The sequence below is a fragment of the Leucoraja erinacea genome, chromosome 13 (genome assembly GCF_028641065.1).
Source record: "Leucoraja erinacea ecotype New England chromosome 13, Leri_hhj_1, whole genome shotgun sequence".
Classification (NCBI taxonomy): domain Eukaryota; kingdom Metazoa; phylum Chordata; class Chondrichthyes; order Rajiformes; family Rajidae; genus Leucoraja; species Leucoraja erinaceus.
The window spans coordinates 22,186,579-22,330,757 of NC_073389.1; the positions used below are offsets into that span (position 1 = coordinate 22,186,579).

Sequence of the window (144,179 nt, forward strand, 5' to 3'; positions counted from 1 at the left end):
GAATTAAATAAATAAATTATGTTAAAACCCCCTTACTATGGTGGAAACCAGACTGAGTGGGGGAACAAAAAAACAGGGGGACTTAAATTGTTGGAAAAATGCATTTTGCAGCCCAAGAGGATGTTTTGCATTTTTTTTTTTTTTCTACGGTTTTGGGGCAGGGGTTTGTGTTTTCACTTGCGTTTTCCTTTGTTTTATATTTAGTTCTTTTTTTTTGATTTATAATATAAAGTTCTCTTTAAAACACTTAAAACTATTATTTACGAGGAGGGGGGTGGTGACGGCGAGGGGGGAGGTCTATTATATCCATGTGTATGTTTGGGAACCCCACACTGGTGACAATATGTTTAGGGTCCTATAACCTGTTATTAATGTTAAATTCCTGATCCCTATGTCATCATATATCATTTCGTTATGTTTAGCAATTTTTTGTGGTTGGTTTTTGAAAAAAAAAAAAAAAAAAAAAAAAAACTAATTTACAACAAAAGGGACTTTTTAAAAAATGTGATAGGAATGTTGGATAAAAATCCGTTTCAAGTTGGGGGGAATTACCATGTGCCAGGTACGGCCAAACACGAGTATTCAAAAAGAAGAAACAAATGACACCAAATAGAAGATTAAAACATGAACATCCAACCCCACGTTGTGAACAACAATTTCTCCCACTGTCCCGGTGGAAAAGTTCAATAACACGTTAGAGGGGGTTTCAGGTACTCATCCTTTTGTAATCCGGTGGTCGTGGGCCATGAAATGACCACTCCGCATAGTCGCCGCTACGGGACGGGGCACCGGATGTTACAGGGGAACCCTTCTTCTGTAGGGCCCTATGCCTCAAAAAACTTGAACGTTCAGGGCGTGATGGTCGACTTCTGCGGTGTTCTTGGAGTTTCGATACGGCCCGCCTCAATGGGGCCGCTTGTACCAACCCGTGGACCTGTATCCGCCACGCTTCCCACGATGCTTCATAGGGGGCCGAAAAAGGGAATCTTTTGGCGCCGGTCGGTTTAGCTCTTCTCCGTGCGATTATTACCGGCAAAAGATACCAAGCGCAGGGGACTCCACGGATGGAAAGTTTACTCTATTGCCGCGCCCGCAGCTAGAACGCTCGTTTAGATTTTTCCGCACAGACTGCCCCGGCTTCAGTTCAAGGATGTCGTAGCTGTAGTCTTACACCGCGGGTTTTGTTACAGCGATTCGGAGCTCTTCACTTCGGCGACGATCCCGGGCTCAGTGATGAAATTTAGGATCAAAATGCGGCTCACTGCGCCCGAATGCTGAACGTGCGCTCGGGGGCTGCAGTTCTGGACATGACGGGAAAGGCCCAAAAACCCAAAGCTGTTTAGGGAGGGTGGGAAGAAAAAGTGCAACCATAGGAGAACAAGTCTTCACTCCACCTAGGTTAAGTGGGACTAAAAAAACCCCCAAAAAAAAAAAATTAAACAGTTTCCCCCCTTATTTCCCCCTGACCCTGGAACCCCTCCCACACGAACAAAAACACAACACCACCTTTTATTAGGGACATGTACTACAACTGTAAACAAAACAATAAAAAGTTAAAAAAAAAAAAAAAGTCGGAAGTAAAAGGGGGACAGAAAAACTGGCTGGGTCTTCGGCGGGCGCCAACCCGATGGGGGACCCCGACAGTTGGAATGGTAATCGTTGTTTCGGGGAGGCTTATGACTTCCAGGGAGGGGCGAAAGGTGATTCATGGTTTTTCCCTCACATTGTTGATTCTCTAAACTAAACTACAGTACCATCCACCAAAAAAAATCTTTTTTTTTACAGACAGTTCTCTTATCATAACACTTCGTCTTCCATAGCCCAAAAACCCGTTGTAAAGTCGCCCTCTGGACATCATTTTGGTCTGTTGGCTCCTTTGCCCGTCTGATCTGGTCTGTATTTATCTTATCATATCCAGGGAATTGTGACAGTTTGTTTGTATATGTTTCACTGGCTGATTTGTCCACCAACCCTTCCTCGTTTCTGGGATGGGGATGCCGAAAAATAAGGTACAATTACATTCTATTTCACACCAGGGGGGGACCCTTAACCAAAAATCATGTGAAACCCTCGTGTTATGGAAATTTTTGCTCCCCTCACAGTTTGCCAAAATGGTTTGCTCGTTGTAATGTGCCCAAAAACGGGCCCACACATATTTTGGTGCCTCTGTTGGAAACAACAACCATGCCAACACAGGTTGTTTACTCAGCTAGTGGTGAGAAAGTAATTCTGAAAAAATGAAATTTTGATTGGTTAAAATAAACCCTTTTTTATAAAGGGAGTTATTAAGGTCTCCACATGTCCGTGGCTCTTGGCACTAAAAGCATTTTGGTTCACGCTTATTGTTGACATGGAAATGGAAAATTAAAAATTATGCGTGAAATTAAAATGCCCCAATGTTGTCATTTCCACCAGGAAAATGGGGGGGGGGCACCTCTCGTTGGCTGGTTGCGTTTTTGGGATAATAATTCCGGGAAAAACACAACCCAGGCCAACTCTAAAAAAGGGAAATTTGGGAGGTAAAGGGGAAATTTTCTGAAAGTAACCAGTGGGGAATTATTAAATCTCTGGGACTTCTGCTTGTAGATGGTGTTGTAAAAAACATTATAGTTGACTCAAGTTTTGTCCCTAGAAAAAATACCTCGTTTTTGCTTCAAATACTCAGAATTTTGAAAACACAAAATTGCTCCGGAACAAGGGGACGCAGGAGGTGATAAATATTTTAACTTAAGCAAATCAAATGATTGAAAATAAAAATCTGCGTCTTAGAAACCCCCAACAAACAAAACAAAGGCGGTAAGGACCAATCTAGAACAAAAAAAACAGGGCACTTCTCCTGGCATTTTTGTTAACTTTTTTTCAACTTTTTTTTTTCTTTTTTGCATTTTATATTGTCAAATCAAAATTGTGTCCCATACCCCATCTCTGCACACTCTCTAACCGTTCATGTCGTTTTCTTATTGATCTCATCTTCCTCACTCCGTGGACTTTCAGTCCTGGAATGAGGGTCTCCGACCCAAAAATCTGCGTTTACCCAAGCATTTGTGCCTTATATCCCCCCCAAAATTAAGGTCTATGTTTTCATTTCAATCCTTTGGCACCAGGAAAACAAATCTTTGCCAAATTCCCCCAAGCAAACAGATGTGGGAAGTTTTTATTTAGTATAGGTTATTAATGTTGTGAAAGATATACAAAACAAAAAAAAAAAGCCTTGGATATTTGATCCAAACAGATCAGATCTATTGGTACACTCAAAAAACCAAAAATCTATCCAATTTGCACGCAATAACCATAGTCAAAGGGAGGGGAAGGGATTTACAAAAAGTGTAGGGTTTTTTAAAAGGCCCAGCACGTGGGGGTTTGTTGGGCAAGCAAAATAAAGATTCACATTATAGAACGTCCATTGATTTTGTTTGTATTTTTGTATTTTGGGGGGGGGAGCCCGTAAGAGGTAAGTGGACAAACGGGATAGGATATCGCCATGGAATTCTATCACAGCTCTGTCCACTGCTTGTAAAGTTCTGCAGTTGCTTTGTTTTATTTTTCCGGTGGTTTGCTAGTTTTATGGGAGGGAGGCAAAACAAAGAATGGGGATATTTCATTTACACCGCATCGATAATAATCTAATACCATCATCCTTAAGCTTTCTCGTGTGTACTTCTTTGCCTAAGGTTCTTTTGGGGACCAGGACGAGGCTGTGGTAATCATCTATATTGGGGGAAGACCTAAATTCATTAGGATCCCCTTATGGGGCACACAACCTTAACCGGTCTAAAAAAGGACTAAAACCGATTCTGTTTTAATTTTGAACTTCATGGTCTTGTCACTTCGGAAAAACCCCCCCCCCCCCCCCCCCCCCCCTTGTAACAACATGGAGTGATGGGAAGCTTGCTGCCCGGAACTAGTTATCTCCAGCTTTCCTCCTTGTTGTTCCCTATTCTATACCCAACAGACTCTTTACTATATCTCTGTTTGAAGGGGGGAATTGTATCACATTATGAGCACAATTATTCAGATTTCAGGGGAAAAATATTCATCCCTTTTGACACAAAGTCTGGAGACATTTGGCTTGTTGGTTATTTATAAAGACTTCATTTAGGGGAACCTGCTTGGACCGCAATTATTCATTCTTTATTATAACTCAATTACCCTTCACTGGGGCTTTTTTCACTTTCTTGTGCACATTCAATTTTGTTGCTTCTGCTCCCTTTATTCATCCTACTCTTTTTCGTAAAACTAAGTTGACCCATCAAACAGACATTTTTCTAGTTCTTTTGTACAGTGCTTTCAATATTAGCACTATAAACCATACAACGAGGCTTTTTATTGTGGTTTTGCTTATTCAAAACCAAAAAAAAATAAAAGCCAATAAAAGCTGCTAGATTGTATTGAAAAATTTTTATTAAATGGTGGAATGAACGACCCACTTAGTGTTGGGATTAACTTTTCCAAACGGCATGTTTCTCGCAAGTACAGAGGAAATACAGGGGCTTCTTAAAGATATCCCAATTCCATGCCCACCCCCCCCAGGATTCTTACCACCAGATTTACCTTGGCCACCTGACACCTGGAGCAATATAAAGTGACAAGCGGTTAATTATCTAAACCTTACCCACTCCTATGTTGGGGTGTGGGAGGTAAATTCCAGACAAGCATTAACTTATTGTTCATTTTATCCTCAGGTGTACTGCCTGTTTTCTTAACAATATTCTGTCCTTTTTATGGTTTTGTTGTTAAAATTTTGTGGTAATATTAGGTATTTGGGATTGGAATTGCATTTTTTTTTTTTTTTTTTTTTTTTTTTTTTGGAGATATCCTACCCCCTAGATATCACAGGAAAACCCTACCAAAGTGAGGTTGTTTCAAGAGCTGCTGTAAAGATGAAAGGGGAAGAAACATATGACCTAGCACCATTCTTTGACGTTGGGGGAGGTGGGGAAACAACCATTGCAGAAAGCTTTGGAAGAGGGCTATTTATGCCAGACGCCCCTTTGGAATTATTTTTGTTGTGGACTCCCGTAGTGGACCATTCGGAGGAATGCAAAGGCAGAAGTTAAAAAAACGGGTGGTGGCGCCTGGAAGTAGGTAAATGATCCTAGGATTGCTGGGCACAGGCCACCATCACCTAGTTTGTACAGTTATCTTGTCCTGATTAGACCGGTTAGCTGATTTATCCTGCCAGGCTAAACCTAACTGGCGAATTATATTTCGCTTGTTGTGGAAAATATCCAGGGATTTCAAGAAACACCAAAGATTTTTGTAGTTCACTGGTAGATTAACATCTTAATCTTGGGAGGTTATTCCACAGTCCAGTCCTAACTGTATCTGAATCATGTTATTATGATTCCGTACCAGGATACTTTAAATTGTCGCTTACCCATTTCTTTTGAGCGTTGCCACCTAGTCGCGATCCTCCTTTATCTTTCATCCAACAGTTGGAACTATGTTGAACCCTTACAACCACTACTGTATTTAACAGGACTTTAGGTCCCAACAAGTGTACTGGCATTTCACTTTTTATGCAGGGCAACAATTATGCTGTGTCGAAACCAACAAACACCCCAGCATAGAGTTGTTTGAAGGGCGTGTGTCCCTGACCTGACTGACAACACGGCAAAAAAAACCTCTTCTTTTTTTTCTCCTTCGACCGAATTGATGCCTGAACGCCGTGGGAAACCCTGCTGTGAGTTGTCGGCTTGGGCCACGCCTTTTTGTTCATCTTTGGTTATAAACCCGCTTATCTTTGCAGTTCTTTATCACCTTTCTGTTTATTATGTTGCATTTGCAACATCTACTTTTGACAAACAGCAAAAACTTGTGCCACCCACCTTAAAAAACTTTGTCCTAATAATTCGTTCTTTGATATGGCATTAATGATCGGTTGAAAATATCTACTAAATTCCAAGATTAGTACCCAATTATTAGTCTTATTGTCCGCCTTTAGTTATTTTTTTTAGTAACATGGTTATATTGTTGGCCCCCCCCTGGTGGAAATGTGATGGGGACAAGATCTGCCGAATACTAGAATATACCTCCTGCCAAAGTGGTGAAGTGAGGTGGCATTGTGTTTTTAAGAGTCCATTGACAAGGGTTGTTAGGGGACTCTTTAGAAAATGGAGGAAAACAATTGTATTGCTCAAATTCTTTCTGCTTTCAGGGTTAGGGGATATGGGCTGGTTTTAAATTGGATTTTTTATTTTCCCTTATCTTTCCCAGCCATTCTGTGGAAGAAATGGACAGGCAGCGTTGTTTTGGTTCGGGGACCCTTCTTCAGAAAAGAGAAACTGAGGTGAGGTTCTCTGACAAGTTAGGGCCAACCCAAAAATGTCGCATTGTCCATTTTCTTCCAACAAGATTCTACCTGGGTCGATCGCTGAGGCCTCCAAACACTTCCATTTTGAATCAGGGATTCTAGTCAGGAAGCATCTGACAGTTTCCTTGTGAACTCTGCCTCGCTTGAGCTTTTCTAACTATATTGATTATTTTTACAACAACTTGGGCTGAATTTGACTCCACTTACTACATTTAAAAACTGAAATTAGATTTCTAGTGACCTTTTTTATGGTTTCAATGTGATGGAGCTTTCAAACATCTCGGATACAGAATAAAGGCACTAAAATGTAAAAACTATTCAATTCCTCATTCGATCTAGCAAATAGTTTAATCATTAAAAATTTTAAAAAGGGAAAAATTTATTGCCTTTTCCTGCCTTTCCTGGGCAATTTTTTTCCCCTAAATCCATTTCTTTCCCATCCACTATTTTTCTGCTTGCCGTTCAGCTTCACTTGTTACTTAAATGTTCCTCGTCTGTTTTATTATATTCTTTTTAAGCAAATCTTTTTTTTTGAGATATGCGAGATGGGGCAAACATGGGTTATGCACTCTTCCTGAATTTGCCCCTTTGGCTGCTTAGGATATTAGCATCCAGCTGCCATTTTCAAGGCCCTAAATTCACAGGGGCCTTTTGTTTTAGGGTGGTGAAGAAGGAAGAGAAACGCCCACCCACCCCGCATAAAATAATAGCTCAGCGACACAAGTGGAGAATTTTACACTCACACAGGGCAGCCATTGTTCTGCATTGGCTTTTGCTTTTCTGTTTTTGCTGCTTTGGTGATTTATTCTCCTTGCCTCTTCACAATATATTCTTTTGTGTTCATTGTTGTTCTTGTTCCTTGCACATGTTGTGACCGAACGTTCCTTCGAGGCTTCTTGCACACATTAAATGAAAATCTGCACAAACAGATAGTTGCAACTCCTTTGGTCTGGTTTGTCGAAGGCTGATCCGCTATTTAGGCGGAATCAAAAATGAGTAGCTTTTTTTTCCCACAGTGCACGTAAATAAAAGCTTCCTTTCCCTTCGAATGTTCACTTGGGAGAGAGTTTTCTCAGGGAAGAATGTGCCTTTATGGGGCTTGGGCCATGTGCGCCAGTCTTCCTCCCCTGGTATTTTTCTGGGGCTCTTATCTTTTTTGATCCCTTCCCCCCCTTTCTCCCCCCCCCCAACGTTGTGACTTTTCCCAGGTACTCCTCACCGTTGCCCCGAAATTTTTGGAAGCCCTAATATGTTAGAGCATGAATTTTCCGCTGCTTTTTTGCAAATACATATCTGGTTGCATTTTCTCCGTGTGAGTTTCCCTAATCTTGATGGGGGTGCTGATGCAGCACCCAGCTTCCCCTGTGGTGTCTCTATTCCGAGTGATGGGGGGTATTGCTGCCTTCGTTCCACATACTTCCTGCCTTGCCCCATTCCACCTATGATGTTGCAGTCAGCTTAGAATACGTGTCCCGAGCCTGAATGATTCAAACTGATGCAATGTGCATGACGCATTCTTTGTGGCATTATTGAGGTTTGTTAATTCGAACAGTGTGTGATTTTCTCACTTTTATGGCCAACCGCGTCCGTTGGCTTTAAAATCATGGCCTAATGGTTGCCAGTACTGATATTTATTGTGCTCTCTTGAGGGATTAACTCTTGAAACTGCATGCTTCGTTCTCGCAAACCTTGTTCTTCTTTCCTTCCTGCTGGGCGCTGTTGTGTGCAATCAAAGTGTTGACTGGTTTCATGAAGTCCCAACTGTTTATGGAACTATTGTGAGTGGCAGCAGGCAGCGGGATTTGTTTGCATTTCTTTATTGAGGTAGTGTTGTCAGCTGTCCTTGTTTTTGATAATGTGGCTTATCGATGGCGTTCGGTTTCTTTATGGCGTGGGCGGCGGAGCTAGGTGCTTGTGATGGCGAGGGCCCAAGTCATTGTTGGCTCCGTTCTGGATTCTATTTTCACTCTAGTTTTAACACATTTCACCCCTGTCTTCCTCATCTGGATTAGACCCTTCCTGTGTTTATGGAAGGCTCAAGAATCATTACGAGGCTGCTTACACCCCCTTCCTACATTCTGAGTTCGAAATAGATGGAGGGACACTCGGTTTTTTAGTCTAGCCAAAAATGGGGTGGCGCGGCAAACTGTGTGTGTAAACATCATTTTGTTTGCGGCGGCTTTCATGTGAGTTGTGTCTTCAACTCCGAGTTCACTCTCTTTTGCTGTTTGTTGTCCTTACTGGTTTAGTTGGTCAAATGAAACATTCTTAAGTTAAAATGTAAACCATTTGAATATTTCCATTGCAACTTCCTTATAATGTATTTTTTTTCCTTCAGAAGAGTAACTAATTTGAAATTGTTCCTGTAATATTAATTTTCAAATTTCTGTGAGTAAAACGTTCCTCGTCAACTTGCATTAACTGGTGAACTTGCCAATGTACAGATGAGGGAGGAAGTGGGAAAGGGGCCAACATAAACCTTTTGTAAAAGACTCCTGCTTAAAGTAAAGATTAACTGTGGGAAAGATGACAGAATTATAGATTTTTGTTTCTCTTAATTGATTAATCAAAAAAATAGTTGCAATAATTCTGTCAGAGACACTACTATGGACTTTTTAATGAAAACGGTTAAGAATGCAATTGGTAAATTTTTAATTTTTTGTTGTATCTGGCATGGACTTTTTCTCGTATCTTTTATATTTAAGAGCAAACCCTCTCTTGCCATTTATTTACATTTAAAATGCTTTACCAAAAGTATATTTTCTGTGTATATTTATTTTCAATAGTATTTCCCAGTATTGTTTGGCTCCTTTAAAATCCCTATAGCTAAATATTATCACTTTTACTTTCCACCATTCACATTTTGTTCCAGTTCATAATTTCACCATATCTGTTACCAAAGTATTCTCTCATTCCGAGCTGTTCTACTATTGGCACTCTTAGGGGAAATCAGCTATGCACGAGAATCAAAGCAAAAAAATTCAAAGTGTACCAAGGGTCTCAGCTAAATAAGTCCTCTACCTGCTAATTTTGACACAGAATAAAGAATATTAAATGCTTTAAATTTACAAAGTAATTCATAATGCAATGTTTAACAGTTATGATCTTTAGCTCTCAGTGCAACAGTTGTCCAAAATCAATCAGACTGTCTTTCATTATTCACCATAAGCATATTCTATCACTGATATAGTCCATAAAATACCATTAAAATTGTTTATACCATACCTCGTGTGACCTGGATAGTTGTTAGTAACACTGTTTAAAATCTTAGCTGGAACTCTAGCAGCATAGATGTAAAAATGTTGTTTGTATGAGCCGCAGCTATGATGGTGTGCTTCAAGTCTCATAGAAAGCTGCAGTTCACAATCTCTGGCTTTTATTCAGTAATACTCCAACGTTTTCAAAAAAAAAACAACTAGTTTCTCAGAATAGATAACTTGACAAGCTTCCAAAAGAAATCAAACAACTTGACCTTCCTAATGACGTCAAAATTGGGAATTGTTTTTTGGTCTGGGAATCTAGTTCTGTCTACTGGGAATTGAATTTGTCTTTTTCTGCAGAGGAATGCACTCCTTGTCGGCTACCATATCCCCTAAAGCTTTTTGAAACAATTCAATAAATATTGCAGAAAGAAGCAGTGCCATGTAAATTAATTGATTATAGATTTCAAATGATTAAAATGAGAAAACAGTCATTATGGATAATGTAAGGTAGACAAAAATGCTGGAAAAACTCAGCGGGTACGGCAGCATCTATGGAGCGACGGAATAGGCGACGTTTTTGGTCGAGGCCCTTCAGACTGATGTCGGGGGGGGGGGGGAAAGAAAGGAAGAGGCGGAAAAACAGTAGGCTGGGAAGGGGAGGGGAAGGAGGGAGAAAGCAAGGACTACCTGAAATTGGAGAAGTCAATGTTCATACCGCTGGGGTGTAAACTGTCAAAGCGAAATATGAGGTGCTGCTCCTCCAATTTGCAGTGGGACTCACGCTGGCCATGGAGGAGGCGCAAGACAGAAAGGTTGGATTCGGAATGGGAGGGGGAGTTGAAGTGCTGAGCCATCGGGAGATCAGGTTGGTTATTGCGAACTGAGCGGAGGTGTTAGGCGAAGCATTTGCCAAGCCTGCGCTTGGACTCACCGATGTTGATATCTGGAGCAGTGGATGCAATAGATGAGGTTGGAGGAGGTGCAGGTGAACCTCTGCCTCACCTGGAAAGACTGCTTGGGTCCTTGGATGGAGTTGAGGGGGGAGGTAAAGCGACAAGTGTAGCATTTCCTGCGGTTGCAAGGGAAAGTACCAGGGGAGGGGGTGGTTTGGGTGGGAAGGTACGAATTGACCAATAAATACATTAAATTAATGTAATGGTTTTAAAACTAAAATATTGAAGACTAATCTGCCATGTTATATTCCCCTTGAGTAGCCATTTCATTGAACTGGTTCTGGTAAGGACATTTGAGAACCAATTCATTATTTGTATTAAGTTACTAGTTTCAAGGTTGAAAGAAATGATTTCATAGATAGATTTCATCATTATAAATACATTAATCTTTGTTTTGAATCAGTATATTTAAACATCTGTTTTTGTAATATAGTAAATGCAACTTCGTATCTTCAAGTTATAGTCATAAATATTTAAATATGGGGATCATAGTAACTCTAAAGTAAGGAAAATTAAACTAGCATCCTTATTTTGTAAATCAAATTCTGAATTGTCTTTTTTTTTTAAACAATATTGCGTTTAATCATAAAGATATAAGTCGTAGAATTGATTAGTATGCTCAAACATAAGGCAAAGGAATTAAATTATATAACAGATAAGGTAAAGATGCTGGGATATCCTCTGATGAATGGATGACAGTCTAATTTAATCGTGTTTATATTTTAAAGAAATGTGAGAAAATAAAGTCCACACAAAGGCATCTTAGGAAGTTCATTTGTCAATGCTCAACATAAAATGTGTCCCATTTAATAACTGACTAATTTCACCAATTATGTGATTACTTTTCATAAATAGTTGATGTGAAATATCATTAATTTATTTACTTTAGACTGGCAAACAAACAAGATTGTAAAGAAGCTTTAGGGGATGGTGAGATCATCGAATACCTTTCATTGAATAAAGTGGTCAATAAGAATAAATGCTACACCCATATTGTAAGTAACTATCTTCAATTACTTCAATTTAAAAGTATCTTTCTTTCCTTTACATTATTAAAGCCTTTGTGAAATTACAATGAATCGCTCCTGTTCCCACTATCGTCTTGACATCTCTCCTAGACTAAGATACCACATAGAGAATATGATATTGTTAGTCTAATAAATATATTTTATATGTTTACCATTACTTATTTATCTTCTCTTTACTAGTTTACAAACATAGATCCTGCTCTCAAACTGTTCTTGTACTTGGCAGTTTGTCTGAGACCATGATTGCTACTGCTGCTATATTTAAATCTTTACAGTTAATGTTTGTTCCCATTCTTGCTTTTCTTTGCAAAAATTGGTACCTTGCATTCAGAGGAAGGCAGTACTTTTGAAGGATAGAAAGCAACCAACACTGACAGTACACCAGAACAACTTTGGAATTTATTTTTGTATAGCTGTTCACTATATCATTTAACATTGTGGATAATGGTATATACATCAACAATAATGTAGTAATGGTGGTCATCAACTTATTAGCTAAGGTACTTCCATCCAATGCACATTGCTATGTATGTTGAGTAAATTAAGTAGTTGATTTATGCAACAAAAAAAAACCTACTCCTTTCTGATGAGCTGTAAAATCAAGATGTGCAACTGGCTGATATTAAGCTATACTCTGCAGAATTTCTTGAAGGTTGAATGAAAACCACTTCATTTTAAGAGAAAATATATTATTGGTTGTTTTACTTTGTAGAATATATTTGCCCATCAATCTTCGACATCTGTTGCTTCTCTGAATTACGGCATTAATAGACCTCCTGATATTCTTGTCAGTTTTCAGTCCGCCTGTTTGCAAACATCATCGCTATTGCTATGCCATCTAACAGTAAATGCATAGTGTCAATTTTTGGTTACTAATCAGCACATTGGTTAACTTGGCTAACCTCAACCCTGGAACCCATCTTGCCTTATTTTATACCAATAGGAACAATGTTGTGCCATTGTGGGAGACCAAATACGTATGGACGAAGGTGTTAGGAAAGGTCTTTCTTGGCTTTTGAACAACATAGTAAAGAACTATGATAGCCTAGTAGAACGGGTTACAAAAGACGTAAATGAGCGGACTGTATCGGAAGAAGCAGAGAGACGAGAACGTGCAGTGAGAGTACAAAAAATACGCGATGAGAGGTAAAAAACACAAGTCACACGCCTGTTTTTAAAATAAATAATAATGATTTCTAATTAATTGATTGTATACAGATGGGCCCCATTGGCATGCCGACTATCAAACAGCTTTTTGTGCATTTCAATGTTATTCCACCTTTGCATCCACTCCTTACACACCAGGGACAATTTGTAGGGGCCAATTAACCTACAAACTCACACTTTGGGACATGGTTGGCTAACAACCAGACAGAAGACAGAACCCGAGGTCAGGGTCGAACTAGTGTCTCAGGTGCTGTGTGACATTGTAAAACATTCTAAGCTGTTGCATGGTAAAATTATCAAAGAAAATTAGATTCTACATCACAAAGACTAATTAAGGCAGATGCAAGAGAAATTATGGTCAGAATTTCAGAACTTGGTGCCACTGCAAATCAGGATGAAATTTTTAATTTGCCTGGATGAGGATTGCTATAGCTTCCTGGGTCCTCTGCTGTCTTCCCGCTACCATTCCCAACTGCTCCACGAGTCCTTGGTTTTATGTTTTGCATGATTCATCCGTAAAATGATGCTTTATGTCATGAGTGAGCTTTCTCCCACCAGTGAAGAAAGTGATATCCCTAAAGGCCTTTAGAGTACCTAGGATGTCATCCGATGAGAGGTCAGCAAATCCTGGACCAGTCTTGTTTCATCTGTAGTCCACATTCTGCCTCTATTGTTTTGTGTAGTCAAATCTAGAATCCCTCCAATATCAAGTGTGCAATAGGCTTTTGATATTGGAGTTGAAATTGAGCCGTGCGTGTTGTCACTATACCCATTCAATCTGATTTGACAGAAAATTGGGGGGGGGGGGGGGGGGGGATTGTTTTGCTGTGGTTGCCTTGAAAGCCACTCTGCTAATCACTCTGTAGCATATTTTAGGTGTCACTGGCAGTACCCTCCTTTGCTCCAAGAGTGTTAAGAAGTTAAAATTTAACCTTTACATGGTGTTTAAAAAAAAAAATACAGATAGGTTCCATTAATATGCGTAAATTATATGTATGCCTTGAGTAATATTTAAAGATAAACTAACAACATTTATTAGTGTAAGCATTGAAATGTTCAAAAACAAATCAGGGTCACATTTACACATCCCTTCAGATTTTTTTAGTCAATCCTCAATTGAATGCTTCTCATACATGACGTTGTCATTATATAAGGCATCATTTTGTCCGTGTGTGAGCACTAGTGCTGGGGTACCACTGTACCAATAATCCTGTGAGCAAGAGTTTGGGTTGTTACAAGTATGCTAGCATAAGTATTGACAGCATAAATATTGACTAGGAATTAATTATTTAAAATGTTTAAAACAAATTATTAAAAATATGTATATTTTTGTCTTTGTAGAGAAAAGGAAGAATGTAAATATCTGGGAGATTCTGCAAATCAGGAAGATAGTGATGAATCCGATCAAAACAAAAACCCCTTTCAACCCATATCCAAAGTCATTAACTTGGTGGGTAGTGATATATATGCACAAACTGTTTTAACATCATGCCATTGGAATAACATTCATATCAATTTCTAAGGTGAAGCTTTCAGTTAATGTTAATGTAATTAATTAATTCTGAACTAATGATTTCTATAATATAACGCAGGTAAAGTTCACAAGTTATAGGAGTAGAATTGGACCATTCGGCCCATCGGATCCACTACCATTCAAACATGGATGATCTCCGCCTCCTAATCCCACTTTCCTGCCATCTCCCCATAATCCTTGACACTTGTTCAAATCAAGAATTTGTTTATCTCTGCCTTAAAAATATCAACTGACTTGGCCTCCACAACCCTCTGTGGCAATGGGTTCCACAGATTAAATACTATTTAGTCTTTAAATAAAAGACTAAAGAAGTTCCTCCTCACTTCTACCTCCTCTTTCTAAAGAGCGCCCTTTAATTCTGAGGCTTTTACCTCTGGTCCTAGACTCTCCCAGCAGGGGAAACATCCTTTCCACGTTCACTCTATCTATGCCTTTCATTATTCTGTAAGTTTCAATGTAATCCCCCCTCAACCATCTAAACTACAGCAGGTAGAGGCCCTGTGCTCTCAAATGCTTATCCTGTGCTTACCGACTCATTCCCGATTTATTCCTGTAAACCTCCTCTGGACCCTCTTCAGAGCCAGTACATCCTTTCTCAGATATGGGGCCCATATTTGCTCACACTACTACAAATGTGGGTTGACCAGCGCCTTATAGAGCCTCAGCATTGCATCTCTCCTTATAGAGCCTCAGCATTATATCTCTTGAGTAAAGGATTATAGTAAACATAGAAAATAGGTGCAGGAGGAGGCCATTCAGCCCTTCAAGCCAGCACCGCCATTCATTGTGATCATGGCTGATCATCCCCTATCAATAACCCGTGCCTGCCTTCTCCCCATATCCCTTGACTCCACTCTAGAGCTCTATCTAACTCTCTCTTAAATCCATCCAGTGACTTGGCCTCCACTGCCCTCTGGCATGGAATTCCATAAATTCACAACTCTCTGGGTGAAAAAGCTTTTTTCTCACCTCAGTCTTAAATGACCTCCCCTTTATTTTAAGACTGTGGCCCCTGGTTCTGGAGTCTGCCGACTACTCTTTTTCATTTTTATTGATTAGTTCCTTCCATTTCTCATTCTCACTGGCTTTTTGTTCTCTCGTATACCTGTATTATTTCATTAAGACGAACTTAAAGGCATTATTTAAGTTATCTGCCATTCTCCATCTTTAATTTTCCTGTCTCTGCCTGTTAGGGGCCCACACCTGCCATTTTTTTTTAGCATTTTCCTCCTACAGCCCATTTTATGTTCACACCATTCGAGGCATGCAGTATGGAAACGGGCCTTTCGCCCACCTTATCCATGCCAACCGAGATTTATTCTAGTCCCATTTGCTCACATCTCTTCAAATCTTTCCTATCCACATGTGCCTGTCCAAGTGTGTTTTTAAATGCTGCTATAGTACCTGTTTTAACTATCTCCTCTGGCAGCTCCTATACACGCACCACCCTGTGTGTGGAAAAAGTTGACCCTCTGGTTCCTCGAATATTGCCTCTCACCTTAAATTTATGATTTATACTCTGGGTAAAATACTGTATTCATCCACTCTATTCCCCTCATGATTTTGCACAACTTGTCTTGTATTCCATCTGGTAATTCTTTATCAATTTCTTGGTTCTCCTAAATGCTCCCATTCTTCAGGTCAAAAACTATTTTTGACAACTTATTAGCTTTTTAACACTCCCTTTAATTTCTCATGCCAGCCATGGATAATTCACTTATTTTTGTTGGGTTTTTGGGCATTAAAATAATTGTCTTCATTGTTTTTGATGTCAGAATGAAGGGAAGATAGCGAAGCAAAAAAAGAAGCAAAAAGTAAAGTCTGCTGAAAATTATGTATCAGACAATGAAGCAGAAAAGGAATTGCCCAAGGACATTGAAATGCATACTGGGGATGGCTTACAAAACCTTCAGCAGATGAAATCAGACGTGTCAGAAGATGAAGAACAATTAACTGATGTGTTACGAGGAGATAAGAATCAAAAGAAATTAAAATTACATGGTAAGTATACAAAGTGAATTGCTTAAAGTATGAATACTGTATAGAATCCTTTTGCAGTGACAGTTGAAATGTGGGACATGCACTGTTTAAAAAATGTTAATTCAAAATGTTCATATTTTGTTGTACATTTAAAAGTCTGTATTTTCAACAATAACAGGGCTCAAAAAATTCAAGAAGAAGCACTTGAGGAGAAGGAATAAGGTAGAACCAGTCAAAGTAAATGATGAACCTGACGAATCAGTTTCACGCGTTGTGCATGGTAAATAAAAATCCTTTTGCTCCGACATATCCATAAGGAAACAGCAATTAAGTAGTCATCAAAAAGAACAAATGGATTTGAATAGTGTGCTCAAAGTAAATGATATAATACCTTGCAATTGGTGAATAAAATTATAGTTTTATGTATTAATAAGACTGGTCAATCCAGCTTTACCTCTTCCTTTCCCAACGCCCCTCTTTAAAAAAAAAACAAACAAAAAAAAACATTAACCTGACTTCAGTTTGTATCTATCGAGTAATGTTGGGTGGTTCAAATTTATGTAGACCATGAAGAACTCCAGTTGCTTTGTGTCTTTGGACCAATTAATAAGGGTGATAAGATAGGGAGGGGAAAAATTCATTCCAATTTCAAAATCCTATTTAATGATCTATACCGGAAAGTGTACGTCATGAATACATTCTCTACTGATACAATAGGAAGAATTTGAATGCGAGTGATTTATGTGTTTGCAAAGATTTATATATAACTGTAGCTTAGCAGAACTTTTATTTTAAGAAGCAAATTTGTTCTGGGGTAGGGGTTACGAAGGAATGTAGCACTCTACTGTCCAAATGAAAGCTCGAGAGCTTTTAATATTGAGAAGCATCATTTTGAAAGCCACTTTTCTATGTTTCTCACATTTAATGATTCAATGGTAATTTATTGTCTCATGTACCTAGGTAGAGTGAAATTGATTTTTTGCATACAGTTCAGTAACAATCTTGTTGCAAGTGGGGCACAATCATACTTCAGTACAATAGTGTGAGGTTAATAGATCACAGTGAGGCATTACACGAGAGTTGCCATGTTTCCAGCGACATCTTGTGCCCATCAAGTTCGGAGTTATTAAACATGTGAGAGTCTTAACTTGGCCATAAAGGCTCATTGTCCAGGTGGTGGCAGTGGGTTGGAGTTGCAGGGGTCAGCCTGACCAAGCGATTTGTCGATGCCCTCCACCGTTGCTCCGCCGCTCCGTGCCAATGCAGGCTGCATCTGATCCACACGCATGGCCATTTGGAGCGGCACCTGATCTAATTGAGCTCGGGCCTCCAGCAGCCCACTCTTGCCGACACATCGATCCGGAACACGTCGACCCGCGAACACGCCATCCCTCGCCTCACACGACCACCACATCTCAGCCTCCATGCCCAATGGCGCCTCCCAGGCAGCTGACCTTGGAACACCCGGAGCGCCTCCAAGTGCACGGGAGGTAAGACCCCAGCTGGATCACCGGCACTGTTGGGATTTTAAATTGTATTTTCACTTGCTTTTTGTAAAATGGTGAAAATTATTTAGATTAGAATGGGCACCAGTATCATTTATTTATGTTATCCCTTCATATTCACCTTTCTTTTTCTATACCCTCATTATACAATTATCAATGCATGCTAAATTTATTGGAGGTGGATAATAGTTGCTCAGTGTATTTTGAAATAGATATGCAAGGAATTCCATGAGCTACAGCAAAGGGACAGTCTGAACTTTAATTGAAATAAATTAATTAAAATATTTGTGCCTGGTCAGCTGGAAAATCAAAGAAGCAGCCTTATCAATGGCATCTATTCATGAAACTAAGTGTTTAAGTTTTATACCAAGCTTCGATTCTCCTATCCTTCTAGGTGCCTAGTTCCTGTAACTCGGTAATAACAAACAATAAATGAATTATCCCTATACGCTTGGACCATGGATAACATTTCTTTGATAAATGTAAAACTTGAAAAAAAGTGTCTTAATTTGTTAATTTGCTGAAAGTGCAGGGTATAATATTAATATTTAAGTGCAACATGTATAATAGATTTACGATAAAGGTTGTATTTTAATATATAATTATAGTTAATCTTCAGTTTGAGTTTTCCAGCTACTGAAGATAAAATATACAATATAATATTAGGGTCATACAGCAGGGAAACAGGCTTTTGACCCAAGATGCCCCATATCTACACTAGTCCTTGGTTTACTTTATTGTCATGTGTACCAAGGTACAGTGAAAAGCCTTTTTGTTGCATGCTATCCAGTGAGCAGAAATACATGATTACAAGCAAAAACTGCCTGTGATGTACAGATACATGATAAATGGAATAACTACATGCCTGTGTTGGCCCATAACCCTATAAATCTTTCCTATCCATTCTTTTAATACAATAAATTATAATGAATCTTCAGATTGAGTTCTGCAGTTGCTAAAGATAAAATAGATATTTCAGTAAAATAAATGGTGTACCACTATTTAAAAGGTTCTAAGTTAAGATCTGCACTTCCCCTTTTTTATAACTGTTATACGTTATCTCCTTGTAATTCAACTGCTTCCACATTAGCTTCCACATTAAAAACAAAATTGGCTCGTATTCTATCTGTTAAAATTATTTATTTGGAAGTGTGTATAAGTTTTGATCCTATGTGACTGGAAATGTTTAATACAAGAATAGTAAACAGAGTAGGGATATATATGTTGATGCTTGGTGTATAGATTACCATTACATTGAGAATTCCAGTTAGAAATTAAGGATCAGTATTTCTATAAGGGGTGATCTTCTGTCGAAGATTTCTTGAATCCAGTTTCAGTCATTGCTAGGAAACCACTACCAAATGGACAATGTATCTGTTAAAGTGATCTTGCAACTTCAGTCTTTTCCTAAATGAAACTATAAAAGATTCTGGATTACTTCGCTCTTTTGCTTTGAAATACTGCACATAGCCATTTAAAATAAACATTAGTTTCTCAATTTAAAATACATGGAGTGATTGCATGGATTATTTTTGTTCATGGATGTAGTATTTTTTTTTTTTTTTTTTTTTTTAATCTCACTTTATTGAGGTTTACCATCAAAATTGTAGAAATGATCTCTTAAGCCAGACTTGCATGTTTAATGGTTATTTTGTCTGTCTTCATTTAGGTAGACGAGTTACTTCCAAAATTCTCAGAGCTCCAAGACTTGAAGTTTGCTATGAATCTGAACTTGGTAAAAATAAATTCCCATTGATTGGTGTTGTTTGTGTGTCCTTTGTTTGAATGCTATTTAATTTTTGTAGCTTCAGCTTTCACATAAAGCTTACAGCATAAATATCTTAAAGCAATTATTCTTCAGACTGAGAGTCCGGGGAGAGGGAGACACAGAGAAAAGGAAGGGTAATTTGTGAAAACAAGACATCACGGAAAATGGAGAATAGATCATTGTTAGCTAGGAGAAGGTGACAATGAAGTATGCAGAGATAAAATTAAATAGGGGGATAGTCAGACTGGTCAGATAATTTGTATGGGGGAGGGGTGGAGGAGAGAGAGAGAGGGAAAGCAAGGGTTATTTGAAGTCGATATTCATACCGCTGGGGAGTAAGCTGCCCAAGCGAAATATGTGGTGCTGTTCCTCCAATTTGTGCTGGGCCTCACTCTGACAGTGGAGGAGGCCCAGGACAGAAAGGTCAGTATGGGAATGGGAGGGGGAGAGTGTTTAGCAATTGGAAGATCGGGTAGGTTTCGGTATACTGAGCGGAGTCAAGGATCGAACCGGGGTCCCTGGCGTTGTGGGGCAGCAACTTTACTATCTTTGCCACTGTGCCTCCCTTCTCTGCATGGAAACCCAATCACAGATTAGGCAACCGGTTTGCAGAGCCGTTACACTTGGTATCCCAAGGGTGAAACAGTGTGACTGTTCTCATGGGGCAGTTATGTTTTTTTTTAATGGAAAGTCATTCATTGTCTGAACTGTAACAAAATATATATTATTATCTAATGTTAATTAAATTAATATCATATTAAGAAATGGAATTAGAGTCCAAATAATGCCTAGAATAATACAATATGGTAAATGCCATTAGAGCTAAATGTACAAAAGATATTTTGCAAAATAGTTATACCCTACACTAAGATGTAAGTTGATTGGAAAAACTCAATGGCTTGTCTTCAGAAGAATTTAGATTTGTACAATTAGTTTGTACTTTTGGTGCTGATCAGAAAATGTTATTATTCTACTTTTAACTTGGTATATTTCTCATTTATCCTATTTTGCAGAACATTGCAATCCGCCATTGCCACCGTTGCAATCAAGCTCAAAATTAACCTCTGATACCTGGGTTACCATCTAACTGTATGGATGTGATAAGAATAATTTTAGATAAATGCACATAGAATTGATAAGAAAAAATCAAATTGGATAAGACTTTTTAGATCTACCATCAATTTGGACAAGAATTGACTAGTGCCCCAAAATACAAACTTCTGTATTCTGCATTGGAGGTCATTGTATCAAAACAGCATTGTGTACAGATATATTAGGTATCTGGCATATTTTACAATCTTGGTGAATGAAACAGATGTGATGATACACTATGGATACACATATGTGATGATACCTTCTACATATGCCTAGAACACCTTATATCATTTGAGTTTAAGGACACCCACTGAAACATTAGTAACATTTATTTTTTTTATATAGAACAAAGCGTTTTGAAGTCATTTGCGCAAAATGCCTTTTGACAAATCTTTACAGAAAATGCAATGTAGTCAGATTAATTTTGTTTTGAACTATAACTGTGTCGATTTGGTTAGGCAAGACACTCAAGTAGTCTTAAATTTATCTTTACTGGCTACTTTAAATTTAAAAAAAAAGCAACAATTATTTACTACCTAAAGCACAAAGTTTAAAAATAAAATATAAATAATTTGCATAATTCCCTTAAACTGTTGAACTGCCCCTATAAATGCGCAACTAATCTCAGTTGTTGATTGCTGTAACCCTTGTCTTCAAAGACTCTTCCCCGTCAATTTGAAAATGTATCACAGTAATGTTGATTAAAGTTAAAAGAATTAATAAGGATGCAGCTTTGACTTTCTGAGATGATAAACCTATTTTTCAGGCGGACTCCTAAAGTATTGTTTTAAACAACATTTGGTTAAATCATTTGTATAATCTATTCAGTCCCTTAAACTTGAACTACCTCCGAAAAACCTCTCAACTGCTGCAAAAGTTATCACAGTTTATGACCGCCGTAACATTGCAGAATTTACCCCAGTTTTTGATTTTTTGATAACACTGCCACAGTTATCCCAGTTTTGGATTACTGTAACACTGCAAAATTTGTCTCATTTTTTAAATTATGGTAACACTTGTCTTTAAAGATTATCAACCCCTTCAATCAGCTATATTGATTAATTTGAAGTAAGAATTAATATGGATGTAACACCGACTTTCAGATATGATTAATCTGTTTTTGCAGTGGACACCTTTATAATTTTGGTATGTCAGTAATCATTAATGGTATGTGTCATATTCAGGGTTTATTTTCATAATTAAACTGTCCATAATATTCCATTATTATTTTATTTTCTTGTTTGAAAAAATCATTACACATTTGTCAAAAGGATGTGCTGGAGGAACAGTCTCTGTCCCAAAAAACATTTGTAAAAAAAAATTGGCCCATGCATCTTAAACTTTGTCCCTTTCATTCGGAAATGTGTGCATCAATATTTAGCTAAATGGGAGCATTCAATGTTCATGCTGTTGGATTGTAAAACACCCAAGTGGAACATAAGGTGTTCTTCCAGTTTTGAGTGTGGCCTCACTATGGTTGATGAAGGTGGCCTCACTCGCTATGGTTGATGAAGTTGGCCTAGGATATGAGGGTCAATAAAGGAAGAGGGGGTTCAAACAGAGTAGCAGCCAGGACTTCTGACAGGCCTTGGTCGACTGAGTGCAAATGTTTGGCAGATCAATAGGTGCAGGAGTAGGCTCTTCGAGCCGCAATGTGATCATGGCTGATCATCCGAATCAGTACCCCGTTCCTGCCTTCGCCCCATATCCCCTGACCCCGCTATCTAGCTCTCTAGAAAGTGTCCAGAGAACCGACTTCCACGGCCTGATCAATCGCCTGATCTGCGCTTGTTCTTGCTGATATTAGGCTGGCTGTGGTGGATGGGGTAGAAGGACGTGTGAATGAGGCCCTTCCTCAACTGGAAGGGCATCCTGGGGTCCTTGGATGGATGTGAGTGAGGGGTATAGGGAGGGGTGTTGCACCAGGTGATTTGGGTGTCATCGCCTCAGACAATATCCCCTGCACATATTCCAACCTTGTAGTTCCTCTGCCCTATACTGCTTCTTTCTATCTCCTTCCCATAATCCCCCCTCTTCCCTGCCCCCTCCCTGCTCGCCAACATCTGAAATACGTCTCACACTCTTCAACACATCAATAACTTTTAATTCCTAGGCCCCCATTCCCTCATCTTTACCATGGACCTTCAGTTCCTTTTCAATTCTATTTCCCACCAGGAAGGTCTTGGAGCACTCTGCTTCCTCCTCCAGAGACCCATTCAGTTCCCCTCTGTTAATACTCTCTTCCACCTGGTTGGAACTTGTCCTCACTCTCTACATCTTTCCTTTTGACTCCTTTGTGAGGCGAAAGTCCCGAAATGAAGGCGAGGAGCCAGGTGCTTCGGGGGAGGTACATTTAATAATGTCCTTGTCATCAGAGAAGTCTGCAAGAGGAAGATGGCACCCAAACCCTTGCCTTTTATCCCTCTAGCTAAGGGCCGGCTCTGGACTCAACCATTCCTGTGCCGAGGGGCTTGATAGTTGGGATGGCCCGACCCTTGGGAGCCACCACAGGACCCCCCCCCCCCCCCCCCCCCCGCAACCGGAGGCACGAAATGCACCGGCGGGCGTACGACCCTCTCAGACCACGTACGCAAGTCACCCGACCATGGGGCTGGCGGAGGGATAGGCGGAAGGACAGGTGGAGTGACAGGCGGAGTGAGCCGTGAAGGGGGGCGCTCGCGGCGGAGGTTGGGCAACCAGCACCGGCTGGCCAATGTCCAGCCACCGTGTGAAGTGGTCCACCATCGTGAGGAGGTGGGTAATGCCCCGGGACGGCGGGGGTGGCCCCACAATGTCAACGTGGAGATGGTTGAAACACTGGTGAGGTAGGCCGACTCCTGGAGGGGCGCCCGGACATGGCGCTGGATCTTCACCATCTGGCACAGAATGCAGGTGCAAGCCCAGTGGCCAACCTGCTTGCGCAGACCGAGCCACATGAACTAAGTGGCCAGTAGTGCTGTCGTAGCCCGGTTGGATGGGTGAGCCAGCCCGTGGATAACGTTGAAAACCGCCAGGCGGCAGGGTCGATGGGGTGTGGCTGACCGGACACCCATTGCACAGGATCGTTGCCCCTCCAGGAACATCGTTGAGGCAAAGGCTGGAGATGGCAGTCCGGTAGGCGGGCATCTCGCATTCCGTGAGCTGCGCCTCCGCCAGGGCTGAATAGTCAATCCCGGGCGCCACCTCAAACGGCGTAGATGGCAGGGCGGGACAATGCGTCGGCCACCTGGATGTACGGCAACTGCCGCTGCTGTCGTGTGGACCAGGGGTCGGAAACCGCCAGGGCGAATGTGAGTGGTCTGTGTAGGCGGTAAATGGGCGGCCCTCCAGGTAGTAACGGAAGTGGCGCACTGCCAGGTACAGAGCCAAGAGCTCGCGATTGAAAGTGCTGTGCTTCGTCGGGATGCGGTTGAGGTGCCGGCTGAAGAAGGCCAGGGGCCGCCAACCCCCGTCCGTCAATTGTTCCAGCACGGCACCAACCGCCGACTCCGAGGCGTCCACCGTAAGGGCAGTCGGGACATCTTCCTGCGGGTGCACCAGCAGTACGGCCTCCTTCATGCCGTCAAATGTTAGTCCACTCGCCGACCTTGCGCCAACCTGCCAGAAGTTGTTGATACAGTGGCCGCATGATGTCGGCCGTGGATGGCACAAAACGATGATAAAATTCCACCATCCCGACAAACTCTTGCAGGCCGCGCACAGTGCATGGACGGGGAAACCTAAAGATGGCGTTGACCCTGCCCGGCAGGGGAACCGTGCCTTGCGAAGTCACGCGGTGGCCGAGGAAGTCGATGTCGGTTACCCCAAAACGGCACTTGCCGAGGTTGACAGCCAAGCCATGCTCACTGAGCTGCTGGAGGTGGGCACAATTCTCCTGCCGCGAGTGGCTGGCCACCAGGATGTCGTTGAGGTAGACAAAAACAAACTCTAGGCCGTCCATCAACCGTTGGATTGCCTGCGCAGCTTTCTTAAGGCCGAATGGCATCCGCACGAACTCGTACAGCCCGAACGGCGTGATGATTGTCGTCTTGGGTACATCCTTCGGGTGGACCGGGATCTGGTTATAACCTCGTACCAGATCCGCTTTGGAGCATATAGTAGCCCCGGCCAAATGGGCGTTGAAGTCCTGGATGTGGGGTACGGGGTATCTGTCTGCGGTTGTTGCGGCATTCAGCTGCCGATAATCCCCGCAAGGTCGCCAACCCCCGCTTGCCTTTGGGACCATGTGGATAGGAGACGTCCATAGGCTGTTTGAAGGGCAGACGAACCCCAAGGACTCCATCGTGCGGAACTCCTGCTGTGCCAAACATTGCTTATCCGGCAGCAGTCGGCATGCTCGTGTGTGGTTTGAAAGGTGGTCCGGTAGATTGTATGAAATGAACTACCCCATTACTGAGGGTCGATGACCGAAACTGTGGGGTCAAGATGTCCAGGAACAAGGCCAAGACTCGAGCAAAGCAGGAATCCACGGACGAAAGGGCATCCCACCGGCTCATCCAATCGCAGCATGATCGGCTCCATCGTGTAGGAAGTCGGCACGGAGCAACGGTTGGGAGATATCAGCGATAGGGAACCGCCAAGGGAAATGGCAGGAGCCCTGGCATTTCCCGGGAACGTGCACGGCTGACGGCATTGCCGTGCTGCAGCACCCCAGCGCTGTTGGTAAAAGCACCAGCGCTTCCTGCTGATGGCACTTGGAGCTTGCTGGTGCTGGACTGCAGGTGCAGTACCCGCCACGGCCATGGGGGGCGATCTTACAGGCCTCCGGGATGTCGCTGTCACTCCTTCCACAGCTCCCACGCCCACCGGAGGAAATCGGGAGCTGCCGGAGTGACTTCATCAGTACGCATCTGCCGATGGCCAGCGCATTGACGTAATCCGGGTGCGCCTTCGACAGCACGTCGGAGTACCTAACGAGGGCCCTGTTGTCGGCGAAGGAGGCGTCTGTGAGTTGTAAGCGGATGTAGGCTGGCAGCAGATGCAGGTAGGAGTATTCAAACATCAAACATGGCGTGTGCCCGTCCAGGAGCGCGGCCACCTCGTTCATGAGGCTTGATGGCTGCCGATCGCCTAGGCCCTCCATATGAAGGAGCCTGGCAGCACGCTCCATCCGGCTGAGCCCGTAAATCAGGAGCAGGAACTCCTTAAGGCTTAAGGCCGTGTCCTGGTCGAGGGCCCCCACCCTAGTAGTAGTAGCGCGTGTCATCTGCTGTAATGCCCCGCAGCTGGAATTGGGCCTCCGCCTGCTGAAACCAGATGTGCGGCCGGGCGGTCCAGAAGGTGGGTAACTTCACCGATAACTTGTCGAGAGACTGGGCCGGGTCGACTTTGGGGCGGAAGGACGGGCGGTTGTCTCCATCATGACGATAATGGAGCGTCGGGGTTCACCAATGTGGGACGAAAGTCGCGAAATGAAGGCGAGGAGCCAGGTGCTTCGGGAGGCGCCTTTAATAGTATTCTTCTTGTCATCAGAGAAGTCCGCAAGAGGAAAATGGCACCCAAACCTTTGCCTTTTATCTCTCTAGCTAAGGGCCGCCTCTGGACTCAACCATTCCCGTGCCGAGGGGTTTGATAGTTGGGATGGCCCGACCCTTGGGAGCCGCCACAGGACCCCCCCCCCCAGAACCGGAGGCACGAAACCTACCGGCGGGCATACAACCCAGCCAGACCGTGTACGGAAGTCAGCCGACCGAGGGACAGGCGGAGGAAGCCGTGAAGGGGGGGCCCTCGCGGATGAGGTTGGGCAACCAGCACTGGCTGGTCAATGTCCAGATGTGCTGGCTTCAACCGGTCAATCGACATGGCCTCCGGCCGGCCCCCCATGTCCAACACAAAGGTCGTCTGTCCATGCTCCAGCACCCGGAAAGGGCCCTCATACAGCCTCTGGAGTGTCGTCCGTTGGGCATCACAGCGCCGGAAAATGTAGGGGCAGTCCCGGAGGGCTGATGGCACGTGCGGGCGAAATGTCCCAAGGTTGGATGTTGGGATGGGCGTGAGCCTGCCAACTTGCTCGCGAAGGCGCTTCAGAGTGGATGAGGGCGTTCCCTGCTGCCCCGGCGCCGACGGCACAAACTCCCCGGGCACCGTGAGTGGAGACCCGTAAACGAGCTCCGCTGAGCATGAGGCCAAGTCCTCCTTAGGAGTAGTCTGGATGCCCAGCAAGACCCACGACAGCTCGTTCATCCAGTCCGGTCCGGAGAGTCGGGCCTTGAGCTGCTGGTGGAACCTCTCCACCAGGCCATTAGCTTTCGGGTGATGGGTCGTGGTGTGGTGCAGCCGCACACCCAACAAGTGAGCCATGGCCGACCACAGCTCGGAGGTGAACTGTGGCCTCCGGTCCGAGGAGATGTGCACCGGCACCCCTAAGCGAGCAATCCAGTGCACGGACAATGCACAAGTGAACTTAGCCATTGACGTGTCGGCCAGTGGTATCGCCTCCGGCCACCGCGTGAAGTGGTCCACCAGCGTGAAGAGGTGGGTAATGCTCCAGGACGGCAGGAGAGACCCCAAAATGTCCACGTGGAGATGGTCGAAACGCTGGTGAGGTAGGCCGACTCCTGGAGGGGCGCCTGGGCATGGCGCTTGATCTTCGCCGTCTGGCACGGAATGCAGATGCAAGCCCAGTGGCCAACCTGCTTGCGCAGACCGTGCCACATGAACTGAGGGGCCAGTAGTGCCGTCGTCGCCCGGATGGATGGGTGAGCCAGCCCATGGATAATGTTGAAAACCGTCCGGCGCAGGCAGCAGAGACGATGGGACGTGGTTGACCGGACGACACATCGCACAGGGTCGTTGCCCCTCCAGGACTGAGAGGGACATCGTCGAGGAATAGGCCGGAGATGGCAGTCCGGGAGGCGGGCATCTCACGTTCCGTGAGCTGCGCCTGCGCCAGGGCAGAATAGTCAATCCCGGGCGCCATCTCAATCACGGCGTCAATGGCGGGGCGGGACAATGCGTCGGCCACCCGGTTGTCTTTCCCCTCGATGTAGCGGATGGAGGTGGTGTATTCTGAGATGTACGCCAACTGCCACTGCTGTCGTGCATACCAGGGGTCGGAAACCTCCGCCAGGATGAATGTGAGCGGCTTGTGGTCTGTGTAGGCAGTGAACGGGCGGCCCTCCAGGAAGTAACGGAAGTGGTGCACTGCCAGGTACAGAGCCAGGAGCTCGCGATCGAAAGCGCTGTTCTTCGTCGGGGCGCGGTTGAGGTGCCGGCTGAAGATGGCCAGGGGCCGCCAACCCACGCCGTCAGTTGTTCCAGCATGGCACCAACCGCCGACTCCGAGGCGTCCACTGTAAGGGCAGTCGGGGCATCTTCCCGCGGGTGCACCAGCAGTGCGGCCCTAGCAAGGGCCTCCTTCGCGCCGTCAAATGCTGCCGCCACCTCGTTGGTCCACTCGGCGTCCTTACGCCAACCCGCCTCAGTTGATACAGCGGCCGCATGATGTGGGCCGCGGATGGCACAAAACCATGATAAAATGCCACCATTTGCCACACAAATGCCTTGCGAAGTCACGCGATGGCCAAAAATGTCGATTACCCCAAAACGGCACTTGCCAAGGTTGACCGCCAAGCCATGCCCACCGAGCCGCTGACAGAGCTGCCGGAGGTGGGCACAGTGCTCCTGGCCACCAGGATGTCGTTGAGGTAGACAAAAACAAACTCGAGACTGTGACACACCCCGTCCATCAACCGTTGGAATGCCTGCGGTCTTAAGGCCGAACGGCATCCGCACAAACTCGTACAGCCGGAACGGCGTGTTGATTGCCGTCTGAGGTACATCCTCCGGGTGGACCGGGATCTGGTAATTACCTCGTACCAGATCCACTTTGGAGAATATAGTAGCCCTGGCCAAATGGGCGTTGAAGTCCTGGATGTGGGGTATGGGGTATCGGTCTGCGGTTGTTGTGGCATTCAGCCTCCGACAATCCCTGCAAGGTCGCCAGCCCCCACTTGCCTTAGGGACCATGTGGAGTGGGGACGCCCATGGGCTGATTGAAGGGCGGACGATCCCCAAGGACTCCATCGTGCAGAACTCATGCCGTGCCAGACGTAGCTTATTCGGCGGCAGTTGGCGTACTCGTGTGTGGAGAGTTGGTCCGCTAGTCTGTAAGAAATGAATGACCCCGTGACTGGGGGTCGATGACCGAATCTGTGGGGTCAGGATGTCCGGGAACACGGCCAAGACCCGAGCAAATCGGGAATCCACGGACGACAGGGGGCGTTCCACCGGCTCATCCAATTGTAGCGTGATCGGCTCCATCGTGGCGGTGTGGACCAAGCGCTGACGCCTGACGTCCACCAGGAGGGAAATGTGGAGGAAGTGGGCACCGAGCAACGGCTGGGAGACATCGGCGAAAGTGAACTGCCACGAGAAATGACAGGAGTCGAACACGATCGGTACCATGCGAACCCCATACGTGCGGATGGGGCTGCCATTCGACGTGGTGAGGACGGGCCCCCGCTTACCGGAACGACTGTCTGCCAGCAAAGGGGGCAGGACGCTCAGCTCTGCCCCGGTATCGACGAGGAAGCAGCTCCCAGAGCGCCGATCCCAGGCGAAGAGGCGCTGAATCTGGCCAGCTGCCATGGGGACTATTGGCAGCCGGCCCCAGCGTTTCCCGGGAACATGCACGGCTGACGGCATTGCCGTGCTACTGCACCCCAGCGTAATAGCACCAGCGCCTCCTGCTGGTGGCGCTTGGTGCTTGCTGGTGCTGGACTGCAGGTGCAGTACCCGCCACAGCTACAGGCCTCTGGGATGACGCTGTCACTCCTTCCACAGCTCCCACACCCCACCGGAGGAAATCGGGAGCTGCCAGAAAGACGTCATCAGTGCCTGCCGATGGCCAGCGCATTGACGTCATTCGGGCGCGCCATCCACAGCGCGTCGGAGCGACTACCGAGGGCCCTTATGTCGGTGAAGGAGGGTCAATGACCGAAACTGTGAGTTGTAAGCGGATTTAGACCGGTAGGAGTATTCAAACATCAAACATGGCGTGTGCCCGTCCAGGAGCGCGGCCACCTCGTTCAGGAGGCTTGATGGCCGCCGGTCGCCTAGGCCCTCCATATGAAGGAGCCTGGCAGCACGCTCCATCCGGCTGAGCCCATAAATCTGGAGCAGGAGCTCCTTAAGGCTGAGGTATTTCGCTGTGGCCAGGGGGGCTGCCAGGAACTGTGTGACCTCTCGGGCCGTGTCCTGGTCGAGGGCCCCCACCAGGTAGTAGTAGCTGGTGTCATCTGCTGTAATGCCCGCAGCTCAAATTGGGCCTCCGCCTGCTGAAACCAGATGTGCGGCTGGGTGGTCCAGAAGGTGGGTAACTTCACCGAGACCGCGTTGAGAGATGGGGCCGGATCAGCCTTTGAGGTGGATGGACGGGCGGTTGTCTCCATCATGATGATAATGGAGCATCAGGGTTCACCAATGTGGGGCAAAAGTCCTGAAATGAAGGCGAGGAGCCAGGTGTTTCGGTAGGTACATTTAATAGTATTCTTCTTGTCATCAGAGAAGTCCGCAAGAGGAAGATGTCACCCAAACCCTTGCCTTTTATCCCTCTAGCAAATGGCCGCTTCTGGACTCAACCATTCCCGTGCCGAGGGGTTTGATAGTTGGGATGGCCCGACCCTTGGGAGCTGCCACACCTTTTACTTTCTTCAAGTTAAAGGTGTAACCATGGGCAGCGCCTTGGCCCCAGCAATGCATTTCTTTTTATTGGTTATAATCAAACAGATCTTATTCCAAGCATACACTAGCACAATGCTTTATTCTTTCTCAACTGCATCAGGACTGCTTCCTGCAACCATACATAACTTGCTGATTTCATTAACTTTATCAGTAACTTCCACACTGTCCTCAAATTCACTTGTAATACTTTTGACATCGTTCTCCCCTTCCTTGATCTCTCAGTATCCATTAGGGGACAGATAATCGACAGACATCAACTACAAGCACACTGACTCCCACCAACTTTACATCATCCCACCCTGCCCCTAGCAAAGACGCCATCCCCTATGCTCAATTTCACCATCTCTAGCATCTGCGCTCAAGATGAGGCTTTCCACTCGAGGACATCCTCTTTCTTTAACAAACATGGTTTTCCCACATCTGTCATTTCAACCACCTACATCACCACTACCAGTCGCCCCTTCCCATCCTTATTCACAGCGACTGCCTCCTCCACAACTCTTTGGTCCCCTCATCCCTTCCCACCCAAACTATCCCCTCCCAGGTACTTCCCCCTGCAAGAGATGGTCCTTGCGTATCACCCCTCCACATCCAGCACATCATTTTCCGAAACTTCCGCCATGCCTCTACCAGTCATATCTTCTCATCCCAACCCTTTTCCTCTTCCTGCAGAGACCACTCCCTCTACAATTTCTTGGTTCACACTTTGCTTCCCACCCAAACCAGCCCTTCCCCCAGATACTTTCCTCTAACCACAGGAGATGTATTATTTGCAAACTTAGTAATCATGCTTTTGTACATAGTTGAGAATGTACGGCATGAATTGTAAGCTTTCAAATGACACTGAAGTAGGTAGTATTGTAGGCAGTGAAGCTGGTTATCAAAAATTACAGCAGGTTCTTGATGGGTTACAACCAGGAAAGGGAGTGCAGGAATCCCTGGGGCCATTTCCCTCAATGACAGGTATTTTCCCTTTCGAATAAATATGCTGGAAGATTGTAGGCAGCTATAGATAGGAGGGGTTGTTAATTTTTCTAGTGTTGACTGGGACAGACAAAGCCATCCCACTTTCTGGACAAGGCTGAATGAGATGGAATTTATCAAATGTCTTTAGGAGTACATTTGGAGTACAGAGTACTGATTTGGAAAGAGCGCAGAAGATTTATGAAGATGTTGCCAGGACTCGAGGGCTGTGGTTGCAGAAAGATGCAATTGAGGTATTTGGAGATGTGTTCTGTGAGGTGGGAACGGACAGAAGCAATTAGAACTGCCGGCACTCCTGTTGTGGATTTTGGAAAGGAAATAGAAATGGGCAGTACAGGGCTGGGGAACTATACGATTGGAAGCATAGAGGTAAGATTTCAAGAGGTGATAACTCCACTCAAACAATCTCCTCCCAGGTACTTTTCCCCTGCAAACGCAGGAGATGTGGCACCCGTCTCTCTACCTCCTCCCGTGCCTCCCGTCTAGCGATGCCAGCAGTCTTTCTAAGTGAGACAGGGTTGCATTCTCTTCCTCCTTCCTAGTTTTCCAATGTAGCCTGCTGCATCGGTGAGAGCCAGTGTGGATTGGGTGGCTGTTTCGCTGAACACCTGTGCTCGATTTGTCAGGGTTTGTTGGGTCTTCCAGTTGCTGGCCTTTGTAGCCCCCCCCCCCCCCCCCCCCCCCCCATTCCCACATTTACCCTCCTGTCCAAAGCTGACTTCTATACTGGAGTGGGGCCACACGTAATAAGGTGAGACAGCACCTTGTCTTTCGCTTAGGTATATGATCTTTTTGGGTAACACCTGCCCACTTGGGTGTGCACACATTTCTCCCTTTCCCTTTGTTTCCATTTACGTAGCTCTACCTATAGATCCTACCTTCTTTGCTGTGGTATAAGGCATAACATCTACATGTCCCATCTACAATGCACTCTGTCTTGGTTTAGTTATGCCATTTACCTTCTCCAGATTAGTGTCGACTCAAAATGCGACCAGTTCCTCCATAGTTCCTCCAGCTCAAAATTCCGCCATCTGCAGTCTTACATCTCCAGACCAAAAAATCTTAATAAATAGTAGGTAAAATCTTTAATTAAATGCAGTAAGTGTGTTTCTACCTCTCATAAATGGAAAGGCTTTTTTTTAGATGTTATTGTTTCCCTAAACTGGAAAGTAAATGTATCCAAATCATTAAGAATTTTCCTCCACCAATAATCCATCTTGGTTTACCTGAAGTTTTGTTTTTGTATTTAGAGTATGAATGCCAGCCACTATCCAGTGTTGTGCTAATTAGGAACTTTATCTATAAACCTCAATTCATTTTTGACATTTTTAAAACTAAATCGGCGAGAATGAACAATTGCAGCTTAAACCAAATTTTCCAATATTTGCACATGCATATATCATGGATAGTTTTCAAATGATAACTTGCATCTTGTGCTTTTATCACCTGCTAAACCCAAATATTTGTCACAGCCCAGAACTAGACAAATCTCTTCATGTCAGGCAAAAATCTATGACTTCCTGATGCAGAATGCAATTAATTTATTCATTTTTGATAATTGTCAGATTTATAACATTAGATATTTATACTGTAGCATTTATATGAATACAGATTTGAATTTGTCTTATCTCAAACAATGAGAATATAATCTTTGTCAATGATTTTGATACAGGACTGCCAAATTATTTATAATGTACTTATTTCAAAGAAAAGTGTACTCATTGGTTTCCATCAGTTCTTGTAAAATGAAATCTTTATGGTCCAATCGTTCAAAAAATAATTATTACAAATTAAATAATTTATTATCATGTACTGTACTTTAATTGCAAACTTTATTAAAGATAATTGTTTCAAATATTTAGAATATTTTTTTTATAGCTATATATTTATCTAGTTATTTATCAAGGCTGAATGAGCTGGAATTTATCAAATGTCTTTAAAGATAGTTTCCTTAGGCAATATGTAAAGGGCCATATAAGGGAGAGGGCAAAGCTTGACTTACTCTTAGGAACTTTGTGGGCGAGCCTTTAACCATAATAAAACTATTAGCTTTGAAATAGTTATGGATGAGGACGGGGAGGGTGGCACCAGTTAAAATTCTGATTTGGGGCAAGGCCAACTGTGATAGATGAGAAATGAACTTGCTAAAGTTGATTGGAGTAGGATAAGGATGTCCAGAAAGTGGGATGGTTTTAAAAGTGACAGAGTTCAAAGCATACATGGCGGAAAACTAACACTGCACATCACCCTGAACACGCCATCCCCACTGTGAAACATGTATCATTTTCCTTCCGCTTCACAATTATGCACCACTTTGTGTTGGTCTATCACATAAAATCCCAATAAAATACATTTACGTTTGTGGTTGTAACGTGACAAAATGTGGAAATGTTCAAGGGGTATGAATACTTTTGCAAGCCAATGTAATCCCATTCCAAATTCTAGGCCTGTTTCATGCTATAACACATGGGGCGATCAATTTTGCTGATAACTAGAGTGTCAGCTTTAGCTCTGCAAGGCTCATCATTGCTTGTAGCAGCAGTTAATGGTGTGAATCATTCTGTTCATTAGATATAGAGCCTTAAAAAATCTTTGCAGCTATCTTCATTCAAGATCTTGTAGTTCCTGTTATTTTCCCTGCCTCCTGATTGACATGAATCATAGTGATGCATCACTTCAAATTTGTTTTAAGGGAGTTTTCCTTCTGATGTGAATGCAAACTTGTCTTTCCATAGTTCGACCACAGGTGCACAGTATAGAGTGGTGTGCAATATGCTCTAAACAGCGACATCTTCACCACATCTGTACACGCACCAAACTTACGCAAGAGAATATTTGCCTGTACATACCGCATATGTCGTTGCCTGTAAATATCCTCATCATCTGACATTTGTTCTGTAATAAAATGCCCCAGATATTTTACCTTATTACAAACACTAAGATTATTGTCAGACAATTTAAAATCAGGAAATTTTGGACATTTATCCTCTTTGGTTCTACAGATCATGACAGCATTCTTGCCAGCATTATATTCAATATCATGTTCCACACCATACACAGAACACCATAAGGATCTGCTGTAGACCAGCACTAGATGGACTAAAGACCACAAGATCATCTGCATACATAATATAGTTCACTAAAATATTACCAATTATGCATCCAGTATTACAGGCTTTCAATTGCTTGGACAGATCATCATAATAATCTTGTCTAACACCATTGCTAACCCCAAATGGTGCTGAGACCCTATTGCCCCATTTTATTTGCATAGTCAGGTGGCCAGTAAGCCAGAATTCTCACAATGTATTTAGGCACCCCTCTTTGACTCATTTTAACAAACAGCTTTCTATGATTAATACAGTCAAAGGCGTTGGAAACATCAATAAAGTACAAGGATTGAAGAGTTTTACCTATATATTTGTTTACAATCTCCTTTAGGGCATATATGCATGTCAGTGCCATGTTTAGCTTTAAAACCAAACTGGTTATCTGTGGAGTTAACAAAATAATTTACTCTATCCAGCAAAACTCTTTCTAAGGCTTTTGACAATATGCTGGCTAAAGCTATGGGCCTGTAATTATTTAGGCTGCCTACTTTACCAGCTTTGTCCTTAATGACTGGCACTAACAGAACAGACAACATTGAGTCTGGTAACAAGCCATGAACCATAAAGCCAGTAAAACAAATAGCAAGGTGAAGAGCTATCCTCGTACTCGCATACTTAAGATGTTCAGCAGAAATATGATTGAAGCCACTTGCTTTGTTGTTGGACAACTTGTTCATGGCATGATACACCTTGTGTGACATAATCACCATGGAATAATTACTCTCAATAGTCCACCCTATACACCTTGGACACAGTTGAATAAAGTACTATAATGTTGTCGCCATAACTCCGCGATGTAAGCTGTTCCAGAGATTCCATCTACAGTGCATGGTAGAGATGTTTTGCAACTGTTAAGAGCTCTCACTTCTTTCCAAAAATCAGTAGCATTGTTACTTAGAAGCTTCTTAGCCATGGAATCAGCCCTCATAGCTTGCTCATTTTTACAGATGAAGTGAATAGCATACTTATACCTTGCATTAGTGAGCTTATTGTACTCAATTCAGGCTCCTGTCTGGGTCTATCTGCCATAGCCCATGATTTAGTGGCTTCACGGGCTTCAGAATGATACTCAGCTACATACTGATTCCAGCCAGGCCTGATGTTATGTGTCTTATTTTGATGCTTGCAATAGGGCTTACTGCCTACATATAGAGCGCTTACTATACATGGAGCAAATATCTCTCCTATGCTTCATATCCTTACAATTAACATTACTACACATTATTGCATCCTTAGGTAGATGAATATTGCTTAAGGATGTATCTGTATGGGCATAATAGGCTAGGAGGTCTTTGTGAGACCAGTCCAGTTTTGCTGTTAAAGCTATTTCTATCTATGGATACCACAGGTAGATGTTTAACATTTATTGTCATAGCAACAGGTATATGATCAGTAATTGTTGCCCCATACAAAATGCTCATACACCCCAATGAGGCATGTGTATCAGCTGTACTAATACAGTGGTCCAGCCATGGCGTAGTGTGCCAGCCTCACTAATATAAGTTTAACTATCTGTAGGTAAAAGCACTTTGCTTGACAATATTGAATTATTATCTTGACAGAACTGAGCCATATGATTGGCAAATAATGAGTTCCTATCTGAGATATCTGCATTCATATCCCCAATGACATATACACAACAATAATTATTGTTTTGAATAAAAGAATAGATGAAAGCAAGCCTATTTAAATATTCTTCATTCTGATGGCATTCATACAGTGCACACATTCAGGATAACAAATTCCTTGTCGTTGTGAGCAAAGTGTATTGCAATACACCAGTCAGCATCAAGCCGAACCACATTTATTGATGAGTCAAGCTTCTTGTTCCATAGAATAGCCACACTCCCTAGTATCCTACCTCTGACTATTCCCATGCCAAGGTCAGTTGTAGACTCCCCAGCCCCATGAAAGTTGTCATTGAGAGAAGTGAGTTTGTCCAAGTCTTGTTTCGCTAAGAATGTCTCTTGCATACATAGTATGTCACAGTTCTCCAGAAGGTTGTCAACAACTGAGCGGGGAGCTTTATCCCCTGCGCTCTGACCCAAATGCAGGCCACGACAGTTGTACAATAGAACCTGAATGTTCATTTAGCGAGACTAGTGAGTACCCCTAGCACCAGCAGGCACACTCATTCCCCCCGCAGCAAGCGCAGTGCTTGATCCGATGACTCCAACCCTGTGCGGCTCGTAATAGGGTGATTTCACGAAAGGTCACTGGATCATAGATCCTCACCCATGTGACGTGCAGATATAAAGATTGAAAATATCGGGAATTATCGCGTTTGCTCACTGCATTTCATCAAAACATCAATAATGCCTTAGTTTTGATGAAATGCAGTGAGCAAACGTGATAATTCCCAATATTTTCGATCTTTATATCTGCACGGCCAACAACTTCCACTGTTATTTTCCCTTCAGCGCTCTCTTGTCTTTACCTTTGTTTTTCTTCATCTTCTGGACTCTAAAGTAAGAAAGCTGTGCCTCGCGGTCACCCCGACTAGCGCAGTTTTCGTGGTTTTTAACCGGTTTGAAAGTACGCGTTTCTAGCATCAATAACATGTACTGGAAGTGACGTTTGTACCCCAGTTAAATTTTGCGGTCACGTGGGTGAGGATCTATGATCCAGTGACCTTTCGTGAAATCACCCTATAGCGCTGGACAAATGCCCCTTCTGGCCAGAACTCCGGATTGTCATTACATTCCGCAGATACTTTAAATGAACAGAATCTACTGTGTACAGTCATTCTTTTGACAGGCAACCTCATTGCCAAGTGTTTTCTTTAAGATACACATATTTTAGCCATACTGAACGTTGCAATCTTTGTAGCTATCCTACATTCAAGAACGGAGCTCACTATCAAAACATGGAGGGGACGTGTCCCATCTGGCCCCCGGGTTTTCCGCCCCTGCCTACATTCAAGAAGTTGAATGATGAACTACCCTGAACATTACCTGTCCTTGCTCTCCAGAGATGCTGCCTGACCTGCTGAGTTACTCCAGCACTTTGTGTCTTTCATTATAAACCACATCTGCAGTTCGTAGAAGTAAAGAACCACAGATTCTGATTTTGTACCAAAGATAGACACAAAGTGCCTTTCTCCATTCAGCGGTTCTCCAGAGATTTTTCTCCAAAGATGCTGCCTGTCCCACTGAGTTACTCCAGTACTTTGTGCCTATCCTTAGCATCTGCTGTTCCATGCGTCTTCAAGATCTGGTTATTGGTGTTATACTCTTTGACTCTGCTGCTTTTACACGAATCACACAGGACCATCAGCCTAAGCTTTTTTTTTTAAAGAGAGTTACCCTTTGACTTGCGCGTTGCTCGTCTCCCGGGTGGATTGCAACCACCAGCAAGCACTTCAGGTGAAGCATGAAAGGTAGCGGGGACGTGCAGCGCGCGGCCGGTACAGACGGGGGAGCGCGCGCTCCTGGGCCCGGGGGCGCGTGGCCGTATCCGGGAAAGCGCGCGGCCGGTGCAGGGGGAGCGCGCGCACTAGGGCCAGCGGAGGCCGCAGGTCGTCGCCGCCGCCGCCGCCATCATGGTGCCAGGCGCCGGGTTCGCTTCACTCCTCAGGCGGCTGGGGGGCACCACGGGCGGCCTCGGCTCCGGGACACAGGCGCGGGTGAGAGTCGAGAGAGCGGCCGCTGGGCAACCGGCAGCCCGAGGCTCGATGCTGGCCCGGGGAGGGAGAGGAGGGGGAGGTCAGTGAGGTGGTGTGGAGGGTCTGAGATGATGGGGGTCTGAATGTGGTGTGGGGTCTATGGAGGGGATCAGTGGGGCAGTTTGCGGCCCTGGGGGAGGTGAGGGAGCTGAGGGAGCTGTGGAAGGTCTGAAGGTAATGGTCTGAGAATGTAGAGCACTGAATGCAGTAGATGAGGTTGGAAGGAGTGCACATGAACCTCTGTCTCGCCTGGAAGGGCTTTCTGGTCCCTAGATTAGATGGACTATGAAGAAGGAGTTATACAGAAAGAATCTAGGGAAGGGATGGATGAACTCACGAATTCCGGAGGGAATGGTTTCTGTAGAAATGGGTGGGGATGGGAAGAAGTGGTGGGGTGCTCATGGTATCAAACGGCAGATACTAGCATGGATATCAGGTTGGCTGGATGGTAAAAGGCAAATAGTGGCAATAAAAGGGGCTTTATCTGGTTGTCTGCCGGTGACTAGCCGAGTTCCACAGGGCGCGGTGCTGGGGCCGCTGTTCGTCACTTTGTATATTAATGATTTGGATGAGGGGATTGAAGGCTTTGTGGCTAGGTTTACAGATAATATGAAAATAGGTGGAGGGGCAGGTAGTGTCGAGACAGCAGGAACTCTACAGAAGGACTTGGATAGGTTAGGAGAGTGGGCAGAGAAGTAGCAGATGGAATATAGTGTAGCAAAGTGTGGAGTCATGCATTTTGATAGTAGGAATAAAGGCGTAGATTGGTTTCTAAATGGGGAGATAATCCAGAAATCGGAGGTACAAAGGGACTTGGGAGTGCTGGTGCAGGATTCTCAAAATGTTAATCTGCAAGTCGAATCGGTAGTAAGGAAAGCAAATGCAATGATTGCATCTATTTCGCGAGGGGTTATATATAAAAACAGGGATGTAATGCCGAGACTCTATAAGGTGCTGGTCAGGCCTCATTTGGAATATAGGGTGATTTCACGAAAGGTCACTGGAGCGTAGATCCGCACCCACGTGACCGAAATGTTAGTGAATGGGAAAACACGCACTTTCACACCTGTTAAAAACATCGCAAACGGCCAGTATTTGAGCTGCAATTTACTGTGCCAGTCGGTGATTTTGCAATTTTACTGAGGGATTTTTCACTTTTAAAACTTTTCATATAACAAATGAATAAAGATAAAAAAGTCAATAATGAAAGGCTTGGATAGAGTGGATGTGGAGATTATGTTTCTACTAGAAGGAGAGTCTAGGACTTAGGATTAAAGCATGTTCATTTAGGAAGGAGATGAGGAGGAATTTCTTTAGTCAGAGGGTGGTGGATCTGAGGAAATTGTTGCCACGGAAGCAAAGTCAGTCGATATATTTAAGGCAGAGTTGAATAGATTCTTGATTAGCACTGCTCTCAGAGGTCATGGGGAGAAGGCAAGAGAATTGTGGTTAGGGGGGAGAGATAAATCAGCCATGATTGAATTGCGGAGTAGACTTGATGGGCCGAATGGCCTAATTCTACTCCTATCATTTAGGATCTTATGACCTAAGTGACTGGCGGTGGGATCACATGTAGTGGAAATGTGAGGCAGGTGGGGTAAAGGTAAGGACCAGGGGAACTGTTTTGTCTTGTGGGGAAGGGGAGTGAGAGCTGAACTACAGGACACAAAGGGGACATGGGTGAGAGATTCATCTAAAACAGTAGGAAGGAAAATATGTTTACAAAAGAAAGACGACATCTTAGATGTTCTATAGTAATGCTTCAACTGGCAGCAGAGATGGAGAAGTTAAGAGTCGGGGATGGCGTCTTTGCAAGAGGCAGGGTGGGGGGTGTAGTCCAGACAATTGGGAGTTAGTTGGTTTATAGTAGACAACATTCGATAGTCTGTCCTTGTGATGGAGACCGAGAGATTGAGCGTGGTGTTAGTGCATTGTCACTTTGGCTGCATGGCTTTTTTTCTGGATCTTCTGGTGTCTCCCATATGCCATAGACGTTCGAGTTTGTCAGTTAATTGGCTTCTATAAATTGACCCTAGTGTATAGGGTTGCGAAGATGAGATAACATCGAGCTAGTGTGAACTTTGTTGGAATTGATTCGGGCTGAAGGGCCTTTTTCCATGCTGTATCTCAATCAATTCAATCAATCAGCAAGTACAGGTTGTCCCAGCTTTATCAATGGCTGACCTTTGGACAACACGTATTTAAAGAGGAACAATGGAGCGCTGGGTTGTGCTGAGCAGACCTGCTTGCTCGCTTAGTGAATCAATGAGAATGACTGGCTCACTCACTGAGTCACAGAGCTACTCTTCCCACATCTGCTCGCTCTCCCAACACAGCTCATTCTGTGATTCTCCTCCACACACTTTTTTTGTTCATTTCCAACTCAATAAAAATTTGAATTACAAGCAGTTCTCAGGAACGGAACCCTTTTGCAACCTGGGGTGAGCGCGTGAATCAAAACGGATGATGACAAGGCCGAACAAGCCACCAAACTAAAGGAATCATTTGCTGCTATGAATTTTGTTTTCATTCTTTTAGATCGATAAGAACAAAAAAACTCATATCAAATGGAAGCCACAGAAACAAATTTGCATACCAGTTTTGGAACATTTTGATAACAAATATAGACAAGAACATGGAGAGTTGTGGGACAAAGCAAGGTAATAATAGAGATTATTTCCTTCTCAGTAAATAGTGAAAGAAGGTATAACTATCATAATGCCCCTCAGTGTTCTGATTGTATACAAAATAATTGATCCTAGTTTCAATTTATCATACCACTCTATCGTATTTCTAAAATAGTATGTTTAATACAGCATTAAAATGTTGGCAAATGTTTTGCGCTGAAATTCATGAAAACGAGTCTTGGGTTCATAGTTATTTGACTGAAAAGATTGTGGTCTACAAATGAACTACCTTGATGTCGAAGATAGATTAAAAAAAATTGTGGACAGATTATTAAAATCAGTGTTATGGCACTGCTCACATACTAAAATTTGGACCCCATGCTGGAGTTGTTTCCTTTAAATTCATATTTTCTGTGGTTGGTAAAGCCACACAGAACGTAGATAGTTATTGCCTATCCCTAATTGTCCTGGAGAAGGTGGTGGTGAGCAGTCATCTTGCAATGCTGCAGTATTGTGAATGTCCTAACACTGCTTTTAGCCAGGACTAAGACTGATAATGAAGGACTGGCAAAATATTTCTAAGTCAGTGTGGTGTGTTACCTGATGGGAAACTACAAGTGGTGGTGGTCCCATGATATAGGTCATGAGTTAAGTTTAAAGATGCAGCGTGGGAACAGGCCCTTTGGCCCTCCAAGTCCTCACTGACCAGCGATCCCTGTACACTAGCACAATCCTACACACTTTACAATTTTTGCCGAAGCCAATTAACCTACCAACCTGTACATCTTTGGAGTGTGGGAGGAAATCTGGAGAAGCACCTGGAGAAAACTCATGCGGTCACAGGGAGAATGCACAAACTCGCACAGACAGCACCCATAGTCAGGATCAAACCCTGGTCTCGCGCTGCAAGGCAGCAACTCTAATGCTGCGCCAACATATCTCCTTGAAATGTTTTGAGAGTGTAATGATTGAGTAACTGCGGTGCATTTTGGAGATGGGACACACTGCTGTCGCTGTGCTCCATATAGTGGAGGGAATTAATATTTATTGTAGTCCATGGGACACCATTTAAGTGTGTTGCTGTGTCCTGGAATGGCATCGAGCTAAGAGTTATTGGTGCTACACTCAGACAAATGAAGATTATTGAGTGACGCTCCAGACTTGTGCCCTGCAGACAGTGCTTTGGGAAATGAGACAATTGCTGCAACATGCCCAGCCTTCTGCCTGTACTTGCAAGTGTGGTATATATTTTGCTGATCTAGTTAGGTTTCTGGTCAGCGATGATTCCCAGGATATTGATGGTGCAGAGCTCTGAAAATATTGACAATGGTAGATAGACTCATGTTGGAAATGGCTTTGACCGATTACATCTGCAGTTCCTTGTTTCTACCTCCTGGAGCAACAATTGATTTATATCCAGCTTCTTTATTCAATTAGGGAGAAGATATTTTTGCAAGGCAAGCCCCTAATAGTCAGGCTCTGACCCTGCAGCTATTTTCCTTGCATCATTTGCTTTTTTCAAACTTTATCACACACAGTGGCACCATCGCGAAAAAGGCTCCACTTGGAAAAGATCTGTGCTGTACTTGAATGAACATAGAACAGCACAGGAACAGGCCATTCATGTCGACATGATGCCAAGTTAAACGTCTCTGCTTCTATATGATCCATGCCCTGCATATCGATGGGCCTATTCAAAAGCCTCTCAAATGCCACAATGAATGTGTGAAGTATTGGTAATGAAGCAGAAAATTAAGAGTGCAATTCAATGTAAATGCACACAATGTAATGGCCAATTTCCTTCCCCCACGCGGAGGATCGGAAGGATCGTCAGACCAGGAGGGAGTTGCTGGAGACATTGGACGCGAGGAGCAAGAGCCGGTAGGAGGGAGACCCGGAGTAATTCTCCAACGCCTTCAAGATTGGCTGCAGGAAGCGCCCTCAAAAGATGGCCGGGCAAGGGGAGAGATGTCAGTTCATAGACTAATCCGGTCGAAGGTGCCAGAGGAAGGCACAGCAGGAACCTGGGATTTACCTGGTTCGGGAACTGCTCCAGTAGACAGAGCGTGCGGGTGGACCAGACTTTGGAAATGGTGCTAAAACATGGCGGCGGCTGCTGCATGTGTAAATATGCATACTTATTTCACTGTGACATATAAAGCACCATTGAGCCATTCACCATTCTAAATATTAATTATTTTATTCACTGCCGCACAAGCTGCAATGTGTACCACCTACAAAATACTCTTCAGTTACTTAGTCAGTTTATTCAAACAGCCCCTTGCAATCATAAACACAAAGAATGACAAGTGCAGCAGACATGGGATTGCCACCATCAGCATGCTGCCCTGCAGGTTGCCGACCTTCCTGATTAAATATATTACCGTTCCTTCATCATTTGGAGATTTGTGAATCTGGAATTCTCTGCCTCAGAAGGCAGTGGAGGCCGATTCTCTGGATGCTTTCAAGAGAGAGTTAGATAGAGCTCTTAAAGATAGCGGAGTCAAGCGATATGGGGAGAAGGCAGGAACGGGGTACTGATTGTGGACGATCAGCCATGATCATCCAGTGAATGGCGGTGCTGACTCAAAGGGCCAAATGGCCTACTCCTGCACCTATTGTCTAATGTCTATTGTTTATTAATGCAGGATCTGCAGATCCTGGAACTCGCTCTCCTATAGCTTCATCAGAGTGACTGCTGCAGTTCAAGCAGATGTCTTGCCATCATCTTCCTGAGGGCATTTAAGGATGTGTAGCAAATGTATACCAGCTTAATCCAAGAAATTAACAAATAAAGCCTTAGCAAATTATATGGTGCATTTTGTAAATGGTGCACACTTGAGCCACAAATAGCAGTCAGGGGATATGGGGAGGAACGGTGTACTGATTGGGGATGATCAGCCATGATCACATTGAATGGCGGTGCTGGCTCGAAGGGCCAAATGGCCTACTCCTGCACCTTTTGACTATTGTCTATTGATGCAAAAGAGGCAGAGAGAATGATAATTTAGTGTGGTGGAAAGGATGGCAGGCAAGTGGATTGTTTTATCCTAGATGACGTCCAGTTATTTGAGTGTTGTTGAAGCTACTCTCTTCGAGGCAATACATCAGGCTGGTGACAAGTGCCTTTTATAAAATGGAAGGGTTTTGGGTGAACGGAGGTGATTTATTCACTGCAGATTTTCCCAGCCTCTGAACTGTTTTTACTACCATAACATTTATGCGGTTGGCCCAGTTGTTTCTAGATAATGGTTTTGTCAGAATGGTGATGATGGAAGTCTCAGCAATGTTAATACTGTTGAAAGCATGTGTGGGTTTGTAATCTCTGCTGGAGACGTTCATTGCCTTTGTGTTTTAGGGTGCAAATGTTATGTGGTTTCATGGAAGTTAATGTGGTGCACAAACTTTTCGATAGTAGTGGTTGTATATTTTGGGGAGTACTGTTTTTTTATTCCATCTGCACATAATTAATGCTACATTTGGAACACCTGCAACTAATTAGTGCTGCAAAATTATTGGACCTGCATCTAATGAGCATCACAGGAGATGACCTACCTATGTCTAATTAGACATTGCAGCCATTCTGCAATCTGGAGGAGCTGAACTGGGTGATTACCATTGTGACTTGGACTCTCTTAAAAGGAATGAGTATTCATCATACCAGTCAGTGACCATTCAGGGGAAAAGCTCTGTCACAAGTTTTTGAAAGGCTCATTAATTAAGATGCAGGCATGGTCTTTTTATCCATTGCAATAAGTTTGCAATCAGCATAGTGAAACAATTCAACTTGGTTGAATGAAAACGGTATAATTTGCTGATGTGTGTTTATGCTTTACAATGTGTCGCCTGTGTATTCCAAGCTATTTGTTTGCATTTGATATATTTTCAGTGATGGGAAAAAATTAAGCAAAGTTGTGTATATGTAAATAGAAGGGTCTCAACCCAAAATGTCACATATTCCTTTTCTCCAGAGATGTTGCCTGACCTGCTGAGTTACTCCAGCGTTTTGTGTGTATCTTTGGTGTAAACCAACATCTGCAGTTTCTTCCTACACATTCTTTTGCAATATTGTCAAGTTCATCTTAAAACTTAGTTTTGAAGCAGCTCCGGATACAATGCTGGACTATTGGGAAAGTAAGTTTTGGAGTTTTTGTGTGTGCAGATATTCTATCTAAATTTGTGGTTTGTTGACAGATGATGGACTTTTTTTTTTTTTTACATGGATATGTTAATTTAACATGACATTGACCATGATGTAAAGTTAGTGCACAGTCCCACTTTTCGATTGAATTGGAAGTATTGATTCCTTGATACAGGCCAAAGAACAAGTCCACCAATCTGAGTGAAAAGTCCTCACAGACAAATACATTGAAAGATGACATGTCGATAGTGAAAGTGGTAGAGCTAGAGTTTCAATGAATTTGCCTTAAATTCTTACATTTTTTTAAAGCCATTCTAACGGACAATAAATTATGGACTTCCCCTATTTTTTTTGTATAGAATGATGATTTGGGGTAGTTCTATAGTCTAACAATTTGAAGAATGTTTGATAACAGGACTTGAGTCTGCAAGCAGTTGAAGTAATATCTATTGGTCTACTGTGAGGCTACACACAAATAGGAGGATTCACACCACATATTTCACTATGGCAGCTTACAACCCAGCGGTATGAATGTTGATTGCTCTAATTTCAAATAACCCCTGGATTCCCTGTCCCTCTGCCCCTCCCCCACCCTAATTGTCCTGCCAGTTCCACTTTTCGCATCCTTGTATCCCTTTGTTATAACCTCTTCCACAGCCAACAATGGACCATTGTGGGTTCCACCTTTCCATGGTCATCAGTGCAGGCTCTGATTTGTTTGGAACCTTTTCATACCTCTAGTTTCCCTCCCTCAGATTCTCAGTCTGAAGAAGGGTCAAACTCGAAACGTCATCTACTCCTTTTCTCCAGAGATGCTGCCTGACCTGCTGAGTTATCCCAGCATTTTGTATCTATCTTCAGTGCAAACCCGCATCTGCAGTTCCTTCCTATGCATCTTTTAAGTATTCATTGTTTACTGGTAGATTATGGTGAAGGTACACATTGTTGGGATGAGGCCCGTACAAGAATTCACTTTAAATTACTGAAATATTAAAAAAAATGTTTATTTATACAATTAAATGTAAATGAAATTAAACACACTTGAAAAGGAAATGAGATCATTAAATATTGTGGCTTAATATTTCAATGTTTTTGTCACTGGCCAGTAATTACATGGATCACTGGAAAAATAATACCATGTTTTCTGTTAAATATTTGAAATGCATAATAAAAATAATAATGTCTTTTCAATTCGGATGCCAATTATTGGAACATTTGATTTTTAAAACTTATGTCATTTTCCTTATCACTTTACGGTCTATCGATAAAGCAGAATCTAATAATAAAATCACAATATAATTCTGTGGGGAAGCAGTTATTTCATGAGAAGAAAGCATTAGAGTTGCAGCCTACCCTGTCATGAGTGCTTTACGGAGCTATTGATAAGGTTAGAATTGCTGAAAATACCAATAACATCTCTATAAATATGTCACCACCCTGTAGTCTCAGCTTGTCTCACTTAATGGCATCTTTCCCTATGGACCAGAAGTTGGATGATATACCAAATCTCCAATTTCTGGAGACAAGAGATGCTGGTGTATGGATTTGTACCTAATAAGGCTTCAAAGCCCCATGTACCATTCGTTCCGAAGAAGAGCTACTGGCTATCTACCTGGGGATGAGGAAAATGAATAGAGGAACATGAATTAAACCACATATGTGGCAGAGGAGTTGCAAAACTGTAAATTTTAATTGGCAAAATTAGTCATTGGGAAACAGCCAGTCATTGCTTCCACTTTAATTGATCAGTTGCTCTATCTCATTGGCACTGAAGGCTTGTACCTGTTAATGAAGGTGGTGTTTTTTTCCATGTCTCCAGATAACCCAGCAAACCAATGTCCAATGCAGAATGCAGCTAGGCCATGCTAATAAGCTACATCATTTCAGATTGCTCTGCAGCTCTTCTGAACAAAAATGCTATATTTCTGTCAGAGCATGATTTTTACTGTTGGTTTGCTTGTCTTTCAGAGAAGTATTGCTACTTCCATGCAGCTGGCAGTATGGTGTGCTTGTAAATAAGTTCAGCCACTGTGTACCACTTGAAGACCTGCTTCAATCACGGGGATATAGGAATTTTCTCCAAGATGTTTTGCCATTTTCCCAGCATTCCATACGATGTTACATCAGCAAGGACAAGAACCGGTTCCCCAGACTTTTGCATCATGCGGAAAGGTTGAAGGAATATTACCTGCTGAATGCAACCTCTTTGCTGCCTGTCCTTGCGTTGGACGCCCAAGATGGAGAAAGTGTGTTGGACATGTGTGCTGCTCCAGGAGGAAAATCTGTAGCAATACTGCAGAGTGCCACTCCACGTAAGTGCAATGCTGCTTATGTTGATTCCATGCGGGTCGCACTGTGGCGTAGTAGTAGAGCCAGCTGCTGCCACACAGTGCCAGAGACCCATGTTCAATCCTGGCAATAGGTGCTGTTTGGACAGAGTATTACGTCCTCCCTGTAACCACGTTAGTCGGCATGGACTCATTGCACAGTAGGGCCTGTTTCAAAGCTGTATCTCTAAACTAAACTATAGAATACAGCCATTGCTTATCGACCCTTGTGTGTATGGAGTGGATAAGAAAGCTCGTAAAATAGAACTAGTGGGAATGGATAACCGATGGTCGGCGTGGACTCGGAGGGCCGATGGGTTGTTGTATCTATAAATTAAACTAAACATGAATTAAGATGTAGAAACAAGGAACTGAAGATAGTGGTTTACACCAAAAGGACACAAAGTGCTAGAGTAACTCAGCAGGTTAGCTAACATCTGGAGAACGTGGATAGGTGATGTTTCCAGTTGGGACTCTTCTTCAGACCCTCCTTGCATAAACTAAACTGAAATTGCCATCATTTCTTATGGTTATCTTTATCTTAATAAAGCACAAATTTAAGATGACAGCATTTAAGTGGCGAGACATGTACCTAAATTGCCTGTGCACAGGAGGCTATGAGCCGCGAACTGAAAGGCGGGATTAATTATGGATGGGTCCCCACTGGTTAGCATGGATGTGACAGCCCGAATGTCCTGTTTCCATTCTGTGCAACTGATTGGCAGGAGGACCAGAGACGATATAAAGAAAGTTTGTTTTTAACTAGGTGGCATTAGGATCTGCAATGTTTTGAGGGGAGAGCAGATTGACTCAACTAGCAGAACATCAGTCCTATCGCTGCAGCAACCTGGCTTCAGTCCAAATCTCTGGTATTGTCTGCTTGGAGATTACACATTTCACCTGTGACCTGGTGAGTTTATTCCCTATGCCCCAATTTTGATGCAGATTACAAACCTGCACAGGTTAAAACACTTTGACAAAACAAATCTGATATTTAATGTCCATGTTCAGCTGTTTGTGTGTGACTCTTCCAAGATACTAGAAGTGCTTAATGTTCTCCAGCGTCACCTCTGAATCTGCATTGCTGGAACAAGAGATTGACCATTGAGAACACCCTGATGAAGGCTTTTAGACTTCTAAGTATTAAGAAACATTCCTATTTTCCCATAGTACATGCAGTGTAGATTTGTTGCTTGATACTGAAGTCAGGATATTCTTGGTTCCTGATTAGTTTCGGTGAGGTTAATGAGCTTTCTGTCCATCCAGTAGCTTGGTGGGAGACTAGTATGGGTTAATAAGTTATTGCAGTAGGAAATATTTTTACCCCCTTGTTTATTCATGTCTCATTCCTGATGAAATTTGTGTTTGAGCTGGTAGTATAGGTATATTAGTCGGTACTGTATGTGTTACTGTTGAGCTTGAGTAATATGGTGACATTTGGGGTGTGACCATACTTTAGAAAAAATATCCATAGCTTTTTGGTAGAGTTGAAGGCCTTTGTGAATCAAATAAAATTCTACAGAGAAAATTGTGCTGTCCTTGAATTCAGAAAAATGGATTTTCCTGTGGGTATCAGCTAAACAGCTCAATTAGAGCTCTCTTTCTTAAAGATTGTCAAGATCTAATGACATGAGATTTCCTCAACATTCTAGGCCCTCAAAGAAAGTGTACCTCAAGAAATCATATTCCACATAATCAATTTCATCAACTTCAGATATCTTGAATTTCCTCTGTTTGAAGGCATTTGCTTTTTATAAAAGGATTGGAGAGTTTCCAACCTTGTCGTCTTGGATACAACAGGATAGAGTTTAAAATAGTATTTTCAACACCTAGTGAAATTATTTTGGTGTGCAGCATGCCTTGGGTTTTACGAGTTGTGCAAGGAACCTTTGGATGAAATTATCAAAAAAAAATCAGCAGATGCTAGAAATCTGACATAAAATAGGCTTAAACTGCCAAAGTGTGTTCACGTAAGCACCGAGCAACTACTAATGACTGGCTATGTACTGACTGAATAGGGATCATAAATTACATTAATGCAGATATTAAGTGATCATTATTAATTAGGATAAATCAATTGGAGCACACTGAAGGAGGCAAAAGTGAGTTTTGCCCATCTGGTAGCAAAATAAATCCCTTAAAATATAATTTAACATGGGACTTGGGAATAAATGCAATAAACCATTAAGTTTGGACAATTTAATTGTGTAACTCTCTCTCGCTCTCGTCCTCCAAACAAACGGCTCATTCTGCAATGCGGATGGATCGTAGGTAATGACCAGACTTTAGGCCTGAGGCTTTTTCAAAGATGCTGCTGTTAAAGGTTTTTGTACTATTTTTAAAGTTCCAATTCATCTCAGTATTTCAGCAGATATGTTTACAACAATCATATAAAAATATATAAATAATGACAACACTTTGTTGAAATTAGCTTTAGGCTTATTATTGAGACATGTGCAAAGCTTTGTTTTGCATGCCATCTGATCAGATAATACTATATGAAATACATTCATCAAACTCGAGTCCAATAGGTAGAGCAACGGGTAAGGTAGAGTGCAGAATATTGTTCTCAGCAATGTAGTGCATCAGTTCCAAAGACAAAGTCCAATGTCCACAATGGGGTTGAGGTGAATAGGACAGTACCCTTGCTGATGGAATGATCATTCAGAAGCCTTATAACAGAGGGGCAGAATATCCAATTTGTATAATTTATTAACAATGTATTATATATGAAGTATAACTATCAGTACAGGTGCACAACCTTTAATCCGACGATCCAAATAACGAAAACCTCCGAATAGCGACATTTTTGGGTCCTTGAAGAAAGGTCCTTGAAGACGTTCACCGAGGGCGGCCCGCAGAGGTGACAGCGGAACCTCCGGTCGGTCCTCGAAGAATGGGGAACTAAATCCCCATTCATAAAAGAGAAGGTGAGGGTATATTGCGCGGGAGGGTTAATAATTGACAATATGCTGCTACCTGCCAGCTGAGTTAAAAAGTTCCCACGGTAGACTCACGATACACAGTGTGTCGTGAGTCTTGCGTGGGAACTTTTTAACTCAGCGTGCAGGCAGCAGTAGATTGTCGCTCCCTTCAGTTTCACCCCACCTACACCCCTCTGCTTCCCGTCCATGTGTGTGACCCCTTCCCTCCCCTCTCCAGCTCCCCGCTCATTGCACCGGCGCGGTGGCTTTGTACTGTCTTCATGTCGGCGATGGCAGCCAGCAGGTCAGTGCAGTCACCGGAGACGTCAGGACCAATTGGACGTCGACCACCAGGCCCACCGCAAGCACGGAGTACTCAGAGACCCACAGCCAGCAGCAGCCCAGCCCCGCTCCAACTACAGAGGAACCTGGGTTGCGGATGACGGGGCGCAGCTCGGGGCATCGTAGGGGCCCATCGAGGAGCGGGTTCCTGTTGGTCCTCATGTCTCCGGCCACCTGCTATCCTCCGGGAACTGTACCGCCCTTGCAGGAGAGTGGGGTTGTTTGCAGTTGCAGAGGGAAGGGGGCAAGGGCGGTACAGTTCCCAGTCTCAGCTCCAGTCCAGAGGGGTGGCCGGAGACGTCAGGCCCAATGGGACAGTGACCCCCAGGCCCACTGCAAGCACGGAGATCCCAGAGACCCGCAGCCAGCAGCGACTCCAGCCCAGCCCCGCTCCAACTCCAGAGGAACACGTAGGGGCAGAAGCTGATGGTGTGCAAGGTGTTCTTGGGGTGGCGCAGCTCGGGCTGTGGGCAAACTGCCACTTGTCGCCGTAGCGGCCCATCAGGGAACGGATTCCTCTGGAGTTGGAGGGGGAGGGGGGTATTGTGCTGTTTGATCGCCGCCTGCTATCCCAGGGACAGGGAGACACAGCGGCTTTTTAGACTGGTGGGCAATCACTTCCAAAGTTCTGCCCACACAGTCAGTACACCTCTCCTACACTGCATTTCATACAAACATTTATCCTGCAAGAAAAAACGACATTGAAGACTCAAACTCGTGACCGAGTAGCTGCCGGGATCAAGGCGCAAACTCGCGACCTTGCGGATATGAGCCGAACACTCTACCACTGAGCCAGCCATTAAAATCTACGCTAAATAATTTCCATTCCGAAGACCGACAAATTCTGAATTACGAAAAGTGTCTGGTCCCAAGGCTTTCGGATAAAAGGTTGTGCACCTGTATATTAATATCGTAGAATAATTTTTGGTCACATTTTTGAATGGAAAGTATGTAAGTATAATATCTGGGACCTGTGTAATATGGTAGAATTCACGTTTTTTTTTTTGAAAAAAAGAATACTTCCACATAATGTCAGATATTTTCTACTCGAGCAGTTAGCTTCAGATAGCATATGCAAATTTAGAATCCATTTAGATGGCTCCATTAATTTTCTAAAGAACATGACTGCAAATGACTCAAAAGCTCTTTCTTGTAAGTAGATTCAGATTTTTCCAGGTACAATGCTTTTGAACTTTCCATCCAATTTTAGCATCTTCCTACGTTAGCGAAACACGTAGTTGCAGAATCGGGGCTCTAGGAATTAAATAGAACAGTTTGGTTATTTAGTGGTGTAACATATCAAAACAGAATAATGTTACAACACTTTTAATTGAAATACATTTCATTTAGCTATGTTCAGTGAAGTTGATCATATCAATTTTGTAGCATTGTTACATTTGGAATATTGTTACAGTTCTAATTTTAGAAACATCATTCATCTTTATAACTCTTTTAAGCTCTATTTATTCCATATTATCTGTTCAACCCAGAAGTTGAACTTGACATATGGCCTGAAGGGATTAGTTATATGCTTAAGACATTTTTGCATTGCTATTGTTCCCATCACCCAGTACAATTAAAATGCTGTATCATGTAGCCTGACAATTAATGACTCAACAGCAAGAGAAGGGATTTAAAATTAAGTGCATCTCTCTTTGTGGAAAATGTCCCAATATCTTTAATTTAGTAGGATAGACATGCAGTGACTGCATCGCATAATTTATCCTTCAGTTCTTCACCACATACTATTGCTCTTATGATAGCTGCTCAACAGCAAGAGAAGGGATTTAAAATCAAGTGCATCTCTCTTTGTAGAAAATGTCCCAATATCTTTAATGGAGTGAAGTGAATGCTGAAGGAATGATGATAAGATAGTTTCATTTCTATTAAACCTCTAGGCTTTTGCATTTGTGGTATATTGGGCATCATTAAATCATTACAGCTCTTTCATTTTTTTCATTTATTTTACAGCAATATCAGATTTTCCTATTCCCGATTTTCCAATCCACCTCAATGTGGCCCGTGCACTTTATTAGCGGCACTTTTTGCTATAGCCGTAGCGCCATGTTCTGCTTTGTTTATTTTCCCATTTTGCACTACATGTTGTACCGAGTATGGTAATGTTTGCCTGCGTATCACACAAAGTCATTCAAATATCATGGAACATATGACAATAGTAAACGGCGGCACAGTGGCAGAGCAGTAGAACTGCAGCCTTATAGTGCCAGTGACTCGAGTTCGATCCTGACTACGGGTGCTGTCTGTACAGAATTTGTACGTTCTCGCTGTGACCACGTGGGATTTTTCCAGGTGCTCCAGTTTCCTCCCACACTCCAGAGACGTACAATTTTTCAGGTTAATTGGCTTTGGAAAATTGTCAATTATCCCTAGTGTGTATGAAGGTGTTAGTGTACGACGTGATCATTCATCAGCACAGACTTAGTGGGCCGAAGGGCCTGTTTTTGCGCTGTATCTCTAAAGTTTATAACAATATCAATATTCATTTGGTTTAATCACAGCAAAACTACATTAATTATCTGAACAGGAATGTATTTTCAGCACAAAGGTTAAGCATTTCCCAATCTAACCTACAGGATGTGAGAATATTGCAGGTAAATATTGAATCCAATGAATGGCAGCTCCCTGTGATAAAGATTCCCAAAGCGGGAGGTACCTCTCTGAGAAAGCACGTAACCAAGGCAGAGTGAAGAAAGACATAAATAATCAGAGAACATGCAGAGAATGAAAACAAACTTTGAATTCCTTTCCTTCTCTTGAACCTCAATTCAGAATGGATGGCAGGCGACCTTTCGGAAGATGTATTATAATTAACAATAAATATATAAAAGTTCAAAAGTTTTGCTGAGTCTCAGGCAAGGGTATTTATCAGCTAGGACATTAAGCAACATCTCACATCATTTATTAATAAACCATAGAATAGGTATGTTACAAAACCTACCTGAATCATCATTAGGAATCTGCCCTCAGCCATGTCGGCGATTTTGGCGCTGTTTGGAGGGGGCGGGTTTTAAACGCGATTTTTACTAGACTGTACTAATCGCACATGTTCAGCCTAGTAAATCATTAACGAAAAATCGCTGCAAGACCCGGTCGCGAAAGGTATTATTAGTTTTATAGGCCTCGATAATATAGTTCTAATAGTTTTAAAATTACTCTCTGATTCCGCAACCTCTCGCAGCCCCAGGGTTTTATAAAGCAAACAATTAAAGGTATGTACCTTATTTTTACATTAAATGGGGCATATATATAACCCTATATATCAAGTTATCTATAGCGAGTGGTTCATTTTGGGCTTTTTATATCCCGCAGTATTTTTCTCGGCATTTGAGGGCACTAATCCAGCGCTATGTCAACGTTCTAAACCAGCGCGTTCCACATGAACCCACTAGAAAGCCGATTTAAATGGGCATTTATTTACAGCAATTGAACACTAAATTCCTTCCATTTGGCCTATAAATTTATGTAAATTAGATATAAAAATCATGTTATATTGTGAATTATTTGTGAATAATCTTTGGACACTTAGGCTATTTAAAAATGTTAATCTTTCCTTAAGAAATGGGCGTTTGACTATCCAAGATCACAGCTTTTTTGTAATGTCCATTGAAAATCAATAGGGAACAAGATGCTAATTTCCGAGTATGAACATGGTCATAACTTTTTTAATACTTGAGATATGAAAGTGAATTTGGTGTCAAATTAAACTTATTGTTATGCTTTATCTGATGGGATAAATTGCAGACTTGATTTTTTAAATCTCAAAATTTTGTAACATTGCTACATAGAATATTTTGTATTTGCCTAAGAGCACAGATGGATCACTGGTTTAAAGTCTTTGAGAGTGCAGACCACAGTGAAGTGTCAGCCGGGATTAAGTATTGTGCCATTTGAGGAATAAGGAAGCCTTGGGACTATGTGATGTTTCTGCTGAAGTTCCAATCCTTCGTCGAGTGGAGTTTCAGAATTCACAACATTAATTCCATTGTCGGGGAAGTGGTTGACATGCTGGTTGATCTTGGACAAATTATAGTCATGACCATCTTGAAGAAGTGAAATCCAAGTGTGTGATTACAAATTGCTGCCTTTCACAAGAAGACTCATTGCCAGTGTCCACTTTCATCACCTGCAAAGGACAGATCACCACAGTAAATTCCACTCTATCCGATGCAAATAGACATGAGTGTTGCTCATCAACCGCAAGAGAAAATAACTGAGCAGCATCAACCACATAGACGTTTGACATATTTGCAGCTAAGAATGCTTAAGGGGTAACATGGAGGATGCCATTTTATTTCCAAATTTGGCCAGCCACAGAAATTGGTCTTCATGATGGTGTGCTGGGGGCAATCTAAACAACCGATGCAATTCAGAAGGTAGATACAAAATGCTGGAGTAACTCAATGGGTCAGGCAGCATCTCTGGAGAAAAGGAATAGGTGACATTTCGGGTCGAGACCATTCTTCAGACTCCTTTCTCCAGAGATGCTGCCTGACTCTTCATCCTGCATCGCCGTCACTCCACAACCAGTTAACCACAACCACCGGATGGCGCCAGCAATGGCTGCCTCGCCAACAGTCTGTCTGTCCCTTCCATCTGTTTGTTTGTATGTGTTAAATATATGTTTTTAGTGTTCTTTAGGTTGTTTTATGTGGGGGGGAGGGAGTGGTTGGGGGGAGGGGACCTTTTCTGATCTCTTCCCTCGACGGAAATTCGATTATTTTCCGTATGGTATCTCCGTCCGCACTGCGGCCTAACATCGAGGAGTTGGTTGCTGGAGACCGACTTTGAGAGCTCCACCGCGGGAGCCTGTGGCCTTTAACATTGTGGAGTCCGCGGTCTCTGGTTCGGGAGTTTCGACCGCCCCAACCCAGGGGCTTCGACTGCGGGAGAATAAGGAGGAAGAAGATTGGATTTTATTGCTTTCCATCACAATGACGAATGTGGGGAATCTGCTGTGGTTAGATGTTTATGTTAACTTTTATGTTATGTGTCTTGTTGCTTTTTTTTTTAGTATGGCTGTATGGTAATTTGAATTGCACTGTACCTTAATTGGTACATGTGACAATAAACTGACATTGAAACCTCAACTTCAATCGTTGAGCTGCAGTGCACGAATGACGTTTACTTACATTCAGCTGTGGAGTTCACGTCACTGTCGACACAGTCACTGAATTATACCACAGAATGGGCCTTGTACTTAATATCACAACACACAACTTGTGTGTTTATATAATGTTGCCCTTCAGGATAAGATGCTGGAAAAACTGAACCTCGCCCATATCTCAAGACCTCGCATCTCAATTAAGGCGAACATCGGTAATGAAATTCACCTTCTGTGGGGCAGCACAGACTTTGACCATCTGAGGAAAAGGGTTTGTGCAAGGCCTTGGATAGTCAGCCGGACAGCAGTGATCCCTGCCTTGCTGAGTGATTAAAATACATGGACTCTCTGCAGCAGTCACCTCGAAGGACTGGAAAATGCCATCAGTATGAAATTCTCCAAACCCATTGGCAGGATAAGCAGGCCAACATCCCCAGTAATGAAGTCCAAATAACACATCTTTGGCTTTGATGGAAAGGCCACTTTGTTCACATAATCGGCATCTTACCCCCTGAAACATGAGACTGGAGGCTGGAACCTTGAGAAAAACAAACCACTGGAGGAACTTAGCACGTCAAACAACAACTGTGCTGGGAAATGGACGTCTGAACTGTCATTTGTCCATTTCCCTGCACAGATGCTTCCTGACTCACTGAGTTCCTCCAGCACTTTTATTTGCACACACTACTTCAGGCTCTGTTAATGTAAGAGATTACCAAGTAGATAGACAAAATAATTCAAGGATGTTCTTAAAGCTACATTGAAGAATATGGAGACTAAGCGGAGGTTGGGCGATTGTTTCGCCGAACACCTCCGCTCAGTCCGCAACTCCCGGTGGCTCAGCACTTCAACTCCCCCTCCCATTCTCAATCCGACCTCTCTGTCCTGGGTCTCCTCCATTGCCAGAGTGAGCAACACCGGAAATTGGAGGAACAGCACCTCATATTCCGCCTGGGCAGCTTGCGTCCTGATGGCATGATTGTTGAATTCTCCCAATTTTGCTAGTCCTTGCTGTCTCCTCCCCTTCCTTAACTTCCTCCCCCCCGAGCTGGGCTCCTCCCCCTCCCCCCGCCTTCCGGGCTCCTCCCCCCCCCATCAGTCTGAAGAAGGGTTTCGGCCCGAAACGTTTTGTAAAAAAAAAAAAAATGAAATGATTCAATTTATTGTCATTGTCAGTGTACAGTACAGAGACAACAAAATGCATTTTTAGCATCTCCCTTGAAAGGGAGACACAGGGGCGTCGCGGTGTGCCCGCGCCTGCCGCCGTAACATTCCATTACAGGCAAAGGTGGGTGAAGTGTCTTGCCCAAGGACACAACGACAGTATGGACTCCAAGCGGGATTTGAACCGGCTACCTTCCGGTCGCCAGCCGAACTCTTAGCCCATTGTGCTATCTGTTGTCGGGATAATAGTCCTTCGCTCCATAGATGCTGCTACACCTGCTGAGTTTCTCCAGCAATTTTGTGTACCTTTGAAGAATATGTAACCTCTCAACACTGACTCCCAAGTACCACCATCCATTTCCCCACTTCTGTCTTCCCCTACCTGTCGAGTACCTTTTATCGGCCCTGGCAGACTCCTACATTTGCCTTATCAAAACCTGACGAAATAGAGTGGATGCGAGTTATCCTTGATCCTAAGGAAGTGTTTAAGGGGAAGAAGAAGGTACTGTTTCGAGTGTAGTGCACAAATTCCCAAATTTTGACGGAGGTACGACAGGATAATATCCTTGCAATGATGAGAGGCAAAAGTCTTGTGTATCTATCTTCTATCAATACATAACTAAAACTCTGATCTTGTTATCTTCCAGTATGGCGATCTTTCGATTTGCACAAAAACGGTTCCCGATAGCGCTACAATTTTTTGCCAGTCCACACACCGTTCTCCTGTGCTGCGAGTTCACCAAGTTTCATTCCGATCAGTTGAATGTCGTAAAAGTTAGCGAGGTTTAAAAATCTTATAAAACGCGCGTGCGCAGACAGATCTCTTCTGCCAGTCAGCGCCCGCGTGGATTAGTCTCTTCCCCTGTCACTCACTGGGACTGTTCGCCCCTTCCCAAGCGGACGCCCTCCCCCCCCCCCCCCCCCCCTCCCCCCCCAAAGCGGCCGCCCGGCGTCGGAGACTCGACCCAGCCCAGTCCGGAGTCGAAGATGTTGCCAAACGGAAAGTGGAGACTATTATCCCGGCGAAGGAGCATGACTAGCGCCCGCTGTGAGACCCTGCGTTGGGGGGACCAGGCCTCCTGTGTGACCCAACGGGTACCACTTAGTCTAGTTTAAAAAATTGTGATTTTAACTCTAGTTATGACTTTTAATTTTTATTATTTGTAAGAGAAAACATTTTAGAAATGCTTTTTCTTACTGTATTTCTCTAAAGTCAATGTCTTTTCAGTAAACTGAGTAGAAAACAAATGTGGTAATCTACTGGAAATCTTTTCCTTGGCACACAGGGAGACACATAAGTGACTCGAAGTGAAGCATATGAGCCTGCGCGGCAGTCTCGCCAGCAGTTTGTCAGTCATTTCGACTTTTTTTGTTTTTTTTAGTATGTCTAAATGTATGTGTTAATGTCTCTCGGTGCGTTTTTATGTGGGGGTGGTGGGGGGGAACCGTTTCCAGTCACTTACGACCTTTCTCCTAGTCGCATTTTCACCCTTCCTCGTGGCCTAACAACTTGGATTGGTGCGGCCTTTCCACAAAACCGGCCCAGAGCTTCAGCAGCAGGTGCAGCGTGGACTTTAACATCGCGGAGCCAGAAGAAAGGCTCCGACCGCCGGCCTGCTGACTTTAACATCGTGAAGCCGTGATCTGCGGAGCTTCTAGCAGCAGGCGTAGGGCGGACTTTACCATCCCGGAGCCAGGCATCCCTTGCCGGGGAGAGGTGGGGGAGAGCTTGACCGCTGGCCTGCCTCCGGCCTATAACATTGAGAAGCCGCGGTTTCCGGTAAGAAAGTGGCTGATTCGGGCACTCCAAACTGCGGAGTGGGTTCCATCGTCCCGACGTCGGAGCTTCGATCATCCTGACAAGAGGGCCTGCAGATCGGGCCGTCCGTAGCAGCGACTGGGGAGGGTCAAGGCCCCAAACACGGGTGAACAAAAGGAGGGAGACTGATTTAACTTTATTGCCTTCCATCGCAGTGGTGGATGTTTATATTAAGTTCAATCGTTCTTTTAAATTTTGTTGTGTTCTTCTAATTGTATGGCTGCATGGTAACTCAAATATCACTGTACCTTAAATGGTGCATGTGACAATAAATGTGAATCTGACTACATTCTCATATTTGTGTCACTATTTCAAAAGGTCATTTTGTCTGCAATGAACACGACAGTTTGCGTTTTAAATGGCTGAAGCAAACACTCGAGTCTTTTGTACCCGAAGACTTAAGAGGGGTAATTTCTGTGACCAATCTGGATGGAAGAGACATTGGTCCACAAAAGCCACAAATATTTGACAAGGTGAGTTTGTATTTTGATCATGCTTTGCTATAGTGAATGCTCTTTCGTTTCGCTCCGCGTCTCTTCTCCCCACCCCTTCTGTGTCATTTACACCTACCCTCTCTTTGAGCCCTTTTTCTTAACCACCTCCTCCGGTTCTGTGTTCCCTTCCGTCCACCATTTCACTCCTCGCCTCCCTTTCTTAAAAGATTCCACCATCCGCAGCCTTTGTTTTCTCCACTTGTTACCTCCAGCCTCTGTGACCACCTCCACCCTTCTCACTCACACCTCACTCATCTGCCTATTAACCCCCTCCTTACCTGGATTCACTTATTGTGTCAACTGTTGCCCCTTCCCTTCCGTCTTTCCACTAGCTATGTCCCTTCTCCTCCAGCCTTAAAGAGTCCCAACCTGATATATAATTTGTCCATCTCCCTCCACAGATGCTGCCTGGACCACTCTGTTCCTCCAGCAGTTTTTTTTTTCATGGTGAAATTGCTACATTTAGCAAGAAGGAGATGTAGGGAACTGCTGAATCTTGTTTACAAAAAAAAAGGCACAAATTGCTGGAGTAACTCAGCAGATCAGACAGCAACTCTGGAAAACATGGGTAGGTGACGTTTTTGATTGGGACCCTTCAGACTGAGGAACATTTAATAGCATTCCTGTGCAATTGAGACACTCATTTGTGCCTAACGACCACATAGTGCTAGCTTAACTTTTCTGTTTTACTTTAGAGTATAGGGCAGATGATGCAAAGGCAATAAAAAGTATAAAGTAATACGGTCAAGTGTGAATATGGAAAGAAAAGGGGGCGGTCAGATAACCTAATTCTGTTTCTTTCGTGCTCTAATTTTCATGCCTCCATGTAGTACTGACATAGCCACATGGGGGTGCTAAGTTGTCAGTTTTCAGTAAGCATTTATGTTCAGGTGAAATCAGTCTATTTTAGTCTGCAAATATATTGTTTTATTCCTTTGTACCGTGCACAAGGACACTCATTCCAAGTGTGAATATAATGCAATTGGATTGTCCTTGGAGTTTCACTGAAAATAACAGTAATTTATGTTCAATAATTATTGACCATTTGAGTTTCAAATAATTTCTTCAGTTACTTATTTATAAATTACAAGGAATTTAAATTATATCCTTAAAACTACATGTCCTCAGTATTGATTACTTGGGAGCATCTACATCTTTCTACTCCTATGTCTTTGTCATTAACTGCTACATAATCAGACTAGACTTTATAGACTGGACTTCATTGATTAATTGAACCTGACACTATCTGAAATTGTGCTTGGCCATACATACGTAAACCACACATTGAAATGGTACTGTTAAATATTGGGTTCTGTTTCCAATCCCTGATGTTATTTCCAGGAGAATATAATTTCCATAATTTTCCCCAAAAACCAACCTATCAATACTAGTGAGACAAAGATGTAATTGACTCAGCTAATAAGCAGTTCTTAACATTCACCAAATGTCACATTGACTGTGAGGCTTTTTGTTTTCCTTTGGTGGTAAGCTTTGCTTACAAATTCACTTCCTGATTAGATTAGTGTTCAGTTTATGACAAATTTCCATCCTGGGACATCTTGGAGCACAAAATTGAGGACCTCGCTGTTAATTCATTTAGCCCTTTTCAGCACATGTTGAAATGGTTATTTGATCAACAGCTCTTATTGTAATTTTTTGAGGGTTGTGCACTGGAATGATGATGCCAATTCCACAGTATACAGTACTATTATTTTGCGACGGGTAACAAAGAAGTTTCGTATCACATTTTTAGTTGTCCTTTAAAGCTTTAAATTACCAGTGCAGGCAATCTTTTGACTGCAAAATTGCACAAACAGTAAATGAATAATAGGTAATTTAAATTTGGAGCTTTTGTTAAAGGGAGATTACTAGATATATTGAAGATCTATAGGTGATGTTTTGGGTCGAGAAGGGTCTCCTATTCCTTTTCTCCAGAGATGTCTGACCCACTGAGTTACTTCAGCTTTTTGTGTCTATCTTCGGTTTAAACCAGCATCTGCAGTTCCTTCCTATACATTACTAGATAGGTCACCTTCCTGTTCCTTGGAGTGGGAAAGAGTGGCATTTTGAGTCCACCTGGACGTACACTTTTTTTGCACAAATTTATTTATTGTTTTCTCAGGTGCTGGTGGATGCTCCTTGTTCAAATGACAGAAGTTGGTTGTACTCTTCTGATGTCCTTAAGGCTCGCATAAGGATTGCACATGCGTCTAATCTACCTGTTTTACAGGAGCAATTATTGAGGTATGGCAAGAAAAATCATGAAGCTCATCTGTTCATTTTTTGACATTTGAAATTGAATAATTGTCCGATACTTCAATAAGCAAATGGTCAGTCTATGGAACATAATCTCCTGAGATGAGTATTGATTTGTTCAAACGTAAATTGGATAGATTTCCTTCAGAAAATTACATTTGAGATGTGATTTCTGGTAAGAATAGCATCCAAGGAAAGGAACGTGACCTTGGACTTATGGCTCCCCAAACTCACTGCCACTTGGATTGCCCTTTCATCATTTCAGGGCCTGATGCAGACATTTTGATAGATTGATCATTAATTGGGTGACATCTTTACATTCACATACCATGCAACTGCCAAGGTAGGTTAACGACATGGATTGTGCTCTTTCTTCTGGCAAATCTTACGGTAAATCAGAATTTGATCTTAACCTTATAGCTCACTTCTCGAGGTTGTGTTCTTTATTTTTGCTTTAAGTTCATGAACTATTTTGTGCATGAACTGGTGTTTATTATTTAACAACGTGATGCCTTGTCTTAAAAACGGAAAATGCTGAAAACAGTCAGAGGTCAACAGCAACTTTGGGGAGAGTTAATGTTTCAGGTACAGAAGCCCTCATCGGAACTGGGAATTGGAGATAAACTTGTTTTCAGTAGAAGGGAAGATGAGGCAATGATGAGTAGATCAAGTGGAATGTATCTGATAGATTGAATCCATAGATGATAAAGCATTCAGTTATAAACATATAATGCTTCATTGTTTAATATGTTGTCAACAATGAGACTTGCACATCTGGACAGGCTATATCAATCGAGTAAGAAAAGCTGAGTCAGAATGATGACATGCAGATACACCCATTTCTGAAGGATAGAGTGAAACTTACCAAATGGTTAAAGGCCTGGATGGAGTGGGTATGGAAAGAGTGTTTCCACTAGTGGGAGTGTCAAGAACTGGAGGTCATAGCCTCAGAATAAAGGGACGTACCTTTAGATGAGGAGGAATTTCTTTAGTCAGAGGGTGGCGAATGTCTGGAATTCATTACCATAGACGGCTGTGGAGGCCGTTGGATTGGAGATTGACAGATACTCGATTAGCAAGGGTGTCAAGGGATATGGGGAGAAGGCAATGATGGGGTTGAGAGATCAGCCATGAGTGAATGACGGAGTAGACTCGCTGGGCCGAATGGCCTAATTCTACTCCAATGACTTAGGAATTCATGAGTGAGTTACTTAAAAGATGGAGAATTCAGAATTCAAAAGATTGTTCTGTGATAGTTGTTGTACGCGAATCTCCGAAGAAGTATTCACCTCAAAACAATGCAGCTTTTATCAGATGCATTTACATGAATTTTCCATGTTTTTAATCTTAAAAACTACCATTTTAAGGCTTGATTTTTATATTGATTTTAGTTCAAATAATTGTGTGGTTTAAAAAACATCTGCCAAAATGTCTGATTATTAATAAGAATCCATTTGATTGCCACTGCGTAATTATGGATGCTGTGTAATGATACAGCCAGTTTAATTTTAGTATGCTCTTTCCTGTGCAATGGGGAATATTATTCCAAGTAGGTATATCTCTTTGAGGTGATTTTATTATTGTCTTTCCTTTTTGTACTGTGTGCCTTGTCTTTTAATAGGTTAATATATACAAAAAAAAAACCCATGGGAAATGACCATACAGTACTCATACATTTTGCAAGGCAATATCACCACATCCACCTTAAGCCATACAATTTCCAGGGAGAAGCAGATTTTAAATAATTCTCACCTTAATTACAGCATCTACCTTGTTCAGTTATTAATTATAAAACAAGCATAATGTGAAATTTAAATTCTGTAATTAAAATTGGGTGAAATAGGAAAAGACCTAGCAGCAATATGTAAAACAATTTGTAATGTCTTTAGCAACAAGAAATATGAATGGGCTGAATTTTATGATAAATAATGAGGCTAAACAGATTTTACAGCATCTTTAACAGAGTTCTGAAATTTGCAGTTAATTACTCAGTTCAGAATATTGCTATCCAAAATCTGGATTGTTAAACACTGGGTTAAACATTTGGTTTTATAAATACAGCATGAATGTACTTGAACCCAAGGGATGTGAGCTGTATGTGCCAAAATAGGTTTGGGCCTCTGAATCAGAAGAACCATTGTTTTAAGTATTCTTGTTTTCATGCTACCACTTAACTATTGTGATATTTTTTGGTTTATTTTCAACCTGATTGGAGAATGAATTTAGGCGCTGCCTTTGTGTTGCCCCTAAATTCATTCTCAAATCAGGTGCCATTGTGGTACAGCCGCTGTCTCAAAGCGCTGGAGGCCCTGGATTGATCCTGACCTCGGGTACTGTTTATATGTCAGGGCTCTCACTTTTTTTCCCCCTGTTGCCAGCGGGCAACTTAGGCAGCTTTTTAGGTTGCTAAATGACAGTTTAGGTGGTCAATTTAAGACGGCTTGCATGACATGTGCGATAATGTGCTCGAACGAAGTGCGTAGTTATTTGCATATTATTTCTGCTTTAAATAAAGTCACATACTAAACATATTCACCAATCAAGACATGATATATACCACAATGACATCCGGTGGGCGGCGCGACTCTCGTCAGCAGCAGCCTCTGCAGTCTGTCCGCGTTTTATTATTTTTTGTCTATGTTTTTATGTAGTTTTTGTTTATTTTTGTTGGTTGGGTGTGTGTGTGTGGGGGGGGGTGGGGGTGGGAGGGGGGGGGGGGGGGGAAACTTTTTAAAATCTCTCCCTGCACGGGAGACCCGACCTTTTCTCGTCGGGTTTCCGTTATCGTTGGGGCTGCAACGAGGAGCGGCCTCCAACAGGAAGAGACCGGGGACTCTGGTGCCGACGACTCACCGTCGCCGTCGCGGGGCTGGCCGAGTCCGGAGCGGGTGGAGCGGTGGAGGAGCGCTGCTGCTGCTGCTGCTGCGGCCCGACCGGAGAGTCGGAGGCTTCAACGGCAGGTCTGTGGACGGCGGCACCGGGAGCCCGCGGGTCCCTGGAGGGAGACCGCTTTTCAGGGCTCTCGCAACGGCGACTTCCCCCGCCCGAGTTGCGGGGTTGAAGAGCTCCTGGAGCGGGGCCTACATCACTGCCCCGCGCGGCTTGGAATGGCCGCGGGACTCTGCGAGCGCACGCCGGGGGCTCTAACAGCAAGACCCGGTGTGCGACCTCGCACCACCCGGCGTGGCTTTAATGGCCGCGGGACAATCGCCATCGCCAGCCGGGGGCTTTGACTTTGACTCTGACATCGGGGGGGGGGAGAGTGCAGTGGAGAGATAAGTTTATTTGGCCTTCCATCACAGCAATGTGATGGATGTTTATGTTAATTATGTTGTGTCTTGGGTCTATTTGTTTGTAATGTATGGCTGCTGAAACGGCATTTCGTTTGGACCTCAAGGGGTCCAAATGACAATTAAATGTATCTTGTATCTTGTATCTTGACATGGAGCAAAATTATAATACAGTATCTCAACTCTTTTTTTACACATTGCAATTACTGCAATTTCTATTATTTCTTTCCACTTTACAACAAAAATATGGTTGGATTATTCAGCGTATGATCAACCTGTGTCAATAAATCCTGACGCATGGTAACATATATGCTTAACCATGCGCACTACAGATTGATGCAAGCAGGTTTTCTGTGATGGACAGAAAATTATCATGACATGGTCATAGCATGGGTCTTTATTGCTATTGATACAGAAACACTCACTTCCCACATAATTTAGCCACAACAAAATATACAGGTTGCAAGGAAATTTCTAAAGGCATTTTATGAAAATAGCTGTTAAAACTGACTATACCCATCTGACAGGTTAAACATTACACTCACTGACAAGAGATGGCCAAAGGAATAACTGCAGCAAATGTTCTTTTGGTAATATGTTTAAAGGTGTCAAAACGCCACATTACCAGACATTCAGATTAAATGTATGTGTTGTGAACAGCAATGAAGATACCCAGTTTGTATGCACCAGATTAAAAAAAAATTATTGATAGACGCTGTTTTCATCATTCCCACTTCAAAATTAACGTTAAAATTTCAACTGAAATATCTCCTAACCAAATTTGTGATGTAAATGACCGACTGTAGAAGTAAAACCTGGGGGGGGAGGGGGGTTGAGATGGCAAGGTGCGGGATGGGGTGGGATGTGGGAGGAGGAGGAGCTATTAGGGTGGGTGGGGTGTGGGAGGAGGAGGAGCTGCTATCAGGGTGGGTGGGGTATGCGAGGAGGAGGAGGAGGAGGAGCTGCTATCAGGGTGGGTGGGGTATGCGAGGAGGAGGAGGAGGAGGAGGAGCTGCTATCAGGGTGGGTGGGGTGTGCGAGGAGGAGGAGCCGCTGTAGCTTCCAAAGATAGGATCTTTGGCCATTGCTGTGCGGGGCCCGTCATTCGCTCCGACCCTTTGACACCGTGCACCTAATATCTTTGCTCCGCACGACGTTGTCGGCGCCGGCACGAAAAGTCACGTTCCTTTTCTCAAGAGATGCTGCCTGACCCGCTGAGTTACTCCAGTTTTTTGTGTCTATCTTCGGTATAAACCAGTATCTGCAGTGCCATGCCGGGCAAAATGACTCGGCATTTAGGTTGCCCGGCGGCACTTTAGGTGGTCATTGCCACCCGGACAACTGCTAATTTCGAGCCCTGACTTTGTATGGTCTCCCTGTGACTGCGTGGACTCCCCTCCCCACATCCCAAAGACGTGCGGTTTGGTAGGTTAGTGTGTGTGAGTGGTAGAATCTATAACGATGTGGAGGGAATAAAATTTAGATGAGTGTAGGTGTAATGTAAATGGGTGGGTTGATGGTCAGTGGGACTTGGTGGGCCAAAGACCCTGTTTACATGCTGTCTCTCATCTCTTTTTTTAAAAAAAATCCTGAATTGGACAATGCACTCTTTAATAATTCTCTCATAAATTTATTGAGAAAATAAATTGTTAAACCATCTCCAAGTTCCAGATGCAGAGCAGAGGCTGTTAATTTACAGCAAGTTTCAATGCAAAACCTATGAGAAACTGCAGGCAAATATAAATGTAACACATACATGCCAATGAGAACAATACATGCCCAGCCAATATTTTTAATGTAATGAAAAATGCGGATTCTTTCAACTTGGAGGATATTGGTTTCAGGGAAGTATTTTCCCCAGAGGGATCCACAGCTACATTTTTATTATAGACAAGACTCAGAGAGGCCAATACCATCTATTGTTGAATGTTTCAACTACTTTTCCTATCTGTGTGCCGCCATTATTGTCCAAACTATTTTTAAATAAAAATATTATAGAAGCAATAACCTATGCCCTTATGATTATTTGCAATACTGTGAGCAAATTTATCAAAGTAATTTACAACTACCAATTTTTAATGTTTAGAAAGTGTAACCATTTTTGATTTTAAAGATATAGTGCAGATAATTATAGTATGTTAAAGAAAGAATTAGATATTTAAGATGTTTTATCTTTGGAACATCGGAGGCTGAGGAATGTCCTTATTAAAGTATACAAAATCATGTGGGCCATGGAAAAAAATAAATGTTCCAGTCTCTTTGTCAGAGTAGGGTAGTGGGCATCGGCTTAAGATGAGAGAGGGAGATTGAAGAGGGATCTTGTGCAACTTTTACACTCTGAGGATAGTCCACATCTGTATCCACTATTTTTGCTTCCCCAGGCGAATCGTTCCTCCACATCTGGAATGATCTGCCAGGGGAAGCTTTAGTAGTGGATACAATTACAACTTTGAAAAGACATTTGGACAGGAAGGCTTTCGAGGGATATGGGTCCAATCGCAGGCTAGCCTTGAATACCAATAGTCGGCATGTATAAGTTGGGCTAAAGACAGTTTCCAAGCTGCACATCTCTATGATAGGGTATGGATATATTGGATTTTGTTGCACAAACTCAAACATGACACTATTCAGTTATTTATAATGTGACTAATATATTAATTGGCATTATTCATAATTGGGTGATATATTACACATTTAGATTTCTTTATGGTTTAGGTAGTGATGCTACTTTTTACAATTGTTTTTCCATCAATAAATTAGACTTCATTTTGAGTGGACGTAACCCTTTTTACAAAGTAGATAAAATCCACTATTGGTTAATAACTCAGAAATGTAGTTGCTTTTGCATCATTTTGGATTGAACATGCCCCACTCTGAGCCCTGTTATCCACACCAATTAGATAAGATGCACAGCTTTCATCAACGTACATTCTATCGTTTCATCTCCAACAGTGGCTTGGATTCTGTAACTTTTGGATGCTGTAACTTTTAAATAAAGAACCTTTTAAATGAAAGGAGGTCCAAGTTTCCACATGGCAACCAAAGCCCTAACCCCCTGCTTTGAAAGTAGTTTTTCCATGTCAAGCTGGTAATTTTACATCCCCAACAGTATATGCCCTCTTTCAGCAGTGGTTTCACAATCCCATTACGCCATATCTTTTTGCAAATGTCCCATTAGCTTGTTCCATGGTCCAATCTAGTTTCCATTATGTGCTGATTACTTCTTTCTCATCATCTTATGCTGATTATCTTACTTTTCTAATGCCATGTGTTTTTAGTTTCTAGTTCTATGAACATTTCTTTCTTTCCTGACATGCACCCAACCCTTTGGATTGAACTAATATGACTTTCTTTTGCATTCTATAAATACAAAATCATTGCTATTTTAGTACCAGGATAAATAATACCTATTATGCTTCTGCAGTAAAATTGCAATAATCCAACACAGAACTCTGCTCAACCATCGGGATTTCTGGCCAGTCATGTAGCAAATATTTAGTTTTTACTGCAAACTAATGCGCTTCAAGATCTTGCCAAGTTATCTAATTGCCTTCAATTTCCTCATCCATATCTTTTTTCTGGAAGACATGCTTACTTTTTACTTCAACCCTATACTATCCTTAATCCAAATTAAAGATAACCTAGTGATGTTGATGCTGGCAGTTTTATATTGTGCAAAATAAATATATTTTATTTTTTCTTACAATATATTAAGCAAAATATAGTTGTTAGACATATTGTTCCTGCCTACATATGTTTATAATGAGTCAGAATTGAACAACCGCTGTGCTAGAGTCTGACCCTGGGGTAAAACATTGTCATTATATTCGAGTGTGATCTACCTATACTTGGGGTTATGAGATTACAATGTGATGACTGCCACTGGGATTCGCTCTCCTGCACGTTACGTGCAAAGATTGACAAAATGGATCTGGAGCTGCCAATGTGGAGCGACTGGTGTGAATTCACCATTTCAATTTTTTTCATTGAAGTTAGATCCATCCTGTAGATGAATTGAAAACCTCTTGGCAAAATGTAACGTTTGAATTATGTTAGCAGCTTAATTCTGTTGAGTAAATGTATCGACATTTCATGTAATGTAATTGGAGAAGAGTGAATAGAGGGTTCCAGGGACCCAGTTTTAACTTTTGCGATTTGTGTATCCAAGTTCTGCACATCTCCATTAGGTGGCACTGTTGATATTGTTCATAAATGTTCTGGCCAAATAATTTGTAACGGTGAAAATAGCCAAAACTGTCTTAAGTTTATTGTTGAAGCAAATCATGAACCATTTTGTAGGTGATGAAAAAATAAATGATATTAGCTTTTGCAGAAAATATGAAGAATTGGGATAATAACTTACTGCTCAGTGAAGGAATGTATATCTAACTTTATTTTTGGTAAACTGGATGTTTATTGTCAGTTACAGTTATATTCAGAAATCTGTCATGAAAAATTAAGACGGTTGACTGGTCCACTGCAGCGATATTGACTGAAGCTAATCATCAAAAGTAGGGTATTTTCCCCACTTCTGCATAAGTAATAATGGTTAGATGCATTCGGCAAAGATAATGAAAACAGAGAATCTTGAACGCTAGGGCAGCCACTAATTACTTGACCATTGAAAAGTGGCAACTTCAAGTATAAATTAATTCAATTTTTGCTTTTATAAACAAAACATTGCCTTGACTATTCAATTATATTGAGTTGGCACAACAGTGGTGCTACTTGGTGTACTGTGGGATCCCATCTATCCTGATACCACGCACTGCTTTAGAAAACATTTTTTCTAACACCTCATAAGCTTTATCTTTGTTCCCAACAAGAACTTGGGAGGATAAAATGTAATAGTTATGCATATATCAATCCTTCTTTGAATAAAATTATTTTTGCAATCAATGAAAATATAATTACAGGAACCGAAGTAAAACAAGTCCTGTCTTTCCTAATAAGATATCTTATAGGACCACATGTAAAGTACAAGCTTTCACAACAGGAATGGTCATGCTTTATAAATATATTGTGCAAAATTAGCACTTTTACAGTGAAATTTTGTTACGGATTTTGAAATGCAATAATTTGTGTTTAAAAAGAGGAGACAGTATTGGTAAACGTGTTGAATAGTTTGTCCTGGTAAAATTATCAAGATTATCAAAGTGAACGTGATTTATTGCATTGCATTTTTTTTTAATTGGTGTTTTGCTGCTTGTATGTATTTGTTCACTTTGTTAACTGGAAATATGACCTAAAACAGAACTATTACACCCTATTAAATGCTTAACAGTGATGCTGACGCAGTCACCCTTTTAATGGAAACTAGTTTTCAATCCATAATGTCATTTTTTTTATTGAATCAGCTCTTTTTTGTTAATTGGTTGATTTTCAGGAACTCACAATTCCAGTAACCCATTTAGCAGAAGCTAACCGTACTTTAGAATTACATTAAAGTGCATTTAGTGGAGAGGTGCTTAGTACAAAATACCAAATGCCAAAGTCTCTTGTAGCATCGTCAACTTTAATAATTATTTCAGTCGATTGCCATTTTATTTTTAATGTTACGCATTTAATGGAATTAATTGAGTGAGTTATTTGGAAAGCTTTTTTCATTGGCTGATATTTTACATACCGTCATGTATCTTTAGCATGCTGCATTACTTCCATCGTAATTAATTTTGTTTTTTAAATGGATGTAGATCTAATGGTGCTTTGGTTTAAAAAATGTAACAATATTTAAATATTGTTTTATTTACAATGATGATGCAAGCTGTGCAATTAGAAGGCTAAAACTGAGATGTAAAAAAGCATTGCCAAGCTCATGCATGTTTTATTGAAAGGTTGACCTAAAATTGTAGTACAAGTGCATTTTATATTTGTGTAAATATTATATTTGTGAATTGTATGAATATCAATTGATTTGATTGTCTCCTGTGCCATTTAACACTTTCCTGCATTTCCTTAAATCTACATTTTTTCATACTGGTCAGCAACTCGTACTAACCTATTTATTTGAAATGATTTATTAAAGTCCCTGTATTAAAAAGGATATTCTAAGCAATTTGCAAAGGAATGAAACGTTGGATCCACATTGATAGCAAAAGAGTTGTGATTTGTATTCTAATATTAATTTTTTGCAAAATTTTTTTTAAGCGAGGAAAATGTCTTCCGAAAACCTGATAAAAATTTAAAGATCACTTTTTGGATGACAAATTTTAAAAATTTAACAAATAGCAAAAATATCCAGAGGGCCATTGCAACGCCCAGAGGATTGTGAAATTTTGTACGTGACATGGGCATTAAAGGACATTTCCCAATATTAACTGTTGCCGTTTTACAAGGGGAACAGAAATTTTTTTAAAAAGTGAGCCGTAAAGGGGCGATGTCTTCCGAATTTCCTAGTTGGATGTTTACTGCTGATAAAAAATAAATTTAAGAAATGAATCACTTACATAAATTTGTTAAAAAAAAGAAACATTTGACCTCAATCTTGATTCAGAAAGTCTTCCTGTGGTTTAATATTGTAGGCACATGGACATGCAGGGAATGATGGGAAATGGATCAAGTGCGGGCCAATGAGATTAGTTTACCTCGACATTATGTACGGCACAGACATTGTGGGCTGAAGTGCCTGTTTCTGTGCTGTACTGTTCCGTTTTATGTTCCAGAGAACTCCAGAATGATTGTGATACACTGTGGCATGACTTTAAACACTTTTAGAATATACTGTCTGTAGAGAGAAGTTTTAAAGAAAAGATTGGGTATGTTTGTGATTGGACAATACGGTTACTTATGATTTGGCGTTGACCTCTGTTGTGCATTTAATACAAATGACTTAACTTTCTCTCTACTGTTGACTTGCAGGTCTGCTCTTGAGGCATTGCGCCCTGGAGGGACATTGGTTTATTCTACATGCACACTGTCACGAGCAGAAAATGATGATGTTGTGGCCTCTCTCCTGAATTCGTATGACAACATTCAGACTGTGAATTTAGCAGACTTGGCACGCTCCCTTTCTCATAACTTCACATTTGCTAAAGGTGTACAGCATGGACAATTAATTGTGCCAGTGAAGGGTAAAACCTGGGGACCTATGTATGTCAGCAAACTATGGAAGGTGCACTGACTTGAAATCAAGTTATAGGTTTAAAATATGGATGTGTACAGTAATCATGGCAGGCTGAGCTTGTTCAAAGTTTTTAAATAAATTGACTGGCAGAAATGAAATTTTTACCTCATTGAATAGTTGTATACATTTTATAAATTTCAAATATGAGAAAGGTTTTCAAGACCTAGTCATTAATAACTTTAAACATTTAAATGTTAGTAATTAAATGTTATATCTTGTAAATAGTCAGGCAATGTTATAATGTCAAAAGTGAAAGATGGAAATTCTTTGTGTAACCAAATAAGATAACATTAACCACTCACAAAACAGGGGTGCAAATTTCTGTGGCTTGAATGCTTCTAGTCGTATTTTGGTGAAAATAGTGATAGCATGTGTATGGGATTACCAGAGCCATAGTTTGCGGCTCAGGTGATGCCAGGTCATGTAAAGAGCAGCAAAAAACCCAAACAATGCCAGTCGGGTACTTAAAGACGTGGCCATGTTATCAGTAGATGCATTGGTGGCATTTTCCAACATTCTTGAGACTGAGACATATAGAAGTGATATAGCTTTACACATTGGAGTAAAGCTAATGTTACATCAATATTAAAAACAAAACTTGAGAGAAAACAGATAACTACTAGAGCCCATAATAAAAGATGTAAGAGCGGAATACAGTAGACAGCACCTGTAGTCTGGATTGAATTGTGGTCTCTGGCACTGCACGGCAGCAATTCTACCCACTGAGTTACTCCACCACTATGTGCCTTTCTATGTGCATCTGCAGTTCCTTGTTATTACAGTATTTTATTTGTTGCCACATTACACCATCTGTGTCTTGTCCTATCGATATTTAGCAAAAGGAAAAGTGGATGGTTATAAATGTATATATTAGGGCGACACCACATAGCAGTAGAGCTGCTGCCTTACAGTGCCTGAGACTTGGGTTTGATCCTGACTAAGTGATCTGTATGGAGTTTGTACGTTCTCCCTGTGACCGTGTGGGTTTTCTCTGGGTGCTCCGGTTTCCTTCCACACTCCAAGAATGTACTGGTTTGTAGGTTAATTGGCTTCAGTAAAAATGTTAAATTATCCCTAGTGTAGGAGAGTGTTAATGTAAGGTATGATTGCTGGTCAGTGTTGTCTCGGTGGGCTGAAGTGTCTGTTTCCACACTGCATCACTATAGTAAAGTCTAAATTAATTGTACTGAGTTTGTATGAGGTTTTTGTATATTTCATAAATTAATAACATAAAACTCAAGATTGGGGTGAAAGTCAATTCCCCAATTGTGTAACTAGTACACCTGTGGAGCATCAGCCAATTATTTTCAAAAAAAAAGTCAGACTTTTTAAGTGCTTTTTTCACTTACATTAATTTTGAATTGTTCTTCTCGTCTTTTCAATGATTCATCTCACGATAACACTTCCTGCCTCTTCTTTCTCCCTCTTTGAAGGTATTGATGGCTTGCAGAGGTAAGGATTGCTGGTTCTTTATTTAATCCAGGTAGCTATAATTCATTTTGAAAGGTTTTTATTGCAGGTAAGGAACTCAAATGTCCCAATGGGAAAATGGAGGCTTTTCACACAAAAAAGGGGGTGGTGTAGTGGTAGAGTTGCTGCCTTACCGCAACAGAGACCCAAGTTCAATCTGACCACAGGTGCTGTCTGTACATTCTTCCTGTGACTGCGTGGATTTTCTCCGTGTGCTTGGGTTTTCCCCCACAATCCAAAGATGTGTAGGTTTGTAGGTTAATTGGCCTTTGTAATTTGTCTCTAGTGTATAGGATAGAAATAGTGTACGGTTGATTGTTGGTCACCGTGGACTCATTGGGCTAAAGAGCCATTTCCATGCTGTATCTCTAAAACTAACTGCAGGAGCAAACCTACAAAACGTGATCAATGGCTTTTTCATAATTGTGAGGGCAAGCAGTATTTCAATTCATCATTGGAATATAGCTCATGCATTCATTAGTCCTAGCTTGCAACATGATTCATTTTGAACAAATGATTGGAAGAATAGCCTTTATAGCTATTGAGTTCTTTCTAATAGCATTCCCATTGCATAGTTTTCCATGGGCCTCAGCAACTTGTCATCTTCAGCTGACATTAGCGCTTCAATTCATTTCTGGGACAGCACAGGCCAGCCAGGGTGCGCATGTAATGGGCATGGTACACAAAGCAATGACAAGCTGCCTCAACAGTGAATGCTTTTGATGGATAGGAGAGAGAATAGCCTTCAACGAGAGACAGGCAGATGTCTGGTTTCTATTGTTGTCTGTGTGAACGCTGCAGTTATGCACTGACTTATTTAACTAATGTCTGTTTCTCTGCATTCCTAAAAACAGCAAGAGCTTCTGTGAGGCCGGTTCAATAAATCTTCATTGAATATTTTGTAATGGAAACAAAACTAGAAAAGCCATCAAATTTCATGTTAAATAAATATGAGAAAGCATTGGTGTACCATGATTTTCTTTTACAATCGTCATTCTTGGAGTGTTTCATATTTTATAAGTAACTATATTCAGTAGCTTCTTGTAACTTGCATTCCCTTCTTTGGGTGGAACAGCGGTAGGATTGCTGCCTTGAGCACCAGAGACCAGGATTAGATCCTGACTACGGGTGCTGTCTGTATCGAGTTTCTATGTTCTCCCTGTGACCATGTGGTTTTTCTTCAGTTTCCTCACACATTCCAAAGACGTACAGGTTTGTAAGTTGATTGGCTTCTGTAAATTGCCCCTAGTGTATAGGATAAAACTAGTGTATGGGTGATTGTTGGACTGGTGGGCCAACGTGCCTGTTTCTACACTATCCCTAAAGTCTAACGCAGTTGGATTAATATTAAAGTGGTTCCTTTCTTTTCCATACATCTTGACAACTTAGCAACCAAATAAAGAATGCAGACCACTCTGGAGAACTGTGGAGGTGCAAAATAATGTAGACTTAGATAGAGACACAAGAAACTGCATATGCTGGAATCTTGAGAAAAGCACAAAGTGCTGTTAATCTGCATCTGTGTTTTACACTCAAAAGGTAGCTACATCCTCCCACTAGCTCTTCACTCAAAGGGATCTGTATCCTCCAAGTGTCTTTCTATCTTGTTGTGCTGGAATGTCACCCCCCCCCCCCCCCCCCCCAAACTTCTAACCCCCACAACTTCTTTAGGTTTAGGTTATTATTGTCATGTGTTCATCGAGGCACAGTGAACAGATTGTATTGTATGCTGTCCGATCAGGCCAGATAATACCATATATAAACACAAACGTCAAACTCCAGTATAATAGATAGATCAAAGGAAAAGACACAAGGAATGCAAAATATAGTTCTCGGCAACACCCTGCTGAAAGCGTTGCTATTTTCTGCCTCCCTCCAACGTAATAGTTGAAGGATGGCAAGATGCGGGCCTTTCAAAATGATGAGGTGGGAGAAAGAATCGATGAACATATTATTCGAATGAGAGAGTTCTGTGTTGCACAAGTGGTTCGTTCCATTTTTAAGTCATCGTTAAATTTCAAATGTGAGACTTAGTTCTTACAAGTCATCTTGAACAAAGGAAGAACCATTTGTGCAAGTTTGAGATTTTATTCCAACAAAATGGCCATTGTTTCTGCTGTTTCTCCCAGCTCATCATTCAGCTGCTTTGAACGCCTGCATTTTGCCATGCTCCAAAAGCCTCCAAACCGCTCCTCCTCCTCCCCCCCCCCCCCCCCCCCCCCCCCCATTCCCCACCATCCCAAAATACATCAATGTTGCACGAAAAATCCACTTAATCCACATTTGTGAATTAGAGCGTATGGAAATGATGGAGTAACGTCTACCATAGGCACTTCTTTTGTGGATGGAATTAGCTTTGAGGATTTTTGTATACATAGGATGAAATCTGATGCTGATTGAGGTAGAGATCAGGTGCTCAGATGATTCTGGCTTTAAATCACTGAGATACTTCCAAAGTTGTAATGAGTTAATTACCCTTATGGCCCATACCCAGTAATATTGAAGAGACGTCAGGAATCTTAAATTAATGCAATTCAACTCCTAGCTGCTGATTTAAAAAAAAAAAAAAAATAGCAGCCAGGAGATGAATTGCATTAATTTAATAATGTAAATAGTCATAAGTGCATTTCTGTCCACTAATTGATATGTTTGGATATTATTGATGTAACTACTATCAGCACCTTTGACATTACTGTCTAAAAATGTAACTACAATCATAGAATGCGAGCAAAATAAAAAGCTTCTTCCAAATTGGATCACCATATTTAAAAGGTTATTATAAAAGGGTATTTGATGGTATTTGATGAAAGCTTACATTTTACCTTGCCCTCTGAGTGTTAAGAGTACCTCAGCCTTGGTTGATTAGATCAGTTTATGTATGATGGACTGTGATAATGATTCAATGACTCAAACTGACCCTTCCATCTGTAACCTAAGTGAAGTGATTTAATAGTAACGTTAGATAAGAGGAAAACCATGCAAGCAGTAAATCAGATTGAAGATTTAACCAATGTGCTATCAGCATGCATTAAGGGGAAAGCACACGGCGTTTTCAGTTAGAATAAGAGTTGCCATGTATTTTAAAAATAACCACTGTTTTTGAACTTTCAATTACCGGGCAGCACAGTGGCACAGCGGTAGAGTTGCTGCCTTATGGCGCCCGAGACGCAGGCTCGATCCTGATTACGGGTGCTGTCAGTACGTAGTTTGTACGTTCTCCCTGCGTTGTGACTGCGTGGGTTTTCCCCGGGTTTTCCAGCTTCCTCACACACTCCAAAGCCGTGCAGGTTTTTAGGTCAATTGGCTTCTGTAAATTGTCCCTAGTGTGTAGGACAGTGCTAATGTACGGGACAATTGCAGGTCGAATCGGACCCGGTGGACCGAATGGCCTGTTCCAACGCTGTCTCTCTCCAAAATCTAACATCTCTAAAGCAACAAGGTAAAAAAAGTACCTTTGGTGAGTGGCTGATCCTTTCCCTCAGTCAGTCAGCTATAGAACTTGAACCCTGCCCCGGAGAGTAAAATATGTAGAGAAGAACTCTGAATTCTGAATTTGCAATCCAGGAATACACTGATTGTCATTCGACCCTAGAGTCATACAGTGTGGAAACAGGCCCTTTGGCACAAATTGCCCACACCGATCAACATGCCCAAACTGCATTAGTCTCACCCGCCCCCACTTCCCTGTCCAAATGTTTTTTAACCCTATCTTGCTGTATTGGTTGCAAATTCCACATAACCTACCCTTCTATAAACAACATTATCTGTTACATTATTGGCTCTGGCATTGATATTCATGTTGTGGCCCGTTGCACTGTTGGACTATTTATTAGCAATAAGTTGTTCACTGCTTCATATAATTCTACAAGGGAAGTCTGTAGATGTGCAAAATTCCCATATATACACAACATATTTGTGTTTAAATTTGAGTTCTTGAGACACCAGATAAAATACAGTTTATCCATTAAACCTTTGAGGTTCTCTTGTAGTTGTAGCTACGCTCTCAATGTGTTTTCATAGCAGATTATTTCCTCAAAGCTTGCCGATGGAGACATCCATATTAATCCCAATACTATTCCAACATGCCCAGTAGAATCTCCCAAAGAGGTGCAGGCGATGGCCCTACCCCGGCAGCAGGCCCGACTCGCCCGCCGCGGATCCAGGAACCCGCCTAGATTAGGAGCCTTGTCCGTGGCTCGTCTCCTGCTCACCCATGAGGATTGGGAACCGGAGAGAAGGGTGGAGGGAGTCGGTAACGGCAGCAGACGCAGCAACAAAGGGCTAGCAAGAAGAAACGGGTCTTGCCTTCCGTGCCCTCGAGGTCGGCTGCGGGAGGTGCCACCAGGGCATGAAGGCTGAAAACGGCCGGGCGAATAGAGGAATAACCATTTGCGGGACGATCCGGATGGAGGCGAGGGCTACAATGGGCCTTTATGCCCAGCTGGGACTGAAAATGGCACCTAAACCTGGCGACTCTCACATATAGACTCAATGGGCTGTTTATGCATCCTGTACTTAATCTGGGAAACATATGAACTTATGCATGTTAATAATTTTACTGATCTTAGCCATCTTCAGCCTTCGTGCAGCCACCCTCTCAGTTTATTTAGGGTAGCCAAGATTTCTGCTAAAGTTGTACACTGAATAAAGTCAAGGTTACCTATTATAGCTGCATCAGCTATCATCTGGTCTGGCAGATCATCACTTCTGTGACCTTTTTCCTCAGTACGAATCTTTATTTACATCAAACCCCAGAGAACTTGCTGGAGCATTTCTACTGCTTCAAACACTTGTACAAGTTGTTCAGATTTGTTCTGACCTGGGGCTTTGTTCCTCTGTTGCCAAAGAGTCCATTGCCACAGTTCACCAGGGTAGGATGATGCCTGCCCATCTCACAGGAAGATGGAACACCGTGAGGGGTGAAGGAAGTGAGTCTGAGCTGACAACATCACCATAAAAAAAACTTTCCTCGACCCTTGGTAAAAAAAAATAGCATCATGTTTGATCTTTTCTTTGTGGCATCTGGTATAACAGTGGGGAGTGAGGACAGTTTAAACTCTTGCCTACTTATTCCTGCTTTTGTGCAATCAGTTCCAATCCAAATTGTCATACGTAAGCATATTTGATAAATGTTTCGGGCAAGTGAGCTGCTTGTCCATTTAAAAACCTGCTGGAAAATTGCATTGTGTGTCTTGGGACTCAGAGCAGAAGGTGCTTTTTTCCCACCAATTCCTGAAACTGCTGGGTTCTTGGATTGTAGATGATAAATACTTGGCTGAGAAATGAATTATTCTCCTAACATTTACTCCTGTGAAAATCACAGTGAAGATCAAGGTCTTTGACTGAAACAATAACCCTGTCTCTCTTCCCATAGATATAGCCTGAACTATTGAATATTTCCATTATTTTCTGTTCTGTTAACTAATGTGAGCTTCTCACAGATCTCCAATGGCAGTTAGATCCAACATGAAATACCATTTCTTATGCTCCCTCATATTCCCTTCAGTAACCATTCCAACATCTCCATGATGTATATCTATCTGGTTCCAGATAGACAATTCATTCGCAAAGCAGTACCAAATTCTTTACATCCTCTGGATTGTACTAGATTGTTTCCAATTTCTGATTCTAATCTGCCAATAGTGCAAGCTAATGCGTCCGGAGGTGGCAGAATGGCGAAGCAGTAGCGTTGCTGCCTTACAGCGCCAGAGACCCGGGTTCGATCCTGACCTTGGGTGCTGTCTGTGCGGAGTTTGTACGTTCTCCCTGTGTCTACGTGGGTTTCCTTCGGGTGCTCCAGTTTCCTCCCACATTCCAAAGACGTACAGGTTTGTGGGTTGTTTGGAATCTGTAAACTGCCCATGGTGTATAAGAAGCAAAACTGGGATAATATAAAACTAGTGTACGGGTGATCATTGGTCGGCACGGACTCGATGGGCCAAAGGACAATTAATATTGTCTATTACAATAGACAATGATTTGCCTATTGTAATTTGTCTTTATGTTGATCCATTTTTGTTAACCACAATACTCATTTGCTGCTAAATCAGAGGCCTTGTTCTGTGAGGGACAACCTCTACTTGGTTAGGCTGCTCTACCTAAAGCTTCCCTGCTCATTACAGAGGGAGGGTTCACTGCGGATGCAACAGGTGCCAGCAGAATTTCAGGGCAACCCTGTGATCCAACAGCAAGGTTTTAAATAAAGATAGCATAAAGTTGTAGAAACAAGGAACTGCAAATAGTTTAGTTTGGAGACACAGCATGGAAACAGGTCCTTCATCTCACCGAATCCAGACCGACCAGCGATCACCCCATACACGAGCACTATCCTATATATTAGGGACCATTTCCAATTTTACCAAAGCCAATTAACCTACAAACCTGTATGTCTCTGACATGTGGGAGGAAACCCACGTGGGTCACGGGAAGAACATATAAACTCCATACAGACCACCTGTAGTTAGGATCGAACCAGGTTCTCTGGCGATGTAAGGCAGCAACTCTACTGCTGTGCCATCATGGAGTTCCTGGTATATGAAAAAAAAACATTAATTTGCTGGAATTACTCAGTGAGTCAGGCAGTATCCCTGGAGAACATGGATAGGTGACATTTTGGGTCAATGCCCTTCTTCATGGATAGGTGATTTCAGATCGAGTCCCTTCAGATTGAAGAAGGGTTCCAATCCGAAATGTCACCTGTCCATGTTCTCCAAAGATGCTGCATGACCCACTGAGTTACTCCAGCACTTTGTGTCTTAATTTTTAGTACAAAGTTGTTTTGCCTGCTCTTTGTTGGTCTTGCATATTTTCTTTTTATGTATTAATGAAAGATTTTGGGATTTCTCACTAATCTTTTAATATCCTTGTTATTTGTGCATCTTTTTCTTGCATGTTTCTATACGAAAAAGAATATGTGATTCTGTTACATTCTGTTTGTTTGGTTGTTTGTTTGTCTTTTTGCACAAAGTCCACGAGCATTGCCACTTTTCATTTCACTGCACATCTCGTATGTGTAGGTGAGCAATAAAGTTGACTTGACTTGACTATAGAAACAAAGAACTGCAGATACTGGTTAATACATGAAAGGCCAAAGTGCTGGAGTACTGTAACAGGCAGCATCTCTGAAGAACGTTTCAGGTCACACTGATTGTGTGGGGGGGGGGGGGGGGGGGGGGGGGGGGGGGGGGGGGGGGGGGGGGAAAAGTTGGAAAAGGGGAGATAGACACAAAGTGCTGGAGCAGCTCAGTCAGCAACTCTGGAGAAAAGAAACAGGTGGCATTTCGGGTCAAGAACCTGTCATTTCCCACTTGTTTCAGGGTCCTGCTTTATGTAAGCCTCTCTGACATCCAGTTTGGTGGCCATATCTTTTGCAGTTGTCAGGGAAATGTTGGAATCCATGCTCAACAACGCAGTAATTGGGCATTTAGAAAATCATTGCAGGATTAGGCAACGTCAGCGTGACTTTGCAAAAGGAAAATCGCTTTTGACAAATCTAATTAAATGTGTTGGAGATGTTACGAGCAGTGTAGTTAAGGGGGGAAATTAGTGGATGTAGCATATCAACATTTTCAAAGGCATTTAATGTGAAACTACATAAACAATTCTTATATTTAGATTAATTTAGACATACAGCATGGAAACGTATCCTTCGGCCCACCGAGTCCGCACGGACCTTCGATCACCCATTCACACTAGTTCTATGTTATGGGCCTGTCCCACTTTGGTGATTTTTCAGCGGACTGCCGGCGACTGTCAAGTTGGACTGGCGACTGTCAGAGTGGAACAAACACACACACACACACACACACACACACACGTGTGAATTTTTTAGACAGCGCTCCTCCCGCTCTGTAAATTGCCCCTATTATGTATGGAGTGGATGAGAAAGTGGGATAACATAGAACTGGTGTGAACGGATGATCAATGGTCAGCATGGACTTGCTGGGCTGAACGGTCCATTTCCCTGTTGTATTTTTCAATCAATTCAATCAATAATGTGAAAGCTGTGGTTATGTTTATTCAATGTTAATTTGTCCTTATTTTTAAAACATCCTTTTCACTGAGAATTGCGGGTACACTTTTAGCTAAATGGGACCAACTTGTTTTAATTGTTGTACTTGAAAAAACCTTGACAACACCTAATAATCAAGAAAGATTACTGAGGTTTGAAGCAGTTTGACAAGTGGCATTTCCTGTTAATTAGTCCCAGCATCCAATAGAGTGTGATAAGTTATTGAAATATGTAAGAACAGCTCATCACCATGGAGACTTTTTTTTTGCTTTACATGTCATTGAGTTAATTATTGTTCAAATGTTCTGAATATAGATCTTTTTTTGGAGCGAGCTGTCAAAGGTTAGTGTAATGGAAGCTGAACTAATGTATCAGAATTAAATGAACCTCTAGGTCTATTTAACTTGTGATTGGATATATCCCATGATTGGTAAAACAGAATGCTTGCATTTGAAGTTATTAAGGATCTAGGTTGACAGATGGTCCATGTGGTCCTCGGAATAAAAGGACGTACCTTTAGAAAGGAGATGAGGAGGGATTTCTTTAGTCAGATGGTGGTGAATCTGTTGAATTCATTGCCACGGATGGCTGTGGAGGCCATCAATGGATATTTTTAAGGTGGAGATTGACAGATTCTTTATTGGTATTGGTGTCAGTCGTTATGGGGAGAAGGCAGGAGAATGGAGTTGAGAGGGAAAGATAGATCAGCCATGATTTAATGGCGGAATAGATTTACATAGAAAGATAGAAAATAGGTGCAGGAGGAGGCCATTTGAGCCAGCACCGCCATTCATTGTGATCATGGCTGATCGTCCCCAATCAATAACCCGTGCCTGCCTTCTCCCCATATCCCTTGATTCCACTAGCCCCTAGAGCTCTATCTAACTCTTAAATCCATCCAGTGATTTGGCCTCCACTGCCCTCTGTGGCAAGGAATTCCACAAATTCACAACTCTCTGGGTGAAAACGTTTTTTTCTCACTTCAGTCTTAAATGGCTTCCCCTTTAGTCTAAGACTGTGGCCCCTGGTTCTGGACTTGCCCAACATTGGGAAATATTTTCCTGCATCTAGCTTGTCCAGTCCTTTTATAATTTTATAAGTTTCTATAAGATCCCCCCTTATCCTTCTAAACTCCAGTGAATACCAGCGTAGTCTTTTCAATCTTTCCTCATGTGACAGTCCCGCCATCCCAGGGATCAATCTCGTGAACCTACGCTGCCCTGCCTCAATCACAAGGATGTCCTTTCTCAAATTAGGAGACCAAAACTGTACACAATACTCCAGATGTGGTCTCACCAGAGCCCTATACAACTGCAGAATGGCCTAATTCTGCTCCTATAATTAAATAACAAAAACTTGTATTTTTTTTGTGAATCTTTGATATCAGGAGAGTTGTAAAATTCTTAATTCAATTTTAAAGGGGTTGGAATTAGACCATTCCTGAAACCATAATTTGTCTGAAAATTCTATCTTTACTTTTACTTTAGACTTTAGAGAATGGCTGCACGATGGGCAGCACAGTGGCGCACCAGTTGAGTTGCTGCTGCCTTACAGCGCCCGAGTCCCGTTTTCGATCCCAACTATTGGTGCTGTCTGTACCACGTGGGTTTTCTCAGATCTTTGGTTTCCTCCCACATTCCAAAGATGTACAGATGTGTAGGTAAATTGGCTTGGTATATGTGTAAATTGCCCCTAATGTGTGTAGGATAGTGTTAATATGCAGGGATCACTGGTCGGCGCGGACCCGGTGGGCTGAAGGGCCTGTTTCCGCACTATCGCGAAAACTAAAAAACGAAAACTAAGACACACCATGGAAACAGGTCCTTCTGCTCATTGAGTCTGCACTATCCTATACACTAGCACTATCCTATATACTAGCACAATCCTATACACTAGGGACAATTTACAGATGCCAATTAATCTACAAAATGTACGTCTTTGGAGTGTAAGAGGAAACCGGAGCACCTGGGAATGCTCACAGGGTGAATGTACAAACTCCACACAGACAGTACCCCTAGTCAGGATTGAACCTAGGTTTCTGGCATTAAGAGGCAGCAACTCTACCACTGCGTCACGGTGCCACCTGTACGCACAAGTCAGAGAACTTCCTCTAGTAGTTGCATGTGGCTTCCTGCTGAGATATGTGCTTCCTCTCCACCTCCTTCCACATTCAGCAACCTGCTCGATGCTGGCTGCCTCCCCTCTTCTTCCCAGGCATGCTTTTGCACAAGAATAATGTCTAGGAAAGTAAACGTGTTTGGGAATGATGAGCCTGTAGAAGCTCAAAGTTAAGAAAAGACCTTTGGTATTCAACAAATGACACCATTGACCAGTTATTTTAAAGAAATCTAGAAACCATTAAACTCTTATAAAAGTCATAGAAATGAACAGTGAAAAATCAATCCCAATCAACACAGAGCCTTCAAAGAGATGATGATCCTTTTACATGCTATTTTTCGGTTGGTGAGCACATATTTAACTGTACGGGATGATCTACTAACATAGAACAGTAGTGCACAGAAACAGGCCCTTCAGCCCATAATGATTGTACCGAAAATGGCAAGTTAAACTAATTTTGAAAAGTAATCTGAAGAAGGGTCCCAACTCGAAACGTCACCCATCCATGTTCTCCAGGGATGCTGCCTGACTCGCTGAGTTCCAGCAGAATTTTATGCCTTTCCTTCCTAAACTAATCTCCATTCCATATCCCTCCATTCCCTGCTTATCTTAAAGCCGCTGAAATGCCATTATCGTATGTCTGCACCACCACCACCCCAACACCCCAAAAACCCACCACTCTGTGTGACAAAAAACTTGTCCCTCACACCTCCATTAAACTTTGCCTCTCTCACGTTAAAGCTATGTCCTCCAGTCTTTGACATTTCCTCCCTGGGATAAAGGTCCTGACTATCTTCCTTATTGATGGCTCATAAATTTGTAATAATTTTTAAGATACAGCATCGAAACGGGCCCTTCGGCCCACCAAGTGCACGCTGATAATCGATCACCCGTTCACTCTACTGTAATCCCACTTTTTGCATCCTACATATAAAGGGGCAATTTATAAAAGCAATTAACTTACAAACCTGCAGGTCTTTTGGAAAGTCGTAGGAAACCAGAGCACCCGGAGAAAACCCACGTAATCACAGCGAGAATGTACAAACACCAGTCAGACAGTAACTTAAGTCAGTATCGAACCCTGGTTTCTGGAGCTGTAGGCAGCATCTCTACCGCTGCACCATTGTGCTGCCATTCCTGAAGTAATGGTGTGAAATTTGAAAATTTCCAATCAATAAAAGGTATTTTGGAAAATTAAAAGAGCAATATTTCTTTTTTTTTTTTAAATTGTCTGGATAGATCCACCAAGTCCTGTACATTTTTTCATCTGATTTCATCATTTTCTTTGTCTAACATTTCTAACATAATAATAATCTTAGTTTAGTTCATTTTAGAGAAATAGCGCAGAAACAAACCCTTCGCCCACCAAGTCTGCGCCGACCAGCGTGGAAGGAAGCCCTGTAAAGACAGCACCAATAGTCAGGATGGAACCCGGGTCTCCAGCGCTGTAAGGCAGCAACTCTACAGCTGCGTCACTGCGCCACCCCTCTAACAAGATAAATGCATCCCACCTTCCGAAGCACGGAGAAAATGCGCGCGGTCACAGGGCGACCGTTCAGATTCCACACACACTGTACGTGAGGTCAGAATCGAACCTGGGACTCTGGCCCAGTGAGGCACCAGCTGTGCCGCCTTAATACACTGCTATCAGGTCTCCTCTCAGCCTCTAGATTGGCACTCTCAGTGTGCTGCCTATCATGATCCATGCTGCCAATCTGCATGATGCTTGCTGTTCATAAACTGCTTCATGTATTTCACATTTCAGAGCTGAATTCTGCTGTCATAATATTTTAAATGGAGTTAAGAAGAAATTATGTCAACCTCATTTGATCTCCAGAGCTCAGAAAATGAATATAAGAATGTAAATTATTAACATTCTGCCAAAAATTTCCCAGTCTACATCTCAGCAGACCGTGCATCATAGAGACATGATCAGCTTCCAGTGCCACCTTTATCTTAACATGTGGAGACTCGAGTGATGCATTCTGTGGACTTTAAATCTTATTTGTGGATTAGATCCTGTCTCCTGTCACTGAAGGAATCTACAGGAATCGCTGCCTCAAAAGGGCCCACACCACCCTGACCACCCTATATGAAGGCTGTAGTATTCAATAGCCTGATGATTGTAGGAAGTTGCTCCTGAACCTGGCTGTTATGTATTTTAGGCTCTTATACCTTCTTCCCGATGGTAGGAGTGAAATGAGTGTGTGGCCAGGGTGGTGTGGGTCTCTAATGATGCAGGCTGCCTTTTTTGAGGCAGTCTCATGTAAAACCCTTTGATGAAGGGGATGTCAGTACCTGCGATGGACTGGGCAGTGTTCACCACTTTTTGCAATCTTCCTCAATCCTGAGCATTTGAGTTGCTGAACCAGGACGTGATGCAACCAATCAATATGCTCTCAACCATAAATCTGTAGGCATTCAAGAGAGTATTCGTCAACATACAAAATCTCCTCAATCTTCTATGGAAGTAGAGGCATAGATAGGCTTTCTTTATGAGTGCATCAATGTGCTGGGTCCAGGACAGATCTTCAGAGATATGCAGACCCAGCAATGTGTAGTGTTTGTTTCTCTGCACCACCTTCTCTGCATCTCGATGATGAAGACAGGTTTGTGGATTGTTGACCTTCCTTCGATAAATTGTTCCACGTGTATAGCAAGGATTATTTATGTAAATTGTTATAGTCAATTTAAAAATCATTTTAAACATCAAACCATTGAGAATGTGCATCAATCAAACGTATTGCCAGTTGAGCATGAAACTGGCTGTATGGGCGGCAACAAATACATCTTCATTCTCTTTGCATCTTTGAGATGGCAAAGGAATATTTTAATAATTCTGAGGCTGGAATATTGACAGATATGGCAGCTTGTCATCAGGTGACTGCTTGGCTGGTGTGGGCTATAGTTGTAGTTTTACACAAAGTAAAAGTATCTGGAAGCAAAGGTATCTGATACTTGACAGGCAAATTGACTATAACCAACTGTGGACTAAAGTCCCACTTAAAATCCAAACCTGGTGCATCTCACGGTAATTTAAAAACCCCAGAGAAGGAAATGGCAGTATTCAATGGTGAGCCATTTGTAAACACAACAGCTACCGAGACTCAAACACATGTACGAACAAGTAAATCGCACTTTGATAAAATATTGTTATTGGAATTGCACTGGTTTAAATAGTGAAGCCTTCTTTCAGTATCAGTTAGAAAACCATTGGTAACTTTGTCCTAAAAATCTATCAGACTGTCGTAGCGATTATTTTTCCAAGAGTGCAAAATTAATGTCAGCTATTGCAGGCTTTCTAAGGAAAGATTACCTTTCCACTAAGAGCATCTCCATTTTCAGGTGATTCCTCCAGACAGTTGTTATTCTAATAAATGCAGCAGATATATAATTTAAATAAGTGAACTGTCGGAAGGTGTTTCAGCTGTCCTTTATCTTCTGTCGAGGTTTTCATTAGCAGTCTGTTACCGGCTAGAATTGCTGCCTATTCATTGGCTTTAACCACCTATTTATATTCAAGCTATATTTTAAACCCTTTAAATGGCTTCATTATGTCCCCCTATTATATTTGCTACCTGGCAGCTGTAATAATTAATGACACCCCTGTCCTTTTACAGCACCTTTTATGACTCTCATGTCAGTCTTCCCACTAGAAATCATTGTAGCTGCAATGGAACTATTCTCCAAGGCATTTCTGATATGTCGCAAAATATCCAACAAGCAATTAAGAAGCCTGATTAAATTTATTGAAATTAAATGCATCACCTATAACATCTCTTAAACTTATCTTTATTTAATAAAGTAAATATGTACAACAAAAATTCAAATACTGATTTAATATGGTACATAAGTACAATTTAATCTGAGTAAATTCTTGAAGTAATCTGTTGATGTACTGCTTAAGCCACGGTGTGATGTTGAAATGGAAATTGAAGACTCCAGTGAAAACGGGGGTAAGTGTGTGTTAACCCTCTCCCTGCTGGAAGAGATATCTATATGAAAACTATTATACGACAGAACTTTATTTATCCCTGGAGGGAAATTGATCTGCCATGAGTCATGAAACACAAAATACATGAAACATGAAATTAAAGTGTTGAGTGGAAAATATTGGGGATGGGCAAAGATTGGAGGGGGGGGGGGGGGTGAGAGGAGGGGAGTCAGTCCACCCCATGACAGAAGAGCAAGGAGTTGTACAGTTTGATAGACACAGGGAAGAAGGATCTCCTGTGGTGTTCTGTACTGCTTCTTAGTGTAACCAGTCTATTGCTGAAGGTACTCCTCAGGTTGACCAGTGTGTCATGGAGGGGATGAGCAGTATTGTCCAAGATACTTCGCAGTTTGAGGAGCATCCTCCCTTCCAAGACCATATAAATGCATGAAGAAACAAAGAATTGTAAATGCTGCAATCTTGAGTGAAACACAAAGAGCTGGAGTAACTCATCATCTCTGGAGAGAATGGACAGGAAACGATTTGGGTGTGATGAAGACTCCTGACCCAAAATGTTTCCTGCCTCTTCCCTCCAGAGATGCTGCCTGATCCACTGAGTTACTCCTTCTCTTCATAAGTTCATAACACATAAGTGCAGAATTAGGCCATTCAGCCCATCAAGTCTACTCTTTCCCTCTCAAACCCATTCTGCCTTCTCCGCATAACCCTGGACACCCTTACTAATCAAGAATTTGTTAATCGCCACCTTAAAAATACCCATGACTTAGCCTCCACAGCAGTCTGTGGCAATGACTTCCACAGATTTACCACCCTCTGACTAAATACGTTCCTCCTCATCTCCATTGCGTTTTAAATGCGTGTGGTTATTTTTTAAATAGTCTGTCAGATATCTTGCAAGGAATGACTACAAAGTATTGGAGTTTGTTCGCTGGTGTGTCAGACGACGTTCTGTCATCACTTTGCCACAGCCAGTGCCACATCTGTGCCTCTGCGGGGATCGTCCGCAGCGCATGCCTCTCCGCCGCAAGTCAGTAGGTGGGCCATTATCTGTACCTCTCCACAGTTGCACTTGTTAGAGTTGGAGAGGCCCCACTTCTTCAGGTTGAGTCCGCAACGTCCCACTCCAGTGTGGAGGCGGTTTAGTGCTTTCCAGGTAGTATAAGGCAGGTGGTGTCCTGGTGCTATCTGTTGTTTGGTTTTAGTGCATGGTATGGTTGGCTCTAGTGCCATGAAGCTGCTCCGACTCTTCAGGCATTTCTTCACATGTTGGTGATTGTGCAAGGGGTGGTGGGGGTCTGTGTCCGCATTGAAGTGTTCTACTGCAGCTGCCCGATCACATCTTCAAAATGGTTCGTCGATGCATGCCAGCACATAGATGTTCAAACTTTGACAGTCGGGAATCCTGTGGTTTTCCTGCAGGCAGTGTTCAATGCAGAGTCCGCAGCACATAAACACCACGCTCACAGTTTAGTAGACATTCAGTGTGTTCAGTTGATTCACAGCTCAGACAGTGTTGTGACCTCTCCCTCCTCCATCTTGCAGAGACTGAGTCACACCCACACTTGCTGAACCATTTGCTGAGCCACGCTTCAAAAGCAACCTCCGCCAGCCGTTTGCAGAGCCGCGCTTCAAAACCAACCAACACCATATTATATATACACACACACACACATACATATATACACACACCAGACACTTTAGCACATTGTGCCAGAGAACAAGGACAGGAAAATAAAGAATCACATTGATATGAATATCTTGCATGATGTTGTTGCAATAATATAGATGTTAGTTCATTTGAAAGGTAAATCATTCATTCTCCGCCTTTCCAGTTGTGATTTATTACTGTTCTGGAAATAAACAGTGAACAATAAAGTTGAAAGTTTAACTATCAAAAGGCACAATACCCTGCAACATGGGAATGTAATATCTAACACGTGATTAGCAACAGGAACAATAGTCGAGTGATGAGAGAAAGTGTTAAAAAAGTTACACTGAAAAAACCTAACAAAAGGTTGGAGCAGATGGGAGGCCGACTGAAATTCTGATTAATGTTTCTCCAGAATAAATTACATAGAAAACCCAATTGTAAGCATCGCCAATCCTGGAGAAAACCATGGTGATCCCCTAAGTGAATCAAAACCCTTTGTAATAAATTAACTCAATATTATCTAATCTACGTTATAAAATCCCCGTTTATATATGTATGAAAATTTTTGCCTATTTTCAGTAATCCCAGGAAAATCTGTGTAAGAGCAGTGTCGAAACAAGGAACTGCAGATGCTGGTTTACATAAAATTACACAAAGTGCTGGAGTAACTCAACAGGTCAGGCAGCATCCCTGGAGAGAAAGGATGGGTTATTTGTGTGTAGGAAGCAACTGTAGGTGCTGGTTTACACCAAAGATAGATACAAAATGCTGGAGTAGAGTAGCTCAGCGGGCCAAGCAGCATCTCCTTGTAGAAGGAATGTGTGACGTTTTGGGTCAGAATTCTCATCGGAGAGAGTAGGAGAACTTTTTCAATGGCTCTTTGTTTTTAGTTTAGTTTAGTATTGTCACGTGTATCGAGGTACAGTGAAATTTGGTTGCGTGATACCCAGTCAGCGAAAGGACCATACACAATTACAATCAAGCCGTCCACAGTGTACAGCTGCAGTACACTGTGGATGGCTTGACTATCTTTTCACTGACTGGATAGCGTGCAACTAAAAATATCTTCACTGTACCTCGGTACATGTGACAATAATAAAACTAAACTAGAAACATTTTGTCACCTGAGATGTCCTGCAAAATAGTCAAATTTAAAACAATCAGCAGTGTAAGCACACCATCAAAAACACAGCATTAACTCTGCACGGTGAAACAGACACATTTAGACAACAGAAGTTGACACCTGTCCCATGTAGCAGCAAGCTGCAATGTTGCTGCATAAAGCAGTGCTCAGTCCCACATGATATCGCTTGAGGGAAGTCCAGTGATTGACAGAGTACTCATCCCTGATTGCCATTCAAGCTGGGAAGTAAGGACTGTGCATACGCCAGAAATGAGAGGAGTCTCCTTTTTGTTACTTTGATTGAAATAAGCAAATGCAAGCACTCAATAATTTCAATATCAGCAATGCCAGATGGAAGGATATGTTGACCGACAAACACTCGTCATGTTACTGCTGTTGCAAAATTTAAAATAATTGAGAAATCAGAAGATGATTTATTGCTACAAAGATTTTTTTCTTAACAAGTTCTCGTGTTTAATTGCAGTTCACACTGACAGCATTTGATTTTGTGCAAATGAATATATTTCCTTCTTTTAGACTTTGAAAATAATATTAGTCGGGGAGCTTGGTGTTTTATCGAGTCGGGTTGAGTTTAGTTTATTGTCACGTGTACCGAGGTACAGTGACAATAAACTAATTACAATCGAGCCATTCGCAGTGTACAAATGCATGATAAAAGGGAATACAGTAAAGTAATAAAAATGTTGTTGTTGGAGTAGAGATTTAAAAGAGTGGAGCGATTGTAACGTGTGATTGCAGATCTACTTTTGTGACCAGTACACAAAGAGTCGCCTGGGTTGGGCACCATCTTACATATAAAAGTGTATTAAATGACCATAAAGCTAGACAGGGTATCTCTCTATATTAAAACCAACCTGATTCATACAATGTATAATCCTCTCTGAAGATATTTAAGCTAACCTAGCTTGAGGGGTTTGCTTTAGTACTGAAACAGATTTGTAACTAATTGGATTTTGCATATGTTGGTAGAATTGTTTCTATGCAGTCACTTCTTCGTAAACAGTAAGCAAGCAGCCTGGAACACAATGATTTGAAGTATCAATTAGATAAGAAAGGTCAGGATCATTATGCACAATCTCAAGCATTTCATGCAATTGCTAATGAAACCATTCTTTATGCACTTGATTGTGCCGAACATCATTTGATTCCATCACACAGCTGGGGACCTACCCAAGGATCATCGTTACAAACATCCTTCTTTAATCTCACTGGATAAGCATTAACCTTTGGTTGTAACTGTAACCTTCAATTTTGTCCCCAAATTCCTCCTGGGTGATGGAGAAGTGGCTTGTTTAATTTAGTTTAGGAAGGAACGGCAGAAGATGTTTTATACTGAAGATAAACACAAAGTGCTGGAGAATTTCAGTGGGTCAGAAAGCATCTCTTGAGAAAAGCACCAGGTGACATGTCAGGTCAGAGCCCTTCTTCAGATTGGCCAGTCTGAAGAAGGGTTCTGACCCTAAACATCGCCTGTTCCTTTTCTCCAGAGATGCTGCCTGACCCGCTGAGTTACTCCAGCACTTTGTGTCAGTCTTTGGTTTAGTTTAGAGATACAGTGTGGAAATAGGCCCTTGGGCAAACACCGAGTCTGCGCTGACCAACGATCACCTGTACACTTGTTCTGCCCTACACCCTAGCGACAATTGACAGATGCCCAGGTCTCTGTAACGCAGCAACTCTACCACTGTGCCAATGCGCCTCCTCAGTCTTGTGTAAATAAGCTTTGACATAATCAGTTGCACCACAAAGCTTTGTGAATTATAAAAAATCTGAGCCACATGTAACTGCAGATGCTGATTTACAAAAAAAAGACACAGAGTGCTGGAGTAACTCAGCAGGTCAAGCAGCATCTCTGGAGAATATGGATGGGTGGCGTTTCGGGTCGAGACAATTCTCCAGACTGTCTGAAGAAGGGTTCCGACTTGAAACATCATCTATCCATGTTCTCCAGAGATGCTGCCTGACCTGCCGAGTTACTCCAGCATTTTGTGTCTTCATTTCTTAAAAAGTCTGAACCTGCTAACTTTAAATAATTTAATTGGAGAAGCAAGTCTATATTACAGTTAATAAACAATGGTATTGTTTAACATAAATGAGCAATGCTGTAAATAAAAAGCTGCCGAAACTCAGTGCGTGAGGCAGCATCTTTGGAGTGAAGGAATGGGTGACGTTTCTAGTCGGGACCCTTCTTCAGACTGATGTGGGGTGGGGATGGGGGGGGGGGGGTGCGGGAAAGACGAAAAAATATGCTGTAAATAGATTGCTCTCACTGTGAACAAGGTATCGTTAATGAATGTCATACAAATTCACAAATGAACTAGGCAAATGCAAGTGTTCAACTAGACGGGGACATTTACTCTCATTTCCAGCTTTTACGTATTATAAAATAACCACTGCTAAGTTTTTAATTTATTTATCCTCTCAGTTGTGTGATTGCCATGCTTATCATCAGAACTCCTTCATCTGAACCGAATAATTCCATGTTCTTAAAAGTTTGTGAACTTGCCCCATGTCAACTAATTTTGCACAAAACACACGCCTGCAGGAAGAAGTGTAGAGAACTTATCAAGATGCTGGTCTATAAATTACATTTTGAAGCTGCCAGAAGTTATAGATTTTTCTTCATATAGTGTTCCTTCAATTAACATCTTTCGATGAATGACGACATCAATGGTTTAATACTCAATTCAATACCAACTTGATTTAGAGTCATACAGCATGGAGACAGGCCCTTCAGCCCAACTTGCCCACACAGACCAACATGTCCCATCTACACAAGTCCACCTACCTGTGTTTGGCCCATATCCTTCCAAACCTGTCCTAGCCATGTACCTGTCGAATTGGTTCCTAAATGTTGCAATAGTTCCTGCCTCTCTCCTCGCCTATCGTATCTGTCACTATCACCGTCTCTATCTTCCCGGTCTCTGGACTTTGGGGACGGGCAGGGGCCAGCTCAGCGTCCTCCCAGCTGCAGGTCGCGGGAGATTTCTGATAAACAACGGTTTGAAGGTTTACTGAGAAGGGAGCCGAGTCTGTGATCGGATCTGCCACTGTTGGGCAGAACGGTTCAAGGGGACTGGTCCATTTGGGTATTGCCAGCTCAGCGTCCTCCCGAAATGCTGCCCTCACGGCAGTATCATTTCACTGAGAAATAAAATAATTATAAATAATAACGGTTTTGAAATTGAATTAAAATTTAAAAAAAAGCACAAACACAGAAGGTCCACGACACAACATAACATAAATGGCACCCAGGTGAGGATGGCACCATAGTCCAGCCAGCCTCCCCTCCATGTTCATCCGTGGTCGTGGCCTTCCGAGCACCCGCAGTCGCCGCCCCGGGTGGCCCGATGTTCAGGCCCTCACACCGGGCTGGTGGAACGCTGACGCCGAACCCCGACGGTGAGCATCCTCCTCCTCAGCGGCCCGGACCTCCTGATCAGCCGCCTCCCACTGCCGTAGTCTGCAGCTCCTGAGTCCACAGGCCGAGCCGGGCAGAGTCACAGGACCCCGTTCCATCAGTGCCGCCTGCGTCACAGCTCCATGATGTCTGTAGCAGGTCCAGCACAATCCAGACGGCTTTTCTGTTTTGTGTCCCCGCGATGTTTCCAGCGGTTCCGCCGCTGCAGCTTTTACCAGCACAAAGGCCGCGCCAATCCAGGTAGGTAGGCCGCTGGGGGGGGGAGGGGGGGGGCGAGGACACAACTCGAATAATAGTCGCGTCCTCACCAGGAAGCGGCTGAATGAAGGACGGTATCCCCCGCGCGCTGTGCCCTCTTCCCCCACATAAAAACACACAAAAAAAATAATCAAGCCGTCCAAAGTATACAGGTACAGTATAAAGGGAATAATGGTCAGTGTAAGATTCATTCCAATTAAAGGTAGTCCAAGCTTGATTGTAGCTTTGGACTGCTCTCTGACTGTTGATAGGATGGTTCATAGGATGACAGCATGATAACAGCTGGGAAGAAACATTTATGTTCCCAAAAAGCCGTCCAAAGAATCTGGAGGTGTAAGATTAATTCCAATTAAAGGTAGTCCAAGCTTGATTGTAGCTTTGGACTGTTCTCTGACTGTTGATAGGATGGTTCATAGGATGACAGCATGATAACAGCTGGGAAGAAACTGTTCCCGAATCTGGAGGTGTGCATTGTCACTTCTGCACTTCTGTACTTCCTGATGGGAGAGGGGAGAAGAGTGACCGGGTTGAGATTGGCCCTCGATTATGCTGGTGACCTTGCCGAGGCAGCATGAAGCGTAAATGGAGATAATGGAAGGAAGGTTGGTTTGTGTGATGGTCTGGGCTGCATCCATATTTCTTTGCAATTTCTTAGCAAGATCAAGCTTGATAATGTTGATCTTTCATTTCAGCCCCTGCTTGCCCAGGACTCTTAAAGAACAATAAATCACTTCAGAACATGTTCAGAATGGAGGTCGGGTGCAGCAAATAATCACTCAGCCATTGTGCTCTGGGAACACAAGGAACAGCAGATGCTGGTTTACCAAAAAAGACACAAAGTGCTGGAGTATCTCAATCGTTCAGGCAGCATCCCCGGAGGACATGGATAGGTGAAGCTTCGGGTCAGGACCCTTCTTCAGATGAGAGTATTGAATGAAGTTTCGGACTGCCTACCTACAAAGAAGGAGTGTAGTGAGGATTCCAAGAATAGTGGGTTTGCTGGACGTGACGTGGATGTTTCTCTGGACTGAGGAATTGGAACCAGTTGCTACAGTCGCAGAGTAATAGAAGTGACAAATCTGGAATCAGATGAGGAGAGGTTCATTCACAGAGAGGCTGGGGAAATCCCCTCTCTGGAATCTGGGGGTTCCATCACGGTGTTCATTCAAAACAGAGAGATAGATTCTGGAAGTCCAAAGAACGCCGTTAGTGCAGAAAAGTAGCACTGAGCGAACAGATCAGCCTCGATCTTTATAACTGGGGAGCGAGGACTGATGGACAACTAGTCCTCCTATTTCTTATATTCCTAGGCTTGTCGTTTTTAATATCATCTTTGACATTTCCATCTATTTATCAACAATGACCTTTCCCATTTATCTTCCGTGGTCTCATTCTAATATCCTCAAAGTTACCTTTCCTCTCTTTATTTCATTCTGTAGTTGTTTAATATGTGTCATTCTTAATCTCTGTAATGCTGCATGACATGGATATTGATCCTTTCTGATGGGATGCAATGGAAGAAATTAATCTTCGATATCTGGCAATAAATAGGTGCAGAAGTGATGACCACTAGTTGGATGCCACAAATTGAAGCTAAAGGCATAGTAAATAGGTTTTAGCGTTGACATTTATACAGAGCTTATGACCAGAGACTAATTTCTCCTTCTACAAATTACACTTAATTTAGTTTAAGAGATACAGCGCAGAAACAGGCCTTTCAGCCCACCAAATCCATGCTGACCAGCGACCCCGTGCACTAGAACTATCTTACACACTGGGGACAATTTACTTTTTTTTTTAAAACAGAAGCCAAATTAACCTACAAATCTGTATGTCTTTGGAGTGCGAGAGGAAACTGGAGTACCTGGGCTGGGGAAAACCCATCCGTTCATGGGGAGTACGTACAAGTCAGGATCAAGCCCAGGTCTCTGGCGCTGTAAAGCAGCAACTCTAGTCCAGCACCACCATACCGCCCCCTAAAATAAAATCTAAGATGCAAAATAAAATCTATTAAGCCATCAGTTATTTACTATAACTACATTTAAAAGATATTTGGACAGGTACATGGTGGGACTAGTGCAGATGGGGCATCTTGGTTGTCATGGTATGTTTCCATGTGTAGGACTCGATGATCCTATCATTCACAGCCCCACGAGTTGGTTGGGGTTCATAATGCAATGATTGAAACATTAGATTGTAACGGCATCTTGGAGGTTGATTTGACTTTGTAACTGGGAATAATAACAACATCTAGTTTAGTTTAGGTTAGAGGTACAGCACGGAAACTGGCCCCTTGGCCACTGGGTCCGTGCCGACCAGCGATCTCCGCACATCAACACTATCCTACACGCACTAAGGACAATTTTTACATTTACCAAGCCAATTAACCTACAAACCTGTACGTCTTTGGAACGTGGGGGGAAACTGAAGATTTCGGAAGTCACAAGGTCACGCAGGTCTCGGGGATAACGTACAAACTCCGTACAGATAGCACCCGTAATCGGGATTGAACCTGCGTCTCCGATGCTGCATTCGCTGTAAGGCAGCAACTCTACCTCTGCGCCACCGTGACTATATGATTCTGAGTAAAATCAGAATCACATAATCACCGAAACAGAAGGAAACAATTGCACAAAGACGTGTGGACATTTGATTGTGTTCATCAAAGCTAGAGAGCATAACTGTGTGAAAATCTGGATGCAGCCAACAGATTTAAGCTTTAAAGTTGTAATAGACAATAACATTATTAATTATGAATATTGAAGGGTGACACAAGGAACTACAGATACTCGTTTACAAAACAAAACCCCAAATTGCTGGAGTAACTCAGCGGGTCAGGCAGCATCTCTGGAGAACGTTGATGGGTGACGTAAGGGGTCGGGAACGTTCTTCAGACTGATTGAGGGATGATAGGATTTGCTTTTAGCCAGCATGAACTCAGCAACACCTGTTTGTTCTCTTCCTTTGATCCCTGAGGGTTATGTGTAAACCCAACACATCAGGTGAGGTAAGCCTCATCTCACTGACGGCGAGCGATGATTTAATGCAAGTTGAGCTTTATTTGTCTTGGTCCAGTTCCCAAAGGACATGGGTTCAAAGCAAACAGTACCACAAGTGACTTATCTTAGTCTCAGAGGAGACAGTGAAGATGCTGAAGATGTGGAAACCAAAAATACAGGGATGGAAATACTCCATTAAATCAGTGACAGTGCATGCATCACAAACTGGTCACTGATCTTCCTATTGAGCAATGACCTCCTTAAACATAAAATATAGGTTGAGCAAACTAGGACTTTATTCCTTGCAGTGTAGGAGGATGAGAGATGATCTTATAGAGGTGTACAGGGTCCCGAGAGGAATAGATAGGGTAAATGCACATATTTTACTCAGAGCAGGGGAATTGAGAACCAGAGGACATAGGTTTAAGATGAGGGGGGAAAGATTTAATAGGAACCTGAGGGGCAACTTTTTTTTAACACAATGAGTGGTAGGTGTATGGCATGAGCTGCCGGAGGAGGTAGTTGAGGCAGGTACTATCCCAACATTTAAGAAACATTTAAACAGGCACATGGATAGGATTTGTTTAGAGGGATATGGGCCAAACCCAGACAAGAGGGACTAGTGTAGATGGAACATGTTGGTCTGTGTGGGCAAGCTTGGCTGAAGGGCCTGTTTTTCACGCTGCATAACTCCATAAAATATTATATTGCTTATTATTGCAACGAACTGAACACAGAATCAATTTTAAATGTTAGAACAAAATCATCAGAAATTAAAACGGAAAATATTGGAAGTACCACGTGACCATCAGTGTTTAAGAGGGAACTGCAGATGCTGGAGAATCGAAGGTTACACAAAAAAGCTGGAGAAACTCAGCGGGTGCAGCAGCATCTATGGAGCGAAGGAAATAGTAACGTTTCGGGCCGAAACCCTTCTTCAGACGTCTGAAGAAGGGTTTCGGCCCGAAACGTTGCCTATTTCCTTCGCTCCATAGATGCTGCTGCATCCGCTGAGTTTCTCCAGCTTTTTTGTGTAACCGTGACCATCAGTGTTTGGAAGGGAAGGTTAAGAGTCAATGGAGTCAAGTGTTTTGTTGTCATATGTACCGAAACTAAACAATGAAATTCTTGCTTGCAGCAGCAGCAGCAGTACAACAGGTTTATTAACACCTACTCGATAGATAACACATGAGACAAATTTTAAGAAGTTCAATAAATATAAAACATAATATAGTGCAAAAACAACGTCTGAAACCCCTAGCGTGACCTAGGCAATTTGTAGTTTAGTTTGGAGTTCATAGTGTTCAATGGTAGTTTAGAAGATGTTGTTCCTGAACCTGAATGTTACAGTTTTCAAACCTATTCATTCTTCCCAATGCTGGAATGAAAAATGAGTATGGCCAGGGTGGTGTGGGTCTCTGATGATGCTGGCTGCCTTTTAGAGGCGGCGACTCCTTCAATGATGGGGTGGTCAGTACCTGTGATGGACTGGCCAGTGTTCACCACTTTTTGTAATCTCCTTTGTTCCCCAGAACATTTGGCACTAATATTTTATAGTAACAAGGAACTGCAGATGCTGGTTTTCCAGACAAAATGCTGGAGTAAGTCCACAGGCCAGGCAGCATCCCTGGAGAACATGGATAGGTGACATTTCAGGTTGGGGTCCTCTTCAGGCTGATTGCAGGGGGTAGTGGTATAGAGAGCTAGGAGAGAGGAAAGGCAGGACAAAGCATAGCCTTTCTCAAAGCAAGGGGGGTGGGGGTGCAGTTGTGCTAGATCTAGCGTTTATCCCAGTCATTTGTACCCATCTATTCTCTTTATAAATGCAGGCATCTCTGTTTTATAATCCCCAAACTTGCTTTTAAATTTATTTTGTAACTTTTGTTTCTGACCTCAGTATTACAATGTATTGTTATGTAAAACCATCATGAATTTGTACTAAGATAAAACTGTCTGTGAGACAGAGTTGTGTTTAAGGTTTTTCGTATAAATACAGTCGAGACTGATCAATACAAAGCCCATTTTGGAAATGCAAGTACTCTGATAGCCAATCATGTGTAGTATTCTCAAAATTGCCATGTACTAAAAATTACTAATAGAGCCAAAAACAAAATCAATGCACAGTACAATACAATAAAAGCCCCAGGCACTTGAGCTGAATGATCAATTCTGTCAGGCAATGTACACATTAATTCTGAAATGACATCTATTCGAACCTATGGAATTAAACATGTTGAATCATGCCATGTCACAGCTCTAGATTTGTAACCATGGATTTAAATTGTTTTTAATTGTATTCATTGTAATCAACAAAGTTCTCACCCCACATTTGAAGCACAACATTTAAAAATTAAACAAGCATGATTGGTGTTATGTTTGAAGTCTCAGTAAATATTCCTTTTATTTGTACGAGAGCCACAGTCAGAGAGTCATACAGTGCAGAAGCAGGCCCATCGGCCCAACCTCCCCACACCAACCAACATGTCCCATCTACACTGGACCCACCTGCCTGCGTTTGACTCGTGTCCTGTAAACCTATCCTATCAATGTACTTGAGTAAATGTTTCTTAAATGTTGCGATAGTACATGTCTCAACCACCTCTGGCAACTCGTTCCATACACCCTCCATCCTTTGTGTAAGAATGTTACCCTTTAGGTTCCTATTAAATCTTTCTCCCCCTCACCTTAAACCTGTATCCTCTGGTTCTCGATTCCCCAACTCTGGGCAAATGACTCTGTGCATTTACCCGATCTATTCCACTGACAATTTTGTACACTTCCACAAGATCTTCTATAACTCTCATCTCTGGAGGCTGAAGTTCAGATGCACCCAGAGGCTTATTTCTCCCCAAACCAATGACTCAATGCCCACAAATGAGTTAAGGTTTTGTTTATCTTAAGTTGGTTCCCAATGGGCGTGGATTCAAAGCAAATAATTGCCATGTGGTGGCACAGGGTGCAGATGATAGAGCAGCTGCCTCACAACACCAGAGACCCAGGCTCAATCCGAACCTTGGGTGCTGTATGTGTGGAGTTTGCACATTCTCCCTCTGTCAATGTGAGTTTCCTCCAGGAGCTCTGTTTTCCCTCCACATCCCAAAGTCGAGTAGGTTTGTAGGTTAATTAGTCTCAGCAAATTGCCCCAAGTGCGCAGGAAATGGATGAGGAAGTGGGATAACATAGAACTAGTGTGAATGGGCAATCAATGGTCATCGAATCATAGTCATACAGCACAGAAACAGGGGTGGTGGGGTGGGGTGGGTGGGGAAAGGGGGAAACCGTTTCCAGTCACTTACCTCGGCAGAATGCGACTTTTCTCCCAGTCGCATTTTCGCCTTCCCTCACGGCCTAACAACTTGGATTGGTGCAGCCTTTCCCAGAGACGCCCAGGGCTTCAGCAGCAGGCGCGGCGCGGACTTCTATCGTGGAGCCAGAAGAAAGGCTAGGACCGCCGGCCTGCTGACTTTAACACTGTGAAGCCGTGGTCTGCGGAGCTTCTAGCAACAGGCGTGGAGCGGACTTTACCATCCCGGAGCCAGGGATCCTTTGCCGGGGATCGCCGGAGAAGAGCTCTGACTGCTGGCCTGCCTGCGGCCTATAACATCGAGAAGCGACGGTCTCCGATAAGAAAGTGGCTGATTCGGGCACTCCAAGCCGTGAAGTGTGTTTCATCTGTCCTGACGTCGGAGCTTCGATCATCCCGATGAGAGGGCCTGTACATCGGGCCGCCCGTAGCAGCAACTGCGGAGGGTCAAGGCCCCAAACACGGGTGAACAAAAGGTGGAAGACTCACTGAACTTTATTGCCTTCCATTCACAGTGATCACTGTGGTGGATGTTTATGTTAATTACTATCGTTCTGTTTAATTGTGTTGGGTTCTTTTAATTGTGTGGCCGCATGGTAGCTCAAATATCACTGTACCTTAAATGGTGCATGTGACAATAAATGTGAATCTGAAATCTAAGGACAACCTCACCAAGTCTTGTACAATTGTAAAATAACGTTCCAACCTCAATACCCCCTGACTGATGAAGGGCAATGTGCCAAAAGCCTTCTTGTCCACCCTATCTATCTGCGATGTTATTTTCAAGGAACTATGTGCTTGCAATCCTAGATCCCTCCTACAACACTCTCAAGAGCCCTGCCATTCATGCTGTATCTCCAAACTAAACTAAGGTGGCATCAATCAGCAGCCTGGATACAGAACCTTGGCACTAAATGCAGTCATGTAGTGCAAGATATTTTTCCACCGTTCTGTAAACCATGTAGTCATTTATCATCATCATCATCATCATCATCGTTAAAAACATCAACAGACACGGTGCCTTACAACGCTATGTACGACGGTGATCGCAACTTCTACTGAAGTGTGGATGGCCATTGGCTCGCCAGGAGCTCATCCTTTGACAGGTCTTGTTTTTGGTCCTGCTGGGGGTCCACAGTCCCCTCCTCACCTGGCCAACCAGGTTGGGGAGACGGTTTAGTTGCTGACTATCCGACCATGGAGCCGGTAGCACGGGATTACATGGTACCCCTGGCGGGGGAACTCCCCCCGACCTGACTTGATCATTTATCATTCAATGTATAGTATATGGTCAATACAATGCAACAAATGTTATACATGAAAATCATGTCAAATCTAATATTAACCTAACTCTTCTAAAAATGTTGAATCCAAACGAACGAGTTTTTAAGGCCCCGAAAACTAAAAGGCTTGACGACAAATACTCATTAGCTAGATATAATCATTGCAGATTTTTCCATACTCACTCATTTGTCTTAATCAGAAGTAATGAAGTAGTTTTCTATTGCACAATGATGGATCCAGATGGATCAGTGGAAGCTGTCAGATTATTTCCTATTACATATGATTTTGGTTTTTGGCTTATGTGGCATCTCCGGATCCACATCTGTTCCTAATGAAGTAGCTGTACAAAGAACATTTGAGAGTGGTTTAATTACCTTTAATTGAGACTGCTGAGTGCATTCATTCATTATCGTAATCTCTCATCATGGGCATCTGTGTCCAAGCTGCACTCTGCAGCAAAAGTAAATCTGCAAATTCACTTGGGTGTCTACAAGTGGTTTCAGCTGGAAGTCATCACAGAGCCAAAAGTCCAAGCAGCATCACGCTGCAATTTAGTAAGGGACTATTTCACTGAAAAGAATAATGAACTGAAATCAGCATCTGCAGTTCCTTACAGAGTCTACATGAAGAACTTAGTTCAGCCTATGCATGTATACAATTATGTTTGGGGGAGATTATTTGACTGTTCAGTGAATAGTTTTGGGTGAAGGTTAGATGTTTACAGATACAGCACTGAATCAGGCCCTTCAGCTCACCTAATCTATGCTGACCATCGATCACCCGTTCGCATTGCTAGTTCTATGTTATCCAGTTTCACTTCCGCTCCCTACCCACCAGGGGCAATTTACAGAAGCCAATTAACCTACAAACTCCGCAGGTCTTTGGGACGTGGGAGGAAACCGGAGCACCTGGTGGAAACCCATGCAGTCACAGGGAGGATGTGCAAACTCCACACAGACAACACCCATAGTCAGGATTGAACCAGGGTATCTGGCATTGTGAAGCAGCAGCTTAACCTGCTGCACCACAGTACTGCCCATCAAATTCATTGTATTTAGACTCCTAAGGGCACAGTGTCATTTAAAATCATGCCCTTTGTTAATGGTTTGGAAAGGCTTTATGGATAATTTCCCATTGACACAATGCATTTTCTTTACTTGCAGATACATTTATTACAATATTTCTCTAAACCAATGCAGAACAAAATCTGATTTAGCTGACTTGAAGGAATAATGACTTGCTTCAGGTCTGGATTGGCCTATGCTTGGATCTCTATTTTCAAGATTAAACAATTTGTGAACAGGAATAAAATTAAAGTGCAGGAAATATCAAGCACGGCACCCAGGTTTGGAAATTGAAAGAGACAAGGTTTGACGTCAAGGTCTCCAGCTGCCAAAAACAACCTTTTCAACATCTACAAGCAAACTGCTGAAGAAACTCAGCAGTTCAGGTAGTGTCTGTGTTTGTTTTTTTTGCCCAGGATTCCAGCTCTGCAGTTTATTATGCTTTCTTTCCAACTTCTACTGGGCCGAACAATTTCTATCTGTTTAAATGTAGCAAGCATTAGTCGTGAGGTCAGGTCCTCACACATTACAAAGACATATAGGTTTGTATGTTCACAAAAATGCTGGAGAAACTCAGCAGGTGCAGCATAATCCATGGAGCAAAGGAAATAGGCAATGTTTCAGCCTGAAATGTTTCCTTTGCCCCATAGATGCTGTTGCACCCGCTGAGTTTCTCCAGCATTTTTGTGTACCTTCGATTTTCCAGCATCTGCAGTTCCTTCTTAAACACATAGGTTTGTAGGCTTCGGAAAAATTGAAAATTATCCCTTGCATGTAGGGTATTGCTAGTGTACGGCGTGATCGCTGGTCAGCATGGACTCACTCGGTGGGCTGAAGGGCCTGTTTCAGCACTGTATCTCTAAAGTCTAAGTGTAAAGTCCTCTACTTGGAAGAATCCTCTACTTTATGAAACATATTGTGACTGTTCACTTTATCCAAGCGCCTCATGATCTTGTACTCCTCAATAAGATCACCCCTTGTCCTCCTACTCTCCAAAGAAATAACTCCCAGTCTCTCTAGATGTTGTTATGTCATGGGCGGCACTGTGACGTGGTGGTAGAGCTGCTGCATTATAGCACCAGGGAAGCAGATTTGATCCTGACTATGGGTGTTGTTTGTATGGTGTTTGTACGTTCTTCCCGTGATCTGTGTAAAACCTTAAAACAAGACTTTATTTAAGAGCATGAAATACAGCGATCGCTGGGTGCAAAAGTACGAAAGGGAGGATTTGTGAAAGGATAAATGGCAATCGTAAAACTATAAAATGAGGTAGAAAGAGTAACAGGACATCTGTTTATCTGCCATGGGGTGGGATTGAGCTGCGTTTTTGATCTGTGACTTTCGGAGGTGCATAATTACTAATTGTTATCAGACCATTTTGAAGATGGAAATAATGCTTAAGTGCCTGCAACAATAAACAACACATCAAATGGAGATTCTGGGTATAGGAGCAGATGAACCTTTATTCCCAGCGATCGATCGCTGTATTTGACGCCTTTAAATATAGTCTTGATTAAAAAAAATTCAAAAAATTAGACTCAGACATCACAAACTTTATATGGGATTATAAATCCCACAGAATACAAAGAGCACACCTCAGTAAACCAAAAGAGATGGGTGGTCTAGCGCTCCCTAACTTTATGTACTATAATTGGGCGGTAAATATTAAAAATATGATTCACCTGCTGGACAACTCTGCCCAGCAGGTGGACTGGATTATAATGGAGAGAGAGGACGGCGCTCCTGGTAATACAGGAGCGACTCTCCTCTCACCAACGACTTTGAATAACAAACATTATAATAAAAATCCAATGATACATAGTACAATTAGAACTTGGAAACAAATAAAACAGAACTTAAAATTAAGAAATCGATCTCTGCTAATGCCAATAGCCAATAACCCTTCGTTTAAACCCTCAATTATAGATAAATCATTTACACAATGGGAAACGAAAGAACGGGAATCAAAACGCTCGGAGACCTGTATGAATTAGGGAAATTATTACCATTTCAACAATTACAACTGAAATATAACTTGAAAAATAATCAATATTTTAAATATCTTCAAATCCGTGATTATCTGAAAAAATATACAAAAGACTATTATAATATGCCCCCAGACTTATTAGATGAAGCCATGAAGATAAAGGCTGAATCAGCAAATCTAATATCATATTTATATAATATTATATTGAATATAGAAATACCTACAACAGATAATATTAGAAGAGACTGGGAACAAGAATTAGCTATAAAAATTTCAAAAGAGAGCTGGGATAAACACTTATTATATGTGCATAAATGCTCGATCAACATACGACATACTCTAATCCAATATAAAACATTACATAGACTATATTATTCAAAAACTAAAATAAATAAACTTTTCCCCAATGTCTCACCCATTTGTGATAAATGTCAGTTACAAGAAGCTAACATAGCGCACTCTTTTGTTTTCTGTATAAAAATCCAAAAATTCTGGAACGAAATATTTGAAATCTTCACAAAATTATTTAAAACAAAACTACTACCCAAAGTAGAATGGATCATTTTTGGAATATCGGAAGGTAACCCAGAATTAAATATGTTTCAAAAGAGTTTACTTAATTATGGGCTAATAATCGGAAAAAAGCTTATACAGGTGCACAACCTTTTATCCGACGATCCAAATAACGAAAACCTCCGAATAGCGACATTTTTTCAGTCCTTGAATAAAGGTCCTTGAAAACGTTCACCGAGGGCGGCCCGCAGAGGTGACAGCGGAACCTCCGGTCGGTCCTCGAAGAAAGGGGAACTAAATCCCCATTCATAAAAGAGAAGGTGAGGGTATATTGCACGGGAGGGTTAATAATTGACAATATGCTGCTGTCTGCCCGCGGCGTTATAAAGTTCCCACGGTAGACTCACGATACACAGTGTATCGTGAGTCTTCCGTGGGAACTTTTTTAACTCAGCGGGCAGGCAGCAGTAGATTGTCGCTCCCTTCAGTTTCACCCCACCTACACCCCTCTGCTTCCCGGCCATGTGTGTGACCCCTTCCCTCCCCTCTCCAGCTCCCCGCGCATTGCACCGGCGCGGGGGCTTTGCACTGTCTTCATGCCGGAGCCAGTGCCAGTCACCGGAGACGTCAGGACCAACGGGACACCGACCCCCAGGCCCACTGCAAGCACAGAGAACCCAGCGACCCACAGCCAGCAGCAGCCCAGCCCCGTTCCAATTCCAGAGGAACACGCTCTCCGCTGTCCCCGTAGGGGCAGAAGGTGATGGCTCAGGCTGTGACGTCTCCGGCCACCCCCCTGTACAGGAGCTGAGACTGGGAACTGTGGGGTTGTTTGCAGTTGCAGAGGGAGGGGGCAAGGGCGGTAAAGTTCCCAGTCTCAGCTCCATTCCAGGGGGGTGACCGGAGACGTCAGGACCAACGGGACACTGACTGCAAGCACGGAGATCCCGGAGACTCACAGCCAGCAGCAACTCTAGCCCAGCCCCGCTCCAACTCCAGAGGAACCCGGGTTGCGGATGAGGGGGCGCAGCTCGGGCTGTGGGCGAACTGCCACTTGTCGCTGTAACGGCGCATCAGGGAGCGGGTTCCTGTTGGTCCTGACGTCTCCGGCCATCCCCCTGGACAGGAGCTGAGAGACGTCAGGACCACCAGAAGCCGCTCCCCGATGGGCCGCTACAGCGACAAGTGGCAGTTCGCCCACAGCCCGAGCTGCGCCCCCTCATCGGGACACCGACCCCCAGGCCCACTGCAAGCACGGAGATCCCAGAGACTCACAGCCAGCAACAACTCTAGCCCAGCCCCGCTCCAACTCCAGAGGAACCCGGGTTGCGGATGAGGGGCCGCAGCTCGGGCTGTGGGCGAACTGCCACTTGTCGCCGTAGCGGCCCATCGGGGAGCGGATTCCTCTGGAGTTGGAGGGACAGGGAGACTCAGCGGCTTTTGAGAATGGTGGGCAATCACTTCCAAAGTTCTGCCCACACAGTCAGTACAGCTCTCCTACACTTGTCTCCCGCACTAAGATCATCTCGCAGAGAATGATCCCAGCCTAACCTCCCTATTCTGCAAGAAAAAACTACATTGAAGACTCAAACTCGCGATCGAGTAACTGCTGGGATCGAGGCGCAAACTCGCGACCTTGCGGATACGAGCCGAGCACTCTACCACTGAGCCGGCCGTTAAAATCTACGCTAAAAATCTTCCATTCCGAAAGCCGAAAAATTCTGAATTACGAAAAGTGTCTGGTCCCAAGGCTTTCGGATAAAAGGTTGTGCACCTGTACTTAAATTTTTGAAAAATGCTCCAATACCAACAACAAAAATGTGGATTTCAAACATGTTCGAAACATTACACTTGGAAGAGATGAGACTCCTCCTAGCAGGCAAAGCAGATCACTTCCAAAAGACGTGGTCTGCATTTATGGAACTATTACAAGCATAAGGTGAAATAATAAGTTATAACATAAAGGCTACCAAGACCTGGAAACGGGGGGTATAAAATAAATTTTTAATAAAAACACGGTTGGTATATTCTTTTTTGCGGAGTTTTGTGTTACAATAGAGCGATTGATTTTTCTTTCTTCTTTTTTTTTCTTTTCTTTCTAGGGTCTTATTTATTTTCTTTGCTTCCTTCTCTAATTCCTTCCCTAAGGGGTTCTCTTTTCCCAACACTTTCCTGCACCTTCACGATTCTTGCTTACTTTCCTTACTTCTTTTATTTCTATCTTTTTTAAAGCTCAAAAAATGAAGTGGTACAACATAATGTAATAAACATAGAAACATAGAAACATAGAAATTAGGTGCAGGAGTAGGCCATTCGGCCCTTCGAGCCTGCACCGCCATAATATGATCATGGCTGATTTCCAACTGTATCCCGTACCTGCTTCTCTCCAACCCTCTGATCCCCTTGGCCAAAAAAAAAATATAGCCAAAAAATATATGTAAGTTGAGGCCAGTTATACCATATTATATATACCATAAGATATATGCGATGTATTAATGTGATTTACTGTACTGCTAATAAAAAAAAAATACAAAAAAAAAATTAAAAAAAAAATATAGTCTTGATTGCCTTGTCTGATTTTTGTGGTGTGTTTTAAAGTTTTCTTTAACAGAATCAAGAGTGTTTTATTGTCATATGTCCTGAAGCAGAACAATGATATTCTTACTTGCAGCAGAACAACAGATATGTAAACCCAGTACTCGGTAAAACCCATCATGAACAACAAAGAAAAAATATATGTAAAAACCAAAGAACCTAAATTCCACCAGGTGGCGCCAGCAATGACTGCCTCACCTCGCCTGTCTGTCCCTTCTTTGTTTGTTGTTTTAATAGTGTGTGTTAAATGTATGTTTTTAGTGTTCTTTAGCTTGTTTTATGTGGGGGAAACTATTTTTAATCTCTTATCTGGATGGAGATGAGATTTATTTCCGTATCGTATCTCTGTCTGCACTGCGGCCTAACACCAAGGAGTTGGCGGCCTTTGCTGGAGATCGATATGGGAGCTCCAGCCTCGGGAGCCTGTAGCACTTACCATCATGGAGCTCGCGGTCCCTTTGCCAGGGATTGACATCTGCTCCAACTGCGGGAACCAGCAAATTTTAACATCGTGCAGCCCGCGGTCTCTGGTTAGAGACCGACTTTGGGAGCTCACAGGAGTCACAGGAGTGTCGACCGCCCCGACGTGGGAGCTTTGATCGCCCCGAGGCAGAAGCTTCATTCGCCCCGGCGCGGAGGTCTCGACCGCCGACGGATGGTTCAACTGCCCCGACCGTGGGAGAATAAAGAGGAAGAAGATTAGACTTTATAGCGTTACATCACAGTGAGGAATGTGGGGAATCCGCTGTGGTGGATGTTTATGTTAATTTTTATGTAGTTGTGTGTCTTGTTGCTTTTTCTTTAGTATGGCTGTATGGTAATTTGCATATCACTGTACCTTAATTGGTTCATGTGACAATAAAATACATTTAAAACATTTGAAAACAATAATAGTGCAAAGTAAAAAATAATATCCCCAAGTCTATACAGATCAGAGCCAATTTGGAGGTTGTAATGATTAATAGCCTGGTGGTTGTAAGGAAGAAGTTGCTCCTGAACCTGGATGTTACATTTATTAGGTTCTTATACCTTCTTCCCATGAAATTAAATATCTTGCTCATGCATGGGAATCTGGTGGCAGTTACGAAATATGTACTCAAACGTGGACTCAAAAATGCGCCCTTAATTTTACCCCTAAAATAATGCTGGGTGCTATTACCCTTGATGTTGTACAGTTGCAATTTCCAGTCTATTATAGAACTCATCACAATCTCTCTACAAATTTTCTTGCCACATGTAATGGATTCCAGACAGAGTGGCGGCATGTCGAATATTTCCCCTGAGCTCCCTTCACTCCTTCCAATAACTCAATTGTAAGTGTGATGGCAAACCGGTTTATGTAGAAAAATAAGATACCTACCTTTCTTCTCTGAAAGTTGTTAAAATGGAACCATCTTCAGAGATTCCCCAGGTAATATATATTTTTCGTATAAACCGCAACAATGTGATCTGCTGTAATGAAAGGTCTTTCAGGTATACAGCTTTAGACATGCAATTGATGTAACACTTTGCTGCCTTGTATTGTGTAGGGAGGACACGCAGATGCAGGTCTATACCGAACATACACACAAAGTGCTGGAGTAACTTAGCTGGTCAGGCAGCATCTCTGGAGAAAAAGAATAGGTGACGTTTCTGCCTACGACATATCAATATTTAATAAGTTTGAAGATCAAAAAATTTGGAACTGGAAGTGATAAATATAACTTAGAAAAATTAGGAAACATTTATATTTTCAAATAAAATTTACATTAAAATTTCACTAAACTCAAAAGCATTAGTCAACCTTAATGCAATTTGGAGAATTTGTTTATTATGTTATGAGGGAAAATGTATGATGATAAGGCAAGCAATCCATCTTGAAGCAGACACGCAAACTATACTAATTAGAAAATATTGTTTCTATCACACAACGCAATAGATTTAACATACATGAAAAATCTACTTATGGCAAAAATAATTAGGTTACTTAGTTCTTGTACACACAAACTATGACAATACACTGTTTACATGCAGGTGTAGTTGTATATTCATGGTCCCATTAGTTTTAACATTGATTAATTGTGCAAATCTCCCATAGGGAGGTTACAATTTCCCCACAAACTTAAAAATGCATTTTTGTACAAAATGCTACCATAACTGAGCACTTTTTCTAACACATTTCAGACCAGTAGCAATAGGTATCTTAAAATGAAAATGATTTTAAGAAATATGCTATGATACCAATATGTAAGTGCACCTTTTATTACATAAAAGGGAACTATAAATTAATATGCAAGCAAATTAAATTTAATAGATTAGCAAGCAATCTATACTGCTTATGGGCACAAAGTGCTGGAGTAACTCAGCGGGTCAGACACCATCTTTGGAGAACTAGGATGGGTGATATTTTGGATCGGGACCCTTCCTTAGTCTTCTAAACTCCAGCGAGTATAGAATAGAATAGTTTCTTTATTGTCATTGTAACATGAACCATGTACAACAACATTTAAAAATGTCAGCCAGTCAGTGCACCATTCAAACATTTCTAAAAGCTAACGATACATACAAGGTAAAATATTAAAAAAGATAAACAACTAAAATAAATATCATGAAAATAGCACGCATAAACACCCAACCCTCCATCCTTCTGTCGATTTCACAGCGTACCACAGTCCCTTAGTATGTATCGCCCTTGCGTTCCTTGGCGGCTACATTTAGTGCCTTTATAGCAGTGGGGTAAAAACTGTTTTTAAGTCTGTTTGTCCTTGTCCTTGCAGATCTGTACCGTCTGCCTGACGCCAACAGTTCAAACAGGGAGTGTCCCGGGTGGGAAATGTCCTTTATAATACTCTGGGATTTTTTGATGCAGCGGGAACTGTGTAAGTCCTCCAACGTAAGGAGGTACAGGCCCATTGTCGTCAAACGCTGTCCTCTATTACTGGCCCTGGCTTCCCATTCTCATTTCCAAGCCGACAGAGACGAACCCAGAGCCCAAAGGCAAGTTGCACTGCAGTTTATAACATGCAGAAAGTGGGGCTACGAACAGGGATTGTGCCTGTTAGGGTTCATTGTATCAGTAAAGCAAGAATCAACCCTAACAACTCATTTGATAAGACGAAGTGACCCTCAGTACATGCTGTTCCTATTTTGTAAGATAATGCATAAATCATTGAAACTTAGCAATATTCCCGGCGAGAAGCTGCCAGCGAGCCGTGGCTATGCTCGACCGCAGGTCTGGCTCGCCCACCATGGAACCAGGAAGCCGCCTGGAGTTCACAAGCTATAGGAGTAGAATTAGGCCATTCGGCCCATCGAGTCTACTCCACCATTCAATCATGGCTGATCTCTGCCTCCTAATCCTATTTTCCTGCCTTCTCCCTATAACCATTGACACCCATTCTAATCATGACTGTCTATCTCGGTCTTAAAAATATCCACTGACTTGGCCTCCACAGCCCTCTGTGGCAATGAGTTCCACAGATTAACTACCCTCTGATTAAAGAAGTTCCTCCTCATCTCCTTTCTAAAAGAGCACCCTTTAATTCTGAGGCTATGACCACTGGTACTAGCCTCTCCCACCAGTGGAAACATCCTTTCCACATCTACTATATCTATGCCTCTCTGGAGTCATCTGACTGAGACCAGGAACTGTGAAGGAGAGTGGCAGCGGACAGAGGCAAGGATCGGTGCTGCAAAGGACAACGGGTCTTTAAGACCAAGATAAGACTGCACGCTTAACAACTTTGAAACTCCGTGGGCTCCGGAAATGTAGCGACTCTAGTGTACTGTCTCGGTGAGGTGAGGTCTTCTATTATTCCACAATCGTTGCACCTTTTGTACTTATCTATGATTATGCTTATCTTTACTATGATTTTACTGGATTGGATGCAAAACAAAAAAGAAAATCACTGTGCCTAGGTACATATGACAATAAACTATCATTATTATTCTGGAATATCATTTGGGTGGGTAATTCAATTAGATGAGGATTCTTTAAGTAGCCTTTTGTACAAGTAGTTGAATAAAAGGTTTGCAAATTCTGTTACCTGAGCTGCCTTCCCCCTGAGACTAGTTGCTGCAGTTCCCCCCAGACACACTTGCTGCGTCTCTCACTATTCATTTATGAAGTTACTGCGTGAAAAGAATGTGTTGTATAAATGCCAAAGGGCATTTTCCCCTTGATTCAAACTCGCAGAATGTTCGTAATGGGTCCGTAGGAGGACCGTAGATATATCTTAGCGGCTCGTTATGCCAGCCGTAGGTACTCGGGGCATCAGGGAAGTCGGGACTTTTTTTCCAGCCTGATAAAAAATGTCCACGAGTAAAGAAATAGTCGTGAGGATGCCCCATGTACCTATGGCTGGCATAACGAACCGCTACCATATATCTACAGATTCCTACAGCCTCCTACGGAACCTTTACGAACATTCTGCGAGTTTGAATCAAGGGCAGAACTCGGGAAAATTCGTGAATAACTCGGGAAAATTTATGAAAACTCGGGAAAGTGGGACAGGCCCTTAACAATTTCACAGTGAAAGGTAAAAGCAGACCAAATTTCATTAGGAATGCTGGAATTGCACACAAGGTCAGGTAACACTCAGAAAATATAAATTATGTATTTGAAATAAAAATAGGCGCACAACAAATTTAAAATTCCCTACACCAAAGCCACTGAGAGCGGACCTAGCAATTAATTTGCACTTTAAAATGGGTGTCAGAAGAATGCTCCAAGGGTGGCCAATGATAGTTTTTTTATAGACCATGAGGAATAGAACTTCTAACTTTCACGATGAGCAAATGCATAATCATGTTCTACTAAATATTAGCATTTCTAGTCCCTGCTGTTAACACAAAGACCAGGCACAAGAAAATAAAAAGAATAATTTCATTTTTGCAGCACCGTGCATGGCTTTGATATGTCACAAAACGTTAGAGCAGCTGTGAGGTAAAGAACTATTTTCTTGTAAGAGACATGGCTGCAATGTTCTAATTCGCCATATATCCTGATTTTCAGTTATGCTGTTAAGGGATGAACTAGGGAAGGGAAGCCATTTCGACTTTGTCACGGGGAGAATGTACAAATTCCGTACAGACTGCACCAGTAGTCGGGATCAAACCCTGGTATCTGGCGCTGTAAGGCAACAACTCTACCCCTGTGCCACTGTGATGCTGCTGTGTTATTCTTTGAATGCAGGGAATGGAATGATATGGATCATATGCAGTTGAAGGAGATTGATTTAACCAAGCATCATGTACGGCTCAGACATCAGGGGTGAAATGCCCGTTCCTGTGTTACACTGTTCTATGTTCTATGTCATGGTATTGTTTACAGGCCTTTGGTAGGACAGGCTTGTGGTTTAATGTATAATTGGAAATGCAATCCTCCTGAATGTGTAGCACTCTCTCAGCACTGAGTAAAACACAGGCATGTGGGACTAGATGGGGGAAGTTGGTCAGTGTGGGCAAGTTGGGCCAAAAAGCCTGTTTCCATGCCGTATGACTTTATGACTCTATGACACTGCCACAGTATCCGCTGCATTAAAGAACTAAACTGGGAGTAGGCCTATAATTCAGATGCTTTGACCTCAGAAATGAAATAGGTACTTAGTGAATCACCTGAAAAAAACACATGATACATTATGTTAAACGAGAAAATGTTTTCAAAAAAGTCAGGTGACCTAACAGCATTGGTGGAGAGTTGTAAGAGTTATCCTTAATGCTCTCTGGCAGATAGCATTAAGGATAATCCCAATGGATTTTATAAGTACATAAAGGGAAAAAGGGTAACCAGAAAGAAGGAATCAAAGTGGTCAACTCTGTGTGGAGCCACAGGTGATGGGAAACGTCCTCAGTAAGTAAATATGTTTACCACGGTGGAAGATAGGAGGACAGAGTAACTTAAGGCAGTCACTGGAAGTGTCTTGAGAGCAGTCAGTATGACAGCCGAAGAGGTGCTGAAGGTTCTGATGTCTATGAAGTTAGACAAATCTCCCAGACCTGATCACATTTATCCGAGGACACTATGGGAAGCTAGAGAGGAAATTGCAGGAGCTCTGGCTGTGATTTATGAGTTGTCATTAAATATAGGCAAAGTGACAGAAGACTGGAGGGTGGTAAACACTGTCCATCTATTCAAGAAGGGCTGCAGGGAAAAGGCTGGGAACTACAAGCCAGTGAGCTCTGTGGTCAGAAAGTTACTAGAGAGTATTCTGAGGGGTAGGATATACATGCATTTAAATGGACAAGGGCTGATTAGGGAAGTCAGCATGATTTTGTACATGGGAACTCAGTGTTTTTTGAAGATGTGACTAAAATGTTGATAAAGGCAGAGTGGTATATCTGTTGTAAACATGGATTTCAGCGAGGCATTCAATATGGTTCCGCATGGCAGGCTGCCCTGGAAGGTTAGATCGCCTAGGATCCAAGGAGAGATAGCTGAATGTCTAGAAAATTTGCTTCATGGAAGTAGGCAGAGGGTGATGGTGGAAGGTTGTATTTCGGACTGGAGGCCTGTGACTAGCGGTGTGCCTCAAGGTTCAGTGCTGGGCCCATTGCTGTTTGTTATCTACATCAATGGCCTGGATGAGAACACACATGGCATGATTAGCAAGTTTACAGATGACACAGAAGTGGGTGGTAATGTAGATAGTGAAGGTGGTTGTCAAAAATTGCAGCAGGATCGTGATCATTTGGGCAGGTGGGCTGAGGAATGGTTGATGGAATTTACTGCAGAGAAATGTGAGGTGTTGCATTTTGGGAAGACCAAAATGGGCAGGTCATACACAGGGAATGATAGGGTTCTGGGGAGTGTTGTAGAGCAGAGGAATCTAGGAGTGCAGGTACATAGTTCCCTGAAAGTGGCATTACAGGTAGATAGGGTGGTCAAAAAGGCTTTTGGCACATTGGCCTTCATCATTCAGAGTATTGAGTATAGAAGATGGGAGGTCATGTTGCTGTTATACAGGACGTTGGTGAGGCTGCATTTAGAGTAGAGCATGGCATCAGTTCTGAGCACCATGTTATAGGAAAGATGTTGTCAAGCTGGAAAGGGTACAGAGAAGATTTACGAGGATGTTGCCAGGACTCGAGGGCCTGAGCTATAGGGAAAGGTTGAGGTGGTTGGGACTCTATTCCTTGGTGTATAAAATCATGAGAATAGATCGGGTAGACACATAGACTCTGTGTGATAATAAGATGAGCTTTATGAACATGTCACCCAGAACTGAACACAATGCTCTAAATGCAGCCTCACCAATGTCTTATATAACTGCAACATGACCTCCCAACTTCTATACTCAATACTCTGAATGATGAGCTTGTAGAGCTGATATTGATTCTCATCACACCTGAAGATTAAAGATATAAAGACCAACATCAGGTCATGATCTTTCATGTGGCTCTCGCAAGCAGACAATGATGACAGCAGAATTGTTGACTATTTTTTCCAATACTTTGGACCCAGGTTTATCACACAGTCTATTATTAGCATTAAAAAAGGGGCACAAAGTGTAACTCGGGGGTCAGGCAGCATCCTTGGAGAACATGGATAGGTGAGGTCAGGACCCTGCTTCAGACTGGGTCTTATCACCTCCACACTCGAGGCAATTTACAGAAGCCAATTAACCTACAAACCCCCACGTTGTTGGGATGTGGAAGGAAACCGGAGCACCCGGAGGAAACCTGTCACCTATCCAGGTACTCCAGAGATGCTGCCTGACCCGCTGAGTTACTCCAGCACTTTGTGTCTTTTTGTTTGTAAAACAGCATCTGCAGTTCCTTGTTTCTCTATGTTTAGCATTATTGGGTGACTGAGATACCTCCCAGCAGAGGAAGGTCCCAAGATGCAAAAAATGGGGGACAGATACTAAGATTAACCAAAGTAAATATAAAGCAGACCGAAAATATGTAATCCCTCAAAATTGTTGACGAGGCATAATGCCAGAAAAAAGTAACAAATTCAGAGTTAGAGTATGTGAGGAAATCGAGGTTGTGTTACACGATAGTGTTAACAGACTGTGATAAATCTTGTGGCACAGCGGAGCGTGTTAATGATCTATCCGATAGAATTAAGTGACTTGTCAATATTCATTTTAATAACTTGATGCACAGCTAATCCCACATTCACTTTGTTCTTTTGAGGATATTTATAAATTAAAGTTATTACACTATTATTTGCAATATGTTCCCTTGACTGGCAGTTGCCAGGCTGTTATTTGTTCATTTAAAAGAAATGTTGGAAGGAATTAGATTGAGTGCAAATTACGGCATTCTGTTGGCTTTGAGATGAAAAATCACACATTGCATAGACGCTTGCCTGGTATTAAGTAGGAATTTATTAGAGAGGCTTAGCAGTGGTCCAGATCTTTGCAAGAAATGCCAGGAGTTCCATGTGGGGCAGTTATCCTTTTCCCCGTTACTGTCATGAAGTGCGCATGTTCGTGGGGATCCTGAACTTCCTGAGCTAACAAGATGAGCAAGTCCAAAGAAGGGTCTCGACCCGAAACGTCACCTATTCCTTCTCTCCAGAGATGCCGCCTGTCCCATTGAGTTACTCCAGCATTTTGTGTCTACATTTGATTTAAACCAGCATCTGCAGTTCTTTCCTATATAAGATGAGCAATTTCCCAGCTCTGCGTCAATGTCGGGATCCTTGGACCATGTCACCATGTCCTGGGGAAACTACCCGATGAACTCGTAGCGTGTAAGATCTGGCACAGATCCACTCACATCGGTGGGCAGGAACAGTCACAAGGGAGAGGGGCAGTTTTTGTCCTTTGAATTAATTTAATAACAAGGGGTAGTGGAATCTTTAGCTGGGGGGGGGGGGGGGGGGGGGGGGGGGGGGGGGGGGGGCAGGGATGGTACAGCTGATAAAGCTCCTGCCTCACAGTGCCAGAGACCAGGGTTCAATCCTATGCTGCTATTCCTTGTCTGAGCAGAAGTTCAATCTGAAGGCTGAGGGAAGCCCTGATGGTAGTTCTACGTAATTCCACTTTCGTATCCACTCCCTACACAGTCATGGCAATTTCAGGGCCAATCAACCTACAAACCTGTATGTCTTTGGAGTGTGGGAAGAAACTGGAGCATCAGGAGAAAACCCACATGGTCACAGGGACCACGTACAAACTCCGTACAGATAAAACCCATGGTTCAGGATTGAACCAGAGTCTAGTGCTGTTAGGCAGCAACTCTACTACTATGCCGCCCCCCCTGGGACTAAGTTTGCCCGTGTTTGGCCCATATCACTTTAATTGCACCCTTAATTTTGTTTAAAGGTCTTAATGAAAGAAAAAGCCATCAAACATTTTCTTAAATTTGTTTTAAAGCTACTTTTAATGGGTGGATGGACCTTCATTCAGTTGTCTCAGATTTTATTGTGTAAATTTGCGACATTGTTGTAAACACATTTGCGGCACATTAATTATTTTCTCTTTCACAGATGTTGAACAACATTTATCGGCATATTATTTTGCAGCTGACCTTTATGTGATAGGCTGGGGATGTCGGATCATTTCCAGGCACTATTACATTTATCTTGATCACACGAGAACAAAATATGTCTCATAAAATGGCACTAAGACCTCATTATTGGTGATGGGATCAAATCCCTATTGCCGCATATAGTCATTGCTATTTGTGTCACATTTTAAAAATATTAAGGTTTGTAATTAAATGATCGACTTTTTGCAAAAAAGCCATTCTTTCGGCGCAGGAGCTTAAAGAAAAGCTGCTGATGGTATTGTTATGTTTCAACACCAGCAGATAAATCATTTGAGTAACATATGTCATATTCTTTTCCTAGTTTGTATCATTTTTATGTGTCACCTCATGCATTGCCAGGCCTGTACTAAAGACTCCACAGTATACACTTGGCAGATCTAAATACATTGTAAGCTAAGCTGTAAATTTAAACAAGGCACTATTATTACGCCCATTTTTCATGCATTTTAAAAGTGTCATGTTGCAAAATTAACTTGTCAAGCTTATCACTCCTAGAGCTCATTTATTCCTCTAGCTACAAACCTGATATAATAATTTATAAGCCTTTCACCAGGATACAGTCTTTTCTGCAGTAAGTGAGCCAACACTGTAGGAAACTGAAACACCAAGCTTTTACACTAGAACTGACACTGCGGTTTGATTGAGATCTTTTTTGGTATTATGGTATATTTTAACCCATCGTACTAGTTGGGATTGTTAGTAGCTTTGATTTATAAGCCTGCTGTGCAAAAAGGCTGCATTCCAACAGCGACGTATTAAGGGCCTGTCCCACTGACGTGACTTTACAGGGAGAGGCTTCGACCTTCAAGCTCGAGGGCACTCGCCTGGAAAAACCTCGAGCAGGATCGACCATCAGCGATGAAACCACGAGCTGGATCAACTGACCGCACACAGACACAGACACACACACACAGACACACACACACACACAAACATATCGCAAAAGCGGGGGCCAGGGAAAGAGGGGGAGTATTGTCTGATATTCACACCCGCGATAAAGAGGAAGGTAAAAGACGGCTGCACAGTGTACGGTAAGTCGTTTAGAGAGCGCGGGGGGGGGGGGGGGAGGGAGAGAAAAGGAGGGAAGGGGAGGAGGGAATGGGGAATGGGGGGAGGGAAGGGGGGTGGGGAGGGAAGGGGTGGGAGGGAAGGGGAGGAGAAGGGGAGGAGAAGGAGTGGAGACACCTTTAAGAAGTCAGACAATGTTTAATACAGTTCAGAAGGCATTTTCCTTACTGGTTGGTTTTCCTTGGTCCTGAAAACTCCAATGAGCCAATTAAAATGCCCGGTCAGCGAAGGAGATTGCATACGGCTGCCCTCAACTGCCTGTAACTACATAGCAACCCCACTCCACTGCACGACGAGTTCAAAAGAACCACGCCGACCAATTTTCATTCGCGAAAAATATTTCAACATACTGAAAAATTTTCCGCGACATAGCTGAGACCGCGAATATTCGGGAACTTCCCTCGAGTATGAAGGAGAGTTCCAGTGACCTCATAGGACCTCCTAGGACCACGTGTCGACCATGCTGCGAGTTTGAGTCGAGGGCAAATTCTTCTAAACTCGCAGATTAGGTCGCCGCAATGGGACAGCCCCTTTAAGCAACTAAACATATGCTGGGAGTTCTCACTGGGTGAACTAGGTTCTGTAGAGTGAGAATGTTTCAGCTCAATGGCCGTATATCTCAACCATAAACTGCTCAGATGGGTTCTCATGGAATCCAATGACTTGAAATAACGTCTCTCTTGGTCAGGCAGTATCTCCGGAGAAAAGGAATAGGTGATGTTTCGGGTTGGAGCTCCTTATTCTGACCCGAAATGTCACCTAGTCCTTTTCTCCAGAGATACCGCCTGAACCACTGAATTACTCCAGCACTTTGTGTCTATCTTCGGTATAAACCAGCATCTGCAGTTTCTTCTTAAACTGGACTAGACTAGACTAAACTAGACTAGATTAGACACTTCTCCAACATTCAGGAGGAATTTGGGGACAAAATTGAAGGTTACAGTTACAACCAAAGGTCATTGCTTATCTGCAGTTCCTTCCTGCACACATAATCACTGTGTTTCTAGATAGGGTGGGGAAACACATGTCGAGGCTTGCAGAGAGGGGCAGTGACAGAAAGAATGGAGGGCATGGTTGTAATACAGAGCAGACTAACGTTGTTTAGGTAACAATTCCTGTAGAATAAAAGACAGCAGGAGACAGATTATGATGGTGTAACTGATTAATCCAACCCATCATTATTTACAATCCTCGTTATCCACTCAAAAGCAATAATTGAAACATTCAAATAAAACTACTTAATTGATTTTCACCAGGGTACGGTTTTATAAACACAGGAAATAAATGCAACTGTGTTTGATGTGACTAAGCCTTCATTAGAGAGATCAATTGATGAGCTCTAGAAAGTTCCTTTGAGGAAAATAAAATGTTCTTTATGAACAATATTTTTCATTTTACTGTATATAACTTCTATGACATTAGATGTTAATTAGACGTATCCATTACCCATGACACACAACTCATCGTCAATTTTCTGACTTAATTTGTTGGAATATCAACTGTTAAAGAAAGTAACATCTAATTGATTTGTTCTAACAGCTTTCAGTTCTACTTTCTAACAGTTTTAGTCCAACTCAGAAGAAAAGATATTGACAAGCCATCAAGGGGATGAAGCAGTGTCATCCAAAAATGCCACCGCTACGAAAGCTGACGTCTGTCATCACAAGGTCATACAGACTTAAACAGGAAATACTGGAAGGAAACTTGATCGTCCATCCCTGACCTCTGTGTCAATTGCACCAGAGCAGATTGAGTAGGAAGGAACTGCAGATGCTGGTTTACACCGAAGATAGACACAAAATACAGGTATCAGGTGTGATGGGGACAGTGGCGTAAGGTGTGTTTTGAGTGCCCGGGGCAGTATAAAATATTGCGCCTCCTCATTAGCGGCTAGCCATGGCCCATGAGCTGTTATAAAGCCAAGTTTTGTATTTATTTTCTCAACCTAACAAAAAGATGGTGGCGCTGCCTTAGCAGCTGCGGCTCGCCTGCAGTCTGTCTGTTTTTTTCTTCTTTTTTTGTGTTGTTCTTTTGTCCTGTTTAGTTGATTTTTGGTTTATTATGTTGTGTATGTGGGGGGGAACACGTTTTTGGTCTCTTCCTTCGGGGGATGCGACTTATTTTGTCGTATCCCCCGTCTCCACCTGCGCCGAGGCCTAATGGCAGAGCTGGCGGCCTCGGAGCTGGGGCAGCGGCAGCGGCGACCAGAACTCGGAGCTGGGGCAGCGGCAGCGGCAGCGGCGGCTTTGACAGCGGCAGCGGTGGACTGGCCTCGGAGCTGGGACAGCGGCAGCGGCCGCCCGGCATTGGAGATGGGATGGCGGCGGCAGCGGCAGGGGCGGCGGCAACGACAGGGCCAGCCTGGCCTCGGAGCTGGGACAGCAGCAGCGGCCACACGGCATTGGAGCTGGAGCAGCGGCAGCGGCGACCAGAACTCGGAGCTGGGGCACATTCCGGCTGCAGCGGCCACTCGACCCGACCGCGCGCCCAGTGGACGACAGTGGCGGCTGGGACAGTTTGTGTGCGGAGATGGCTAGTTGGTTAAAATTGTTGGATAAAATTTTTTTATAAAATGGCAAAAAAATAGTAAGATTAAACGAGAACTTACCAGTTTGAAGTTTGATCTGTATTTTATGAGGAGTTACGATGAGGGATTTCGTGAAGAACCCCGCTTCCACGCATGCGTGGCATTCTTCAAAGCAGCGGTGTGATGTCATAGGAACCTATAATGATCTAACATAGTAAGATTATCAAAGAGATACCAGTTTTTGATATGATCATAAGAGGGTGGGAGCGGAGGGCACGAAATCCCTCATCGTAACTCCTCATAAAATACAGATCAAACTTCAAACTGGTAAGTTCTCGTTTAATCTTACTATTTTACTTCGGAGTCACGTGAGTGACTTCGTGAAGATTTCAAAGCTCTGTGACCTCATGCCGTGGAACGAGTCCATGCTTCACAACTGCCTTGGGTATTGGGAGAGAGCATCATTAGTAATTTTAAAACACAATTATACAAAGAGTTGTGTGGTATAACGAAAAAATATATAACATTTTTTAAAATTGGAGAATCATAACCCTGTAACCTTTTGGGCAAATTATTTTGTTGAACATAAAATGTTTTCTTAATACAATGATGGCTCCAAAAAATAACTGGTTTATTATAAACCCTGTGGAAAACCCTTTTTTAAATGACCCTCCTGCCATTCTGAGGATTTGGTCTGTGGGTACCTGTACATTAGTGTCTATTCCTGCCATTTTTAGGACCTATTTGAGCCACCTTGATATAGTTTGAGTCGTGACCCTTTCATGCAGTTTCTTGTAAGAGATAAACAACTCCATACTCTGACCTCGAATGTTCTGAGTATATTCTATGTATTGTTAGATGTGTCTTGTTATACACAGTCGTTTGCCATATGGGTGTACCATAAATCAAACCCTAGACCCGAGGAACCCGATCTGTTTTCTTTTATTAAATCCTGTATGACAACACCAGTTTCTCGGTGAGATGATCAGGGAGTCCAGGCTCAGTTTGCTTAATGGCTGGACTTGTTGTGCGGTAAATAACACCATGAGCATAACCATCTTCCTGGTCTGTTACTGAGGTGACAACGCTGTTATGAGCTACAAGCTCCTCAGCATGTTGAGAAACAACACCCACGTCCCAGATTTCGGAGTACCTGGTTTTCTTACCAGGGGTGCGTTCCCACCGCGTGCCGCTCTGTTCCTTGTGATAGGTAATTGGAGAGTGCACTTGTGGCACTATTGATGGCACTGTAGCTCCATCGATTATCATAATCGAGGCTTGTTAAAATTCCAATACGGCCAGAATGTTCTTGGCCCTTTGGTCGAGGTTGTTGTCCAAGCAGTATATGCCCCATTTCTTGATGTGTCCAAGGTACTGCTTCCGTGTTGACAGTCTTAGTGCAGATGAGATGAGATTCATCGTCCTGTCTGACAGCCCAATGCCGTGTAGTGGGTCTTTTAGACTCTACAAATCAATAAATCCATAGTGTTATGGCATGGATGACTGCCTCCAGTCACTGGATAAATCAATAATTTTTGGCTATGTTCATTAGGGAACATGGTTCTAACACCATCTCCTGTATGACTGAAATACCATAATTTAGAAGGTCAGTCGGGTACTCTGAAAATTCCAGATGCCAAGTGTAGTTGAATTTTCCCTAGTACCCCATTGATGGGTCCGAACGGGGGAAAACATCACCCTATGGCTTATTTACATAAAAATGCCAAGCTGGTTTTAGAATTTTAGTACATAATATTGGGGCTAATGATTGCCCCTTTTGTAAGCTCTATATTGCCAAAGTTCCTCTATTGAGTCAATGCCTGCCATATAGAAACCCGCAACTGACACCAAGTCTTTATCATAGACCCCTGGGACCGACCCCCGTAACTCACATACTGGTCCCTTGTAGTAGATTGCAGCCAGTCAACTGTAAAGTCCTTTGCTGCCGAGAAATGAACTTTCTCACCGTGCTGGAGCGAAGTTGGGCACAGGTGTTTTCCCTCTCCGGGAATCGATGTGTCCATGCTGCTCCTGCCGTTGCCAGATGCTCCTGCCGCTGCCAGTGCTCCTGCCGCTGCCAGTGCTCCTGCAGCTGCCGGCTGCCACTGCTGCTGCCACTGCCGCTGCCGGCTGCCGCTGCTGCTGCTGCTGCCGCTCCTCCGCGGTTCTCCCACCGGCCTTCTGCAGCTTACATGGACCCGGTCCATGTCTGCACCTAGAAGGTAAGTTGAAGGAAACGCAGGGTCTCTTACCTGCTGTTCCCGACTTTCCTTCTCCCGCTGGTGACCGTCGTTCCCTGTGTCGGGTTCGAGCCGCTTGGACCGACCCCGGTGTTCACGGGCCTGGTCCTACGCGGCAGTTCCGCAGCCGGTAAACCCGGCTGTTCCTATGGATCCCCTGGACCCGGTGCTTACCTTTTGAAGAAGGTTACCGGCCCGAACGTCCCGTTCCTACAGCGCTGGTCCGTGCTGTCTGTCCCGCAGCCTCTGCGCTGGCTGCTAGCGACTGCTCCCAAGCCAGTCTCGTTTGAGACTGGCATAGGGACCCCTTTGCTTTGCTTCCCGCCCAGCCGAGAAGTGAATTTTGCCGGTGCAGGAGCAAAGTCGGGCACAGGTTGTTCCCCTCCAGAGAAACTCGTGCCGTTGCTGCTGCCGGCTGCTCGCCCTCCACGGGTCTCCCCGCCAGCTTTCCGCAGCCTCCTAAAAGTAAGTAGCAAAAAGGAACGCAGAGTCTCTTACCTGCTGTTCCCGACTTTCAAATTCTCCCGCTTGGGGAACGCCGTTCCCCCCTGTGTGACTCGCTGCAATGCGTGTAGCGATATGACACGCATGCGTGGAAGCGGGGTTCTTCACGAAGTCACTCACGTGACTCCGAAGTAAAATGTTACATTTTATTACAATAATTCCGGGGAAGGCTGCCAAAGAGGTGCAGCGTGCCTTTAGAACAAAATTCTTTGCCATTTTTTTTATTTTTTTTATCCAACAATTTTTTTGCCCCCCTAAAAATTTAGCGCCCGGGGCAACCGCCCCTCTGCCCCCCCCCCCACCCCACGCTACGCCACTGGATGGGGAAAAGGCAGGAGAATGGTGTTGAGAGGAAAAGATGGATCAGCCATGAATGAATGGCGGAGTAGACTTGATGGGCCGAATGGCCTAATTCTGCTCCTATAACATTTGAACTTATGAACTTATGAAAATGTTAGAGTGGGTCAGACAGCATCACTGGAGAAAAGGAATAGGTATGCCTATTCAAGAAAAATAAAACGCTCTACTTGTGACCACGTGGGGTTTTTTCGGATGCTCTGGTTTCCTCCCACACTCCAAAGATGTACAGATTTGTAGGCTAATTGGCTTTGGCAAAAACGTGCTAGTGTATGGGCATCACTGGTCGGCATGGGCTCGGTGGGCTTTAGGGCCCGTTTACACGTTGCATCTGTAAAGTCAAATCTAAAGTCAGGGATCATCAGTCTAAAACCCATTTTCCTATCATCTGGTATGTCTTCTTTTGACAGTGTTTGGAGTTTTTGAAGTTAATGCCAACTATACTCCGAAATTCATTGTTTGAAAGGGAAGCAATAAGGAACAATAACTGAGCAATAACATCTGGCAAAACACTTTACATCTTGATTGATATTAAGGGATACAGCTGAAAGCTGCAGGCTGGTGAAACTATTATTGTAGATTTAAGACCACATATTTCCCCCTAGGGAAAATAGATCCACAATAATAACTGGGAACCATCAATTTCATACCATCACATCAGATCTGATCAGTTTTTATCTGCACTTTTGATAACTGATAATGACTTAGCTCTCAAAGTGATCCTCAACAGTATACAGAAATGCTGTGTTTTCTGATTGGTATCAGTGGCCTCCAGAATCCCATTACAATGATCACCTTATGTTGCTCATTTCAATGGATAATCATCTACGATTTAGTTGTGGAATACATGAATTACACGTTAAAAGGACACATTACCCCCATCACACCATTTTAGTATGAATATACACTCCCATCCTCTTTATTATTTTCTACTTGTATATACAGTTACACAAAGAATAGCAGCTGTAAATATGATATAATATAGCGTAATCACTTAAAAAGGTTTTTTTTTTAATTAAGTACTTCATTCGTACTAAATGATGGTACAGTGGTAGAGTTGCAGCGGTGATGTCCATTATTGCCAATTGTCCACTGGAAGCAAGTACGAGATTAGCGAGTAACAGAGCATCATTGTACAAGTGGTAGAAATAAAGAGCTGCAGATGCTGGTTGCAAAGTGCAGGAGCAACTCAGCGGGTCAGGCAGCATCTCTGGAGAACATGGATAGGTGACGTTTCGGGTCGAGACCCTTCTTCAGACTCTGGGTCTGGAACTGGACCTGGACCTGGGATCCAGGTGAATTCACAAGGTGATAAGTGATAGGAACAGAATTAGGCCATTCGGCCCATCAAGTCTACTCTGCCACAATCATGGCTCATCTATCTCTCCCTCCTATCTCCATTCTCCTTCCTTCTCCCGATAACCCCTGACACCCGTACTAATCAAGAATCTATCTATCTCTGCTGTAAAATTACCCATTGACGGCCTCCATAGTCTTCTGTGGCAAAGAATTCCACAGATTCACCACCCTCTGACTAAAGAGGTTCCTCCTCTGGTGGTGGTTGGGGGAGAGGCGAGGATCGGTGGAGTCAATGGTCGCGGCCTGCGGGTGGCCAGAGACAGGTAAAGGGTTGGCGATACCAATGACCATAGGCACAGCCTGGAAGCAGCTGAGGAAGCTGTGTCGGCCAGCGATGTCAGCAGTAGGACGGGCCTGGAAGCATCCGGGGATTCGGTGCGGGCCGGGGGTGATGTTGGCAGCCCGGCCTGGCAGTGAAGGTCCATAGATCCATCCGCTAGAACCAACATCCATTATAAAGAGGTCTGTAATAACGAGGATTTACTGTAGAATCATAGAGTCTGACAGCGTGGAAACAGGCCCCTCGGCCCAACTTGCCCACACCAGCCAACATGTCCCATCTACACTAATCCCACCTGCCTGCGCTTCGCCCATATCCCTCTAAACCTAACCTATCCACGTATCTGTCTAACTGTTTTTTACAATAGTACCTGCCTCAACTACCTCCTCTGGCAGCTCGTTCCATCCACCCACCACTCTTTGTGTGAGAAAGTTACCCCTCAGGTTCCCATTAAATCTTTCTCCCCTCACCTTAAGCCTATGTCCTCTGGTTCTCGATTCCCCAACTCTGGGCAAGAGACTCCATTCATCTACCCGACCTATTCCTTAAATGATACTGTACTGTATAAGCAACGAACTATATTATAAAACATAGAATGAAGAACAGTACAAGACTGGTACAGGCCCATTAGCCACAATGTCTGTGCTGGGGGAGAGTTGCTACTATTTTGAATCGGTAGATTTTATGTCTATTCCCGGTAAGTTAACCCGAAGTAGACGTAAAGTCCACTGATTTAAAATCGGCATCAGCAATTTATCCTAAGAACTGGTGAATGTGGCACAACTCTAGGCTGCTGGTGGAAGGGCTCATCTTCTCTGGCTTCTCCACCTGCCCCCCCACTCTCGCACCAGCGTTCCAAGTCCCCACCACCCGATGGCACAAACTGGAAGTGTGAGGCTCTTGCTGGTTAGCTCCTAGTTGGAGCTTCTGCTCTGAGGAGATAGTTCCTGAGAAGCTTAGCCTCTCCACCGACAATCTTGTCAATTTCACCCGCAGATCATGATTATGCTGCTCCTTTCTGGCTGCCCTTCTCATTTGATGGTTAGGCTTTAGTTCAGTTTAGAGATACAGTGTGGAAACAGGTCTTTCGACCCACCGAGTCCAAGCCGACCAGCGATTGACACTAAAGGGCCTGTCCCACTGTACGAGGTAATTCAAGAGTTCTCTTTAGTTTCCCCTGATTCGAACTTGGAGAATTACGGTAATAGCCGCTCGTAGGTACTCGGGGCTCCCGTGGACATTTTTCAACATGTTGAAAATACTTCACGAGCTTACCGCGTTTCCTGAGTACCTGCTGTTAGCGTCACGTGCCGCTAAGAGACGTCCTGAGCTCCGACGTACCCCGCTACGTGCATTCTACGTACTTACCACGAGTTTGATTTTTTTAAAACTCGGGAGAGCTCTTGGGTAAACTCGTATAGTGGGACAGGTCCTTAATTCATGTTATCCCACTACTGCACCACTCCTTACACACTAGGGAAATTTACAGAGGCTAATCAACCTACAAACCAATGAATCTTTGTTGTGTGGTTTTCAAAAGAAGACGCACCAGGAAATGGGGTTGAGAGGGAAAGATAGATCATCCATGACTTGGGACTTTACATCAAAGATACAGCGTGGACTAGACCCATCTAGCCCGTGCCAACCAGCGGTCACCCCAGACACTAGCACTATCCTACACACAAGGGGCAATTTACAATTTCACCAAAGCCAATTAACCCACAAACTTGAACATCTTTGGAAGGTGGGAGGAATCTGGAGCACCTGGAGTAAACCCATGTGGTTACACCGAGAACGTACAAACTCCATATAGACAGCAACTGTAGTCAGGATCGAACCTGGGTCTCCGACACTGTGAGCCAGCAGCTCTACTGCTGCCCACAGGTGTTTGGATATTAAAGGCACATGAAAGATTTGACCGTCGCATGTCATGACGGTGAAAGATTTGAGTAAACTTCTACTTTAAGTAATGTGTCCTTGAAGTCCTATCAGATGTTCTTGGAGTGGGTTCAGTGAGTTGACAGTGTGATTGTTAATTTGATTGTGTGCAGAGATTGTCTTTTGTATTAATGAGTTACTCTGGCACCCAATTACTGCAGGAATAAGTGGATGACGGAGCGGAGACTAAGTGAGGGATGGAAGAACGTTGACACTGGTGCTGACATTTATATCGGCTAACCTTGTAAGGTCAGTGATCCTCGTAAAATCACAGGGGTGGTTTCAGTGCTAGTGGAGATAACACTGTGTTATCAGGGGCTGCACGGTGGCACAGCGGTAGATTGCTGCCTCACAGCGCCAGAGACCCGGGTTCAAACCTGGCAATGGGTGCAGTCTGTACTGAGTTTATACGTTCTTCCTGTCACCATGGGTTTTTTCCGGGTTCTCTGGTTTCCTTACTAAGGCATGCAGATTTGTGGGTTAATTGGCTTCTGTATATTACCTCTAGTGTGTGGGCTGTGAAATTGGGGTAACATAGAACTAGTGCACAGGCTTGGTGGGCTGAAGGGCCTGTTTCCACACTGCATCTCTAAACTAAACTCCCACTATTGCTAGATTATTCCACCTTAGATAGAGAGAACGGACATGTTTTAAAGCACACGATATTCCAGGTGCGGTTTTGATGTGGCCCTGTATAATTTTAGTAAGATGTCGTTAGTGAGATGTAAGAGTCTGAAAACCGTGACCTCCAGGTTCAAGAGCAGCTTCTTCCCATTAACCATCAGCTCTTGAGCACCGCACAACAATAACCACTACCTCAGCAACTGTGGTCTACCGTGAATGTTGTTTTGGTTGCACTACAAAGTTTGGTTTTGCTCTATTATTGTATACTCATCTAATATCACTGATTATTAATTTATAGTATTGTTGACTGTTATACATTTATTTGTGTGCTAACAATAAATAATGGACCTGCAACACTGCACTGCTCAAGTAACAATTTCACTGTCTGTTGCTGGTACTTAATTAAAGACTCTTGACTCTTGGTTTAATTTAGTTTAGTTTAATTTAGTTTAGTTTAGTTTAGAGATACTACTAAATAATTGTGTCTCCCTAACAGTAGAGATACTACTAGTTTGAGATTGTGGAAACAGGCCCTTTGGGCCACTGTCCATGCTTACCATCGATCAGCCATTCTCACCACTTCTATGTTATTCCACTTTCACATCCACTCCCTGCACACTAGCGGCAACTTGCAGCGGCCAATTAATCTACAAACTCTCACGTCTTTGGGATGTGAGTGGATACCGGAGTACCTGGAGCAAACCCACACAGTCACAAGGAGAATAAATTCATGTTCATAAGTGATAGGAGCAGAATTAGGCCATTTGGCCCATCATGTCTAATACGCCATTCAATCATAGCTGGTCTATCTTTCCCTCTTAACCCCATTCTTCTGCCTTCTCCCCACTACTGCTGACACCTGTACTAATCAAGAATCTAACCATCTCTGCCTTAAAAAATCCATTGATCCGGTCTCCACAGCTGTCTCTGCCAATGAATTACACAGATTCACCACCTTCCGACTAAAGGTGCAGGTGCAGGATCAGTTCATTCCAAAGAGGAATAAAGATTCCAAGGGGAGTAAGGGGCAACCGTGGCTGACAAGGGAAGTCAAGGACAGTATAAAAATAAAAGAGAAGTATAACATAGCAAAGATGAGCAGGAAGACAGAGGATTGGGAAACCTTTAAAGAGCAACAGAAGATACATAAAAAGGCAATACGGGGAGAAAAGATAAGTTATGAAGGTAAGTCAGCCAAGAATATGAAGGAGGATAGTAAAAGCTTCGTTAGGTATTTGAAGAGGAAAAAATTAGTTAAGACCAAAGTTGGACCCTTGAAGACAGAAACGGGTGAATTTATTATGAGGAACAAGGAAATGGCAGACGTGTTGTACAGGTACTTTGGATCTGTCTTCACTAAGGAAGACACAAACAATCTCCCAGATGTACTAGTAGCCAGAGGACCTAGGGTGATGGAGGAACTGAAGGAAATTCACATTAGGCAGGAAATGGTGTTGGGTAGACTGATGTGGCTGAAGGCTGATTAATCCCCAGGTCCTGATGGTCTGCATCCCAGGTTGCTTAATGGCCTGTCCCACTTAGGCTACTTTTATGCAAGTGCAGGAGACTCTGCGCTCACCATATGGTCGCCACATGTTCGCTGGTGGTCTCTGGTGAGTCTCCTTCGTGGTCGCGAGGAGTTCCCGCATTCTGGGAACTAGTCGCGGCCTCAGTAAGGTCACCACAAATTTTTCAATAGCCATGACGAAAGTCGTTAATCCTGTAGTCATAGGTGCAGTTGTAGTGGGGTCGTCATGTAGTTATGCGGAGTCGAGGTAGCCATAGGTAGTTTCATGATATTGATAAATGATGGGACTGGAACTACGCCAAATGTTCTCGTTCCATCATTAGAGGTCTGAAAATAGGCAATTTCATGGTTCAGTCAAAGTGTGTTGTTTAAAACGCTAGCATCTTTGCTGACATAAAACCTAGTTGGAAATGTTGGGTGCGTTCTATGGGTATTGTTCAAAAGTGCACCATTTTGCATGTTCGTTTACAATTTGACAACATCACAGTGGTGGCCTATACTAACCACATGGGCGGGATAAAATCGATATCATGTGAATTTGATCAACACAACCTGGTAATGGTGTGTCGACAAACATATTTGGCTATCAGCAACGTACCTACCAGGTAAGCTAAATACTGTGGCAGACATGTTAAACCCCAAAGTATTTGCTGAAATTACAAAGCAATATGGAACACCAGATATCGATTTCTTTGCATCCCGACTGAATCACCACATACCGATGTATGTCGCTTGGGAACCAGACCTTAAGGCAGCGGCGATGGATACATTCTCGCTGAACTGGGGGGGAATTAATCTCTATGTTTTTCCACCCCTTTCTGCCTCATCAGTCAGGTACTATGCAAAATACAGATGAACTTTGCTTCGGACTTTTTGGTAGTACCAGACTGGCCTACACAGCCATGGTTCCCAGTGTTCCTTGACAGGGTCATTGAAACCCATGACCATTCCCAGCGGACCAGATCTACTGATTCACCCTGTACCAGGCGAAAGTCACCCATGCCATGACAGAATAAGCCTACTGGGTTGCAGATTCCAAAAAGACCTTTTAATGGACCTGGGATTGTCAAATTGGACCATGGACACGATGACAGCATCTCACCGTCTTCCACCAAGAAACAATATCTCTCCAGTATACGGAAATAGGAAACATACTGCTCGAGAACAGAGACAACCTACTAATCAACCCCCATATCTATGTAGCGGAGTTCCTGGCCAGCCTTCACCTCGATGAAGGTCTGAACTATAGCACTATCAAATGTGCTAGAAGTACACTGTCAGCCTATCTAAGACAGGCACCAAGGGAAACAGGCTATAGAGTCTCGTCCACTGGTGGCCAAATTAATGAGAGGTACCTTCTATTCAAAAGCCCCTAGACCTAGATATACCTAGATCTGGGATGTCAGCATTGTCCTAACATACCTAAGGGATGGCCACCAGCCAGATCCCTTACTCTGAAACAGCTACCCTGTTTATGGCCATGCTGATGGCTTAGTCTCAGCATAAGAGTCCAGTCCTTTTACCTACTCAGACTGGACAATATGGTCGTAACATCAGACCAAATAACATTCACCATTCAGGAGCTGGTAAAACAGAGTAGACCAGGAACTTCAGGACTCATTATGGAATTCCGGGTGTACCCACCTGACCCCCGTTATGTGTCATGACTCACCTTCTACAATATATCAACGCAACCTAAAATTCCCGAGGGAGACAAGAAGCAATGGGTCAGCTACAAAAATGCCACTGGGTCAGGGTACCGAGTCAAACCATCTCTAGATGGCTCAAACAGGTATTGGGAGCTGCTGGAGTGGATACCGATATTTACACATCTCACTCCACCAGAGCAGCATCCACGCTGGCAGCTAACAGTATGGATGTGCCATTGGACCTACCCTGGTAACAGCGGGGTGGTCCATGGAAATAACTTTTCAAACATTCTACAACAAGCCATTATGAAACCTGTTTTCATTTGCGGAGAGAATTTTGGACGCTGCAAAAAATATATAACTTAAGCCCGGGGGAGCATTAATTTCTCTATTATTATTTTCAAATAATACCATTGTTGTTTTACAAACAGATTCATATTTGATTACGATAACATACTTCCTCCCTTGGTTGACTTCGGCAGCGAGTGAAGTATGGGCTGTTACACGGTTTGAAATCACAGACCTTTAGAATCTTCACGTAGCCACTCACGTGACTTCGAAGTAAAATAGTAAGATTAAATGAGAACTTACCAGTTTGAAGTTTGATCTGTATTTTATGAGGAGTTACGATGAGGGATTATGTGCCCTCCACTCCCACCCTCAATTACAGAGATCAATTGGTATCTTAGTTCTCCTTATCTTTACTATGTTTATTTCAATTATTGTGTTTTCTGTGATTCCACACTGCTGTTTTGAAGTATGTCGCGCATGCATGCTGGACGGGGTCTTCACGTAATCCCTCATCGTAACTCCTCATAAAATACAGATCAAACTTCAAACTGGTAAATTCTTGTTTAATCTCACTATTAAGAAGGATTAGGCTAAGTGGGACATGTTGGGTCCCAGTCACACGGGAGGCCTGGTCCCCCAACGTAACCCATTCCCCAACGTAATATTCCACCACTCACCCGTTCCCCCAACGCAACCCGTTCCCCCAATGCATTATTCCACCACTCACCAATAGCCCCTACCCACGCAGGCGCAGCTGATGGGTTCCCGTTGTGACGCCTCTAATCGCCCCCCTCACCCCCCCCCCCCCTCCCCCCCCCCCCCCCCCCCCCCCCCCCCCCCCCCCCCCCACTGCCTCTTGCCCTTCCCCCCCATGCACTCACTCGATCCCCCCTCAAACACTGTTTAAGAATAAGGGTAGGCCATTTAGAACAGAGATAAGGAAATACTTTTACACCCAGAGAGTTATGAATCTGTGGAATTTTCAGCCTCCGATGGCAGTGGAGGCCAATTATCTGGATGCTTTCAAGAGAGATTTAGATATAGCTCTTAAAGATAGCAGAGTCAAGGGATATGAATAATCAGCCATGATCACAGTGAATGGCAGTGCTGGCTCAAAGGGCCAAACTCCTACACCTATTGTCTATTGTCTATTGTCTAAAGAAATTCCTCCTTATCTCCTTCCTAAAGGATTGTCCTTTAATTCTGAGGCTATGACCTCTGGTCCTAGACTCTTCTACTAGTGGAAAGATCCTCTACACATCCACTCTATCCAGGCCAGATAATGTGCAAATTATACACAGACAGCACCTGGGGTCAGGATCGAACCTGGATCTCCTGTATTGTGAGACAGCAACTCCACTGTGCCAGATGTAATGGATCCTTAGAAGTGTCCTATTTAGGGGTTATTGACCGCTGACTCTCTTGACTCTTGTACTCCAATCCTCTTGCAACACCAAGATACCATGTCGTTAATTGCATGCTCTCCCTGCATGTTAACTCCAGTGTTTCATGCTAAAGACATCCACGACCTTCTGAAACAAACACGTCTGCAACTCTCCCCATGTTAAAAATGCTCCCCCTTTCTGAAGTAGATGACATGACAGTTTTGCTCGGTGATACTGCAGGACAGGGAGATTCATCTGTTGCTACTTTTCACTGTGAAACAATGGTTCTTCAAATCTGCACCTACCAATTTTCATAGCAAAACTGAAGCAAGAGCATGGTGAGAGTTAGCAATTCGTGGAAAGATCTGAGAGTGGATGCGAAAATGTAGCGAAGGTTTGGCTGCTGAGAAATCTATTGGCAGGAAATGAAAGAAAGTGGAGATCGAAGAGCAACTAGGCTTCATGGACAGCCTGGGAGATGGAATAGGATGTGTGAATCATTCACAGCAGACTGAAGTGGAGGGAGGTGTTTTCAAGGACAAAGCTGGTGAATGGTGTTGAAAATGTGCTGGGATTTTATGCTGCAGTTGTGGAACTCATTAGCTTCATTGAAAGACACTCATATCTTCTCTTGACACCAATTTGAAGAAGGGTCCCAACTTGAAATATCGCCTGTCCTTTTCCATCCACAGATGCTGCCTGGGCCTCTGCGTTTCTCCAACAGTTTGTGATTTGAGTTGTTTATATGCCTAGTGACGCACACTACTAGGAAATCTATTTTCAGTTTTTTTTCAATTTAAAAATTTCCAAGCCCTTTGAGAAAAATCCATTTTTGGATTGTTCAGTGTTCCAGTATCTGCTGTCTCTTGTGTCACTAATCCTCACTCAGTCACGCAGTCAAATGGCTGGAAGAATTCTTTATTCTATAGCTCTCGGACATGGTAGAGAGTTATAGCATCATACAGCATGGAAACAGGCCCTTTGGCCCAACTTGCCCATGCTGACCAAGATGCCCAAAGAAGGGTCTCGACCCGAAAACGACATCCATTCCTTTTCTCCAGAGATGCTGTCTGACCTGCTGAGTTACTCCAGCACTTTATGTCTATCTTCGTGCCCAAAGAGCTGTAGGTTCAGCATAACCAAAAGTTGGGGCTACGTAATGCAGCCCCATGAACATGCTGTGTGAGAAAAATAGTCGTAACATCCGCTCGCATGGAGGCTAAGACCTACTCTGGCAGCATATTTGGGTCAGATAATCGGTAGATAAAAAAACAGCAAATTTGGTAACTTTGGGGAAGTAAAGGAAATAAAAAGTAACTTGGCAAAAAACAAACAAACTGGACTCCCACTTAGTTACCAATTATGTGCTGGAAGAATTCGATGAGTCAGGCGGCATCTTCAGTTTCTCATCTAGTTCTTAGGCTTCCATTTAGTTCACTCTTTGATCTCTGGCCCATCCATTTACCCTTGAGGACTGAATGTAAATGCTCTGCAAAGCAGTTGGCTAATCTGTGTTTTCCATGCAGAGAAGGGTGGTACAGTGGCACAGCTGGTAGAGCTACTTGCTTCCCCACAGTGACAGAGACTCAGGTTCAATCCTGACCACGGGTACTGTCTGTGTGGAGTTTGCATGTTCGCCCTGTGACTGCGTGTGTTTCCATCAGTTTCCTCCTACATCCCAAGGACGTGTGGGTTGGTAGGTTAATTGGCCTCTGTAAAATTGCCCTTTACATGCAGGGAGTGGAAGAGAAAGTGGGATGACACAGAACTGATGTGAACGGCTGTTCAATGGTTGGCGTGGGCTGAAGGGCCTGTTTCCATGCTCTAAACTAAACTAAACGAGTGTCAGGGTTATGGGGAGAAGGCAGAAGAATGCGGTTAGGAGGGAGAGATAGATCAGTCAGGATTGAATAGCAGAGTAGAATTGATGGGGCGAATGGCCTAATTCTGCTCCTATTACATGACCGTGTGACCATATAACTAAATTTAGTTATAATACAAAATAGGTGCAGTTTTTCCATCGGTAATGTTTTAATTGCTATACCCTTGCACACTTTATAATGGTATAAGTATAATAGTTGAAAAATGTCTAATGTTCTAAATATATCATACACAGTGCTCAAAGATGATAGATTGACGACACTTTTGTGGCGGCTTAGTTCATTTATTATATTTTCAAGGGCAATTTATGTCTTGCTGTTGACAGATGTTGAACGGAGGCACTTAATCCAGGATTGCTTACAAAAATTCCCGGAAACGTTAAATGGAAGAAGATGTAGCCAGTTTCCCAGCATTGGAATTTTATCTCAATTATCTCGAAGAAGCCTGTGAGGATTTCCTTTTAGCTTTTGAAGTATACCGTACACAGGGCATTCAGTAAATGCTTCACGTTAATATGTGTTTAGGGAGTTGCAGGAAGAACTTTCTTCCTTGAATTAACTGAACCAGAGGGCTTAAAATCTGAATCAGTGTAAAAAAGACTCTCACACAGAAGCTAATGCAAATAGAGGCACCTTGCAGTGTACATGGGGGTTACGTGCTTGAAAAACAGTGCCTAATTCAAATACGCGTGAATTAAACATGTACATGACTACACTGTCAGCAGTAAATAGGAGCGCATTATTCCAAAAATACCAGCGCATAAATCAACCCTTGGTATTAAAGGAACAAGCACAGTATTGCAAAAACATAAATCAAAAACGTGTAAAATGTGGAGTGTCTGCACAGAAACAGCAAGTGGCAGAATGGTGTTAAGACACAAAAACATATTAACATCTCCTGGATCTCCTCAATATCTCACCTGGTGTTTTAAATACAAATTTGCTAAAATGTAATCATTGTTTAGTTGCATAGGGCATGCTGTAGTATTTGCAGAAAACACTGCTAACATAACAAGGGGGATGTGCTGGAATGGTCACGACTCTGGTTAAATACTCTCCTGTCGTGTCTTGGGTACAGATCTGTGTTTTCTCCAACTTCAAGTAACCCCTGCATCTCCTCCCTCTCCATCGTTACTTTTTTGCTTATCTTTCTTTCAATATATCTCTCGACATCATTGTCTAAATCTTTCCTTTCCCACGACTTTCAGTATAAAGAAGGGTCTCGACCCAAAATGTCACCCATCCCTTCTCTCCAGAGATGTTGCCTGTCCCGCTGAATTGCTCAGGCATTTTGTGTCTATCTTCGTGTTTTCTCACTGCCGCATGAACCGTTATCCTTTTTCCTGTATCAACCCAGACTTGCACCTGCTAATGGTATCCAGGCTAGACACAAAATGCTGGAGTAACTCAGTGGGTCAGGCAGCATCTCTGGAGAAACGGAATAGGTCTCAACAGAGGTGCTGCTTGATCTACTGAGTTACTCCAGCATTTTGTGTCTATCTTCAGTGTAAACTAGCATCTGCAGTTTCTTCCTGCACAATAGCAGGCCCCCCTCGGTCATGACTGACCATGGGTGATGCATCCTGGTCGGATGCAAGCCTGGGCGATGTCATATGGATGACAGGCTGTTGCCCGTGCAGTACGTTCCCCCTCTCCACGTCACTGGTTGATCCAAAGGAACAGCATGGCCGTTACTCTTTGGCACCAGTGCCATCACAGGAGCTGTCAGAGTGAGGTTGTAGACAACAACGAACTGCCTTAGGGATTCCCACTCCGGATTTTCTTGTGGTTTACTCCTGGAGCATTTTCCATGACTGGATATGGCCACAAGGCAGTGGAGGTTTTAAATCAGAGTTTTCCCTCTCCTAGACGGAATGCCTTCCCAGGCTGACGAGCCCCATCTGCCCGAGACTCGTGGGTGCGGGAGCGTGTACCTCCCCGTACAGGTCTATAGCACCTGCCCACTGCCCCTGCACAATAGTATCCAGGTTATTGATTATACCACGAGTGAAAAATTAATGTGGAAAACAACTAATCTGCGGGTATCCGGACCTCTACCTCTCTGTCCACCATCCTTCTCCTTTATTCATAGAGCCATAGTTATACTGCGTGAAAACAGGCCCTTCGGCCCAACTTGCCCATGGTGACCCAGATACCTAGTCTCACCTGCTCGCATTGGGGGATAAGGACATTCTAACAAAAGTTTTGGTTGGCAGTGGTTGTTAGACATGGCATGGGAGGATTAATGTGGGAAAACACTGTCTATTCATAGGAAAAGGCACCAGTAAGAATTATGAATCTTTAGATATATTTGAGAAGGTGAAGCTGGAGTTGGCATTGTCGACGTTCAAGTTACTTACGGCACAGACTGTTTGTAATTGTAACTTTGTCTTTTTAGTAGACAGGGATGGCATGGTGGCGCAGCGGTAGAGTTCCTACCTCACAGTGCCAGAGACCAGGGTTCGATCCTGACTATGGGTGCTGTCTGTACGGAGTTTGTACGTCCTCCCTGTGATCACATGGGTCTTTCCCGGGTGCTCCGGTTTCCTCCCACACTCCAAAGACGTACAAATTTGTAAGTTAATTAGATTTGGTAAAAAGACAATTGTAAATTGGGGGGGGGGGGGGGGGGGGGGGGGGGGGGGGGGGGGGGGGGGGGGGGGGGGGGCTGGTTGGTGCGGACCTGTTTCCATGGACATCTATCCATGCTGTATATCTAAAGTCTAAATTGTAATCTTTGCCTGAAGACAGTGGGATCTTTGATTACATGTGGAGATTTCACCAGCAGTATATTTACTCTGGGGATCCCAAATACTAAAAGCAGCAAGGTTGTGGTCGGGTCAGCAGGTAAGGAATTAGTTCGGAACCAGGAGAGCTCCAAAGGCTCTTATTTCTTGCTGTACCCCAGATAATCGGGAAAGGACTGAACCTCCAAGTGCAGCAGAGCTGATGCAATGCCGTTACTACCTCAGAACAGCACCCTTTATCTCCAACATGCAGGAGGCAATTATTTGTTTTGTGGTCTGGTTTTTACAGAGCAGTGGAGTGGATAGCTGACCATTACAGAATAGATTCAATATTCTTTTCATTAATTCCCGTGCTGAGGCAAGCTGTTCCATTAGTTTATTGGACAAGTAAAGGGATTGAATAACACCTCAACTCACACCCTGACCTCTCACCACATCCCGAGCTATGAAAACCTATGGACCATCTGTTGTGTGGTGAGAGCCAAAGGATCAATCTTAGCAACATTGGAATGTCAGTGTAGGTACAGGGGGAGGCTTTGGTCCACCTTGATTTCTTTTGCCCATTGCCTAAACAAAAGCACAATATAAATCCTGAAATGTTCTATTTCCCATTGTGTTTCTGAGCTTATGAGGTGAATCCAGCAGCCCAGGGCCCTCTTTATGAAGATGTGGATCTTGACAATAGGGCGGCACAGAGCACACAGCGGTAGAGTTGCACCCTTACAGCTCCAAAAAACAGGTTTCATTCCCTACACACTAGGGGCAATTTACAGCGATCAATTAATATACAAACCCACACGTCTTTGAGCTGTTGGAGAAAGCCAGAGCACCCGGAGGAAACCCATGTGGTCATAGGGAGAACGTGCAAACTCCACACAGACAGCACCTGAGGTCAGTATGGAACTGAGAGGCATCAGCTCCGCAAACTGAGCCAGTATGCCACGACAGTATGTCGGTTTGGGGTGCCTGTTTCCCAGCATGCAACTAATTATGTGACTCAATTTAAATAAACGTTACTAAAATTAATAATATTTAAAAGAATGTCTTCCCTTGATACCACACCTTGCATGGCACCATTCTGAATAATTCTCGATACCTGTCTACAAACAAAACCTCATAATTAGAAGACAATATTTAAATGCTGACATATGCCAATGTTTATTTTTAAATGAACAAATTATTAATTAACTCTGTCGCTTACTTACATATTTATTTAACGCAGTAAGGAAACCATTCCGCCCATCAGAGGAAAGCCATCCCATCTGTCCTCACCCCCCTCACTTTTATTTAACTGGAGCCCTGAACGTATTCTCTTCCAAAGAATTAAAGAGTCAAGAGTGTTCAATTGTCATGTGTACCAACAGCGGAACAATTAAATTCCTACTTGCAGCAGCATAACAGGCCAATAAATGCAACACACAGATAAATATGTTAATTTAAAAAATCAATAAACGTAATACAAGTGCAAAAAAAAACAAACAAGTCCAAAGTGCAACCAAAGGCACTATGGTGCATAAAAGTTCACAGTTGCTGAGGTTGGTGGTGTGTCGTGTTCAAGAGCCTGATGGTTGTTGAGAAGAAGATGTTCTTGAACCTGGTGCTCACGGTTTTTAAGCTCCTGTATCTTCTTCCTTATATTAAGAGCAAAAAATGAACGTGTCCAAGGTGGTTTGAGGGTTTGATGATATTGGCTGCATTTTTGAGGCAGCGACTGCTATAGATCCCTTCTATGGTGGGGACGTCAATACCTCTGATGGACCGGGCAGTGTCTATCACTCTCTGTAAATTCCTTCATTTCTGGGCATTTGAGTTGCCGAACCAGGCCCTGATGGAACCAGTCATTGTGCTCTCTGTTGAAACTGGTGGTCACGGTTTTCAGGTTCCTGTACCTTTCTCCTGATGGAAGAAGCAAAATAAGAGTGTGGCCAGGGTGGTGTGGATTTTTGATGATGCTGGCTCCATTTCTCTTCTAGACCTATCAAATACTTTGAACGTATTAGACCGCATGAGATTGGTCTTTAATCTTCCAGACAAGAATATATAAATCCTAACTATGTACCATGGTAGGTATCAATTGCTTTGGATTTATCATCTAATCCAACTGGTCCCAAAAGCACAGAGACAAACAGCAATGTTGCCAAAGGTTCAATGAATCTTTATTGCTGCATGTACCTAGGTATATTGAAATTCAATGTTTTTGCATACAATCCAGTAAAATGATTTCAGACTTCACCTAGGCAGTACACAGTCCAGACTTCACCTATGCAGTACTCAAAGAGTCACCACGTTCCTGCGCCGATAACATCACCTTCTCTCAGCAGCCCCCTCTTTGCTCTTGGCACCCTATCCCCCGGGTTTTTCCACAGGAAGACTAGCATTGAATGTCTCGGACAGTACCTGATGACCACCAAGTAGCACGAGCAGCAGGGCACCAGGAGAAATCCCACGTGGTCACAATGGCAAGGGGTTTCAGAGTCACTGTTGAAGAGAGATACATCAAGAAGAGAGATGTATTTCCTACCTTAATAAATGATGGGTCTGAGTTTCAACTGTAAAGTGCTTACTAACATTCTGAAAGATTTAATATAATACAATTATTTCTTCTGTATATTTTTTCTCCGCTTGCTCTTTCAAATGTTTCATGCTGCCTTGGCAAGGCCACCATCATAATCAGGGATGAGTCTCACTCCCTCTTCAACCCTCTCCCATCAGGTACAGAAGTGTGAAAACGCACACCTCCAGATTCAGGGACAGTTTCTTCCCAGCTGTTATCAGGAAATTGAACCATCCTACCAACAACTAGAGAGCGGGCCTGAGCTACCATCTATCTCATTGGAGACCCTCGGACATATTTAATATGTAATATATAATCGGACTTTCCTGCACTTTATTTTGCACTAAGCATTATTCCCTTTATCATCCAGAATCTTTCCACTGACTGGATAGCAAGCAGCAAAACAGCTTCTCACTGTACACATGATAATAAACAAAACTAAACTAAAGCTTTGATTATTTTAGACCTCATGAGATTGGCCTTTAATATTCCAGACAAGAGTACACAGGCCCTCACCATACAACATGTCTTGATAATGTTTATGCTGGTGCATCTCTGAATTGGAGCTGGCATCACTTATTTTCTACTGAAAATGATGGTTTTGACGACCAGGGATTTCACTTACTAAAATAGTAATGTTCAATACCTCTCGGTCCAACTGAGGTCATAACAGGTGTGCACAACCTGTGCGGCACGGTGGCGCAGTGGTAAAGATGGTGCTTTGTAGCGCCAGAGACCCGGGTACGATCCTGACCACAGGTGCTGTCTGTACGGAGTTTGTACGTTCTTCCCGTGACCTGCGTGGGTTTTCTCCGGTAGTTCCGGTTTCCTCCCATACTCCAAAGACGCACAGGTGTGATCGCTAGTCAGCGCGGATTCAATGAGCCGAAGTGCCTGTTTCCACGCTGTATCTTTAAACTAAACCTCTCTCATGTATTATACATGTTTGTTTGTGGCTTTGTACTGATTGGGAATAAATAAAATACAGGCTGTTATAGATCTTCAAAGGAAAGAGCGAGACGGATTTGTTTTCAGTTCTACAGTATATAATTTATTTTCTCACAAAACAGATGAGACTCATAATGCCATTGCATAGCAAGGGATACTTTTGACCTAGTGAGGAAGTCACTGGCATGCCAATAATGGATCACCACAACATGCATAATTCATCAGTAAGCTTGTTTGTTGTGCTGCTAAATGGAGTATATCATGAAATAATATATAGGTACATGCATAAGAATATACGAAGTGGGAGCAGGATTTATCTGAAGCTTTGATGTGCTGTATCATTTAGTGAAATCATGGCTGATCTGGTCTCTCGGTTCCATTTGCCATCCTATCCCCATTTTCCTTGATTCCCGTACAGTCTTGTTTTCCAGTTAGACAGCATTTTCGGTGTAAACTAGTAACTGCAGTCCCTTCCTGCATATCTTTAATTGGACTTTACAAGACTTTATCTTGCACTAAACATCGTGTGACTGAACACTGTGGTAGGGTTGATTGGAATCATGCATTGCCTTTCCGTTGACTGGATAGCACGCAGCAAAGGTTTTTCACCTTGATTCACATGACTTAAAATAAACTAAAGTAAACTAAACTAAACTAAGACAGATGAGGTAAAAAAAATAAAGATTTAGAATATTCTATCGAACTCCCACAGATGTATGGAAGATGGCATAGTTGCATCAGGGCCTGGTTCGGCAACTCAGATGCCCAGGTAGATATTGTCTGGCCCATCAGAGGTACAGACCTCCCCACCATAGAAGGGATCTATAGGTGTTGCTGCCTCAAAAATGCAGCCAATATCAACAAACAGGATGAAGGTACGGGAGCCTGAAAACCATGACCACCAGGTTTAAGAATAGTTTACACTAGTTTAACAACAAATTTATTAAATGTATTGATTGTTATAGTTTATCTGTCTGCATTGCATTTAGGGACCTATACTGCTGCAAGTAAGAATTTAATTGTTCCTTTGTCAGTACATAAGACAAATATAAACTTTTGACTCGTATATTCTTGAAGGTTTTCAGGGCTACAGTGCAATAAAAGTGAGGAGGGTGAGGACAGATGGGATGGCTTTCCTCTGATAGTTGGAATATTTTCCCTCCTCGTTAAATAAATATGTAAGTAAGCGACCCAGAGTTAATCAATAATTTGTTCATTTAAAAAATAAACACTGACATATGTTAGCATTTAAATATTGACTTCTAATTATGAGATTTGTTTGTGAACAGGTACCGAGGATTGTTCAGAATGGTGCAATGTGAGATGCGAGCTATCAAGGGAAGACATTATTTTAAATATTATTTATTTTGGTAAAGTTTAAGAAAATTGCAGGTATTTTTGGAACAATTCAAGTGCCTTTTATGGATTTTGTTTTTCATTGTGCAACCTGATTATAGCTGTTTACATCAAGTGAAAAATATGAATATATGCAGTTTTTAAATTAAATTATGGTCTGAATAATTAACTGAAAAATTAAATAGGGATACATTTTTCCAAATATAAAATCAGTTTTATCTATTTAATTCTGCACTGGAATCATGCCTTTGTCATCCATGTATATTTATGTTCAGCAATTCAGTTATTAGGAGAATTTATTTACATAGTTTAAATTTACAATGTGGGATTTTCTGCGGCTTTATCTAGACTTCACATTAAAGCAATGTTGTTGAACATAGAACAAAGAGTATAAATTGAGCAAGTTTTTTCTCTGCTCAGTGTTTGCTCTCTATTCAATATACCTGAGCTCCATCTGAACATCTCTGAATGTTTCCTCATTTTCAACTTTGTAAAATTTGTATCCAGTTTAGAGATACAACATGGAAACAGGCCCTTTGGCCCATCAAGTCCATCGTTCACTCGTTCACACTAGTTATGTGTTATCCCACTTTCACATTCACTCCATACACAATTAACAGAGGCCGATGAACCTATAAATTTGCACGTCCTTGGTATGTGGGTGGAAACTGGAGCACCCTGAGGAAATCCACGCAGTCACAGGGAGAACATGCAAACTCCAAGCGGACAGCAGCTCCACCAGTCATGTTACTGTGATTTAACTTTCCATTTTGTAAATATCATGGAGAACACAATGCAGTCTGTCAGTCCAGGGAATTATCTCTAGATATAATTCTGACGCAGATCTTTATTAGTAATGAGTACAACACTTGTGGACGATTGTCCACTTGGGTACTGATCTCCTGAATCCTAGCATGCCATTTTCATCACTCAGTTGCGATCACTCAACGAGAAGATTAAATGTTTAGGGATTAGGCTGTGATACCATTGTTCATGTATTATGAGAAGATTGCACTACAACCAGAGCTTTGTTACATCCTGACATCATAAGAGCTGCTGCTTAAAACATATCTCTTCATTTTCAGCTTGGGTAGAGTTTATGCCACATGTTAAGTCTCCAGTAAAGCACAAAACAACAGCAAGAATAGAACGGTTCAGAGAGAAAATGACGAATTGAGTCCACTTAACACTCGGTCTCCCTTCACTGGCTTGCATCTTTGCCAGCCAACAATGAATTATTCAACACTGTAGCACAGATTTTCTGGTCAATCGAGGAAGGAGATGTTTGAATATCAAGACATCAGAACTAGCTCAACACTCATGGTACGTGTGCAGTAGTGAGTTATTTTCGCTCTGCTCTCAGACAGATCTCACATTCAACTTTCACGCCCCATTGATGGGACATTTAAGGAACTGGGACAGGAGTCAAAGACTTGTCCCACACTTGTCTCACATTCCTTCTTTTCCTTGCTCCATTCCGGCTGAAGGTACTGAAGCTTGAAAGTGTGCACCAGCAGACTCTGGAACTGGTTCTTCCCCTCTGTTATCAGGCTTCTGAATGGCCCTTCCATAAGCTCGGGTATTGGCTGATTCACTTTGACCCCATTGCTGACATTTGACTTTGTCTCTGTAACTGGTGCATTACAATGCTGAGAACTATATTTTGCACTCTGTATCTTCCCTTCTACTCTACCTATTATACATGAGTTTGATTTGATTGTATATATGTATAATATTATCTGATCTGATCGGATAGCATGTAAAACAAAGCTTTTCACTGTACCTCGGTACACGTGACAATAATAAATTAAATCCTATTTGAAACCTGGATTACTGACAGCAGGCAATACTAAGCACTTTGTAAGTTGCAACCTATTCTGTCTCAACTAAAACCTTCAGAGTCCCTGAAATGATAAACACACCAACAGAAGTATCCTTCCTCCAGTTTGTGTCTCCAGCCTTGAGATCCTAATTGCACTGATATTGGTTTGTTGGAAAGGACTCATCATTGAGGTGCTTACACCTCAGCAAGACCACCACAATAATCAAGGATGAGTCTCACCCTGGTCACTC

The 144,179-nt window shown here is 42.9% G+C and overlaps 2 protein-coding genes across 2 annotated transcripts; both read left to right on the forward strand.

Annotated features, from left to right (window-relative positions):
* Window positions 1-10,009: 10,009 nt before the first annotated feature.
* LOC129703108 (ADP-ribosylation factor-like protein 13B) lies at window positions 10,010-32,258 on the forward strand. The gene is made up of 8 exons (XM_055645306.1): window positions 10,010-10,023; window positions 11,359-11,464; window positions 12,441-12,643; window positions 14,006-14,114; window positions 15,974-16,199; window positions 16,357-17,668; window positions 19,353-19,418; window positions 20,465-32,258. The coding sequence occupies exons 1-6, from the start codon at window positions 10,010-10,012 to the stop codon at window positions 16,464-16,466; spliced, it is 768 nt and encodes a 255-aa protein (XP_055501281.1). The 3' UTR covers window positions 16,467-17,668; window positions 19,353-19,418; window positions 20,465-32,258.
* A 5,527-nt stretch (window positions 32,259-37,785) lies between these two features.
* Window positions 37,786-74,059, forward strand: nsun3 (NOP2/Sun RNA methyltransferase 3). Its single transcript, XM_055644570.1, has 6 exons — window positions 37,786-37,949; window positions 40,527-40,648; window positions 46,725-47,068; window positions 58,773-58,927; window positions 61,071-61,192; window positions 71,353-74,059. Exons 1-6 carry the CDS (start codon window positions 37,866-37,868, stop codon window positions 71,612-71,614), a joined length of 1,089 nt encoding a protein of 362 aa, XP_055500545.1. The 5' UTR covers window positions 37,786-37,865; the 3' UTR covers window positions 71,615-74,059.
* Window positions 74,060-144,179: the final 70,120 nt, after the last annotated feature.

What these genes read in the sequence shown, in the direction of transcription:
- LOC129703108 (XM_055645306.1), top strand. An exon ending in ATAAATGCTACACCCATATT is followed by an intron (nt 11,465 to 12,440) that starts GTAAGTAACTAT and finishes TTATACCAATAG; the next exon opens with GAACAATGTTGTGCCATTGT. An exon ending in CAAAAAATACGCGATGAGAG is followed by an intron (nt 12,644 to 14,005) that starts GTAAAAAACACA and finishes TTGTCTTTGTAG; the next exon opens with AGAAAAGGAAGAATGTAAAT.
- nsun3 (XM_055644570.1), top strand. Translation starts at nt 37,866, where the DNA reads ATGGTGCCAGGCGCCGGGTTCGCTTCACTCCTCAGGCGGCTGGGGGGC. An exon ending in GAGTTGTGGGACAAAGCAAG is followed by an intron (nt 40,649 to 46,724) that starts GTAATAATAGAG and finishes CTTGTCTTTCAG; the next exon opens with AGAAGTATTGCTACTTCCAT. An exon ending in TTACAGGAGCAATTATTGAG is followed by an intron (nt 61,193 to 71,352) that starts GTATGGCAAGAA and finishes GTTGACTTGCAG; the next exon opens with GTCTGCTCTTGAGGCATTGC.